The 144,179-nt window shown below is 36.3% G+C and overlaps 3 protein-coding genes and 1 pseudogene across 5 annotated transcripts; all 4 read right to left on the reverse strand.

Moving 5' to 3' along the window:
- Positions 1 to 1,039: 1,039 nt before the first annotated feature.
- Positions 1,040 to 13,117, reverse strand: LOC117720129 (serine protease inhibitor Kazal-type 6). 2 transcript variants are annotated; one of them, XM_034518591.2, is made up of 5 exons: positions 13,060 to 13,117; positions 10,340 to 10,362; positions 4,298 to 4,372; positions 2,101 to 2,216; positions 1,040 to 1,085 (listed from the first exon to the last, which is right to left on the reverse strand). In XM_034518591.2, exons 1-5 carry the CDS (start codon positions 13,115 to 13,117, stop codon positions 1,040 to 1,042), a joined length of 318 nt encoding a protein of 105 aa, XP_034374482.1. The 2 variants fall into 2 exon arrangements, with proteins under 2 accessions (XP_034374482.1, XP_034374483.1); XM_034518592.1 differs by lacking the exons at positions 4,298 to 4,372; positions 13,060 to 13,117 and adding an exon at positions 10,814 to 10,913.
- Positions 13,118 to 41,390: 28,273 nt separating this feature from the next.
- Spink14 (serine peptidase inhibitor Kazal type 14 (putative)) lies at positions 41,391 to 45,288 on the reverse strand. The gene is made up of 3 exons (XM_076912715.1): positions 44,722 to 45,288; positions 43,951 to 43,994; positions 41,391 to 42,621 (listed from the first exon to the last, which is right to left on the reverse strand). Exons 1-3 carry the CDS (start codon positions 44,789 to 44,791, stop codon positions 42,481 to 42,483), a joined length of 255 nt encoding a protein of 84 aa, XP_076768830.1. The 5' UTR covers positions 44,792 to 45,288; the 3' UTR covers positions 41,391 to 42,480.
- Positions 45,289 to 50,425: 5,137 nt separating this feature from the next.
- Positions 50,426 to 112,455, reverse strand: Spink5 (serine peptidase inhibitor Kazal type 5). Of its 2 annotated transcripts, none has more exons than XM_034518396.2 (32): positions 112,343 to 112,455; positions 111,256 to 111,281; positions 107,155 to 107,287; positions 105,369 to 105,445; positions 97,932 to 98,059; positions 95,025 to 95,088; positions 93,932 to 94,059; positions 92,772 to 92,838; positions 89,658 to 89,785; positions 88,204 to 88,291; positions 86,608 to 86,735; positions 85,343 to 85,421; positions 83,842 to 83,969; positions 83,204 to 83,252; positions 79,365 to 79,492; positions 77,311 to 77,398; positions 76,197 to 76,324; positions 75,527 to 75,587; positions 72,537 to 72,664; positions 67,841 to 67,928; positions 66,227 to 66,354; positions 64,807 to 64,876; positions 64,016 to 64,143; positions 63,775 to 63,853; positions 61,084 to 61,211; positions 60,057 to 60,129; positions 59,278 to 59,367; positions 59,044 to 59,171; positions 58,369 to 58,465; positions 57,505 to 57,635; positions 52,757 to 52,847; positions 50,426 to 51,729 (listed from the first exon to the last, which is right to left on the reverse strand). In XM_034518396.2, exons 1-32 carry the CDS (start codon positions 112,395 to 112,397, stop codon positions 51,712 to 51,714), a joined length of 3,060 nt encoding a protein of 1,019 aa, XP_034374287.1. In that variant the 5' UTR covers positions 112,398 to 112,455; the 3' UTR covers positions 50,426 to 51,711. The 2 variants fall into 2 exon arrangements, with proteins under 2 accessions (XP_034374287.1, XP_034374285.1); XM_034518394.2 differs by having other exon boundaries at positions 105,369 to 105,447; positions 107,159 to 107,287; positions 112,343 to 112,445.
- LOC117719944 (non-POU domain-containing octamer-binding protein pseudogene) lies at positions 52,753 to 56,107 on the reverse strand (annotated as a pseudogene).
- Positions 112,456 to 144,179: the final 31,724 nt, after the last annotated feature.

The raw sequence follows: 144,179 nt of genomic DNA on the forward strand, positions 1-144,179 counted from the left end.
ATATTGGACACCCAGAAAAAAGGTTTTTACAGCAGAGTGAAAGTTATTGCATTTAAGTAAATTTTCATATATGTTAAACAAAAATGTTCCTCAGGATGGCATTATTTGTAAAAATCATATCTAGTACATAAAAGTATTCAAATGATTGTATTCCAAGAGTTTCCTGACAACTTATCAGAATGAGATAAACTTGTGTATGAAAATTGTGGGTTTTCATAGAATGGAAGAGCTGTATGGTATATGACTGGCTTATCAAAAGAACTCTTGTAATCTTTAGTTTTCTTCTAATTGAAACTGATTTCTCTAGCAAGTAACTAAATTGCTGTATGTCTTTTAATTCCTATTGATTTATACAATTTTTCCATTCTTCAGTGAAACTCTCTTTAAGAGACTTATTCATATATTCTCTTTTGAATTATCAACACTTTTAAAATATCCACTCCAGTATGAGCATTTCTTTACTTCATGTTCAGAATGCCACAGGATGTTTTCAGGAAGACAAATACTGTATTTAAACATCACACAATCCTAATACACTATTTAAAAGTCAGGTGAAAATAAGCATTGTAGACAATGTCTGTTTTGTTTTTATGTAAAATATCTTTTCCAAACTTAAGAAGCACAAACATCTTGTAATCTAATATTCAAATAACTTATTTTAGAATCACATTAGTATTAGGTTTATTGTTATCATGCAAATTTCAAAAGTGAAAGAGCCATTTTGGACTCAGTTGTGGTGGATGGTGTATTTTGATAAGGAAAGCAGGACATTGGGTCAAATTAATAAATCATGTTCATTATTCTTTGTATACTAGTTTGTTATATTAATCTCAGACCAAAATTGGAATCAATTCTGCAGAATTTTCTTTATTGACAAGTCAAAGGAAATAGACATTGTGAGCTACATAAGACCTACACGGAGAAAAAAGTTGTGTTTTATTATTTATGAATTTATGGCATTTGCTAGAGAATAAAAGCAAAAATAAAAAAATTAGGGTGGGAGAAGGCAGGTAAGCGGGCACAAAACACCAGCTCTAATTCAGCATTTCCCACGATGCTTCAGGTTGATCTTCCCAGAACTTTTCCTAGATATATATAAAAAAAGATAATGTATATTTAGTACAATATCTTCAGTGTTTACCACAGAGCCCAGAGCAGCTTCAAATATGGTACCACCCATATGATTATTGGATTTTGTTGATATCTATATTGCTATTCAGCAGAAGTTACTTAAATATCCTCATCTACCTGTGAAAGGAATGGGTCTTAAGCCAGTCTAGGTTGTTAATCTTCAGAACTTTTGAAACCCATAATTCATTCTAGAAAAGTGAAAGAGAGATGGGAGGAGAAATGATGCCAATAAATGGTAAGTCCTAGGTCTGTCCTGGCAGGAAAATTAACCCAGTATTGAAGCATTTGGCATTTTATACCAGGCTGAGTATGCAGGTTTTATTAGGTATATGTCCCTTCCATGCATTCAAATCTCACCCTACTCCCTGGACTTATGTTGAGAAAAATCTGCAATAAATTGCATAGATAGGTCACACATTAATGTGTTTGTTATATATTGAAATTATTATTGACATCATAAACTGTTTTTTAAGAAAAAGCAAAACAGCTGGAAAAAATGAGTCAGGGTTTAAGAGCTGGCTACTCTTGCAGAAAAGCCAGGTTTGAGTCCCAGAAACTATATGACAGCTTACAAGAGTCTGTAACTCCAGTACTAGGGGATTGGATGCCCTCTTCTGGTCTCCCTGGGCACTAGGCATGTACATGGTGCATAGACATATGCAAGCAAAGCATATGTACACATAAAATAAAATGATAAAAATATGAGTTATTAAAGGTAAATTGTTATATGCAAAATGTAGTACAATGGAATCCCCAAAATGCATTATAATAATTACAGAGTAGTTAAAATGCTTAAAATAATTTGTTATGCAATTTTTAAGACTTTTTTTAATCCATTTACTAGAAGATAATTTCTTCAGTCTCTGTATGAGATATGGATAGGACATTCTAGGCTACCTCATGAAACCATTAGTTTAACTCTGGATGTTTATGCTCACTAGACCCAGGTGTAGTGAGAACCATACTTACTCCATCGCCTTGCAGAAGGCACATTTATTCCCATATGTCTGGCCATCAGAGCCACAGAGTGGGTCAGATTCTCGTGTGCAGAAGACCTTGGGGTCACGGAACTCACCACAATTAATCTACAGTGGAAAATGATTATAAGTAACATCCTATCTAATAGACTGGTGATTTGGAGCAGAAGCTTAATTTAATGTATCCTGAAATAGATATGCAGAACATTTTGTTTCACTGAGACTTTTATTGAAGTCATGGCAATTTAAGAAATACATTATTATTATGATGATGAGTAAATTAATAAGGTCAAATGCTATAAATAAAACTTTTTGTTCCAACATTGAAGTTATGTAGGCAAGAGTAATTTTGGGTAATACTTGCCTATTCTTTTGTCACATGCACAATGTTAATATACTCTAATAGTACTTCTGAATACTATCAAAACATGGATAATGAAGTGGAGTTTCTGAACATTACTTGAAGTTTGTTGGTTTTTCCCATAGATGCAATACCCATTCATCATGTATTGAAAACAATTCTAATGTCTTTACCCTAATTTGCTCATAGAATCTTTTTGTAGAATTTAAACTTTGTTGATTATTACAGTAATTTATTAATGGCCCCTAAGTTGCTGTGTTTAGAAAGATACTGAAGTTTTAGTCTCATGAGAAACTTTGTTATGTATAATGATGAAGAGCTACCACAGAAAAGCATGGTAGTATCTGTTAATAACATATTCTATTAATTACACTAATAAAATAATATGATTATTAGAAGTAAGATAGTTGTCAGTGTAAAAGTAATAGAATTGATATTTAATACTTTTATTTCCATGGTATTAATAGTATGAAATTCATTGAACAAAGCTCCTACAAATATCAGCTAGGAACAAGGAACATATAAACAAAGGAAACTAGCTTAAATTTTTTGGGTCCATTTAAGTGACAATCTCAGAATTTTCAATGTCTCCATAAAAGTTAATCATTTTCAAAGATAATACTTCAGTTGAACCAGGTAATATTCCTTAGAAGTATACAGAGTTATATTAAACACCAGGGAGAAGAGACTAGAGCCCAGCTGGAATCGAGGGCCTTATCCATGATTGAATATATTACTTCTCATTTTTGGGTGCAGAATTTCTAATAATCTACTATAGCTTAATAATAATACATACCTACTGAGAGAATCAGACTCGGTATCACTTTCTATTCTTGACACACAGATTTCATTAATATAGCTTATCAGTACTAGTGTACAATATAAATGCTACAGGCACTAAAATTGTATTGTATTCAGAATTTCAGCTGAGTAGATTTAAAGGTTACTACCTGAAAACAATGGTTAACAGTGTGAGGTAATGTGTATATTAGCTTCACTATAGAAAATTTTAGTATATTTTATCTATGTTGCCCTATAACATTTTGTCATATACTTATACACAATCTATGCTTTTGGTTTTTTAGAAATAGGATATTAGTGAAATATATGGACATTGGCAAGAAGAATCCCTTGTTTAACATGGCAGACACCAATACATACTGACAAACTTGTCTGAATTTTTCATGGGAAAAATCTTCAATGAAATAGTCATACAATCATGTTTGAAAAATAAATATTTACATCAAGTTTAAGGTACCTGAGAGCATCACTTGCACATTTTTTGTTGAAACATGAAATATTATAGTGTTGAGGTAAGGTAATGTGGTGCTTACCTTCCTCTCTGGTAAAATACAAACTCATCCTCCAATGTTGTTTCTATATCAATAATCTTTCTTTTAAGTTTTTGAATACAGTTAAATCCAGAAAATCTGGAGAGTTATATATGCCCTAAAGAAATTTTCTTTTCAGAACTTTATAAAATTTAAATCATTATCTCATATGTTCACAGATATATCATTGAAACCAGATGAATGTGAACTACAGTGTTGTCTTTGATATTTCCTCTATTCATCAAATTCTCAATGAGTAACCAAAGTATAGAAGCCACAGCATTGGATGCTGATCAGACAAGGAATTGGTAATGAAGAGATTTTCAGTAAGCACTCCATTGCATCTTCATTAGAGAGGGAAGAAGAGATGACATAATTGTAGCATAATTCGTGACAAAGAGCACAGGAGGAAAACACCAGTTGTTTGCAAACTGAGAAGAAGGTACCTGGATCTAGAATCCCAGACAATAAGCGAAATAAACAAGAAAGTCTCTTACTTGAAAGAGACGATGCCTTAAGACACCTTTCCCTGGAAATCGGCCCTCTGATCTTGTGATCCAGCCTCTTTTGTCCTTTGGAAAGTAGATAGTAAGACAGACACTTGGGGAGAGCATTCACTTTGAGTATTTCTCATCCCCTCAGCCCTCCTCAAGCTCACTTACTACCTTCCTCTGCCCACCAGGAAAAAATATAGGAAGACCAAATAGTTTTAATAAACAAATTCACATGGATCAGCTGACATATGAATGAGCTGCCTGAGAACAGAGAGCTCCCATACTGCTAAATAATAGAACGCTTCAAGACCCTGCAGTGTGTTGAAAATCATGTTCTAGAACTTTCTCATTGTTGGTTGTGCTATCTTAGGTGAAGCAACACTTAAGTCAGGTTTTCATTTACTTTAATGAAGAAAGCACCCCTCAAACACCTATCCTGCCTTGCTCTCAAGTTCTCAGGGTGGTTTCAGTGAGCAAATGTGGCATACGATTTGCACAATCCTTGTGGCATATTTGAAATGATCCTTCATTGGATTGCAGAAAGAAGCCTCCTTATAGGGGCCTCTTCTCCTTTACCCAATATAATATTTTTATGAATTATTTGGGAATTATGTACAATGCACCCTTATCATACTCACTTTCCGTTCCTCCCAGGTCCACCCTTTCACCCTAGTGTCCTCCCATAAAGCAAAATAAAACAAAATAAAAACAAATAACCCACCAAGTCCAATCTGTGTTCCCTATATACTAATTGGAAAATGGCCAAATTCCCAGTGGCCAGACCCTTAAAGAAAACCAAATCCTTGCTTTTTCTATTTGTAGAACATGGTCTTTTCCATGAGACTAGATATTTTTCAGTGGCCTATCTAGCTTGAATCGCCTGCAAAGTAACAATGACTTTTTTCATCAAAGTGGCTTAAATAAAGCAGTTCTGTCTCTAGTTCTTGAGCTGGATAGGAAACATGGTCTTTCTTGACTCAATCCTTTTGCTATATCTAGGAAACCCTTTGCATTCACTGGAAAGTTTAAGCAAGATCACAGCAATCAGAAAAGGAACCTGTTGCAGAGGCACAAAACACCAATACAGTTACAAAACAAAACAAAACAAACCAACTTACCAACCAACCAACCAACCAACCAACCAACCAACCAACCAAAAAAACATACTACAAGGCAGTGTGAAGGATAAAAGGAACACATAGCTTCTACCACATGAAGGAAAATATTAGAGTTATTACTGGCATGCCTTTCATGTGCTTGAATTTTTTTCTTTTAAATTAGGTTGTAGACAGCTAAATGATGGGCTCCTTCCTGGAAGTTGAAGCCGATCTAGATGGAGGAGATGGTAGGTTACCATTTCTCCACTTTGGTCTATTCATGAGCATTAGAAGTGTGAGGAGAACTGCAGTGCCCTGTGGATCTAATGAAAATGTCTCAAAGGAGTTGGATAAGGTTTTCTGTTGGAGGAATGTTCTCATAAACACCAACCAGGTAAATTGTATCACATACCAGAATTTCAGTGTGATTGCCTCCATATTTGAATAAGATTTATTTTTAATGTTGTTTGGATTACTTTGAGATTTAAAAAGAAATTTCATTTAATGTTCTTTGATATTCAAGAGTTGTATCAGAGTTTTGGCTATCAAACTGAGTATTGGCCTGACCTCTTGTGGTTCTTCAAAGAACTGCTGTCTCCTAAACTGTAAGAATGGCATGGTGTTTGAGTAACCAGATTAGTGGTAATTATTAATAGAGACAATAAAATTGTTTACTTTTATTAAAATTTAAACACATATGCTTACAACATCAACTAAAGACTTGGGATGATTAATATTTTAGTCATTTTAAGTTTACAAATCAAGCCAAGGAAAATGGGCATTCTCACACACAAAGCACATGGACTTTGGATGGAAGATAATATAATTTCTCATGTGTTGAAAAAAATTTTCCAGTCAATTTCAACTCTATCTTTCATCAATTCCAGTCCTCTAAACCCATCTCTTTTTAGAGTAGTGGTTCTCAACCTGGGGTTTCTGACCCTGTGGTGGTTGAAGATCTTTTTCACAGGGGTTGTCTAAGATCATCAGAGAAAATATTGACATTTCAATTCATAACAGTAGCAAAATTACAGTTATGAAATAGCAACAAAAATAATTTTATGGTTGGGGTCACCACAACATGAGAGACTGTATTGACAGAGTATTAAGAAGGCTGAGAACTGCTGATCTAGAATAATTTTCCACTTTCACGTGCCCCTTTTCTTTTGCCAGTGCTTTCAAAAAATCATGCTTACAAGAATAGAAACTCTGGTTACTAATTAAACCTTTGCTAGTTTCTTATGGTATATGCAATTCTTGATCACCCAAATCTTTTAAAAACTCCAAAATTTATAATATGTCTGTTTCCTTCATCTCCACATTCTGCTTTTTGCCCCTCCTTAATGTGGCTGTGGTTATTTTTAAAGTAGTTTTAAATACTTGATTTTCTCTAAGACTATGTATTTACTTTCTCAAATAATCCTGATCCATGCCAGGATCAGTAATCCATTCTCTAATTTTCATGTAAGCAGATTTAAAAACCTATAACAATCAGCTTAATTCATAGTCAAGAATTAGTTATTTCCAAAGCATGTGTTCTTTCCTCTCAGCAGCCTTGTATTCTAACAATTCTATTTTCCTGGAAGCTCTACTCTTCAAATTTCTCAGCAAGATCTCTTACTGAAGCTATCGTTTTCCCCTTTAAAATGTTCCTTTCCTTTCCTTTCCTTTCCTTTCCTTTCCTTTCCTTTCCTTTCCTTTCCGTTCCGTTCCGTTCCGTTCCGTTCCGTTCCGTTCCGTTCCGTTCCTTTCCTTTCCTTTCCTTTCCTTTCCTTTCCTTTCCTTTCCTTTCCTTTCCTTTCCTCTTTCTTTCTTTCTTTCTTTCTTTCTTTCTTTCTTTCTTTCTTTCTTTCTTTCTTTCTTTCTTTCTTTCTTTCTCTCTCTCTCTCTCTCCCTTCCTTCCTTCCTTCCTTCCTTCCTTCCTTCCTTCCTTTCTTTCATTTCTCTTCCTTCCTTCCCTCCTTCCTTCCTCATTCCCTCCCTCCCCTCTCTTTCCCTTCCTTTCTTTTTTCTTTTCTTTTCTTTCTTCTTTCTTTACTTCTTTACTTCTCTGCTAACCCCAATTTATTACCTGTAAAATTTTTTTAGTATTTCTTGTCTGGGCCAATACTATAGGTTCAGTTCTATTTGATATTTTCTACTGGTATCAACATTTCTACATTTGGAGAATGGCTGTTTTAAACTATAATTTTCATCATCTTCTTTTCATAAGACAGGTCAATAATAATCATCACATCAAATTTGTTAGAAAAAAGTACTCCTTGAAACATTTACAGAGATTGCATGGTGGCTTTTTACAGCTGATTACAGTCAAGTCAATATGGACCCAGCAGTTCTGGGACTTGATGCCACTCACTTCCTGTTTCTGATAGACTTAACCCACATTCCCTTTCCCAGACTTCAATGATATTTCTATTTGTGACTACATTGTGGATGTTGTCTAACACATCCAAACTGCATTTAAATATTGTCAATACATTAATTTTAAGTAAAACCATGTGGATTGCAAAGAATCAAGAGCTTCAAACTCATCTTAATAGAGGAACAATCTTTTACAAGTGTATCAAAATTAATCAGTCCTTATCTTAAAATACAATACTTAATTATGCCAAAACTCTACAGAATAAAAACAGTTAATAGGGCCATATATTTAAATGACTCTCAAGGGTATGACACTCAAACCTTGAGCCTTGGAAAGTAGAAAAGAATAGGAAAACAGAAAGCATTTATTCTGTCTGGAGCCTAGGCTTGCCCAGTCTGATATTTATTACATAAACAAGGTTAGCCTTAAGATTATATGTTCCTCCTGCCTCAGCCTTCCCAGAGCTGAGATCACATCTATGGGTGTGACCAAATACACCCTGATACCTTGAAGAATGTTTGTAAAAAATGTAAACTTTGAAAAGACCTATAATTAGGAGTGCACCTTATAATCTCCTGGAAGATGTGTCATGAACAAAATTCCTGGCATGGGAAGAATGAGCTGAGTGCTGGAATGTTGGAGTGCTGGAGGAAACCTGATATTCTTTTGTCTTGCCTGGGTCTGACTTGAACCAGCATGTTCCTAACATAAATAAATCCTCTGCCTCATTCTCCCTCTGGCCAAGCAGGAAGAGTAAGGGCGCTTGGGTGTTGTCTCAGAGATCAAAACCTTCCTTGTGCTTTATGGTTCAGAAGCAACAGCCTTGGCAGTGCAGGCTTGGTCCATAACAATTCAAATGCTTAGAGTAGGAAGAGGCTTTAGATATCACCAAATCTCATCCTTCATCTTAAAGATGTGGAAACATAGGTAGTAAGAATAGAAAAACTGCCAACACACACAAGAGGTAACAGTGAATTACATTTCATCCACATTGTCTGACTTTAAAGCCAGCCCTTCACTATCTAGCTTAGTTTCTGGTTTTGCTTTGTTTTGTTTTTCTTTTAATTTTTTTAATTGCTAGATTTTGTTTTGTGTAGCTATGACCTGTGCAGTTGTTTAGAATGCAGACTCAAATTCCTTAACAATTCAACTGTTGCCTCAACATCTTACATGAGGATACTTGTGTTTAGAAAGAATGTCAGGTGACCCTAAAGCAAGCAGACCATAAGACTTAAGACATGCAAAACAACAGGATATGCAGTAAGTAGATAATACCTGTTCAATATAAAACACAAGTAAACTCTCAGAAATGAAAATCCCAAGAAAGGAAGTGACATATGGGTTAATGATAAACCAAATATAATTTGAAATTATAAAATTTCAAATCTTTTATAATTATGTAGATTTATGTCAAACAGCTGGATTATCTTAGTTTACAGTTTAATGTAGTATGAAACATGTTGGCTGACTCACATTTTTGTTGTTTGCTTCTAAATGTACTATAAACTGTAGTATGATGCTTATTTGAGTACATACATTATAGAATATATGACATCATATAAGAACACAAACACACATGTATGTACATGTTTGTTATATAATCACATACACATGTGGACAAATAGAAATCACTATCAAATTTCAGATGCATCTTAATTGATTAAATATTAAAATTAATAAAAACAAACTTATGAATATGATGCATACATCAGAGTTGAAAAGTATGTTTTTTAACTTCTTTGCATGCTAAAACAGTTGGCAATACTATCCAAAAATTTTGATGTCAAGAGTCCTTAGATACTCTAAGATCTAAAAAGTTAGTACCCAAATCAAATTGAAATGCCCAACAGAATTAGCAGGACAATTAGGGCAAACATTATTTGTTTGTATAAATTTTCAATGGTAAGATTAAAAAAACACAATAAAAATGCTCTTGAATAAACCTTAGACCAAAAAACCAAAACAACAATACAATCGGATTTTTAACCCAAACTTGCGTTAAATTTTGGTGTGGCAGACTGTATGCTTCATACACAAAACTATGTTCATTTCTTATTTCTATTAAAAAATACCCAAACAAACAAAAAACTAAAGACCTCTCTTCTAACTCAATGAAAGTGAGTGAATTAAATATTAGTAACTATCTCACATCTAGTGTTTATAGTTTTCCAAATGAGTTTTACCTAGTTTGTGAAGCTGAATAATAACAGTAATTCTGCAAAGTGATTTTTAGTGCCTAGTTTAATAGCTGTGGTATTATCAGCCTGGAGAACTGCTAACTTTTCAGTTTAATAGCCTGGTTAAGTTAAGGCTAGGACATAAACTTTATTTCATAACCATCCTGTGTTTGTGCATAACATAGCACACTGTCAGTGTATAAAAATGTAGGTGTAGGCTCCTTTAAACTTAAAACTGTGTAAGATGAGAAACTAGTTTAAAATCTCACTGTTGCATGTAATTTCTAAATTAGGAATTTTTCTCTTCCCTCCCCAACTTCTTTCATAGCATAGATAAAACTTGTTTTAGCTAGAGAATAGCAGCCATATACTACTTTGGCCAGAAAAATAGAGACAGATAGGTACTAACCTGTCCTCCTTGACTGAAGGCACCTGGAAAAAAAGCACAAATTCCAAACACTGTAATTTCTGAATGTGCAAAAAGTGAGATCTGCAAATTTAGCAGCAATATGCACTTATCATGGCAGCTCTTGGTCATGTCCTAAAGCCCTATGGGTCTTATTTTCAAGTCTGCTGGCTTATTTTGTTAGGGATCAGGGTTAAGTGAAAGATAGAGGATTAAGATCTAGAGATTCATGACCCTGCCTTGGCCTCACTTTTCATCCATGATGGGAGTGACATTATTATTCTTGGCTTCACTTCACAGAAGTGGTCTTGGAAATTCTGCTCTAGAATTCCAGCATCCCAAGGAGCAGTGCCCTTGTCTTCTATCAAAGTATGTGCAGTAGAGAGTGGAAAAGTTTACTACTTGCTGAACTCAGGATTGCTCCTCTGTGCTTTTTATCAAAACTCAATTTTAAAGATATGAACCATATATACATTCTTAAAGCTGGATTCCCTCCTCTTTCTGATCCCTCATTTTCTGTGCCTTCTTTACTTCTCTGAATTCCTGAAGATGGTTTCTTATGTAGTCTTCTCCTCATCTTTTCCTCTCTTAATATTAATATTCATGGTTTTGGGTGTGCAGTGCTTTCTGAGCAGGTGTGAATGCATCAAGAGTGTTCATGCCTGTAAGACCAAAGCTTCTTCAATGAGGAAGTACAGGCTAATGCTACCTCCAACATGGGCTGGCACTTAGAGATGGTTGGCACACATATTCCCAAATGCAATGTATTAATGAACATAGAAAAAACCACAGCTCTGAAATTTTATAGCAGCCTCATTATCTCTTCCTGAAGCTTTCCCAGAAGCAAATGAGTCATCACTAGAAGAATGGGTGATTGTTATGGACACAAAGACTGCCACCTTCCTTGGAAATCACACATTATAAAACTAGGTGCTGGGGAGTCTGAAGTTTGGTAAATCCTGTCAGTGATTTTAATGCTCTTGGAAATTTAATTATTATAATTTCCAGTCAATATTTTACTTTGAAAATCTTATACTTGGAAAAGGAAGTATTTGCCCATGTTTCATATTTAGGAAACAGCAAGGCAGAAACTAAATTCATATTGACAATGCTTAAAGAAAAGGTGTTCTTTATTGTATTTTAGTTATAGCATTAATATAAGACATTTATTGAATATTTATTGTATCCTTCTACTATTTCAAGCTCTTTATATGCATTTTATGATTTAATTCCCCATACAGGAATGCTTATTCTATATTTTAAATTTACACCAGAAAAAGAAAGTCAGAAAGGTTTTGGAGTTGAATGGTTGAAATATTAGGACTTAAATTCATTTTCACATTCTCAACATGAGTTTCCTTGATCATGCTACCCCCATGAATGAATCTGGTATGTTTGTGAAGTATTCATGCTCTGAAGAACTCAGGCAATTAGGTCTTGTTAGAGTAAATTCATCTTTACAATGGTAGGCTACCAAGGATGACAACTGACTTCAGGGACTAAGTTTTAACTAGGTCTAACTTCCTGCTACCTCAGGAGAATATTTTTGGTATAGTTTGGTTTTCACAGACAAACTTACTCGACAATATTAGAGTAATTTTTTCATCTAATTTTAATATGCATAAGTATTTGTTTCATAAATATGATTAACTATAGAGAGCTTTTTTATCAACTTTATCTCATTGATTTTTTCAAATTCTTCAGTAACTTCAAAACCTTGAAGCCACAATATTTATCATCTATAGTCCCAGAAAATAATACATCACTCATGGATGCGCCCCACACCCCAAGCTTAGTCTCATCTCTTAGCATGTATACAGGAAAAAGTATCCAAGAAGACTGAGAAATTTATTTAGTTAATGCAAGAATTTAGTGGGAACAATTGGAAATATGCCATGGTCTATTTACCTCAATGGACACTCTAACCACTAGCCAATAGACTAAAAAGAAGAGACAGTAAAGAGAAAATGCTATGATCATCAAGGGTTTCCATTGACCTAAAAATGCAGGTTTTATTTCTTCTCAAAATGAATATCTTTATACAGTGTTCTTCTGAGCCACCTTGATTGATAAAATGCATGCCTATTTTTCAGTTAAGTGGCCTAATATATTGCCTTTTTGAAGAATAATTCACTTATCTTGCTACATATGCTTCTTCACTCTAGTCACAATAACTTCTTTTCAAAGCTTCACACTGAGTTTCTGTCTCCCTTCATGTTTCAATTTCAATTATTTGAGTCTCTCTGATATAATACAAAAAGGTCAAGGACTTTTTTTTCTGAAAAGCCAAGATTAATTTTAATGAGAATTATTTGTCTTTTAAACTTGTTCTCGCAAATAACCATCAACAGTGAACTCTTTAAGACTTTAATAAAAATTGTAAATTCCACAGAATTGTTAGAAGTAGGTTAGCAATTTCCTTCTCCGTGTCTCAGTTTCCTACATGAAGAACAGGGATACAAACTTCTTACAAAATAACCAGAGATGATGTACAGCAGCCTTCAGTACAAGCCTAGAGCACCTCTGCTTGGTGAATGTCACTTCTTATCATCCATACCAGTATCCCTGTCATCATCATCGTTACCATTGTCTTCATTATGACATTATTTCTTAACTGCTCTTTTACATAAAAATCATTAGGATTTTGAAATGTGAGGAATATCTCCTCATCTCCTTTTTGCTTTGATGTAACTATGTGATGTTAATTGTAAGGAAAAACTCACCTGAGAAAAAGCAGAGAAGAGCCAGAGAGAGGAGCAGAAAGACACCTGCTACTTTCATGGTGCCAGTTAGCTCACTCAGATCAAGGCTGCTTTGCTCAGCTTAGGTTCTCTGTCAAGACACTTCCCAGAAACCCTAGAATACACACTCAGACATAAATATATATATATAGAGAGAGACAGCATGAAGGGAGTTGGGATCTCCACCTTCTTTATAAAAATCTTTTCTAAAACCATATGCAGTCCTATACAGTTCAGGCATTTATGAGGAGCTGTCACCAGCTTAAAGAAATGCCTCATGAGCCTCATCAATCTTAAGAAGGAAAACAATTATGTGAGTCGCACCTTAGATCTTATTAATGGAGGATGTTATTTTCTTCTAGTAACCTACATTTTTCTAACAACCAGTATATCCCCCCTGCCTTTTCCCTCTAAGGCTCCACTACATTAAAGGGATGAGTCACAGGCCAAGTTCTATTTCTCGGAATGTCTCATTCAGGCAGTTTCTACGTGGCTGTGGTCCAGATGAGTAAGCACAGGTGAATGGAATTCCTGGGTGTAACTTGAATTTTCCAAGTCGTCAAGATGTACCTAAAGGAGAGAGGCATTCTTCATTATCACCAGAGTTTCATCAGAATGAACATCTCAGAAGAGGGATATGCTTGTTAGCTTAAAAATCACCACCATAGCTAAATGACAGTGATTTCTAATTTTAAAATAAAAAAAAAAACCAAGTTAATGTATTATTTTTATTTTGTTAAAAAATGAAAAGTTACTAGATTGAGAATTTGAACTATAGCATATAGAATATATCCTTAATTCCACAAGCTAAAATTGGAAGCTATAGTAGATAGCCTAAGTTTCAAACTTTTGGGAATGTATCTTTGTGTAAGTTAAATGAACCTGGAAAGTATCTCAGGCATTTAAATGTAAGACACACCATAGGACAAGATACAATAACTCTCTACAGAGAAGAGAAATAAGAACAAGAAGAAAACTATGGTCATAATAGGTCGAGGAAATTATGCCTCGAAACATAATGTGCTATTTAAAATAAACCAAAGTAAATATAGCAAGTTAAGGTATAGAAGAATTGTGGAAAATGTGCCTAACTGAAATACAATGCATTAGTGCAAACTTTTTGTAAGTAAGCTAAATGTTATTTGCCAAATAATTTATTTCCTTTTCATCATTTAAAAATTCATATACCACATGTTTAATTTATCTCAAGAAATTTTAATTCCTTTTGGATATTACTTGAAAATTTTATTTGATTTACTTCGGGAGTTAGGATAGATTTTAAGACTTTCAAAATTATTGATGGACTCTATCAGATTTGATAATCAGAATGTCATAATTTTAAATAAAAGGAATCATAAATATGACAAGAATGTATATTTCATAGCTTTCCTGTCAATTATAAGAGAAGAAAATTTTGGATGAAAAAATTAATTTTGGCATATAAATGCTACCTTGTATAAAATTTGATCTAGGCTAATATATTCATATTTCATAATATGAAATAAAGCTGCTTGGATTATTTTAATAATAATTCTATGTAGTGTTGGCTGGCCTGGAACTCACTATGCAGCCCGGAATCACCTCAAACTCATAAATCCAGCTACCTCTTCCTTGTTAGTAATAAGACCAAAGACATCTGCTACTGTGCCTAGCCAGCTTATTGAACACTTTATTTTCCCAGTTTTCCATCAATATAACTTCATAGTGTTTTTATGCTTGATGACTTCATGGTATAAAGAGCAAGCAAAAGCTTTGGTTCTAGATTGACCTGTGACATACATTCCTTTTCTGGCACCTACTATACACCTCGAGGAAAATTTATTAAATAGTCTTCATATTTATTGGAAGAAAGATCTTGGTATATAACATAGACAAGGTCTCAGATTCATGATCAATCTGCCTCATTATCCTGAGTTCTAAGCCCCCAGTGTACATTATAACACCTAGCCATGTTACTAACCAGTGAATTTCTGAGTCACATTCAGGTATCTTATGCTACTTTATTGACTTGCATCATAAATGATTGTGCGTGTTTTTTTCCTCTCTTTTTCATTTTGTCTCTCAGTTTGTTTAGACTTGATCACACGAAGTGATCTTTCCTGGCTTTTTATGAATTATCTATAAACACAACATCTTAGTTATCATAAATGTCACTTAAAATATTGAAAAATGAATGTTCTATCGACTTATCTTCAAAATTACACTCTTGATATTAATATTTATTTTTCTGAACTATCAATAAATTTCTCACCTTTGAAAAGTAGAATGAGGCATGTGTGTCATGAACATGTTTCTAATGAATAGTACACGGATTATGTGAGTCACTGTGATCATCTTTCCCCAGTACATTAATATATGACTTGCTCCTAGTAGACTGCAGACGACTCCCAAGATAAATGACTTATACCTTCACTTTTATTTATGCTACATTCTTATTCATCAAGCTTAACTTTCAGTGCTGTTTCTTCTGAGAATATTATTTGTATTGGCTCAAGAAGTATTAAATACTAAAATGGTATGTATATATACGTGTGTATACACACACACATACACACACACATATATATATTATATATATACTGTTCAATATATTTGTGTACATATACATGTCTGTATGTGATTCTTTGAGAATTGTGTGGTCTTTCTTTTTTTTTATTTTTTTATATTTTAGTTACATTTCAGATGCCATCCTCTTTCCCCAATTCCCCTCCCTAGAAAACCCCTATCCCATGCCCCTTTTTCCTTTTTGCTTTTATACATTTTTAAAATGTTAATCAAAGGCTTTATAAGTTTGGTAATGCTCAATCAGAAGTGTAACCAAATACCCAACCTAGATATATAAACTATCTTTGACTGGTGGAGACACGTGAACATCTGCCTCCATGACCCCCTCTCTTTCTCTCTCTTTCTCTCATCACCTAGCTTCTCCTCTCCTTCATCTTCTCCTCTCCTTACGCCATCTCTTCCTCTTGGTATTCCTTTCCCTTTAGCTCCTCCTACATATGTGGTCTTTCATAGGAGGCATTTGACCTGTTGGAACCACAACTTATAAAAAACTAACTCTCTTCTCTTACCAGTAATCAATTACCAATAGCTACTTGCCAACCTTGCCCTCATGTTAAGATTATGTCTAATTTGAATTTGCACAAGTGTTGTGTCTATTGCTACATATGCATTCCTATGTGCAATTTCTCAGTTGGGGCCAGAAATTACTGTTTCATTGTGGTCATCCACTGCTCCTGGCTCTTCCTGCCAGCTCTTCCATTTTATTTCTGAAGCCTTTAGATAAGTAGTGTGAGACAGATTTCCCATGCAGGAATGAGCATTCCATGGTCTATTATTGTTTGCACCTTGACCGGGTGTGGGGCTGTGTGTTAATCTACATTTACTCTAAAAAAGGAAGCTTCTCCGATGAGGTTTGAGAGATGCTCTAATTTAGATGTATAGTGATGTTAAGATAAAAAGTGAAACAAATGCTGGTGTGGATGTAAGGAAAGAGAACACTTATTAATAACTAGTAAAATTATAAACTCATGCAGCAACTGAGGAAATCAGTTTGGTGGTTTCATAAAAAGTAGAAATAGATCTATCACATGATGCAGCTATACTATTCCCCAGCATATACTCAAAAGGCTCTCTTGTCCTGCTGTGGAGGCACTTCCTCATGCACAGTCAATGTTGCTCTATTTAAAATAGCTTAGATGCCTATGAATAAATGAGCAGATGAAAAATTTTTGGTACATTTACAAAATAGAATATTATTAAACTATTACAGAAAACAAAATCATTAAATTCACAGCTAAATGGGTAGAGCTAGAAAGACTTATTCTGAGTTAGGTAACCTAAATTCAGAAATAAAAATGTATGTTTTCTCTCATATATGGATGTTATCTTTGAATATGTAGATACATGTGTTTCATCTGGAATATCCACAGAGGTTAGGAAACTAGTAAAAGGCCATAATGGCAAGATTCAAGGGAAGAAAGATAGAACAAAGGGATATAAAGTAATAGTGGATAATGAACAGGATATAGAATTGGAGATGGGAGGACAGAGTGCAGGACAGAAAGCAGAGAGGAATAAATAACACTGAGAACCTTCTGAAACAGCCATATTAAAAAAGTCTATGCAGAAATGTCCTAAACTATAAAGCCCATACATATACAAAATGAGTCAAACTAGAATTACTCAAAAATAGAGCAACAATGTTACATCTAGACACCACAGACTCACAGAAAGTAAGCCCAATGCTAGCAATTGGTGACCTCTACTGGAGTTGTTGGCCAGTGAGGCCCCATAGATCCCCAAATATTGTTGGCTCTTGCCATTGCTCAGGATGACTCTCTAGAACTGATGGTAAGACTCTACTGTTGAAAATATCACAAACTTGAGTTATAGATCATGGCTTCATTGCTGCTGTCTAGTTTTCATAGTGCTGGATTGTGCTAATCACACTTTCAGGAGAGAAAAAGGAATCATCATTTAGTTCCATCTGTAAACACTGTGAGCTGCAATAATGACTGCCCTGGCAAGATACATCCACTGATGTAACTGATGCATGGATGTCAAAAGACTTGAAAATCTTTTGATTGGATGTGAAGCCCTCTCCTCAAGACAAAACCCACCCCTGGCACCATCATAGGGACCAAGATCCTATTGTTAGTTTGGTCATGTGCCAAGGGTTAAATCAACTGCCTATGATATTATTTACTTTAATCAGTATGTGCCTAAATTCTGCATACCTAACAAACTGATGTCTGTATTACAATACTTTCCTTAAAACATTTGTTTTCAGACATAAATATTCTAAGATGTAACATTGGCTTAATATATTTTATTTTGCCTAAAACATGGTTTTAAATGTTTTCAAGATGGTTGATGCCTTGGGCCAGATATGATAGTATATGCTTTTAATCCCAGCACTTGGGAAGCAGAAGCAAGCAAATATCTGGGAATCTGATCCAGATTGGTTTACATAGTATGTTCCAAGATAGTCAAGGCTACAAAGTAAGAATGTGTTTAAAACTTTAGACCATGACTTAAAATATACAATATGAAAAAATCTAGAACTAAAACAAGCAGTTGATGTCTTTCTGCTGGAGGTGGGCTTTAAAGTTTCCTCTTTCCACTGTAGGGCATTTCATCTAAGGTTCTTCCCTTTGAGTCCTGAGAGTCTCCCATCTCCCAGGTCTCTGGTACATTCTGGAGGGTTCCCCACTACCTACCTTCCGAAGTTGCCTGTTTCCATTCTTCCTGTTGGCCTTCAGGGCTTCAGTCCTGTTTGCCATACCCAATAACTGATCATGTTCCCCTCTTCCCCTCCCTATCCCCTTTCCACCCAGGTTCCTCCTTCCCTCCCCACTCCTGTGATTGCATCAAGTGAAGTATGGGGTTGCCATCCCACAGTCAAAAACTCTGACCCAGAATTGTTTCTGTCTGAAATAACTGCAGAGACCAAAGTGGAGAAGAGTCTAAGGAAAAGGATGTCCAGTGACAGGCCCAAATTGGGATCCAGCTCAAGGGGAAGCCCCAAGGCCTGACACTATTACTGAGGCTACAGTGTGCACACAAAAAGAGGCCTATCACGACTGCCCTCTGAAAGACCTATCAAGCAGCTGAAAAAATCAGATGCAGGTATTTAGACCCAACCAATGGACAGAAGCTGCTGACTCCTGTGGTTTAATTAGGGAAAAGCTGGAAGAAGCTGAGGAGGAGGGCAACCCTGTAGGAGGAACAGCAGTCTCAACTAAAATGGACCCCCGAGATCTCTCAAACACTGGACCACCAACCAGGCAGCATACACTAGCTGATATGAGCCCCCATCCCCAACACATATTCAGCAGAGGACTGTTCTAGACTCAGTCAGAGAAGATGCACCCAACCCTCAAGTGACTAGAGACAGGAAGTGGGGAGTGCTGGTGCAGTGGGGGTTGGGAGGTGGGAGCATTCTTATAGAGATGAGGTGTGTGTGTGTGTGTGTGTGTGTGTGTGTGTGTGTAGATATGAGATTTGGAACAGTCAGAGTTGGACCATGAGGAGGATGAAATCTGGACTTTAAAAAAGATTAAAAACAAAGAAATAAACAAACAAACATCAAAATAAACACAAAAAAAGGAAAGAAAATTAAACAGCCAAACAAACAAAATCCAAGCATTCCTGAAAGTATTGGAGTCTTTAACTGCTACAGCAAAAGTCATCTCATTGTCAGGGGACTCTGCAACATCTAAATCTTATGTTCTTATGTTCTGCTTGCTTGCCTTATTTGTTAAAGGTTGCAGAAAGAGATTAAATTTGACATTTTCTCCCTAATTTCCACTGATTCCCATTCACGGATATATAGGCAACCAAAGTCAAAACTGAAGGTCAGCTTTTGGCAATTTCCACACTGTCAAATTATAATTCTCTGTGTCTAATTCACGAACTTGCAGCATTCGTTTCCATTCCTCCCTCATCGATGATCCATTCTGTTCTATTTCATAAAATCAAGGTGGCATGTATTTCATTATATTGCTTTAGCCTCAGTAGAAATCATATTACATCATTCAGGTTTTTTATGTAAGATTTCTAGAAATTACCCAATGCCATGAACCTCAGTATACTAACAGAAAAAAAAAATTCTATTGCATCCGACCATTCTTGTTTCAATCAGTTTTATGTTTTAATTTTGGCTTTATGTTTGCTCTTGAATTTATAATTTATATAATTGAGACAGAGTTTTACTTTAGACTCATACCATCTAACTCGGCTTTATTTTATTCTATCTATTATTTTTCTGTTTGTGGTGTTAGGAATAAAACTTAGTATCTTCTGCACATCAGGTAAGCACTCTCATCACTAAAGTACATCTTCTGCCTTTTTAGAATTTATGTTTTGTTTCATAGAAATCATTATCATTTTGGTGTACTGGGGGGTTAGATCTAAGGCTTGAATAGGTTAAACATGTGCTCTAGTACCATGCCAAACCTCATGAGATTTACTTACTTATTTACTTACTTATTTTCTTATTTTGACATGTTAGCTATTGAAGCCAGAACTTGTACATGCTATGCAGATACCCTACTTTTAGAAGTTTAACTATATAATTTTACATATGTTGTTTTATAACAAATGATTTTATATGTCTGATTCTTAAATTCAAGTATTTCAGTTGGCATTAATTCAGAATATATTTGAAAATATTTTGTTAGTATAGGCTTAGGAACATTATAAAGGAATTCCACAATTATTAGATGTATTTAAAAAAAACTGTAATCCTGAGAGGCTCTGCCAACCCCTGAATAATACAGATGCAGATACTCACAGGCAACCATTAGAATTAGCATGGCAACCCCAATGGAAGAGTTAGTGAAAGGAATAAAGAAGCTGAAAAGGATTGCGATTCCATAAGAAGCACAACAATATCAACTAACTGGACCCTTCAAAGCTCCCAGGGACTAAACCACCAACCAAAGAGTATACATGGAGCAATCCATGGTTCCAACTACATACGTAGCAGAGGATGGCCTTATCTGGCATCAATAGGAGGAGAGGCGCTTGGTTCTGTGGTGCCTTGATGCCCCAGCATAGGGGGATTAGTAGAGGGGTAAGGCCAGAATGTGTGTGTGTGGGTGGAGGAGTACCCTCTTAGAGGCAAAGGGGAGGGTGGATGGAATGTAGGGTTTGAGAAGGGAACACTGGGAAGGGGGACAATATTTGAAATGTAAATAAAATAAAATAAAATAAAATAAAACAATAATCCAAAGTAAAATTTTCTTTTTTTTTAATGAGGTAACTACACTGGTAGACTTTTATAATATAATAGTTACATAATGGGCTTGACCATCTGTAATGAATTAGATAATGATTCCCATGATCTAATTGTCAATGAATGAAGATAGATGAGGTGATTACAGTAACTGATATGAACATTGGGTGAATTGCTCTATTCATTACTGGAGTAATGAATGAAACCTGGAGGGACAAACTTCTGAGGCAAGCAACTCTTTCATAACTGACCTTAGTGAATACAAAATGCAGGCTTTAAAATCTGAGGGCATATCTCTACCTATTCTCCTTTTATGGCCTTTTTCTTTTAAGTTGTTTTTGTTTTCTATTTTGGGCAGTCTCAGTCCACAGAGGTCTTTTGGACTTGACATAGTTTTGATGGTTGCATAAAAATTACCAACAAATTTATTCTAGAGAGTGGAGACACTGGCACCCACAAAGCTACTAAAAGAGTCTGGATGAATGTCTGGAAGCACACACAAAAGGTTGGAAAATAAGATCTCACATAGATCTTTACATAACCAGGCTCATGGCAGATTTAGTTGTGTTAGCTAAAGCACAGAAGGAATCCAAGCGTTCATCAATGGATGAAAAAGTAAGATGTCCTGCATATATGACGCCCTCCGCACACACAAGATGTATGTGAACAAGAGACATAAAAATGGCATGATATGATTCCACTTTTAAGAAGTATGGATACTATTCAAAAAGCGCTTTTGCAGAAAGTATGAGTAATTTGCTGGCCTTGAAGAATGAATGACATGACTTACTGTTTAATGGGTGTAGAATTTCAACTGTGGAAGTAGAATCTTCCAAGAGACAGGTTGAAGCAATGGTTACTCCCACCAGAAATATCTGTAATGACAATGAACTATTAAAGTATACACTTAAAATGGTTAAGATGGTGTATTACATGTGACAAATATTTTTGTACAGGTTTTTAAAAGTATTGGGAGATAGAGGTAATGTTCAAGAGGAGGCTCTACTGTCATGATCATTCACCTCTCAGTTTGTAGAACTTTCATTACTGGGATTTACAGATGCTAGCTCTGAATTACTGTGACACTATTTATTGACTACAACATGTTTGGTAGCTTCATTTACAAAACAAGATCATGATGATCTTGACAGTAAATTATGGATTTACATTATTTTTCTTTTAAATTCCACCAATTCACCAAGGTAAGTTCATGATCATCAATGTTGCTGAAGCAGACATTCAGTCTTCTAATATGTGTTCATTTATTAATCTTTTGATGAACATTATTTAAAGCACTCCTTAATTTTATATGCTGTTCTTTGAAGGCTATGTGGTTTTATACATCAGTCTAGGGTCTGTTCTTCAGTGTCCTCAAACCAATTTGCACATGTCTTGGATGTTCTCCTAATACATTGAGTTATCCTATTCTCAAGAATCTTATATTAGCAAATCAAGAATGGTTAATATACACATATATAAAGTGATATATTTTAGAAAATATAGCTTTAACGATGTGATGTAAACATAAAAAACTGGATTTTTTTCTAAAAGTTGTGTCGATAGATGAGGTACCATCAACAAATTAGTAAAATACACAGTTGCAGAATTATCATACTTGAAAGATATCAGGGTTCTGTGGAAAAATGAGACCAAGGTAAGTGGTGACAATGGGTGACACTGAGGAGGAGGGCAAGCATGTAGGTGCAGTACTAAGCTAGAACCATGAAGAGTTATGCAGATACATGAAGACTCATGGTTACAAGGACACCACGTAGTTCAGTGGAAACACAAAATACTTGGTAACAATGATTGTAAAATAAGTTGAAACCAGCCAGGACCAAATAGATTTAGCATGCCATGCATCATTCCTAGAGTGGATACTGGCCTCTTGAGAGACATCTTGCTTTCTGATTGCACTGGGAACTCTTGCTGGCATTTTGACCTATTGTCCTGAGTTGTAACACTGAATCAGCCTTTGGAAAGTATGATGAGAATAAATGAGTAAATTTCACATAGGTAACAATGGGGGTAAAGACAACAGCCCATTTAAGTGGCTGGCTTTGCCCAGTCCCTTTGAAGCTTAATTATAACCATCAGAGGAAGCCTCTTAAATGCTTGCTAAGACACAGCAATGTGAGGGAACTTTTGCCAAAGGTTTTAAAATTCTATGGGAAGCAATACTTCCCAAGTCAGGTGATTTAGTTCAAACTACTCATTATGAGGTTTGCCTTTTCTTCAGAAATAATAATATAAAAGATACTGTAAGAATTTTTATATGCAAGATTTAAAAAATCCCATTAAGTTTTCACACAAATGTTGTCTGAAGCCTATCAACAGTGGTCCACCCAAGCTCCCCCAGGAATGATTGATGAGAATACCTCTTTACATTTTAGCAAAGCACAGTGAAGCTGATGAACTTCAGCATGAGAGTCACAGGTTCTCTGACCCTGCACACTTTGAACCCAACCTCGGCTCTTGTTTGCCTCCAAACACAGTAAATAAGGATTTTTCTCATCACCAACTTTTGCCCATTTATTATTTTGCTCATCTAAAGTACATTTTTACAATGTCTAACAGTGAGATTCTGACTCAGTTTCCTGAGTATTCTAAAGCAATGAATGTTGTAAAATGAGTCCTACAATTAACCACGGGAGGAGAGGAATCAACAAACTTTTTTGACTTAAAACATGTTACATGTCAGAGCAGATGGAAGTTCTTAGAGCTTCAGGCAATCAATGGCTGCTAAAAGAGTGAGAATCATGTCCCTCCACCACCAGGAATGAGCTCCCTTCCTGGTTATCCAGCTCCTAGTAGTCAGCCCTAAACACAGGTATACATGAGCAACATGAAATGGACTCAGTAGATTTTACATATATACATTTATGTATATGAATGTTCACGTGTGTGTGTAAATTCATGTTTTCATGTATATGCAAATAATAAAATATAACATAAATATACATAAATTATACCTAAAGCCAAGATCACAAATTTGAGAGAGAGCAGAAGGCATGGGAGGAATTTGAACAGGAAGGAAATAAATTTGAAATGGTGTTAAGTACAATATTCATGTAGGAAATTCTCAAGAAACAAAAATATTAAATAAAAATATAAAAAGTAATTTAGAGTTGGCTTTCAAGTCAGTATTAGCAAGCACAACTAAACTGTGGGCAGAGCTAGAAAGGTCTTAAGAAAACCTTTAGTAGAAAGCATAGCAGTTTCAGTGTGATTACTGGTGAGAAATTAAATTAAAAGGATGACAATAGTCCAGGAATCTAGAGGGGAAAAGTGCTTTATTCCAAATTAATGGATGAAACTTTTGACAGCACTAACATTCTTCCATAATTTGGAAAAAAACATTAATGTCCACTGAAATGGCAGATACTGGTGGGACATTTCTTTGTGAAATATTGAAAGTATCACCTGATTGTATCATAATCAGACTCTAGAGGAGTGGTTCTGAATCTTCCTAATCCTGTTATCCTTTACTACAGTTCCTTACGCTGTGGTGACCCCCCCAACCACACAATTATTTTTTTGCAACTTCATAACTGTAATTTTGCAACTGTTATAAATTTGGTAAGCAGTATATCTGATATGTGAGCCCCAAAGTGGTCTTTACCCACAGTGTCTTGAGAGCTGTTGCTCTAGAAGAAATATGGAGGACCTGTACTTCTGGGGTTGAAAGCTTAGTCATTTCACAACCTTGGTTAGACCCATACCAAAATTAGGTTGCGGTCAGGAAATATATCAAAGAAAAAATCCATGCACAGATTTACTGTCTTCTTTTAAACTTTAGATAGATTTAATATGATACCTAAAAGACTTGTAGGACTACACAGAAAAGCATCTAAGAATTCTGATTATGCCTTGTATGCACTTTCTATCTTAAGTACTGGACATTTATACCATGACACCTGCTTGTGTTTTATTCTTTAAAATAATAAAAAAAAATTCATGTAAGCTACTCAACAAGCCAGGAAGAAATAGTGAAATGGAGTCTGTATAAAAGTATGATTTTAGTAATATTATTGTGATAAAATTGATCTGTGGCAATATATGCATAATTCAAATATGCAATTTGAAAAGTTCAAAACTTTGTATACCCATTAAAGCAACAGCAATGAATTAACATGTCCATTGTCTTAAAAGTTTCTTTTTATGCTCTGTAAGCTGCACCCAACCATTAATTTACTTTATATGACTAAAAGTTTGAGCTTTTAAGAACTTTGCCTCTTTGTAAGTTGGCCTCGCCTCTATACATGAGCGTGTCCTTTGAAAACTGAATCTGTTGTGATAGTAATTTTGAATGTTAAATTATGGGAAGTGTTTATAACATGGCATCTCATTTTACATGTGAGAAAAAAACTGAAACTCAGAAGAATAAATGAATTCTCAATAGCTGTGCAGTGGTGGATTTAAGGAGCTGGAACACGATTCTGGTTTCCTGTTAGTTAGTAGAATCACATAAGATATAATCTTGGTCAACTTCTTTCAGTTAGGAAAATAATTTTGAGAGTCATTCATGTAAATTTCAGGGACTTTTCATACATGTATACTCTCTAGATGAAGCATCTATTCAAAACTGTTGAACATTTATGGTCACTTGACAGTTTTTTTCTGAACTTTTGAGAGACTTAGTATAAGCCAAATGGAAGTTCTGTTTTATATTTGTACTAAAATGTCATAGTTTTAAGTTTTAGTTGTGAATTTAAACTCATTGTTTAAACCTATATGAATATATTTTTTCCGACATTTACTGAAGATTGACTTTACTTCTCTGAATTACTTTTGCAAAGAGATATCTTTATGTGCATAGACCTATTATTAGACTGTCTCTTTCATCTACTTATTCATCTTTATTCTAGATCCACACCCTCTCATTTACTATGGACTTGCATTTATAAACATTGACAATTTAAAACTTTCTTCTTTTATCAGTGTTGCTTAGACTATTGTAGAACCTTTATATTCCATTATGACTGTTTCAACAGATTGTCAGTTTCTAAAAACAACAGTTCTGAGATATCGCTTCAGAGAGCACTAAATGCCTGCAGCAAATTAAAAAAAAAAAGATATATTGGCAATAATAAATACTCTTACACACAAATAAAACATTCTCATTTAATGATATCACTAACCTCACCAAAACTTTTTAATTATAAGATAGGAACAGTTTTCAACAGATATGTCCCTGGCATTTTATATTTTTAATGTTTTCAAAAATGTTAATATTTTACATAGACTGCTGATCATTTGGTATTACTGAATAGAAATTTAACTTTATTTGAGAAGAGAATAAATGGTGCATCCAATGGTTTGGAAAAGAAAGGGATAAGTAATAAAAATGAAAAATTAAACAAACTACACCTAAGTGAATAGGTGCAGTCAAAATGGAGGAGTTGTCCTCAGTGACTAACCTCACAGCCTGGTGAACATAATACATAATCAGATATTTTATATTTCAAATTTACTAGAAAAGTAGCTTATAAATGTTTAAGCATGAGAAAATACAATCATCTCTTCCTAAGGCCCAGGGAACATTGTAGAAGAGGATTAGATAGATGGTAAGAGCCAAAGGACCAGGGAGTGTGCCAGGAGATAATGCCTTCCGTGTATTGTTAAGAGCTGTGCCTTAACAATATTACTGCCTAGCCAAGACCTGCTAATGACAACAGAGGCTGACAAACCAATATAAATGATGACAATCTCATGTGGCCTCCCTGTCAATGAAGAGCTGTAGGCAATTAATGGTTCCTTAGTGATACAGAATCAGAATTCTCCAGGGACAAGACCTTGATAGACAATCTAATTTCAGGTCATCAACCTTAAACACACAGTACCTACACTAAGTAGATTCAGTATGTGTGTGCATGCATGTGTGTGTGTGTGTGTGTGTGTGTGTGTGTGTGTGTTTGAAGAAGAGGTAAATAATTTCAGAAGTTGAGTGGCGTTAGGGAGGGAGAAGATGGAATGATGTAAACGTAATACTCATGTACAGAATTCTAAAAAATAAAACAACCAATCAAAACATACAAATCAACTAAGGATCAAAATCATGTCACTAAAAAGGGGAAAATAGGCCACATTTTAAGACTAGCATTGACCTAGTATCTAGGTTACTTCTCCTACTGAATCTCTGTCTTCAGTGTAAGCATGTTTTAGGCAAGCTTAGTTATGATTTTAAATACATGCTTTCTTAGTCCTTACATTAAACGCATAGCAGCTGATGACATAAAAGGTATCAACTGATTTTTTAAAAAGAAAATAAATATGTTAGGATACAGATCAACTTATTAATATAACAATTCCATAGCTCTGAAAGCAGGTATGCATTGCTTCTCAAAAAACCATATGCATTATCTGATAACCAAAATTAAAAGTTTAATACAAATACCCTTTATGTTGCATTTGTCATTGTAACTCTTGAGCTGGTTACCTTCACTTACCAACTTTCCTTTTTTTTTTTTCCAAGACAGGGTTTCTCTTTGTAGCCCTGGCTATCCTGGAACTCACTCCATAGACCAGGCTAGCCTTGAACTTAGAAATCCACCTGCCTCTGCCTCCCAAATGCTGGGATTAAAGGTATGCGCCACCACTGCCCGTCACCAACTTTCCTTTTAAAAATTGATTTCATCATGTTTCACAATAATAACTTCATACAGAATTCTTACTATCATTTTTCTTATAAGACATTTTTATTCTTTTCTTTTTTCTTTCTTGTTTTCCTGCTCTGTCTAGAGTTTTTAGTCCACTAATGAATGAAAAGATGTACAAAGTGCTTAATTTACTGCTTTAGTCATTCCTATTCATAGTTTATATCTTTGTCTTATTTCTGCCTGTTGAGACTAGAGGTTTGTCAATTTTACTAATATTAAATAACTTGCTTTTACTTAATTTTAACAATGTTTTCTAGTGATTTATTAGTTATTTTATTGTTTTTTCCTTTTGATGTTTATATTTTTCCTATGTTTATTTGGGCTTCATTTCCTTTTACTTTTTCAGCTTCTTAAAATAAAATTTATGGTCACTGGCTTGAGATTTTTCTTTCTTTATACTTTATTTAGGATATTTTCAGGAATAGTATTGTGTATTCTAGAATGGCCTCTAACTTTCTGAGGCTGGCCCTCAACTCCAGATTCTTCTGTCTTTAATGGTACAGTTGTGTTCCATAATGCCTAGTTGCACTTTATCTCTTTTTTTTTTTTTTTTTTTTTTTTTTTTTTTTTTTTTTTTTTTTTTTTTTTTAGAGAATCTCTTGCTATGTTGCTCAAGTTGGCTAGGAACTCATTATGTAGCATAAGGTACATGATCTTAACTTTAAGACAATCACTCCCAAGTGCTTGGGTTGTGGGTTTAAATCTACCAAGCCCAGCCAAGGAATCTTCTTCCTATTAACAAAAAGAAAAAATATATATTTGGTAGAAAGAAGAAAAGATTCTTCATAGTACCAATGTATAACTAGATGTGATGGTGGGAGTGAAAGAGTTAAAAATTTTTAAATCTTCCACAGATGGAGTTAAGAGTGCAGATCAGCTTGTTCTGCACTCTGGGTCCTAGGAAACTAGCTATCCACACGACAAAATATATAATATAAGAGTTCAGAGCTGGGAGTTCAGTTCAGCGTGCCCGTGCACCCTGGATACCAGGAACTGAACTGACCACAAGATAGGGTTTCGTGCCCGTGTACCCTGGATACCAGAAACAGAACTAACCACAAGACAAATTGGATAGGGTTTGATTCTTAACATGAACGTTTCTTGAACCTGTCATGGAAGCTGAACCCTGGATAGGGGCTTTCTATAGATACTTAATCATGATTTCCTCCCTCGTCTCCCAGGGTTGTGGTTCTTCCTTTAAAAGGTCTACCTCTTAAGTGGGGGTCATATTTCATTGCTTGCCTCTGAGTAGGACAGGCTAGAAGTGCGACCTCAACGCATTGAAATCAAATATACCTCTTGTTAATTGCATCAAGTTCGGTGTCTTGCAGTTATTGGGGTGGCTGTGAATTCCCGTGGGTCGAGAGGGAGTTTCTTTCTTCCTGGCAGGCCTTACAGGAGCATACTACTGAACTTTTATGATTTATTCTCATGTCTTATTTAAATAGTAAATGTGTTTGAGAATGAAGGCTGTAACTATTCTCAGATGAATCCAGCTCTCTAAGTAATGACTAGGCTCTCCATTTCCCTTGTCCAGTGGTATGTATTGTTTTACATTCAGTTTGTCTTTCTTTAATATTTTTAAAAATTGATAATAGAACTCTTAAGTTCTATTTAGTAGTTCTCATTTTCTTGTTCTGAGAGCGACTGTAATACTGTTTCTTGTACTGATTATCACTTAAAGGAATAGTCCATTTCTGTGGGGATTTTTTTTTAACAGCAATTTAGTACTCAGCTTCACAGCTTTGGATTCAGTATCTCAAACAGAAGTTTTATCTCAGTTTTCAGTCATCCCTTGGATCATGTTTGTCAACAGGAGGAGTTCTAGCACTTGCTTCTTGCCTCTTTGTAAGTTGGCCCTGCCTCTATACATGAGCGTGTCCTTTGAAAACTGAATCTGTTGTGATAGTAATTTTGAATGTTAAATTATGGGAAGTGTTTATAACATGGCATCTCATTTTACATGTGAGAAAAAAACTGAAACTCAGAAAAATAAATGAATTTTCAATAGCTGTGCAGTGGTAGATTTAAGGAGCTGGAACACGATTCTGGTTTCCTGTTGTACAACAATTGGCTCTTGAGCTTATGAGTTGCTTAAAAAATACACATAAAACACCTACTAGAATCAGTCCAAAGGTCACCAAGATGACAGAAGATCATCAAGAAGAGAATTTATATTCCTATGTGGAAGGCTTAGAATTAGTTACTTAATCAGTTTCAGATGTGTTATGGAGAGGGAGCACAAAATCTTCTCATACCCAGAATCATTTCTTCTCTTAATTCTCTTAATTTGTAACAGTGACATCTGTGGAGATTTGACTGAGAAAAAAAAGACAAAGTTTTTCTTCACCATTCAGATGCTATTCTGCACTATGGACATTTCCTCTCCCAAAACTTAGTCATGATGATAACATGTCCTAATTTTCATTGACACATTGATGTGAGAATGTTGAGTGAGCATGTATTCATAGCAGCTGTTGTTTTAACATACAGTCCATGCTTTGAACATACTCATCTCTACTTAAGCAGCCGTGTCCCAGGCTTTCTGCCAGAAAATGTTCTGCAAGTTAAAGAAAATGAGCAAGATACTTCCCTACTGTACTGCAAAGATTTTATTATTCAATAAAATATTCAATATTCAAACAATATTACAACAAAAAGAGACATTGACAATTCTGGTTTAATTGTGTTCACATATGTAAACTTTCAATTGGATAGTTACAGTGGCTTATCTTTCATATACTTTGTTTATTATTATTAAAAATATTATTATAGTGATGATGATAGTATTTGGGATTGACACAGTCTGCAAAATGTTTGGAGTATAAGCATGAGAACCTGAGTTCAGATATCCAGAACCCAAGTAAAAAGCCAGAGTAGGAAGGATCAGTAATCCCCATACTGGTAAAAAGGGACAGGAGAAACCTGGAGATGGGTTGGGTATTTGGTTCAGTCAATCCATAAGCTTCAGGTTCAAGAGAGACCTGAAACCAACCATTGTCCTCCACACATGGATTCATGTCCATGTAGCCTCGCCCATGCACACATGTGTACACAGCATACACACATATCATGCACACACACTCTCACACAAAGAGCCAAAATAATGTCATTATAAACTAACAATCTTTATCTCCGATTTATATTAAATTGACATCTTTATGTACAACAATCATTTCTAAAGTATAATTTTCCTTAGAAATATCTATAGATAAGGAATAATAATTATAAGATTTGACAACTTCTGATGACCATAATGAAATGTTTATCTAAGTGGTTAAAAATATAGAAATTAAAAATACATCCTTTTTGAAAAGATGTTTGCCTGACACGTGTGACAAACTTACATTTCATCCTTTTGCTTACCTAAATCCAGCCTTGACAGTTCAGAGAAAAGGCTGTTATTTTCCATTGTGTCCTTTTGGCTCTGGGCTCTGAATTTGTTCCCTGGATCTCATAATGTTCTTGCCACTATAATATCTGTTTGATAAATATCTTTGTAATATAGCTTAAGTTGCTCTCTTCTTTCTTAAAATTTCTTTGGCTCCCAGTCTTTTGTGTTTCCAAATTTTAATTTTATTTTTCTATATTCTTCTGAAGAAATCATGGGGATTAAAAAAATGTATTGACTGTTTACATTAATTTAGGTACGTGAACATTTTAACACAATTTTGCAATCCATAAATTCGGTGTATCTTTCTGTTTATTTCAGTCTTTGGACTTTCTCTCGTTATTCTTTGTTGCTTGATAATTTTGTGTATTTATCTAGTAAGTTGTAGTTGTTTTCTCTATCCAGATCTTCCTTGTCCCTTTCTGTCTCTGGCAGAACCACTTTTTCTAACCATACTTCTTGCTACTTTCAAGATTTCTTGATTCATGTGACCCACTGAATTTCACCAGAATTTTTTGCCCAAGTGTGGATGGTAAGTTATTTACTGGGGCAAAGTCAACTGACCAGTGGTGCACCTGTGAAGCAAACAACAACACATCCTCCAACTCAGTTAAATAGCAATAGTTCTCATCAAGTTGTAAGCTTTTCTCTAATACTACAGCTTTCACTGCAGAGATTACTTACGTCCTTGATCAAATTTACTTTTAAATATCTTATTTTAATGACTTAAATATATTTTCAAGATTGTCTCTGGAAGGTCATTAATTCTGCAACTGAGTTTTTATGCTGACTTATATTCTAAAACAATACTGGTTTCATTATTTAGTTTTTATTTGTTTGTTTATTTACTTTCATTTTGTGTGTATGTGTTTAAAAGTCTGGTGCCCAAGGAAGTCAGAAGAGCATGGTAGACATTTTGCAACTAGGCGTAAAAATGACTGTGAGCACCTGTGTAGCTACTGGGAGCCAAACTCAGTTCATTGCAAGAGCAGCAAGAACTCTTAACCAGTGGGCCATCTCTACAGCCCATCTTCATTCATCATTTTTTGAAATGTCAGATATTTCCTGCATATGTGATCCTATCACTTTCAAATATAGATAATTTTACTTCTTCTTTCCTAATTTATTTTTAATCCTGTTTTTTTTTCTTGTCAGATTGTTATTGCTAGTGCTTCAGGTGCTATGACACTATGGAAATAAGAGTGTGTATTTTTGCCTTGTTCCTTGTTCACTAAGAAAAAAAGACTTTCAGTATTTCTCTCTTGATTTAGATGTCAAGTTTCCATAAATCGTCTTTTTATGATAAAATGTTTTTCTACTAATATTTAACTCTTCTGACATTTTGTCCAGAAAGAATATTATGATTTGAAAATCCTCTTATTGCATCAATGGACACAACCATTTTATTTTTAGTGTTTTTTCTTAACATAGAAAGTGTGTTAACATAATGTTAAAGGCTTATATGCTATAGGAAAAACCAACTATTTAGTCATAATGTATAATGTTTAATGTCTTGTTGAATTCCCTTATAATATTTTATTCAGTATTTTCATGTCAAAGTTCATCAGACTTATTAACCTGGCATTTTTGTTTCATCTATGTCTCTGCCTGGCTTTATTGTTACTTTACTGTTCTAGTTTAGTACAATGTGTTTAGAAATAACTCTTGTGATTCTATTTAGGGAGCAGAATTTAAAATGTATTTGTATTAACTATTGTTTGAATATTTTGTAGACTTCTGTTTCAAAACAAACCCCTCCTAGGCTTTTCTTGTTGGGCAATCTTAATTCCTAATTCAACTCTTTTGGTGATTGGCTAGAAATTTCTCTAATTCTTCATAGTTCAATATTCACACATTGTAGTTTTCTATGAGTGTCATTGTATTTTAATTTTTCATTGTCTGGACAGAGTTTAGGTATTCTTGCTACACAGTATTAACAAATCACCCTGAGTTTGCTCCACTAGGTTTTCATTTGAATTGTGCTCTTTGACTCAAGAGCTGCTTCAAAGAATATGTATGAAACCGCCCACTGTTGAAGATACACCCTCATATGTTTATTGTAATTTAAAAACTAATTCAAGTTATGACAATAATCTATGGGTCTATCAAATGACAATTGGGTAAATAAACTAAGTTAGAAATAAAATGACATTCACTGTTCAACACAACATGGATGAGCTTGGAAACATGCATGTCAAGTGATATAAACCAGAAAGAGAAAGATGATATTGCACAGTTTGACATATAACTGATAAAAAAAGAAATTTTAAGCATTAGAGCTAGAGAAACAATATACTAGGCACCGTGGGCAGGGGTGGATGAAGGAAGTAAGGAGATGTAGGTCAGAATAGCAGATATGGTAAGGCCATTTGTTGAACACAGCACACACTAGGGTCAGAGGACATAGAGAAATTGAGCGGATATTTACCTAGACATGTTCTTTCTACTGGTTAGCATATATACTGCCAGAGGATACTATCCTTTGCTACTGATGGCATAAAAGTCATTGAAAGTCTTACCCAGCTATGAACACTATGAGCTACAAGAACAAGCATTCTGGCAAGGAATGCCCATGGATGCAATAATGGCATAGTCTTGGAAGTGTTTGAGGGCGAAGTCTTTTAACCATCATGTATTGTGGACAAATGTGGAATTCTCAAAGAATGAATTAAAGGTGACAAAATGTGATACACATACACAATATCCTCCTCAGACATGAAGGTAAAATATCATCACTAAATATACCAATTGACCCCAAACTCACTACATTAACTGAAATAATTCAGGCATAGAACAAAATACTGCATGATATCATGCACGTGTAGAAATGACACACAAAACAAATTGATTTCATAGAAGTTGAGGATAGAATAGAGGTTTGCCAGAAATTGGAGAGGTCGATATAGTGTTAGGTAGGAAGAAAACATTATCTGGCCTTATGTAAAAATAGCTTGAAGAGTTACCCATAAGACCTGAACATGGAAGCACGGAAGAGACACAGGGGAATATGTCAGGATGTAGCACGCAGCCTCGCCGATAAGGAGAACGCCACACTCAGGATTCTTCTGACAGATTTATTGAACAGCTCTTCAAGATGGAGAAAAGGGGAAGGACGCCGAGCTCAGAAAGCCCGCTGCTTAAATAGAGCTTCGGTAGACGTGCAGATTCCTCATTGGCTCAAATCTCTCATCCAATTGTCATACTCGGTTTTCGCGCCATGCGCAGGCGCATTCTCAAGTAAAGCTTCCATGAAGAACCAGGAAGCAGAAGCCTGCGCCATCTTTTAATGGCGAATGCGGCTCCTCACATCTCCCCCTTCCTTATTAAACTGCAACAACAATTGAGGGCTGTTAGGTTGCCAATCTAGCCCACCGTTCTACCGATAGGCGTTCAAGGCAGTTAAACAGTACGAGACCCTCCACACCTTTTATCCTGTGCAATGGGAACCTGAGCCCCGGGAAGTGTGGAGGACCACCACTAGGATACCTGGTGCAATGGGAACACGAGCCCTCAGGATATCCTATTAAGTGATGGTGTCTCATTGTTTAAGCAGATTCAACCAGGCTTGAGGGGATGTTCCCTGCTCCACGGCAAGCAATGCTTGCATGATCACCACCTTATCCTTTTGATGTTGATGTTTGAATTTGCAGAGCAACCAGAGGGTAAGCAGCACTCCCCCAAAGATCATGCAGCCAAATAACCCTACCCCTACCCATTCCTTAAAGTAAGAAAAGACCGAAGAGATCCACGAGGAGAATCCCTGGGTCAAGGAGAAATCCAAGCGAGTCAAGCTGAACATGGGTGTTGAGATATTAGAAGAGGGATGAGGGGAAGGGTAAATTGAAAGCATCTGAAGTCTGTCTTAACTGCATCCAGCTGGAAGTCCAGGACATCAGTGAACATGCAGGTGATAAGATTCATTCTCCAAAGCTGTGTATTCTGCAATATACAAATCTCAAAACAAGGTTTAGTATCAAGATAATTATTTTGATTCTCTGAAATCTAGTGTTCTGGAGGCCTACCTCTGTCATGTCTGATCCATATAATTCTGGAAGACATAACTACTACCTTAATGACCTCATCAGAAAACTCACAGAAAAACCTTTTTTTCCAAATTAGCCTTTCCTTAAGCCAGTAACCAGAAAAACCTTTACATTGAGTTTTTATCCAGAAAAATATTATACAACTCAGAATCACACCCATTTTGAAAGTTAAATCAATTAACATTATCATTCTGCTTAGCTCTCTGTCTAGAGCAGCCTTCTATTTATTCCTCGCGTCTTTAAAGCCTTTTTCATCTGTTTTTACTCACTTATTTCTTGCCCCATTTTTGTTACTATAACATTTATTTATCTGTTTGGCTCTCTTGACTCAGAGGAGCCTGCAATTTACTCCTTGCATCTTTAAAACTTTTTTCAACTGTTTCTGCTTATTTTTTTCTTGCCCCATTTTTGTTACTATGCAATCACCTTTGTTTCACTTCCGAATTCAGCCAGCTCTGTCAGTCGACTAGTTCTCCCGCGCAGGGTGTCTTCCACTGTATCCCGCTTACTGGAGTTCAAACGTTGAGACTCTGTCCAAATTAGCCTTTCCTTCTTAGTTTTCTTCTCTATTCTAGTTTTCTTTTCTATTTTATTAACACTCTCTCCCTTTTCTGCTTCTGATAGGCTATCTTGTTGTTAAGCCAAACAAGATCCACCATACCTTGCAGAAAAGCGTCTAGACTCTCCACGCCGTCAGTTCTGAATCCTCTGCGAGCCAACAGGGTCCTTCATGACTGGTCAAAACCTCGAGATGTTCGGCTTCATCCTGGGTTTTGGTTCCACTTGTGACGCGCTACCTCGCCGATAAGGAGAACGCCACACTCAGGATTTTTCTGACAGCATTTATTGAACAGCTCTTCAAGATGGTAAGATGGAGGGAAGGACTCCGAGCTCAGAAAGCCCACTGCTTAAATAGAGCTTTGGGAGACATGCAGATTCCTCATTGGCTCAAATCTCTCATCCAAATGTCATACTCGGTTTTCGCGCCATATGCAGGCGCATTCTCAAGTAAAGCTTCCGTGAAGAACCAGGAAGCAGAAGCCTGCGCCATCTTTTAATGGCGAATGCGGCTCCTCACATCAGGAGACACTAATTTTTAGTTCCACAGGAAAATAAGAAGTTTATGGAAACAGTACAGGAGCAGAATTCCAATTACTGTTCTTTGAGAAACATATGAAATGAAATTCTAAATATCTTACCACAAAATGCTCAGAATATCATATTATACCTCATAAATGTATACAATTACAAGCTATCAAACATGATAAAAAGAAATGTTAAAGAAAATTAACCATTGTGTAGGTTTTTCTTGTTGTTTGTATGTTATATTCACAACAGTGGATGCTTTTGTTTGTTTAAAAAAGCTAATGTTTTGGTTGTTCCTCAATCATCTTTGGGAAATGCAGGAGAAACTCTTGTAATTAACTTACTAAACTTGTTGCCAACAGAGACTCGCAAGCAAACATTACATAGAGCTCAGAGAGTCTTCAGGGGGAATTGGGAGAAGGATTGAGGGACCTGAAAAGGACAGGGACTCCACAATAAGACGAATAGAGTCAACCAACCTGGACCCTTCGGAGCTCCTAGAGTCTGAATTACCAACCAAAGAGCTATCACAGGCTGAACCTAGGCCTCTGTGCACATATATAGCAGATAAGCAGTTTGGTCTTCATGAAGGTCCCCCATCAACCAAAGCAGGGGCTGTCCCTGAGCCTGTTTCCTGCCTGTGGATCCTGCATCCCTAAATGGACCACCTTGTCTGGCCTCTCAGAGAGGATGCACCTAGTCCCACAGCAACTTGTGCCTGGCAGGGAGGGGTACTTGGAATACAGGAACTGCTGATAATGGGTTGTATTGCAAAGTGAATAAGTAAATTAATTAATTAATTGAAAAAGAACCTAAACTACAAGGAGCCTCACAGAATTGGAGGAGCAATTTTAGAATTATTTGAATACATGCTAATACATTCTAATGAGAATATTCTGCTACAAACCTTTTCCCACTATACCCCCATTGTTAGACCATAATGAACCTAAGCCCTATGTATAGCAGATAATTTCACCTTCCTGTAAAGAACTGTACGTGAAATTATGAAAAGACTGTGGTGTACAGAGTGTATACAACCCGACCTGCTCCAAGCCATCTTTATTTCACCAAGTTTAAGCAAATTTCCTCCACAGTATTGGTCTAAACTACAGTACTTTACTGCCCCCTGATGGGAAGATGAAGGATGGCCAGGTAAAAGTTGTTACAAGTCCTTCAAGGGTTCTTAACAATTAATAATGCTTTTGTTGTTGTTATTAATGTATATAAATTAATCAATTATTAAGTTAATATTAAATTAATTTTATTAATTTAATTTAAATTAATATTAAATTATATTACATTAATCAATTAATTAATCTATTAATCCACTTTACATCCCAATATCAGCTTCCCTTTCCTCCCCTCACTTCCCCTGTTTCTCCCTCCCCTCTTTCTTTAGGAAGGCAGAGCCCCGCTCTAGGTATTAACCCTCTAGCTACTCCCTAACCCTGGCACATCAAGTCGCTGTACTACTAGGCATATTCTCTCCTAGTGAGGCCAGACTAGGAAAAGGTAGTCCATTTAAAGGAACAGGATCCACAGCCAGGCAGGCAACAGATTCAGGGTGAGCACCCACTCCTGTTGGTGGTGACCAACCTGCTCATCTGCTCCATATGTGCAGGGGGCATAGGTCCAACCTGTGCTCTCTCTTTGGTTGGTGATTCAGTCTTCAGGAGCCCCCAAGAGTCCAGGTTAGTTGACTCTGTTGGTCTTCCTGTGGAGTCATTGTTCTCTTTGGGACTCTCAATCCTCCTAACTATTCTGTAAGACTCCTTGCATTTGGCTGTGGGTCTCTGCATCTCTTTCCATTGGTTGCTTGGTGGAGCCTCTCAGAGGACAGTTACGATAGGTTCCTGTTTGCAAGCATAACAGAGTATCATTAATAGTGTCAGGGATTGGTTCTTTCCCATGGGATGGGTCTCAATTTGGAGAAGTTAATCATTGGCCACTCCTTCCATATCTTTTCTTTGTTTCTGCACATCTTGTAGGCAGGACACATTTTGAGTCAATGGCTTTGTGGGCGGGTTGCTGTCCTTATCCCTCTACTGGAAGTGCTGCCTGATTACAGGAAGTGGGAACTTGAGGCACACTATATCTCCCACTGCTAAGAGTCTCAGCTAGAGTCACCTCCACAGATTTCATGGGGCCTCCACCACCACCAGCCCCTGCCAAACCTAGGTCTCTGACAAGTCCTAGAGATGCCCCACCCTGCTCTGATCCTCTCTCTCCTGCTGTCCCTATACCTAATCCCTTCTCCTACCCGGTTTCCTCCATCCATCCAACTCTAAAATCTGTTTTATTTCCTCCTCTGAGAATGATTCAAGCATCTTTCCTTGAATCTTCCTTGTTAATTGGTTTTGGGGGGGGTGTCTGTGAATTATATATTGGTTATCTTGCACTTCATGGACAACATCAACTTATAGGTGAGTACACACCATGCATGTCCCTTTAGGTCTGTGTTACTCACTCAGGATAATATTTTCTAGTTCATCAGTTTATTTGCAAAATTCATGATGTCCTCATTTTTAATGTGTAAATAAACCATATTTTTGCCTATCCATTTTTCAGTTGACAGACATCTGGGTTATTTACACTTACTGGATATTAAGAATAAAGTTGCTATGAACATAGTTGAGCTAGTGTCCTTATAAAATGGTTGAGTATCTTTTGGGTATATGCCCAGGAGTGATATAGCTGGGTCCTGGGGTAGAACTATTGTCAGTTTTCTGAGGATCTGCCAGATTGATTTCCAGAGTGGTTGTACAAGTTTACACTTCCATGATCAACGGAGGAGTGTTCCCATGATCCACATCCTCACCAGCATCTGCTGTCACCTGAGATTTTGATCTTAGCCATCTGACAGATCCTGATGGAATCTCAGGATTGTTTTGATTGACATTTCCCTGATGTCTAAGGACACTGAACATGTCTTTAACTGTTTATCGGCAATTAGAGAGTATTCTTTTGAGAATTCTCTGTTAAGCTTTGTATCCTATTTTAAATAGGATCATTTCTTTGTTGGTATCTAATTTCTTGAGTTCTTTATAAGTTTTGAATATTAGCCCCATTCAATTGATAATCTCTATTATTTTTATTATTTCTCTGTTTAGTTTCTGGCCCTTGGTGAGATGATGCATTTGACAATTACTATAGTGGAGCAAGCAACATGTCTTACAGGTTGGACTGAGATTTTATAATTCACAGTGAGTAGTAATTTTTAACAGGTCAAGTTTAACTGTATATGCAATGTTAAAAGAATGCAGGTTTGAAGAAGATAGAGGAAAATTGTTATCTTAGCATCAGATGAGAGACAGGAGGGAACATGAGAGATGAAGGAACACAAGAAAGAGGGAAGCAGGGAGAGAAAGGGGAAAACAGATGGGGAAATAGAAGGAATGAGTCACTGTGGGCAGGAAGAAAAGGCAGAAGTGGCTACTGGAGTTAATTCTGAAGGCAGAGATCGCATTCTGTGTTCCAGAGGTGAGAGATGAAGAGACATTTGCTCTACAATTCACAGTAGAAGACAGCATTACATTTAGATACACAGTGAACTCTTTTCTCTCTTCAGAAATACCTACAATCAAGTTACAGGAAAAAAATCTCATCAAAACCATCACCAGTGCTGTGCAGCATATTTTATATAAGTGTATCCCTGTTTACTAAAATGATCTCTATTCTTATAAAAACAGTCATACCATCTGGGATTCTTAAGAAAAAAGTGTAACATTATATTCTAATACAAACTGTAGAAGATTTTAGAGGAAAAATAAATACAGTGGCATAATAAAGAAATTTTCTTTTCATTTCTGACATTGTGTTCCCAGAGAAACCATAATATAGAATCTAAAAAGTGAACAAAACATTAGACTAAATAACACAAGACATTGAAGGATATTCTTTTGAGTTTCAAGTTATCTGCCTCAGCATTCACGTTATAGGAGAACCTAGTAGGAATAGGCATAGGCACAGGCACAGGCACAGGCACAGGCACAGGCACAGGCACAGGCACAGGCACAGGCACAGGCACAGGCACAGGCACAGGCACAGGCACAGGCACAGGCACAGGCACAGGCACAGGCTAGGCATAGGCAAAGAAATAAGAAAGACATGGAAAATCATGAACTAAGGACACAGAGCTGGGAAATGAAAGTACAACCATGCTATGGGAAGGGCTCAAGAGATTGCAGATTGCTGCTTATGGAGGACAAAAGAACACAAAAGAATAAAAAAGATAACAGAGTCCAGATCTTACACAGGATCCCAACAGTGCCTGATTAAGATAAAAAAGAAATTCACCTTGTGACATTAATGTGGGATTAATAATCTTACCAAAACAGATCAATGTGATATAAAACCAGTAGCATTTGGAAACAATCCTCATCCCCAGAGTTCTTGATGTTCCTGTACCAAGTATGTGAAGTAATAAGAGTTGGCATGCTATAAAGGCCAAATACCTCCTTTCCCCCCCAAGGCTCTTTCCTTTCAAATTCTAAAAATGAGAGATCTACACCGATTTCATTTTTGCTGTAGCCCTTTAGGCACCATAAAGTCATCAACCTGACCTAAGCTTACAGAGCACTGGTAAGTAATAGAGTCATTTTTCTCCCAGGCCTGATGTGACCAAGCTACTGAAAGATGGCAGCACATGAATGCATATCAATCTGCTGACTCGATCAGAAAACAAGTGTGTGACTGTGTGGTATGCACAAAAATGAGGTATAACATGGAGAAACATATTCTTATATGTACCAGAGGATAAAAACACGTCTTTAGAATTCAAGAGAAATGACCACTGAGACATTTATAGGTATGAACAATGTAATCTTTTTCTATTGGACATAAGTAGGGCCATTGAAGACACAGAATCATTTTAGACTCATGTAAATGCCTCCGTATCAAGACTTAGATGAGGATTCAAGTTGGATACAATGGAATAACTCTAGTTATTGCCATTGCTTGGGAGGCTAAGGCAGGTGCATTTCAAGTTTGAGACGAGCCTGGACATAAAGTCGGCAGGGGAGACACAGTAAGACTACATATCACAAAGACATAAATAATAAAAATGCAAATAAATATTTAAGGAGAAATTTACAAAAGCCAGGCATCAGATACTGATCAGGAAGACAGCAATGCTCTCTAATTGGATTAATTTTTTTTTAAATGATGAGAAAATAAAGAAGAATTTGTTCTGGGGAAACCCTAGATGTTTTACACAAAGAAGGCCATTGTTGGTAATGTTGGTGAGCTGACAAAACCTACTGTTTTCCTTTGGCCTCTGGTTTAAATGTTCATATCTGCTCTACTGCTAAGATATGAGACAGAGACTCAAGACACAAGTTAAGATATTCAGGAAAATTTGTTTATTTGTAGAGAGTGGGATTTATCCCAGAGTCCTCCAACCTGTGAGAGGATGCTTTAAAAGTGAGCTACATCTCCAGGCCAGAATAGTTCATATACTAATGAAATCACAGAAGGACCACCTAGGTGTCAGCTTCCAATAAGTCTTATCACCAGGAATCTATGAAAAGAAAAAAAAGGTAAAAGGAGAAATTAGTCACTATAAGGAAGTGTCTATGCTGGAGATAAATGGAAAATATCATCTTACCCACCCAAGTTCACTCACCTAACACCTTCCATTGTGGTAATATCTAATTCTTCCCCCAGATTTCCTAAACGAAGGCATAATAAGCATTTGATTAAGAAATTTTCCCGGGGAAAGTTAAGATTCAGACTATAATGTTAGCTAGTTAGGACAAGGGTGAGGGCATTTGCCACTGAAGATACCTACGACCTCTTTAAAATAATCTCCCTGATTGGGCCTGAGTTTGTGACATGTGAGGTGGAAGAGCCATCCATGATTCAACCAACACTCTCAGCCTTTGGTAAAAATGAAAACTACTGGGACAACTCAGGGTTTATGCTGCCTCTCCTTTACCCCTTGCACAAAATGACAAAGGATTGTTAGAATAAGGGTTGCAGTCGACAGCACAAGAAATGGTTAACATCATGGTGGCTTTGCAATCTGGGTGTTTAATGACTGATTTCCTGTCATGGAAGTCTAAAGACCTGAGTAATCAGTCATGGACAGTGGACCAAAGTTTGCTGTTGTGCTTGTAGAGTTCAAGGTTTTAGACATCGAGTCAGCAGAAAATATCTAACAGAAGATAAAGGTAAATTTTATTCTAAAATCAAAGTGGTGGGGATTGAAGGAGTTCTAGAATTTCTGTAGGCAAATCCATTCATTATGGGAGTATTGGAAATATGAGGAAGCACATAAGGGGCACCATTCAGTCTAATGTGTCTACCTTTTATGCCAGTAGAACCTTTTGTTACAACGGTTCATCTAAGGAAGTACTGATTTCTGTCTCCCCAAGTGGAAGAGAAAAACTGGTCTCATGGATGGTGAACTTGGCTGGGGCAACATGGACAGAAATAATAACCAGCAAGCTAACAGTTTTTTTCTTTCCCTCCAAAGAATACTCACAAGCTCTCAACACACAAGACGCAAGGATTATTATAGGTTACAAAGTTGGTGCCACAGATGGGTTGTTTTAGGTCAGGGCAAGGGTCCACTGTTTTATTGAACCAATTCAAATTTACTTTCTTATAAGGACATTTGATCTGAAATTGAGTGGAAACAAACAAAGAGATAATTAGAACTGCACTCAACAACAGGATTCTTATGGATTGTATTAGGGGAATCCAGTCAAGTCAGAATCACATTCCAATATCACAGTATCTCCCAGTATATCTACGTATAAAGTAATGGCACTAGATTCAGTCTACACTCTGTCTAATAAGTATCATTTCCCGTGGCCAGGAACTCTTAGAGGCCTGTTAAGCTATAGTGAGAGAAAAGAAAACATTTAAATTCATGAATGAAGAAAAGCTAAAGTCACAAACACTTGTAAAGTGAAAGACTACGCTGTAGCAAATCTATACAAATGCAAAAGAAATAACCTTTTATTTATACTTACCTTTTATTTCACTAATCACATATGTGTTGGCCCCACAATATACACAAAGCTGAGCAGGGTAATCAAAAAGAAGAAAAAAAAAAATCCCCCTTCTCTTTTACTCATACAGGAGCTGCAAACACAATTTGAGCCTCTGCGCAGAGATTCCTCACTCCTTTACATTTTTTTCTGCTTCCAGAATCCAAGAGATTCCTGCTTCCGTATTTTCAACCCAGTAGAATGTTATATGACCATTCTTTTTACAAAAGAACAACTACCTGAAAGCAACTTTGTGAATGTTCAAGTCCATGGTCCTCTAAGAATGAAAAGAACGCCTCACACCTGGCCAATGAAGACTCATTATGCAGAAAGAGTTTCTAAATACACTGGATCTCTCTCTCTCTCTCTCTCTCTCTCTCTCTCTCTCTCTCTCTCTCTCTCTCTCTCTCTCTGTGTGTGTGTTCGTTCCCAGCTTTGATCACTTTATTTTAGGCTCTAAACAACAGTAGTCCTATAATTCTCATGTGCTCATGTACATATTGGCAGAAGCAGATTGAGTCAGTGAGTTCTGACAAGAAAAGTGAAAGAAGACAGGCAATTGTTAGAGGAGCATAGAGATTCTAAGAAGTTAGATAGGGGACAGGAGTAGGCAAAATGAAAATGAATTTTATGCCTATATGAAATTCTCAAAGAACAGATAAATGAATACATTTTTAAAAATTAAAATATTAGATTCAGAGAGATAAGTCAGTGGTTAAGAGCACTTGTTGCTCTTGCAGAGGACCATGATTCCATTCCTAGCAGCCTCATGAAAGCTTATCACAACTGGTAACATCTGTTCCTGAAAGTACAGTGCCCTCTTCTGTCTCCTGTGATCATCATGTCATATGTAGTATACTTACATAGGAGCAAGCAAAACACTTATACAATTAAAAAAAAAGTCTTTTAAAAATTCGATTTGAATTGAGTCCTAGAAAATCTAGTAGGCAATTACCTTAATAAGTCCATGTGTAGGCCACCAAACTCGAGCACCTGGAGCTAGAGAGTGCATAAATATATTGTAAAATTTAATCCCTGATAAACCATAACCTAACCTTCTGAGAGAGCAAGAAAGCTCAAATTCCTTACAAAGTAAGCTCGAAGTAATTAAAAGCATTATTTCTTTTATATATTTATTCATCCTTTTGTAAAATGCAGGCTGACGTTCCTGCTTCTGTAAACAATCAGCATAGGAAATGAGTGTACCACCAGTGGGAATGCTGTGAGCCCAGAGTATCAAGTGCTTTGGGAGGAAAGCAACACTTTGTTAAGTGGACATTCAACAACTTTCAGAAGATGTGTGAAAAACTGAGAACTCTGTTCTGCTTGGGATTCCCAGTATGACCTCTTCTCTAGAGGTCACAGAGATCCTGAGCCACTGGAGATCATTGTGGGGCATTTCCAAATATTTTTTGAGATGTGCTCTGGATGAAGAAATACTGCTGTTCACTTTCAGTCATTACCTCCCAAACTGCTTTCTCTTCCCTTTGCATTAGGTCCCACAACCTGCATATAACATATAGCAAAATCAAAACTTTATGTCTCCAGATCAGACTGTGCTATCTCTCTAAGCATGTGTATGGTAAAGCATGAATGTAGTTGTCTGTATCTATAATCACAGACAATATTCCCTAAAGTCATTTTAATTCAAAGTATTTCTGTATGTTACAATGTTAATTAGCATCCACAAAACTTTGCATTCTTAAAGAAAAAGCAAATTACTCACCAGCCAGGAGCATCAAGTGGAACATGATGGATAACAAAAATGACCAGAGAACCTGGAAATATTTGACCATTTTTCCTTCTGGTGTAACTGTGGAATGATGTCTTGAGATGCTGTCTCAAGATATCACCTTTTGATACAATTACCCAGGGAGACATAATCAGAATGTTAAAACAACTTTCAAAAGAATAGCCCACTGTAAATTCCACTTTAGAACTTATTCCACCCCAATTCAAGAATAGAAACCTAGGAAAAGGTAGACCTTTACTGACCACCTAAAAGATTAAAATTAATGAGCTCAGTGATAAAATGAGTACGAATACTCAGAAAATAGACAGGGATCATAAGTTTCTATTCTGTGTGCACAATTGTACTATTTTAGTATGGAGATGTTTTACATCTCTTGAAATGGTTACTCCATACCCCAAATTCTATTCACATTTATTTTTTTAAAAGGTGCAAAACCAGTCTGGAGCACATAGAAGTTTCTAGACATTACTGAAGCAATAGGGAGAAGGAAGTCTTTATTTTCTTATGACATAGAGATGGGATCTTTAAATCAAGAAAAAGGTAGTGACACTACAGGCAAATTTAGCTATGCTAAGAATCTTCTGACTGAATAGTAAACTCTTTGGGGTATTCTGGGATACTGAGTAACAAAAGAAACTACCATATCACCATCTCAGGGAATCCTGAATCCAAACCAAGACACCAAACTGTCTCTGGAGAATAACACTTTCCATAACAATTGGAAATTTTTGGCAGAATATCTGAGGCTCCTGTTTTGCCTCTTCTCAAGATAACGCTGGGCATTATGGTCTTATTAAGCATATCACTATCTTATCCTGTAATCTCCCTCTAGATTCCCCAGGGATGGAGCAGCAACAATAAAAGCCATAAGTCCAAACATATCAACTGAGTTCCTTTCATGCTCCATGCCACAGTTAACCCACCTTAGAAGGAGGCGATGAAGTTAATGGGTTCCTTTTTAGCTGTTACTTCTTCTTTAAAGCTCAAGTATTGGGGCTTCTCAAAAAGACAGTAGTTGCGTAGGAGAAGGCACTGAGGCATTGTGTGCTGAGATGAGCTGGTCCTGGTAGGTCCATCATGATGTTAGTTAGGTCAAGGTCAGACCTCAGTAGGGGATATTTGAAAGGCCTTGTGGAGGGCAAGAACTGGTCACTGGGGAGGGCAGCCAAGGCAGCATGTGGGCATTACGTGCTGCAGTTGGAAGGAGCACAGCCAAAACTTTACAGACACAGTAAGTGTCCCCTAAGAGACTTCTCAGGCAGAATGAAAAAACACAAAGAAACACCTAAGCTACAGGAGGCTGGAGTAGTGATCTGCAGTGGTATGTGAGATCCAGAGATGTCATCTTCAGTGAGTGCATCCTTGTTCCTTAGGCAACCTGAGCCTTTGCATTGTTAATGGGGACAATGTTAGCATGGTGGTGCTTCCTCTGTTGCATGAGTTTTCTGGGTTTTTTTTTTTGGGGGGAGTGGAATTCCTATAAAAGTTCTTTTGTTTTCATCTACGAAGAAAATACACTAGATAGACATTAAAATATCCCAAATGACATGGAGTTAGGCAAGTCAGAAAGAAGTGTTAAAAATGTTGACTTACAATTTCACTTTTAAACCAATAAAAATAAAGACACATAATACACTGTTTATTCCAATTTTCAATCATGTTTTGAGGTATACATTGTTTTTGCCATGTTTTTAATGAAAAATAAACTGCCACATTTTCTTAGTTTTAAATAGCCATTTAAAGCTTATATTCATGTTCTTTAAAGCACAGCCCACCACATATGTGAATGTTAATTTATTAATACTTAATTGTTCATTATGGTGATTCTGATTCTCAATTGTTACTAAAATTCTGTAATAACAAATTTGTTTGCCTCCATTAACTTATCTCTTACTCCAATTTAATATTTTAACATGCTTATTTATAAGTATACTGGAGAGTCTGTAATGAATCTGGGCAATCTAACACATGAAGTCTTAGAATTCCATATGCAGAAGCTATATCAAGGAAATAAAACAGGAAAGTAGCAGATAGACTGTTGGTAAGAAAGGGGACTGGCAGTATGGTGACAAGGGAGGGCAATGGAGGGATATGTGTGCACCAAACACTACATGCCTAAGTGAAACTGTGGTAATGAAACTTATTCTTCTGTACAACCAGTGTATGCTAATGATGCTTTCATCTAGTTTGCATGTCATAGCTACAACGCAGGCTACTTTGACAATAATGTAGTAGTCTTAGATGAACGATATATTACTCAATTCAGAAAGAAGAGGCATTCTACTGTTTAGGAAGGTTTACAGATGTAGAAACATATCTGGCAACAGTATTTTGTCAACATGGAAAAATCATTTATTCCCTGTGCAATTACAGAAATTTCCCTGTGCATTTATTTTGATGGCTTTTAACCACAGCTATTAATGCAGATGTCATAGAATCACAGTGAAAGATTCACTCATTGTTAAAAATAACAGTGACTGTGAAACTACTTTCCACTTGAAAGTAAATAACTCACATTTTCTACTTTGATTTGCTGCAAAATTCATTAACAGGTCATCACTGCTCTGATGAGTTACAGAGACCCTGTGTAGAGGCTAGGATTCTAATTGGTCAAAATCAGTAAGGAACATTGGAAACATAAGGTGAAAACAAATGGTTAATCTCTTTCTTTAATGTAGTTACTGTCACAGCCAGGCAAAGTCACTTAAATTATACAAGCTCAAGAAGGTAACTGCAAATATTCAAGTTTTCTGAATCTTGAGACATTGGGGTATTAATGATGATCACTGTATTTCTCACATAAGCATTGAGAAATGAAACAGTAAAACTGGCAGATATGATGTCTCAACTATGTAAAATTAAGTACCAAATTTGTAAGATAAAGATGGTTTCATATTGCAATTAGTAGTCTGTAAACATTATTTAATCCTGAAGATCTTAGGAAAAAATAAATCCTGTATAGGAGAAAAAAATCAAAATAATTTTAGCATTTTTAGACCCTTACAAATCCCAGGAAAACTAATATTAAGAGAACAGGCTAGATATTTATTAATAATTGGACATGTCTCAGAGCACTCAAATTTATGGTTCTTGTTATATGTTGCAATAATGGACTAACTTTAAAATGACAATATAAAAATTTATGGAGGTATCATCATTGCTGATTTCAAGCTGTACTACAAAGCAATAATAAAAGCTGCATGGTACTGGCATAAAAACAGAAAAGTTGATCAATGGAATCTAACTGAAGACCCAAAAGTAAATCCACATACCTATGGATACCTCTTGATTGTTGACAAAAAAGCCAAAGCTATACAATGGAAAAAAAGAAAACATCTTCAACAAATGATGCTAGTCTAACTAGATGCCTGCATGCAGAAGAATGCAAATAGATCTATATCTATCAGCCAGCACAAAACACAAGTCCAAGTGGATTGAATACCTCAATATAAACCTGGACATACTGAACGTGGGTGGAAGAGAAAGTGGGAATAGCATTGAATTCATTCGAACAGGAGACAACTTCCTGAACAGAATACCAACAGTTCAAGCACTAAAATCAATAATTAATAAATGGGACCTCATGAAACTGAAAATCTTTTGTAAGGCAAGGACACCATCAAAAGAACAATATAGCAGCCTACAGAATGGGAAAATACCTTCACCAACTCCACATTTGACAGAGGGCTGATATACAAAATATACAAAGAACACAAGAAACTGAATAACCAAAGTATAAGATCATCAACAAACTAAATATCCCAATTAAAAATGGGCACAGATCTCAGCAGAAGAATCTCTAGGGACAAAGAAATACTTCATTGTTCCAGATACTTTAGTCATCATGGAAATGTAAATCAAAATGACAGAGATTCCATCTTACACCTTTCAGAATGGCTAAGATCAAGAACTCAAATGACAGCTCCTGTTGGCAAGGATGTGGAGCAAGGGGAACACTCTTCCATTGATGGTGTAAGTGCAAATTAGTACAACCATTTTGGAAATCAATTTTATAGTTTCTCAAAAAATTGAGAATAGATTTACCTTAAGATCCAGCTATACCACTCCTGGGCATATACCAAAAGGATGCTCCACCACAATGATACTTGTTCAACTATGTTTATTGGGTTTTATTTGTAATAGTCAAAAACTGGAAACAATCTAGATGTGCCTCAAGTAAAGAATAGAAAAAGAATATGTGGGACATTTACACAATTGATTATTACTCAAGAACTAAAAACAAGGACATCATAAATTTGTAGGCATATGGCTAGAACTAGAAAAGATCATCCTGAGTGAGGTAACCCAGAAAGACAAACATTGTATGTATTCATTTATAAGTGGATATTACTCATAAAGTACAGGATAGTCATGCTAGATTCTACAGACCAAAAGAAGCCAAGTAACAAAGATGGCTCACGTGTAGATGTGCAAATATCACCGAGAAGCTTAAATACATTAGGCATTGGAGAGGGTGAATGGATGGAGGGGACTGAGTGGGGAAGGGAGTGGGGTTGGAAAACAGGAGGGATGAAGTGCAGGTAGAATGGAGGAAGACAATATTGGGAGAGACAACTGGAATTGGGGTAGGTGCATCTCTGGGATATCTAGAAATGTAATGCAATGGACACTCCTAGGAATCTATGAGGGTACTATTGTGCTAAGACTCTTAGCAATGGGGGATAGGCAGTCTGAACTGGCCATCTCCTGTAAGCAGGCAAGCCTTTCATTGGAGGAATGGTGACATTAACCCAGCCAGAAAACATTAGGCCCATCATGTGTCCTGCCTACAAGGATGTAGAGGGGTAAATGATGGAGCAGAATTTGAAGGATTGGCCAACCAATGATTGACCCAGCTTGAGACACATGCCTTGAGAGGGAGTCTAGCCCTGAAACTATTATGACATTCTATTGTACTTGCAGACAGGAGCCTAGCTTAACTGTCATCAAAAAGGCCTTACCTAGCAACTTATGGAAACAGAAGCATAGCCAGACATTAAAGCAGAACTCGGGGAATCTTGTGGAAAGTAGGGAGGAAGGACTGAACTTCTGGGTGGATCTATACCAGGGTTTTAGTATGCCTTACATTCCAAATTCAGCTCACTTTCTACAGCTGTAAACGTTGGTTGTCTTGGTTTCTTTTGTTATTTTATATCATTTTCATATATAAGGAGACATCTTGGAGGTTAAGATTTAAATTTAAAGGCTAAACTCATCTGTGTCTCATATATTGCTTATAGTAGTCTCTTATATTGCAAATGTAGTTTCATACAATATTCTTAATGAATTTGAATATGAAACAAAGTTTTATGATGAATATAATGTGTTAGCTAAATCAAGGAGTTTTATGCATATTGTATTTAATATGAAATATAAAGGTTTTCTTGATTAGACATCAACAAAATATTAAAAATGACATGACAAACATATTTCTAAAAGGCTCATGAAAGAGAGTTTCCAGATTTTCTACATATGAGCAAGAAGGAGACATATCAGATAATCTCTGAATCAATCCTGTTCATAGCAGAATTACCAGGAACATAGCTCAACAATCCTGGACAAATGGCTACTGATCATCCATTCCTTGTTTTTGATGACACAGAAAAATACATAAAGCATGAAGAATGACTAATTTTCATTCAGTTACAAAGGACAACAACAATCATAAAATCCTATATTTGGCTTAGTGGAGATTTATTTATAAAAACAAAAAGAGCAGAGAGAAAATACAAAATGAACTTCCTAGATCCAAATAGGTCAGTCCCACTGTGAACATTTTGTCTGTAGCTGAGAGTGGCTGGAGATATGTAAGATTCTCAGTGCTTTCTGGTGTGAATCTGGTACCTACCACAACCACAGAACACCAGCGACTAGAGTCTGAGAGGAGCAGAGTTCAGCAGAAATTCTGAAGCCAGAAATTTTGTTTCATGTCATCCCTATCTAATACATGTATCCTTCTCAGGTTTTCAGATTTTCCATCTCTGTCATTCCATGGTATAGCTGCATTATCCACTACAGCTACCTACAGCTCCATGTGGCCAATGAGCACTTGAAATACGACTGGTCCAAACTAGAGGTACTAATAGTGGAAAATACATACCAGTATCAAAGATTTATTAAGTAAAACATTTATATTACTTGACTTAGTGAGTCATGTATAGAGCTAGATAACATAATTAGAATTAATTTTACCTAGTTGTTTTGCTAACTACTCAAAATTTAAATTATATATATGTATGTATATACATATATATGGCTCATACAACATTTATGTTGGAGAATACCATTCTAGAGGTTTACATATATTTGTAGATTCATCTCTTTAGACTTTCCCACACTGTAGGTAGAAAGCAATGGCATAATCTCAAAAATTAAAAAATAAAACCAATTATTAAGAGTTAAATAATTAGTTATGAGAAAGTAATAGATTGTGTTAATTATAAAACATACAATTAAGGTATGGTATTTATGGAAATACAGACACTAAATAGGGGTATGATATATTAACAGGTAGCTTCATACATTTATTGGCTGCCTGAGAGCCCATATTGCCCTACCTCTTCAATGATGGGAGCAACTTGCCTACCACTGTGTTTAGCAAGACAATGGGCACTGTATATTCAGCCACTATTAAAAAATATTCCTATTATCTAGCAGTGATAAACAAATCCCCAGAAGGATGTTCTGCTGAGTTTCTACTTTTATTAAACAGGCAGCTGGATAGACAACATTGTGATCAGATTTCCAGAGCACAGACTGAGTGGAGATTTCCCCACATCCTCAGATCACTGAGTCTAGAAGGAAAGAGATGGAAAGACTGAAAACCAGTGAGTCCAATTCCAACAGCTCTGCATTATTTTCTATAGTAAAAAGAAGAGTTTGAAGAATTCTTTATATATACACAGGTGGTGAAGGCAGGCAGTTCAGAATCGAGGCTTAGCTTTTTCTCTGTGATTTCACCAGTCATTGCATCATTTTTTCCTGGAAATGAAAATGAATAAGTTAGGTGCTAGAACTCATTAAAACTACAAGGATATGGTTGAACCATAAGGCAGTGTATTAATCTGTACCATGACCTAATGATATTAAATAATGCTTACATTCTACATGCTGTGATAGCTATTACCTGAGCATATACTATGCACCAAGTATTGAGGTGGACACAAAGCAAACATGGCTTAACTTTGCTATTGATTGTGTATTGCCTCATGATAATAAACACTGCCATTAGCAGCATCTCACAGATAAGGATATGTGCTTCACAATTTAGTGGCTTTCTAAATTGTCAAGTTTGGTTGTGCCCCTGGTGCAATCCTTCATTAAATTCCTTCTTTTTTGGGTTATTTCTCCAGATAAGAATAACAACAACAACAATAATAATATAATGATAGATGACATTAATTTTTAGGCACAGTGACAAATATTCTGAAGTCAATGTATATTGAATGTTTTCAATAATTCATTGAGATATTAAGAGTTTAGATATGATTCACTAGAAATATTCTATATGAAAAACACCAAAAACAAGAAATCAAACTCATGTTTATTTTATTATAACACAATATTTTCATTTAGAGGTTTCTACATTATCAAGTTCTATGTCATCTAGCTTGGGAAAAGGACTTTAGATAGAGTCATCAGAGAGAATTTTCAAGTAAATAATGTTTAAATATCTTGTTAGGTATTGAAATAAGAAGCTATATCCTAGCACCAAGGAAAGTTAAATTCTTTGCTATATGGAGATTTGAGTATTATAAAGAAGAAGTTTCAATCTGGCTGTTAATGTCTGCCTTTCTTGGTCTCTGTCTCATCTTATAACTGGTTTATGTTTATTATCACATGCTTCAATTATTATTTAATTAACCTGTAATAATATGGCCAATTCTGGAGTCATATGACCTACTGGTATGGCTTCTCTGGTCAGACAAATTCTCATTTCCCAGTGCAATAGAAGCAAAGCAGGACCTACAGCAACTACCACCTTAACCCTAAATGTCAGTGCACTTACAGATGCAGGTGTGCCAGCAGATACTGTTTCCAAGTTGCTGTTCTCGTTACACATCCCTTGTTTGAGTATCTGTGTATTAGTCTGACGCATCCTAAAAAAGAAGAGATGTTTCAATGGTAGGAAAATACTCAGATTTAATAAGAGACAAATGTAGATAATATTTGAGTACCATGCAAACTGAAATTAGCGTAAAGCATAGGATATTCATTGAACCATTTCCCTGTTAGTAAATCTATGTGTACTCTCCCTCTTTTGTTGCTAATTTATTTTGTAATTCTAAGCCTATTTCACCACATTTCAACCATGAGAGAGTCATTAGGTTCTTAATATAAAGATCTTTTATAAATTTTAATCTCCTTCATACTTGGTGTGTGTCCATGTGTATATATGAGTGTGTGTCCATGTGTGTATGTTATAAACATTGGCACTCATGTAGCATGGCACAGATGTAGATGTCAAAGGACAACTTTGTGGCTTTCATTGTAGGTTTTGGGGATTGAATTCAGGTAGGCAGGTGGAAACAGCCAGCTGAACCATCTCACTAGCCCATGTAACTTTATTCTTAAAGCAGAAAATTAGCTCCTATGGAGAAATTTGATTATATCATATATCTATAATATCACTTTAGGGATAGACAATAGAACAAAATATAACAATACAGGGTTATTTCTAGAACTTGGAATGATATTTGAGAGAATTTCAAGACACTTCAAGACCCTTCACATAAGAAGTATTTTTTTAATGGCTTCAAATGTATTTTAATAAGATGATGCTGCATTACTGCTCCATTTCTCAGAAAAACTTTCAAATTGAAAGTATCAGGAACAAATCATAGTACACCAATAAAAATGCACCGCGTAACTACCTAAGATAGGCAAGACTAAGAGCTACTGTCAGACCTTCAACACACAGCAACCCTGTTCCCAAGATTGTACTAGGCCTATCAAGAAAAGCTGTGAACAGCAACATCAGAGACACAAAAGTGTAGTCCTTGCCCAAGAAAAAGATGGAGGCAAGTTAACACAAGAGTGTTTTAAGATATACTAAAATGAAAACTTCTGAGAGAAAATGTCTTCCTCAGGACATGAAGGGGTCATATATGAGATATAACAGAACTGTATGTATGCTGCAACCTCTGTGGACGTTTGTCTGAATTCTCACCTGGGAGTGAATGGAGGAATGGGGCTAGGTCATTGGAGAATGATTAGGTTTTGTGGTATATATGGCAGTGTCTCTGGGGTTGAGGGGAATAAAGATGAGAAAGCAATTAAAACACAATGAAAAAAGTGAGTGAGTGAGTGAGTGAGAGAGGAATGATCAGGATAAATGGGGCTCTTGAGTTCATTATCCTATGGTTCTCCAGGCCCTCAACAGTCAATATACTTCAGGAATGCACCAGACGGACTTGATAACACACTATACCACAGACTTTGACTTGTTAAACACCACCCCTCCCTTGCCCCTCTGCCTTCAAGCATACTCCCTAGAGTAGTACAAGCAGGGAAGACCTATCTATTGAGAAGAACCTCTACCACTTTTCCAGGGTAGAATTCTGGCTAGTCCAAAAAGGGCCCTTCTTTTAAGGGCTGCAGGAAACTAAACGATGCAACTTTATCTAATATCGGCAGCCTTTATTTGGAGCAAATTCAGCTCCTGGAACTGGACGGTTGACTGCAGGAGGAGTTCCACCAATTGTTCCAATTCCTTCCATTGTAGCAGCTTGGCTAAAACGTTCGGTTGTTGGTGGGGTCAATCCAAGGGTCCCATCTGGCATCATAGTGGCAGGTCCTGGAGGAGCTGGAGTACCAGGTAGCACAGGAGCAGGGGGCATAGCGCCTCTATTGTTTATGCCCATAGCACCTCCCATAGCCATTTAGCCATCTGTATCTCTTGTTCTCTCGCATCAGGGAAAGTTCCCTTGAAGCCTTCCTGCTGTCGTCACATCATTTCTTCTTGTTGTCATTGCATCTATTCCTCTCGGTGCCTGCATTCCTCTACCTGCCTGAGTTCTAACTGCTTTCACTTCTGAACCTCGCGGTTATGCAGCTCCTCCATCCTCCGAAGCTCTTCTTGACATCTCATCAAATCTTGCCTCATTAGCATAACCTGGTGCTCATGGCGTGCTGCCTCCATTTTCATCTCCAGCTTCTCACGAGCCTCCTTGATGTTCCGGTCCACTTGATCCTGCTGTTGCTTCTCCATCTCAATGAGTGCCTTCCAGCGCATGGCATACTCAGACTCAAAGGACCCAGGTTGTGCAAATCTGGGTGGCTGTTCTCTCTCCTTGTGAAACTGCTGGTTCTTTATAACCAGTTTCTCTGGAAGTCCCTCTTCATCATCTAACTGGTCCATAGGCTCCACAGTCACAGGTCAAGGAAATGTGGTTAGCAAGAAGGAGCCTTCACTGCATCTGTCCAGAGCTTTCCGAGCAGCTGGCTTCCCTGAGAACTCAACAATGCCTTTCCCCGAGGGCCTTCCTTGGTCATCCACAATGACTACAGCCCTCTTCACCTGACCAAACACAGAAAAGGCTTCTTCCAGAAGTTCGTTGGACACGTACTGAGGAAGGTTACGGACTGTAAGGGATGCACTGTGACAGGCAAAGCGCACTCGCAGCTGCTTTCCACGGAGTGGCATATTGTCCAGCTCCACTTTGGCAATTTCCGCTAGGGTTCGTGTTTCCAAGCCAATAAAGCCTAAACCTATATCCTTATGAATGAAAACTTCGCCTGCTTTTCCATATTTCTCAAAAACTTTCCTCATTTCTTCCTCAGTGATGTCAGGGGGAAGATTGTCCACAAAGAGATGGCTACGTTGGGCAAAGGTCTTCTCTTGGTTTCCTAAAATTCTTCAGGTCAATGGTCAAGCCTTCATTCTGGCTGCTGGCCTGCTGTCCATTTGCAGGTATCGGTGGGGGTGGCTGCTGCTGCTGCTGCTGCTGCTGTTGCTGCTGGTGGTGGTGATGTTGATGATGCTTCCTTGGAGTATGATTCTGCTTCTCCAAGTTAAAGGTTTTATTGCTCTGCATTTTTGCACCCTAAAGGAAACTTTACTTCGATTTGAACACAGCAAAGTGTCTGCCTCCCAGTCCTCTCTAACCCCACCTGCCTCTGCCCACAGTTCTTAGCTCAGAGTAAGGGCGACGCTGCACGGACTCCACCATCCCGAGAAAAGAGCCGTAAGAAATATTATAAAGGAAGATCCCACATCTCATCTCTGGTGACAGGGAAGGATGGTCTATCGCAGAAGTAGAATTTAGTTTTCGACATTGTTTAATGTGAACTTGTTCCTCTATAGCTTCATCTAACCCCTTAGAAAAAAATGGTCTCTCTTCCATGAGAAGCATGAGTCTTCACAAGAAGCATTAATCTCAGCTTTCTTAAGCACAGCATGTACCTGAAGTGCATTAAGTTTTGATTATGTGAGTAATTCCATGAAGCTTTCTTGAGTAGAGGGCCACCCTGAGTTGGCATAGTTAATAAAAAGTTTGATTAAATAATGCAAATGATAAAGGTTCTCAGGTTTATAATAAAAAAGTCATGAAGGATTTAGGGGTAGAATTCAGTATATATACTGAATTCCTGGAAAGGTTAATTCATTCCTTAAACAAATATTTAATTTCCATCGATATATTCATGGAACCCATGAACTGATAAGATGTTGAATCCACACATTATGCCTCTTTTTTATATTATCAAAAAAGTTTCCAGTCTCACAAATGGGAGTGGAACCACTGCATTGGAGTAAACCCACAATTATTTAGATGCAAAAAAGTGAGGGTATGATGAGTTTTGTGATATTTGATAAATGTGAGGTCTCTATCAGGCTCACCCATGTGGTAAGACAATAACAAGAATCCACATCAGGTTATAAAAACTTGATGTTAAAATGAAATGTATCACCACTGTGTACTTACAAGTAAAATGGTATGCTCATATTCACACGTATGAAACATAGCCACCATACTTCCAAGGAAAACTTGTCACAGGAAAGCTGAGAGAAGGTGACTGATGTGCATAGAGGCAATGAGAAGTTCTTGCATAATCAACACTTGAGAAGAAAATTGACAACACCCAAACAATTGGTGAGAGGATGAAACTCTTTGGACTTAAACTATGCTTTCATATGCAAGTTCTGCTCAGTAGCCAGTGAACTCAGCAGCTTAAGGAATTGTCTCCAATTTCTTCAACAAAGAAATTGAGACCCCAAGGATGAGATAATCACCCAAGATGTACAGACAATAATAAAGCTTAGAACATATATTATATAGGTCATTTATCCTAGTATGCTTTTTATTGTATGGTATTAGGTCCATTATGAAGAAGGCTTGGAGGTGATGGGAAATCAATGACTATTTTATAGTCATTGTAGATGTAGGTGGTACAGAACCCGTATGTGTGATAGTTCTCAACGGCTTTTTTTCCCCATGTGTCACACTCTATTGAATCTACATGAGTCTGCATGAGCTTATAGAGATGTTCTCCAATTATTCTGATTGTACCACCACTCTGATCTCCTACTACTCTAAATTATGAAGTAATAGAAACAATACAATTGTACTAAAAGAAATACTATCATATAGTTTTTGTTTCAAATATGAGAAGGATAAGTCACAAATTTTGAATTTTGGGCTGATGGTTAATAGATACCTTTAAATAGATGTAGTTAATATCAGTGTACTACTATTGGCAACATTACAGCTGGAAACCTCTACACTGGAAGTAGAAATGTACAATAGGGGTACTCACAGGTTTTCATGACAGAGCATACAAGGGTTGGCATATGTTTGGCCGTCATCACCACAGACAGGGTTTAAATTCTTTGGGCAAAGATAACCCATCCTGGGTATTATTCGGTAGTTTTTACACATGTCAGAGTCCTGCACAGGTAAAATAGAGAGCAAAGTTTCTTAAGAACTTTTAATGGGTTGTATGGGATTGGAGAAGCTTTGATTTTCCTAATTGCATCTGAGTCGATGATTAAGAAGAGGGCTGTGATATATATTATTCAAATGTACATATTATTTGACATCATATTGGGTGAACATAACTTATAAGCTTTGGCTTCTTTTAACCAGAGAATATTAGTATGCAAGAAGAAATAAAAAATAAATCAGTAAAAAAGACACTTTACCAATATGAGGCTTAGTAAGTTGGGCATGGTTCTAGGAAGGATTCTGGAACAAAAATCATGCTAGAACAATATTTACTTTAAAAAAAATTAATTTAATTAATTAATTAAATTAATTACCTTGGCAATGAACTTTTGTATGGGCCTGCTGCTTCAAGGTACTGATTACTATAAGAGATCAGATTCTATTCTGAAAAAATTAGGCCCTGCTAGCCCTGGTCTCTCTACTTCCCCAGGATGTACTCTGGTCTTTATCTTCTGTGATGGCAAAAGAAATATGCAAAAAAAATGTGCTTCTTTATCTCAGCCACACTACCTCCTGTGCTTATGGCAAAGACTTGTAAACAAAGGTTCTCATTATGCTGCTCCAGACAAATAACTAGGGTGCCTTTTCTAAAGTTGCTATTGAGTTACTGCCAGGCTTGCCAATCCCACAGGACAAAGGGCAGCTGACCTGAGAAATCCAGAGAGAAGCTTCTTACCAGAGAGGAGCTGGAAAATTCTGGATCACCTTCTTTAGTAGACCTAATGTGTGATGACTTTTCTTGAAACTCTGACCTTTCCAAAGCTTCCTTTTCACTGGGAGAAGAAAGAAGAGAATAATTAAAAAGAACATTCACAACAATTAGCTTTGTATCTTCTCCTGGAAAGACAGATCGTCTTGGGGAAAGACGAGGGAACATTCCTTCAGGATATGACCAGAAAGAGATGTTTTAAAAACACACAGAGTTGACTAACACCGAGATACCCTGATAATCCATCAAAAGCCATCTTCCATGGAAACTTAAGGTGTATTGACTCGTTCCCATGAGTGCTTTAAACCACCTGTGTCCACTCATCTTGAAATGTGTTTGTCCATCAATCAAATCATTTAGCCCATGAGATCCTTATTAATGTATTCTAAGCTCTACAACTTATGTTTTTTAAATGGCTTTTCTTTTGAATCAAGGATTTGGAATGAGTATCCCAGTAAAAACACACAACTTTATTTCCCATCTCCAGACCCAAGCACTCTTTCTGCTGCACCAAGTGGTCTTAACTTGTGGCTTTTGGTTATGTTTTAAATTTCCTCGAACTCACATACATGTATTCAATTAGCAATTTGTAAGAATGTGCGTTCCCTGCTGTCTGGCTCTGAGGATAATGATACTACTCACAGGACATCTCTGCACATGTGGCACTTGTTCTGATAAAAGGATCCATCAGCACCACGCACTGGTTCATCCGTTTCTGGACAGATAAGCTTTTCATTCATCATGAGATTTCGAAACTCACTGCACTCATCCTAGTAAATGAGAAAGGGAAGGTGAGCATGAGCTTTTCCTTTGTTGATGGTGATTTTCTCAAACTCAGCTTTAGGAGATATCTTTTGGCTCTGGGCTGGTACTTACTTCACTGTTCCCACGGATGGAGGACAAAGAACTCCTAGCCTGCCTAGGTTTGGCATTATCTGCTGTGTTATGAACTTCTCCACACTGGTCCTAAAAAGCAAGGGAACATAAGACAAGACTTGATAGACACCCCTCACCTCTTACTGATTTTGCCCTCCTCTGATGATTACACACTCTTAAGCCAAGGAGACTCTCACAGCAGTCTGTGCTAAAAATGTGATGGTCACTGTAAATGACTGAACAAAGATGTCTGCCTTATTATGAATCTTGAGATGCAAAGAGGGAAAGTATTATAATACATGCATACTATTGATTCACAGATGCCTGGAAAATCATCTGGAGGAAACAGAGGAAGACATCAAAGAGAAGATGAACAGAAGGCTTGAGATGTCTGCTTGCTATGTGAGTCATAGTCAATATCAACAAGCTGTCTAGAGCCTCCTTCCACATTTAAAGTGTCAAAGATAAACATGCTGTTGTGAGAGAAAGCTGTGTCCTTTGGTTTTCTAATCCATAATTCTGCTAAACAGAAAGACAATAATTAACATACACTATAGGAGAATTCTGTAAGAATTTTTAAAAGGATATATCCATATGTGTGCGTGTGCGTGCATGTGTGTGTGTCTTATATTAAGACCGAAAGTAAGAAAGCCAAAAGAAAATTTTCAAGTAAAATGTTAGTATCTTTATTATTTAAAGACTATATGGGAAGGTAAAATACCGAGGGTGATGGTGGTAAGGCCAAGATTTTAGTATTGAAGGTTTAATTAAAACACAACCTTTGCTTCATTTGTGGGCTGGGGGCGTGAGTTTTCTTCACCTCTCATTTTTCTTTCATTAGCTTCGCGCTCACTGCACAATTAAAAGAGAAAACTGAGTAGTATTTCTAGGATTATATTGAATTATCTTTAAGCAAGTATTTTTCATAATACTGAACATTAACAAATCTAATACTGTTGTCTCAACCCTTCAAAATATCTAGACATACATTATATGTGTTGTCTTTAATGGCAGGAATCTTCATATTCTTTTATAGCAACGAATTCAAAATTTACTGATTCTGTTGCTTTACTGTCATCCCAAATCAAGGAATTTTAAAGGACTGTTGTTTATTAAGAGAATATAGTGAGAGAGATGGCTCAGCAGTTAAGACCACTGATTGCTTTTCCAAAGGTCCTGAGTTCAATTTCCAGCAGCCACATGGTGGCTCACAGCCACCTGTAATAGGATCTAATGGCCTCCACTGTCTGAAGACAGCAACAGCATACTTGTATTAAATAAAATAAATATCTCTTAAAAGGAGAGAATAGTGTTTATTTTACCCTATCATACAGACAATAGCTTCATTTCTCCTCTTCTGATGCTTTACAGTAGTATTCCACTTAAACTTTCAGTTTTATTTGTTCTTCACATAGTTATGATGCTCCAAAGTTTAAAAACATTTTAGAAAATATTATCTCTTTGAATCTCTACCAAAACTGTATGTATGGTCATTGTAGTTCTTTCAACATTCAATATGAACGGCAGTTCCGTGAAATACATGGCTCTCATCAGTGCCTAAACTCCTTTCTTTAAAGACCACTGACTTGGAAACGTATCACCATAGTAGCCTCAGGTATGGTTGTGTTTCTTGTTTATAAGAATAGTTTCTCATTGAGTACTTTGAAAACCAACTGTCCTTTTCATAAATGAGGATGTATTTATCTCTAATGTATGAAACCAGATGTCACAGGTTTTTAAATGACAGAAATTCCTTTCTGGCAACAAACTGATTGATTAAACTAATTGGTAACTGTCTCCACTTACAACATCACTTGACACATGGCACACTTGTTAACATGAGTCTTGCCATCTGGGCCTTGAAAGGGATCATTTTCTCTGGTGCAGATCAGCCTTCCATCTAGTTGCATGCTCCGGAATTCATGGCATTGATCCTGACGAGAGGACAGGGAAACATATTGCTGCTGTAGCCTAACATTTATTATCTGAAAACACCAGGATAGTCAGAGAGGAAGAGACATATAGCTGACTCACTCTAAACATTAAGCATCTGAAAGAACCATGGTAGTGAGGTACAGACTCATAACAACTGGAAGAAAATAAAGAAAACGATATTTTATGGATGGACTTGGATATACTTTGTATAAATTGCCTTCTTCACTGGAATTCCCTTGCTGCCAAAGACAGCTCATTTCATTTGTACACATTGTGAATCTGTGTCCCAGATCTGCCTGTCTGCAGCTGTACTCACTATACAAAATATAGAAATTATGGTGGCATTATATACTCAGAGGCAGAGGCAGGTGGATTCTTGTGATTTCCAGGCCAGCTTGGTCCACAGAGCAAGTTCCAGGATAGCCACGGCTACACAGAGAAACCCTGTATAGCCAAAACCAAGCAAGCGACCAATCAAGCAACCAACCAAGCGAGCAAGCAAAAATATAGAATGAATTGAAAATATTCACCTGGCTGGGTCTCTCATTTCAATCTGTGAATTCCAGGAATCCAACTCAGAGTCCCATGCATGGTGGCAAATGCCATTACCTTCTGAGCCAGCTTGCCTACACAATCATGTCTTAAAGATATTTTCTATTATGTACATTACATGTTGGCTCATGTGATGTGCATCCATTATCCTCATTTTACATTTTATAAAAGGCTCAGAAAAGTTAAATAATCAAAGTAAATAATGGATTTGTGACAAGGAACCTACTTTAGAGAGTTTCCTTATTTTTAATTCTTTACTTTTACATGATGGAGAACAAAGCCATTAATTTATAAGAATGTAATACTGTCTTTTCTGTAAATAAATAAATTAAAATCCTTAAAACATTGTCAAGAGAACCGTTCCCATGAAATTTTACCTTGAACTTCCCTTAACTGTAAACAGACCTTTGGAGACGCCATCTTTAAAATACTGACAGTGAATTAGAGTTGCTTTTGTCCGTTCACAGACAGTCACACACATTTTTAATACACCAAATTCTTAAAATTATCTCTGGAGTTAACATCTGATCACTGTTTTACGTGTCTCGAAAACATTAGCTAGAATGATTTCCTTTTCCAGACGTTCACAGTACTGCACACATACATAAGAATAGTGGCACTTATGTTTATCTTACTGCCAGCTTCGGGGAATTATCTCCCGATCTTGTTTGTGTGTAGTCTCTTTCTCTTGAACTTTTCTTAGATGTAAAATTAAACAATTCACAAGATGTTTTGTGTGTATGTGTGTGAACTGTTTAGACATAAGAGTTTTCAAATCTTATTTTGATTTGCACTCATAATCTATACCTCTCTTTTGACACAATTAAAAGCAATAATTTATATTTAGAAAGAATTACAACTTTGTCTTTTTAATTGAATTTCATAGATTAGTGAGATACGCTGTATAATAATGAATATTCTGTGCTGTCCTTGTGAACAGGTAAGCACTATCAAAGCCCCAAACAACACTAGGTGGCAGTCAAGAGCCACTTGGAGAAGTCACCATGCACAGTCCACATTTACTTGTTTTCTTGATTGAAATTTTTGGTGCTTTCTTTTGCCTCCCTGACTCCCAAGCCCAGTCCCTACCCCTGGCCCAATTGAGTTTTAAAGCTTCAAGTGATAGTCACTTAGTGGGTAGTCACAACACTTTGATAATTGTTGCTGGTCCTGTGGATGTGTAGTTCCTGCGTTAGTGTTGTTTTCAGAGCTTAGAGTGATATGCTATATTTTTAATAGAGCTAGCCATATCTTTTTTTGTTTACTGTCAAATTTTGAGAGAGAGTGGGGATTTCAAAATAGTAGTTAAATGAATTCTCTTGACAACAAACCTATGGGTGGGCTTGTGGCTTTAAGATAGTCATTACGCTAAATCATACTGTCTAGGAGATCAGAGATCAGGCCATACCTCTCTTGATGGCTCTGGTATCTACCTCACCTGAGGTTACTCTGCTCTTTAAATTTTTTTTTGAGGCAAAATAAATGTGTAAAATATGTGCTGTTTTTTTTTTTCCACACTGTCTCCTAGGCCTATGGCAAAATCTTGCACATAAATGCTCCAGCCAGACAACTCTGACGCCTCACCTGAAACTAGCTTTGAGCTATGGCCAGGCTCCCCAACCTTAGAGCTCTCTCTACCTCTCTGACTCTCATGGTCTATTTTTTTTTGTTGTTGTTGTTGTTGTTCTTTCCCTCAGTCAAGTATCTCTCTCATGCTGTCTGATATAGCTTTTCTTTGTAAGCTAACTTTTTAAGCTAATGGGTTGGTTTTAGAAAGTCTGTAGCTTTCTCCTTTCTACCTCATGGTCCTCTTATATATTATCTCTGACATGACATCATTCCTCATAAGATTCACCTAGTTCATCATGGCTCAACTGTGACTCCCATGGGTCCATCTCTATTAATAAAGCTCACTGTCTGACAGGTAATTCCATGCTAGCTTCCACCCATCACCCATCTCTCTATAACACGAGCCCCCAACTTCATATATTAATATGTCTGAAATATTACCTCCTTATCGCCCTTGTTTGCCCCTGTGTTTCTCTTGTCTTCATCCTCTTTCTTTTTCTTTTCAGCAGCTTCTCTTTCCCTGAGAGAAGGGATTGAAAGAAACATTTCTACTAAAGTGAATAAATACCTCATTGGTTATAGGACTCACTTCTAATGGATGCTGTTCTGCTCAAACTGCTACCATGCAACTATTATGCTTTCTGGACTCCCAACCAAAGCTCTGTTTTGAAAAGACACTTACAGTCTTTCCTTGCACATGGCACACTTATTGCCATGAGTCTTGCCATCTGGACCTCGGGTAGGGTCGCTTTCCCGAGTGCAGAGGAGTTTTCCATTTTTCATTTGGCTTCTAAACTCATCACACACATCCTGAAATGAAAACAGGAAAAACACTCAGAAATGCTGTGGTTTTATAGTGTCTCACAAAGATTTCCATTCGAAAGTCTGACAGTCACTTAAGGCTGAGGTAGGTAGGACTACGACAGAACATCATTCATGTCCTAAGTTCTAGAGTTTGTAAATATGTTGCTTTATCAGTTACGGCTAAATGCAGAATTAATGTACCAATCAGTTGTATTTGAAGTGGGGATACTATTCAGGATTAATGGAGGGGACTCAGTGTAATCACAAAAGGTTATAATGTTCATGCCAAGGAATTGGTATCAGAAGGATAGTCAGATTGAATAAGCATGCTGCTGAAAGGTGGTCACAAACCAGTGAAGGCAGGTAGTTTCTAGAAGTCAAGAGGATAAAGAAACATCCTATTCTGGAGCTACTACAAAGGAACACAACTCCACCAAAACCTAGATTTTAGTGGGGTCATTTTAAACCTCTGATCTCCAGGAATAAAGGGCAATAGCGTGTGTTACTGTGAGTCATTTTCTGTAGTAACTTTATAGCAGCATTATAAAATCTCAGGTTAGCTCTGATGTTCTAAAAGAAAGATTTCCACTGACCATGTAGATAATCTCCATCCCACATTTTTGATGGCTTAAACCAGAAAGTCCCATCCAAACCTCAGCAATGTCTCACCTTTTTTTCTGATCCAGTCCCATTCGATCTTGAGGCAGAATTCTTGTTTTTTTCATCCAATTCTCTCTGCCTATGAGAGGAAGGGTGGATAGACATCTTGTTGGCACAAATGAAAGGATGAAGGGGCCTTGGGGCACCTTTTGTATCTATTTTTTGAGAGCCACAGCTTCTTCTGTTACTAAGATAGTAGGGTAAGGTATAATTTGACAACAATCTTTACAGTTAGTAGTCCAACTCATCTCTACTCTTAGTTCACATTCGTAGAGCAGTGATCCATGATTTTGAGATTTAAAAAATCATACTATTATTTTTAGAGTATGGCCCAAATAGATTTTTAATAAAGTAATAAAGAAATTAAAAAATCAAAAAATACAAGTAATAATTTTTTTAACAAAGTTAATTATTTAAAATAGAGGGTACCTATAATGTCACAGCATGGAGAGATTTTAACTATAGTCATTTCTCTGGTCTGAAACCTTTAGTAATTGCCTGGAGAGCTGGTAGATTGTTGCCTCACAGACAAATACCAGAGTTCAAATATCCAGCATTCATATCAAAAGCAGAGGCTAGTGTCAGATGCTTATAACCCCAACAATGGAAAGACCGAGGCAGAAGATCCATGAAGGCTACTGGCCAGCCAGCATTAGGTCTCCCAACAACAATATATTCTACACACGGTAATAACACAGAACGTGCTCTAGGCTTATGTACAGAAAAACTGGACTCTATCTAGAGCCCTCAAGTCCATTCTTCATGAGACTTTTCAGAAAGCAAATTTCACTTTTCTCATTAGGAGAATGTCAGTATTTTGGCAAGAGTTCATCACCTAGCCGAATGCATGGATGATACCTTGTGGACAGGAGGTAGAAATTAGTTATTAATTACATACTAATTAAATGCCACAACTAAAAGCATCCATAAAATGTTCATGATTACCTAGGATTAATTCAGTTTATAGGTTGGAATAGCAAAAATTGTGTTAGTGATCCTAACCAGAGTGGCTGAACTATGTCATAAAATACTCTGAAACCCTTCACCAAGGGGAAATAAATAGAAGTAACCAACTCCTGTTTCTGTAGTTGAGTACGTTTAATACACCTGACAAGAAGTCAGCTCTCTTAAACACTGTCCGGCTATTCCAAATGATCATCATTAAATCTCACTAGGTTAAGGAAAGGGATAACTTTCTATATTGATGACATTTAGAGGTCACAGAACTACAATGACAGAGGACAATCAGCCACTTTAATTAACTGATCCCCTTGGGCTTACGTTCCTTAGGAGATACAAGAAACAAAGAGACCATTGGGGTTAACGCAAAGAATGTTCATGGAGGGAGTCATGGAAAAGAATAAATATCCTTCATTCAGAAGAAATGTCTGGCTGTCTTTTAGACACACTTGCTATAAAAAGCACTTACAGTAGCTCTTTACACATGACACATTTATTGTTGTATGGCTTCCCATCGGCACCACGTACAGGTTCACTCTCCCGAGTACAGCTGAGTTCTCCATTTTTCATGCTTTCCCGATATGGAGCGCATTCGTCCTGAAAAGGCAGAAGAGAGCAGACCACATAGTTATTCAGTCTATTATGTTATTACTGAGTTCATGGAGTGATCAGCATCAAAAATGTTCCGAGCCCCTCTATGTCCCCTTTGCCCGCGAAAAAGGACACGTGAGGCAATGTTCGGGTGGTTACTACAACGAGGCTTTACTTCTTGTATAAGCAGAAGCGGAAAGACGGAAAGACCGGAAAAGGCACTGCTTAAATACACCCTAGAGTGATGTGTTCACTTCGGATTGGCTGTTCACTCATTACTCATAATATGCCCCAGGATGGGCAGTGACTTTTGGCGTGCTTTTTGCCTTTTGCACCTGCGCAGTCAGTTGTTTACTAGTGGGAGGACAGGATGCGTGTGCCATCTTGGAATGGCAAATGTATCACTGCTAACTGCGGCTTCCTACACAAAAACACATTTTTCACCCTTGTAAATATTTCATCACCTAGGGTTGCTGTCCACAGAGAAAGGAGACAGGGCTACATTCATCTATATTCTAATTATAATGGGCAAGTTTTCATAGCTTTATTTACACAGGGAAATTATAAAGTGCTTAAGGCTTGATAGCACAGATCAAAATTCAGAAAAGTGTATACCAAAGACAAAATCTACGTTTCTCCTTGTTCAGATGTATTTTCAATGAAACAGTATTTCCTTTGTTAATTTCAGCATCATTTATGACTCCTGCCCCAGAATAAGGCAACATTTTCATCAGAGAGGTTCCACTGGAGATGACAGACAACCAGCCTGAACATATCTACTTCCTAAGAGTTATTGAATCATCCTAAAGCAGAAGAGTTAGAAAGAAACAGAAAAGGCAGATTTTATTGCAGGTAGTATATTTGGGAGAAAAGAGATGGCCTTGGTTTCTCGAAGGCTATAAAATAGGTGAATAGGCAGCAGAAATATCATGAAATGATGCTGTATCTCATATAATGTTGTCATGTTGATACTGTAAAAAAATCTCAAATGTTCTCAAGGTAACTAAATTATTTTCCTCTATCTCTTTAAAAGAACATTGAGATAAGAGAGATGAGGTAATTTATTCAGAGTTTCACAAGTCCATATGGTAAGGGGCCAATTGTACTGAATCCACAATCTGCTTTGTTTTATCATACTGTCCTGCCTTGGAGAGTAGAAAAGTTAATTCTAAGACTTAGCTTCATCCTCAATAGTAAAGAATAGTGAAAGAACATGAAAGTGATGAGCATGAATATTATCACAAGGATTAGAGTGCTAATAAAGGGCCAGGAGACCGGGCAGGTTCACTGCCTTTAATTATTTCCAGAGTCACAGAGTAGCAGAAAGTGCTAATGCCTTGACCTGACTGGGCTGTCTGAAGTGGAAGACTGTTCTTCCAAGGACTTGTTGGTCTCGGCACCCCCTGAATTTCCCTTGACTTTGTGCCATGGCACAATCCCACTGTAATAAGTTTAGCCCACTCTGTTAGTGGAAGTCAGGACCAAGTCTCACCTTAGCCTTCCCACCACTGGAGCTCTGGCCTGAAGTGATTCTCTGATTTTCCCCTTCTTTCCTCTTCCTTTCTTCGTTTTCTTTTTCGCTGAAAGTTAGAAAGTGAAAAAACAACAGTTTACTGATGGAAGAACACATTTCTATGAACCTATCAAACACCTCAATTGGGTCTAGATTGGTTATCAGTGTTTGTTTAACATCTGCTATAGGCTCTTTTCTTGAAAATACCCCAGATGATTGTTTGGAGTCCTGTGCTTGACAAAGTTTTCATCATACTTAGGAAAACATATACTTAACTGCCAGCTAATTGGCATTTCCCAAATGGTTGCTCAGGACTTTAAGTTTTATTCCTTAAAATCTTTCCCATGTACAAGAAGACTCAAATATAGTCAGTTTTTAACAAGCATAATCTTCCTCCTATATTGTTTACTTTTCAAAAACAAAACACTGAAATCACCTGCAACTGCATTCTTTTTTCCAGCTTGCATCACTGTTGCCCATTAATATCTCCCTATCATCACCGGCCTTCACCTTGACACTTGTGTCTTTTCCCTTATTCTATATGCCCCACCTCCCCACTGGATAATGGCTGCCCATCAATCACGTTACATCAGTAACATTCATTGTTAGACTTTTTCTTCTTTTCCTTCTATTGATCACTGCTGTTTGCTCTTTCCTAAATGAATTATATGTCTGCCATTTCCTCTCCTAACTGAAACGTTTCTACATCCCTCACTATATATAGAACAGACATCAAAATTCTTTGTTTGACATTCAAAGTTGGTAAAGTTCCTAACTTCTAAGTATTTGTTTCTTATATACCACAACTCACTTAATTTAGACCTTATGCATTTCCGTTGTGTCAAATGGCACTGTCATTTATACAATCTTATCCCAATTATAAGATCCAGGTCTATTTCCACCTAAAACTTTCTATTAGCTGCTCATTCATGGAATTACTTTTTTTTTCAATGAACGTCAAACTTTATTTGAGAGGATTAACACAATTAAAAAACTTTTAACTAGATGGAACAGAAAGAGGAGAGAGAAGAGGAAAGGGAGAATGCAGATATTTTAAATCAGAAACAAAAGTGAGTGTTTTTTTATGGCCAACAAAAGTAACAGAACTGTATGGCACTAGAATTAGGTGACCAAGATGAAATGAATGACCCAAACTGTAGGAAGCCGCGGTTAGCGGTGATACATTCGCCATTCCAAGATGGCGCAGGCATCCTGTCCTCCTACTAGTAAACAACTTACTGCGCAGGTGCAAAAGGCAAAAAACACGACAAAAGTCACTGCCCATCCCGGGGCGTATTATGAATAATGAGTGAACAGCCAATCAGAAGTGAACAAGTCACTCTAGGGTGTATTTAAGCAGTGCCTTTTCTGGTCTTTCTGTCTTTCCACTTCTGCTTATACAAGAAGTAAAGCCTCGTTGTAGTAACCACCCGAACATTGCCTCACGTGTCCTTTTTCGCGGGCAAAGGGGACACAGAGGGGCTCGGAACACTAAACTGACTCAAAGTGATGTAGAAAGTCTGCATGGAATTGTATAGCTAATAAAAAGGCTGAATGGGGAATTTAAACTCTTCTAACAAAAGTTCAGTGCCAGACTTCCCACTGGTGAACTGAACCAAACATTTAAAAAACAGTTAAAGGTTTTTTGTATTACTACTTTAAAATTAATATGATATAACAATAATTGACTTGTAGCTTAAGTTGTTGAATTACGTGCTGTGCAAATTATATCAGTATTTTTTTATCCTTTTCTATGACCAGTACTTCTCTGACTTTTAAAAAGGGTTTTTTTCCCTGTTATTTTTTTCATATTTTTATTGGATGTTATGTTTACATTTCAGATTTTATCCCCTTACCCCATTCCCCCCACCACCCAGGAACCCCCTATTCCATCCCCCCTCCTGCCTCCACCAGGGTGTGCCCCCACTTACCCCCTACTCCCCCCTCCCTACCCTCGAATTCCTCCACACTCGGCGTTCAGCCTTCATGGGACCAAGTATCTCCTCTCCCACCTATGCCTGACAAGGCCATCCTCCCCTAAGCATACAGCTGAAGTCATGAGTGCCTCTCTTTGTGCTCCCAGGCTGGTGATGTAAACCCTGGGGAGCTCTGGTTGGCTGGCACTGTTGCTCTCCTCTTGGGGCCACCAACCCTTTCAGCTCCTTCAGTCCTCTAATGTCTTCATTGGGAACCCTTGATCAAATCAATGAGTTGCTGCGAGCATCCGCCTCTGGATATGTCAGACTCAGGCAGACCTTCGAGGAGACAGCTGCATCAGGCTCCTGTCAGCATGCACTTCCTGACATCCATATCATTGTCTATTTTTGGTGACTGCACATGGGACGGATATCAAGGTAGAGTGGTCTCCCGATGGACCCTCCTTGATGTTCTGTCCCACACTTTGTCACCATATTTGCTGTCTTGAGCATTCTGTCACTCCTTCCAAAAAGGACCGAGGCATGCACACTTGGTCTTCCTTCTTCACATTCATGGAATTACTAAAGTCAGTTACCAGCACTGCTTTTCTTTAGCAATCCCTGCTTTGTATTTCATTACCTTATATCCAGACAACAGCTGGTAGACTGCTTGTAGCCCATACGTGTCAAGTATGTGAATGTGAGTGTATAAAATATTTGGCACCTTTAAAGATTTCTGAATGTGTGATGGTCAAAAATTAATTCCCAATGAAGGCTGAAACAAATCCTCAACATTGCCCATATTGCATCATGCTTCACTGCAGCATTAATTTCAAACACTCTCCAATGTGTGAATTGTCAGCCACTCAATACCATAAAAAAGTAGCCTAATATCTCAACTCAGGTTTAAACCTATTACAGCTTATAAACTGCAGTGTTTTAAATTTTTTGTACATTAAAATTTTTATGTTTTTACTGAAACATAATGACTTAATTATGGGAAATAATGACTTTCAATTATCTCCTACCAACATTTTCAGCATAGATAGAGCAAACAAGTTCATGTTTTGATTGTACTATATTAAAGTTTGATTTTAGAAATTACTCTATGAGCTGCTGACTTATATTTCATAAAATAATTTTCAAATAAATTTGTCTTCAGATTAGAACATAATTTCCACCAATTTCTGAAATGACTTCAAGTGTACTTCTGTGTACTTCTGTGATTTAATATTCAATATTTATGCAAAACTCCATTCTTAACATTAATGATTATAAAATCAAAATATTACCAAATTTGAAAAAATGTAAAATGTTTTGTGTCCTGAAATAATAACTATTCATCCAAGATCTAATTCTTAATTTACAGTCTAACAATATCATACAGTCATATGGTTTTCTCTACTTAAAATGGCAACTAATTATTCTATTTAAAGTTCTTTATAACAATTACAAGTGTTTGATTTGCATATTTATTTTACATACCCAGAGATACAATAAAATTTTCTTAGTGGAAAGAGGTTGTGAATGGCAAAGGTTTAAGAACCTCAGTTGTATGATTTCTGAGGATATATCTCATTCACTTTTGTTTAATCATATACACTGATTATTATATGTGTTCAGTAAATGTCTCTTGAATGACTTGCTTATTTTAGATGTACTTATAAACTTTCAGTGATGCATTACATATGTTTTCCTAAAATATGATATTTCCCAGAACACAGAGTGATCAATAAAACTTTTCTATAAATAAAATAATAAATAATAAAAATTTTCTTCCTAAATGGAATTGCAAGATAAATCATAGAAGAGATCTATTTGACAATGGACAAATGTTTTATCAGGAAAGATAGAATTATCTACTGAGAGAACTAAAAAAATGCAATAATCTAATAGTATACTGTCTGTTTCTAGAATTATAAATATTGGAGATGATGAGATATCCACCTGAATATACTTTCTTTCTCAAGTAAGTAATATCATGTTCAATATTGTATGTGTGTATGTCTATCTCAATTATTCCCTTTCCCATTTTTCTCACTCACAATAGGAACTGCATTTGTGTGTTTCACAATATTACATATGTGTAAGTTTGCATGCTTGTTACTTTTTCCACTCCCTCTAGTCATTTTAAGAACTGAATTGTGTATCTCATAATATTATATATGTGTAAATCTGAATGCTTTTTGTCTCTACTATGCTTCCAACTCACAGTAGGGGCTTTCACAGTAGGGGCTTTCACAGTAGGGGCTTTCATATACAACAATATATCTTCAGGCTTGTTGCCTCTCCCACTCTCCTGATTCACAGGAGAAATTACCTTGTGTACCTCTCATATACAATATTATGTATGTGTATTCTGCATGCCTGTTTCTCTTTCCCTCTCTCAACTCCCAATAGAAACAGCATTGTGTGTCTTTCATATACAATATAATATATTTGTAAGTCTGCAGACATGTTGCCTTTCCATATCTGTAGACCGCCTGTAGGAACTACAATGTGTATCTCATTTGTAGTCTACATGTTTGTTGCTCTCCCATTCTCCCGACTCACAGTACAGGCTGCCTTGTGTGTCTATCATATACAATATTCTATATATGTGAGTCTATAGGTTTATTGCCTTTCCCAAACTCCCAAATCACAGTAGGAGCTGCATTATGTATTTCTCACACACAGTATTATATAAGTCTGCATTCAGGCCAGTTGCCTCTCCCCATCTCCTAATTCACAGTAGTAGCTTCATTGTGTGTCATACTTACAAGACAGCCTTGCACATGGCACACTTGTTGCCATGGGTCTTGCCATCTGGGCCACGCACAGGATCATTCTCTCGTGTGCAGAAAAGTTGTCCACCTTTTAAAAGAGCCTGAAATTCACTGCAATCAACCTAAAAGAAGAAGAGAATTACAAGGGTCTAAGTATTTTCTTTGTTAGCATTTTGTTGGCTTCTTATTTGGCACTTCTTGGAAGAGGAAATAAAAGTGACCAAAGGATTTTCTCCTCTGTTGATTTTATTGTTCAATTCCTAGCAAGCACACAGGACATAGAAAAGGCTTTGTTGGTTCATCCACTTTAAAATTGAGTCCTGGATCCACATGCGTGTACAATTCACTTACTAAACTGGATTTTTTCCTTTATATATTGTTTACATTTATTTCTTTAATGCATATGCATTTGTATACAGGGTGGATCTCAGAGGATAACTTACAGGAGTCAGCTTTTCCCTTCCACCATGTATGCCCTGGGAGTTGGACTCAAATCTCCAGGCTTGGTGTCAAGCACTTCTAATCACTGAGTCATTGCACTGCCTTCAAACTACATTTTCTGAGAATTTGGGCATAATCTTGCTCAGGAGTTTATTTGTTATTCTGTCATTACACAATTAAAGAATATACATATCATAAAATCAAGCACCTTCATATTCTGAAGAACCTCAAAGTCCCTCTATCATTCCTACTTTCTAGATTGATTCTACATAATATATAACAAAGATAATTTGTAAATTTTCGATTTTGCAAAATCTAGTAAGACATGCAGCTATTCCATTCCCATCAAGATGGTTCATCCCCAAAGGGAATTTCTACCAGACAGTTGCAACAAGTTAGCTACAGAACTACTTTGAGAGATATTGGAAAAAAACCCTAACAAATCTTATAAGATTCCTATATTTAAGGTTTATCTTCCTAAATTAATAAAAGATGATGAGTATGTTCCTTGAGACCAGTATATGAAGAATATTTTATTTCTTTCAGAAAAATCAGACATATTTTTCTTCTTCTAAATTAGATTTTTCCCAATATTTGGAAAAAAAGCTTTCCCATTCAACAACTGTTGAAGTCAGTTTATTAAAATAATTGGCTTTGGCAACCACTATTCCTAGCTTAGCAATGATAGAAGTAATCTATTTAACCATCTCAGAAGTACTGTGTAAGACAAAGAGTCGCTTGAAGATTCTCATCTGGAAGCAACTCCATATCTTAGACCTTCTACACAAGCTGTTTCTTTGTCATGACTCTCAATGTCTTGGAGGACCTACCTACCTCAGCCTTCCCTATTCAGATACTGTTTCTTTGATCCTCTGTTCAAGTCAACCCTTCTCTTCTCTAGAGACTTCCCACTGAGGCTGGAGAGAGTAACTGGAATTGGTGAATCTCACCCTTTGTTCTACAAGTATCTTTTTGTTATTTTTAAGTGCTACAGCTGCAGAGATGTTTCTTGACCTGCTCCTAGCTGAGTAGGGACAGGAGTAGACACAACCACAACACCAAATCACCTGTATCTTAAAAAAGCTGGGTCTCCTATGTCTCCGAATATTCTCTTTCAAGTGCTGTATATGCCCAGACACCACAGATTTTTCTGGTTATGGAATGAGTTTGACATGATCTGTTGCACTGATTCTCTTCCTTCCCTGGGGAGTGTTGAATACTTTCCCAAGTATGGTCTGACAAGTACTACTCTGTTCAAGGCTATGTCATATTGTTAGAGTTCCAGTTTCCTAGCAAGGAAGCTCAAATGAGCGTACTTGCCATTCTTTGTTCAAAATGTCTCATCTATAAAATAGAAATAAGAGTGTCCTTCGCGATTTAAATAATGGTCAGTGTGCAGGCAATATTTGTTTGTAAATGCAGCTAAGAGTGACTTCATTTTTCTCTTAAAAAATCTTCATCTCAATTTAAAATGCAATAAGAATAAGAAAATATACTTTCCACCTGGCTCTTTTCTTTTTCTGTGTTCATGGCATGATCACTTAAATCACTTAGCTGATCATAATTAGGAATACAATAAGCAGTGCATCTTGTCTGATGAAGCTAATGTGAAGGTGAGACCTGCATTATACTGAAGGAATTTCTCCCGAAGACATTGGAAACTTATACCACTTGCATTTTTAAGTTTGGATTCACAGTTGCTTGCAATTCAACTGTAAGCAAGTAATCCTACAGGACTGAAAATTCAGTGGTTCTTCAGAGATTTGATTTTAGTGCTCATAATCTTTGATGGGTGCAAACAAATTAGCACCGACTATGAGTTATTAATGAGTTAGTCATCTGAACCAACAAAAATATTTCTAAGAGATGCTGCATTTTAAACATTTCCCCCAAAGCTGACAAACAGAAAAAAGTGAAGCAAAAATGTTTTAGGAAGAATGCTGGGTTTGGATGTCAAGATTTCTATATTTAAATTCTATTCCTCTTTGTAAGAACTTTGAAATATGGCTGCTAATACCAATAAAACATCAATTTTTCAATCAAGATATTCTTTTTCTCTAGACTTAAATTTTTGCTACACAATCTGAGAATGACATAAACATAAAGTTGTATATTTTGATAAAAGTTTGGCCACCCATCTTCCATGACCCTGATATTTGTGAATAAAAATCCAAGAGAATCTAGACACACTAATGTGTTTGTAATTCTATGCCTATTTTATAGTTACAACTGCAGAGCTGGTAGTAGTGACAGAGATTGCATGACCAGAGAATGAAATAATATACTCTCTGGTTACTAAGAACAGGATTTGGTAGCTAGATAATTATATAAAACTAAGGATGCATAATAAATGCCTTATGGAAACATACTGCTTGGTAAGCTAATTTAAATATATAATAAGGAAAAAGTCTTGTCAAACTCTGGACTACATAACCCTTACATTTCCTTCAAGCCAGGCCTTCAATAATTCTGTGTGTGATGTTTACAGCAAAATAGCAAAATTTGACCTTTCTGTTGGATTTTGACTATCCCAAGATAAGTACCTTAACTTCTCTTTTAGCCTTTGCTCTGAAACCAGTTTCATTTTCCTTTGCTTCTTGCTGGCTGCAAGAGAAGGGTAAGCAAGAATGATTTCTAATACCAATGTATAGCATCTTTAACAGAAAATATCTCAGGTAGAATATCCCATTACTTCTGTGTTTCTACAGGCTTAGCTTGGTAATTGAAATGTTAGTGAATATTCTCTTCTACATTGCTCTTCTTCCTTTTAACATAGCTTAAAAATTAATACACTAATACCATCACAAACCACCAAATACTTCTGCCCCTATGTTTTGATGAATAAAGATTTATCTTTATTCCCAGAAAGCAACTAGAAAATGATTAGTATTGACAAATTTCAACTTGTTATCATCCAGTGACTCTATCTTTGTGCTAGTTATGGCAGTGACTTATTAACATAAATAAATTAAGATCCAGAACTTTTCTATCATCAACTCTGGGGATATCTGGTATTAGCACACGACACTACCATGATGATAATTTAAATATCAGAACACTGAAGCAGTAGAAAGAAAGTACTGCCAGTGTGTAGCTTGATGATAGTATGTCCCTCAAACTCAGTACAAAGAAAGATGGTCTTTGTTATTAATGTCCTGAAGTAAGCTACCCCTACATTTGGCACTGAAAAGTAGTGGCTGCAGCTATACTCACAAGAAGGCCTCACACATGGAGCAGGTGCTTTTATAGATCTTCCCATCCAGGCCCTCAATGGGGAAATTCTTTCTGGTGCAGGGGAGCCGCCCATTTCTTAGCTGGGTACGATATTTACTACATAGCTCCTGTCAAATGAAGGATTTGAGAACCAGATCACTAAATACTGCAAAAAATTTGCCCCCTACCTTGCTCCCTTTGAAAACTGTGATGTGTTGCAAGAAAATAGCACTGACAAAGTGATGTTAGATATCAGCTTTAGCCAATATTCTGTGACAGGCTTAAGGAGCACATTATTTGGAACATAAGATTGCTGCTATTACAATGATTAGAAAATATTTGCCTTAAACATTATTTTGATGTAGCAACTGTAAGAGACAAAGGAATAATATCTTAGTGTTTTAGATGGTATAGGAGTTTGTTGTATGCAAAATAATAGAAATTTTTGATTCCTAGCTTTCTGATAAGCATGTCTTTGTATGCCTGTAACTCTCATATTGGAAGAAGTGGGTAGGCCAATCCCCAGAATTTTCTGTCCAGCAAGCCTACCTAGCTGAAAGGGAAAGCTCCAGGACAGCAAAAGACCCTGTCAAAGAGCAGTGGGCATGGAAGTGATAACCCTCCTACTTGGTCTCCACTTCCCTATACAGGAGATGCACAACCTCACATTCATATGAATGCAACACACACACACACACACACATACACACACACACACACACACACACACACACACACACACAAGCACCCACTCAAACATACATACATAGAGAGAGACAGAGAGAGACAGAGACAGAGAGAGAGAGAGAGAGCTACCACCACCACCACCACCACCACCACCACTACCACCACCACTACCACATTCACAAAGGAAAGCTTCCAAATAAGGAAACTCTAGAAAAGGAGTATATGAAAGCCTGAGGTCCAGTTTGCAGAACATCAGAAACTGAAATAAGGACATAAATGCAATAAGGAAGACAGACAATTTGTTAGACATGTGGAATGTAATATATGTTTCCATTTGGCAAAATCATTAAGAATGTTGAGACTGGAGATTTGGTCCAGAAGACTGAAGACTGTGCGTGTGTATGGCCTGATGACCTGAAGCAGATACCTGTACTGCTTCTCTCTTCGCCTTTCCAGCCTCAGCCTTCTCCTTCTCCCCTTTGTCATCTTTTTTCTTCTCTTCCTCTTCTAGTAGACTGTAATAGAAGACACAAACTAAGTTCAACTCTGCAATTATTCTGATATGTTTCCAGAAGAAAAAGAGTGTTCTCCAACCAAATTTCAGAAGTCTCCTGGACACCGCATGAGAAAGATGGCTTAGCAGGTAGACTTTTTTTATGCAATCCTGATGATAAGTCCCTAGAGCACATGAAGAAAGAAGAGAAATAACTCCAGAAAGTTGTCCTTTTAGCTCTGTATGTGCACTGTGGCACACACACACACACACACACACACACACACACACACACACACAAAGATGATGATGATGATGATGATGATGATGATGATGATGATGATGATGATAAAAATAAATATATAAAAGTTTTCAGGAAAAATGATTTGTTCTAATAGGCATGAGTATTTTGGACAATATGAAAAGAAAGCTGTCTATATTACACTTCTCAAAAACTAATAACAATGGCAAAAGGACACATTTTTTATCAGTGTGTAAGACCTTCTGCTGATATTTTTATTGATCACTGGCTTCAATCTATAAAAAGCCATAAATACTTTGACTTTTTTCTAACTCATAGAACATTTCCCTCACAGGGAACTATGATATCATTAATGATAACAAAGACTAATAAGTCAGATATGGAGGCATCATAATATAAACAATCTTTCACTTTAAAACAGCAAATCAAATATTTTAAGAGTTCATTATATTACAATTCAAATTTTAGTTGCAGCCATGATAGAGGGCCCAGTAAGATTCAACAGTGAGCTTTATGATGTCTTTCACAAGCTGAATATTCTAGGTTTTGCTTTGTTTTGATTTTTGTTTTGCTGTTATTTTTAGACAATATCTTTCCATGTAACCTAGGCTGGCTTCAACTCATGGTTTTTCTTCTTTAGCCTCCAGAGTGCTGAGATTCAAAGGAGCACAAGTAAGTCTGTCTGCCCTATTTGTTGTAGTTTTCTACTGACATATCATGTGTCAAAACTCATTATTAACATCCACTATATCTGATGATCAACATCAGTGAAAACAAATGAGACACAACTGTTATTTCATGAATGTTAGGCAATTCCTTATTCTACTGATCTACTTACTCTCAGTCTCTCTTGTTAAGGGCTTTTAGGCATATACTTAAGGATGGATCAATCTGTGAAGGCTGAGATAATAAAAAACTTTGTGTTTTACATAAATATACTTTGAAGACAAGGTGAGCAGAATAATGAAGCACAAGAATTCTAGGCCCATAATTTGAATATAATCTTTCACCATTTATTTTGAGGTGACTCACAGGAGGATATTAGCTTTATAATCAATTCAAAAGGTAGCACCTGAATCTTCGTGGGTTAGAATTACAATTGCTGTATAAAAGTAGAATAGGACACCTTCTATATTATTCCACATAAAAGAACTCTAGCAACAGGTTGAGCCACAGCACTTGGCAAAAGAAAGTCCTATAAGGTCTAGAGTAGCTTGACAGACAGTTCAGGAGCTTGTTTGTCTCTTAGGGGCATTACTCTTCACCAAGGCACTTCACTGGTAAGAGCAGGCATAGCCCCAAAAGGTTAGTCCACTTACTGGTCAGGTATTGAAACAATTCTGATATACCAGCCTCACTGTTCTCAACACATTTTAAAACCTATATCTGAATATATTTACAGAATCACAGGCTATCAGGGGTGAGATAGAGAGGTCAAAAAAAGCACCTGATCCAATTTGAGACTTGTTCTTTTTTTTTTGTTGAAGATTAAGACAGTCAAATATTATAAACATTCAGTGCTGAGTCCAGCCACTTGACATAATTAGAAGGCAGAAGGATAAGTGAATAGAAAACAGTGCCATTTTATTAGAAAATATTTCTTAATGTTATGTCCATCTGCTTTTAAGATCTTTCTAGTATACAATCCATGGTGCACTTGGAAATCTCAAACCCAGGCAAGAATAATGGTACATGATTAGGTGGAGATATGAGGGTGAATACTCACAACACACTTGCACACATTGCACACTTGTTTGAATGTGTTTTTCCATCTGGCCCAACAACTGGGTCATTTTCTCTGGTGCACATGAGCACTCCATTCTTTGCTTGGTTCCGGAACTCACTGCACATTTCCTAGAAGATAAAAAAAATCGCAAAGCAGTTAAATAGAATAGAACTAGAGAATATCAACCTTAGTGAGGTAATCCTGGCCCCAAAGGACATGCATGGGATTTACTCACTGGTAAGTGGATATTAGCCAAAAGGTACAAAATACCCATGGTACAACTCACAGACTGTAAGAAGTTTAACAAGAAGGAAGTTCCAAGTGAGGATCCTTCAATCCCACTTAGAAGGGGGAACAAAATAATCATGGGATGCAGAGTGAGGAAGTGACCTTGGTGAGAGAAAAGAGGTGGAAGGAAAAAGGATGCCAAGATCAGGTATGGGGGACAGGAGAGAAGCCCAGGGGTCCAGGAGAATGAATGGAAATATGTAGCTGTTGGAGGTAGAGTACAGGGAGAACCTCTAGAAAGTCCCAGAGATCTGGGATGGGAGAGGCTCTTAGAACTCAGTGTGGATGTCCTTACTGGAAATACCCAACAGTGGAGAGATGGAACCTGATAAGACCACTTCCAGTAGGTCTGGCAGGGCCCCCAGTGGAGGGATGGAGTCACTAACCCACCTTTAAAATTTTGACCTAGAATTGTTTCAATCAAAAGAAATTCAGGGACAACAATGGAGCAAAGACTGAAGGAAAGGCCATTCAGTGACTGGCCCAACCTCTGATCTATCCCATAGGCAGTCATCAAAACCCTGACACTATAACTGATGTTATGTTGTTCTTGCAGATAGGAGCCTAGCATAGCAGTCCTGAGAGGTTCTACCAGTAGCTGACTGAGACAGATGCAGATACATACAGCCAACCATTGGCCTGAGCTCAGAGGCCCCTATGGAAGAGTTATAGGAAGGATTGAAGGAGCTGACATGGGGTGGCAACACCATAGGAAGACCAACAGTGTCAAATGACTTAGATCCCTGGGAACCTAAGAGACTGAGCCACCAATCAATGAGCATACATGGGCTGGTCTGTGGTGCCAGTACCTATGGAGCAGAGCACTGTCTTGTTTGGCCTCAGTGGGAGAGGTTGAGCCTAATCCTACTGAGAATTGACACCCAAGGGAAGGAGGATGTCCGGGGTGGGGTGAGTGTGTGTAGATGGTGGATCACCCTCTCAGAGGCAAAAGGGAGGGTGATGGAGTGAAGAACTCTGAGGGAACAACATTCGGAATGTAAATTAATAAAATCATTAATTAAAAAAGCACTTTTTTCATTTCCTGTATCTTTTATTACTATGAGTAATAAATAATGTTTAATGATTGTGAAACTCTTAGAGAGAAATAATATTGCAATCAATCACTAAGAACAAAGTGCTTATCAAGAGCTCATACTCATGCTTTAGTCTAAAGATAACTAAAACCAGCTGAGTAAATGATGGGAGAAGAAAAATTATACTGAGTGAGGTAATTTGGGGCCTGAAAGACAAATGCTGTACATTCTTTCTCATATTTGGACCATAGCTTCAAATACTATATATATATATATATATATATATATATATATATATATATATATATATATGAGATTAAGTTGTATCAAAGAAGAAACCAGGTAAAGAGAAAGGGGCCTTTGGCCGGAGTACACATTGAGGGAAGGAGGCAGTAGATTGTAGGTAAAGCAAAAATAGAGTGGTTGAATACTGAATGTTAAAGTGCTTTATCTAGAAAGGGCACAGGTGTATATGGGAAATCAGGGAATGAGGGAGAGCTAAACCCAAGGGAAGCTGTGTGAAAACCATATATAAACCTACTACCTCACAACCCAATTAAGCATACATTTGGAGGAATAGTAGAATACATACAATAAGACAGGAGAGGGTGGATTATCTGGTGTTAATTAAGCATGCTTGTGGGCTGGGGATGAGGTTGGTGAGAGGGTTCAATAGGTAGATTAAATATGGCTAAATGTGGGAAAGCATCATGGAAACCCAACTGTGAGTAAGCTAATTTCAAAATATAACATTTTATAAAAAATAATAATTGAAACAGAATTACCTTGCATGAATAGACAATTTTGTTTCCATTATTAAGTAAAAACATGCAGTAACAAAGCATGGGACACCTCTCTTTGAGTTACTGCTAGGAGGGGGGGTGGCAGAAATGTCCAAATTAATGCAGGCTATTGCCATTACTCTTAGCTAACTATACGTTTTTAAAGAAGAAAAAGAATTTGGGATAGTCTTCACATTTGTAGCAGTATACTATGCTGAGGATGTTTATAATTGGGCTTTAGAATAAAGGAGAACATTTTGGTAGATACTAATGAATACATGTGCACTTTTGTTCCAGCGTGAGTTGCAGCATGTAAAAATCTATGGAAGATCGCTGGGGAAGGAATTCAGTGAGCCTCAACAACAAGCTTTCCCACAGGTACTGAGGTTACTGCTGAGCTATCTTTTGTGTTCAGTATTCTGAGTAAGAAAAGGAAAAATCATTCCAGATGAAAAATAATTAGTGTTTGTATAAAAAGGAAAGAACAAGTCTGACAGCTGGAGATTTTGACATATCTTCAGGAAGGGATCTTCATCTGGATATGGAACATGTGAATGTGAACCAAAGCAACACAATCAGAGAAGAGAGAAAGAGTGTATCCAGAGTGACAGGACTTGATCTAATTAAATACAATGTAGAGCCAAATTTTCAGACCTAAATTACTAATAAAAGATACTTCCAGCTAACAAAACAGTTATTTTAGAATGAATTCATTTAAAGATAAACATTTAAACTATACAACTTTCCCCAAATAATGATTAAGTTCATAATTCAGGGATGTTAGAAATATATACTACGTCAATCTTGTAAGTGGCTATTGAGTGAAACTAGTCATATATACACAAACAAATTTATCTTTCTATATAATAAAAATATTTTCTATTATATATTATATAATTATAACCATATAATATTGTGGAATATATTATATATCAAAATAACATTAGTAAGTATATAATAAAATATATTTATATTACATATAATATATGTTATATATATGATTATATATTTAAAAATACATAATATTTATAATTATAATGTAGATTATGAATATTATATAATTATGATATGTAATAAAATACTATTTTTATTAAATAGTAAAATTTGAAAAATCAAGAAAGTAGTCTAAGAATGATTATAAAGTCAAAATAAATAATAATGACAACAGGGTACTTCTCCATGACAAACATAATAACACAAATGTATAATATTGTAAACTGTGATGATTGGAATCTTGCCTAGTTCACTTGATGTGCTTTAAAGGTGTAAATGATGTAAATTAATCCTAGTAGACATCACATGTTATGTATCAACAATCTGTGCCTAAAAAAACTATAATGAAATACAAGTGTATGGGAAAAAATTCTTACAGAGAGTAGACCCTCTTACATTTCACTGAATAAGCATCAAAATTTCAACAATCATGAAATAAAACTGGTACTTTGGATGAATGTAATCAGGATCATTTTTACATTAAGAGCTCTCTCATACATACACACTCTCTCCCACTCCTTTTCACTAGCCATTGGTCTTACTTATTTCAGGCTAGTCTTCAACTTCTGTGCTCAAATTAGCCTTCTGAGAAGCTAAACTAGGATGAGTATTAACACAGTTCTGTTTCCTTTCATCAGGCATGAAGTTTAGAAAGCAAACACTTATGTTAGTGGGACAACTAGAACATCATAGCACTGGGGAGCCAAAAAGGTAGGGCATGGGAGCACTGAAAAAAAATTACCTTTGCAGCTTCTCTTTTAACCTTTGCTCTTGCTTTGTCTTCTTGAATACTATGAGAAAAGGGAAAATAAATTATGAAGAAACAAATATTATTGTCTTAGCAAAGATTATTGACCCTCATGGGCTCATCGTTCAATGCTTTGACTCTTTGGTTACCCCAAAGTCCTGCAACATCAAGCTTGTCATTTGTTTTCCTTTTAGATAATGGGTTAGAATGGCTCCATTCTCTCCAGAACATGGTATGAAAGAGGAGCTTTCATACATTCAATTGTACCCCTCATTCAGCATCTCCTGATTCACACTGTTCAACTTCTATCACTCCATGTATAGGCAACCACTTTTCTGTTGTCTACTATAATTTGGATTATTTTAAAACTCCACATGCCCATGACCTCATGTATCACTTCCTTATGTGTGTTGCCTGACGAGTCTCCACTGCTTCTATCATTATTGTAACAATCTGAAAGCTCTCCATTTGTTTTTGCTGTCTTAAACAAGTTAAAGGTGACCTTCAAAGCTGAAAGATTCATAGAAGAATATACATTTTTATTTCCACTTAAAGATAGCCCCCCCTTGCATCTTCCAATGAGTTTCCAAGCCTCAGACCCTTCACAACTCTAGAGGGTCCTGTATACTCACAAGAAAGCCTGACACATGGAGCATGTGTTGCCATGGATTTTCCCATCAGGGCCCCTGACTGGGTCATTCTCTCTGGTGCAATATAGTTGTCCATTCTTCCTGGCCTTGCGAAATCCATCACATATCTTCTGCATGGCCAAAGAGAAAGTTGGAGGTAATGACCACATGATTGGTCAGATCATAAAAGTCAATGAAATGTAGATATTTACTTCTTAATAGTCTCTTTAATTTTAAGATATGTAGTGGCTTACCCTAGGGTAATTCTAAATTTGAAAGAAGCATTAAACATTGTTAAATGATAAAACTGGAAGGGAGGTATGAATATTTAAATAGGGAGGTGAGGATATTTAATACATCCTATAACTGATGAGGTGTGTGTATGTGTGTAGTGTGTGTGTGTGTGTGTGTGTGTATGTGTGACTGTCTCAAGGCACACATCATAGAAGTCAGAGGAAACTTTCAGGAGTTGGTTCTTGCTTTCCTTTTACCTTGTCCAGGCAAGGTCTGTCTTTGATTCTATTGTGGCATCATGGAGTACTACAGGCCATCTGGTCAATGATCTTCCAGGCAATTCTCCTGTCTCCCCATCCCATCTTGTTATAGGAGTGTTGAGATAACAAAGGACCATGTCTACCTTTATTTTTTTTTTTTAAAATGTAGGTTCCAGTGACTGAACTCAAGGTGTAAAGTTTGGTAATCAGTATCTGTTCCTGTGAGTCATATTTTTAGCCCAAAATTGCAGGTTTTAAGCATGACAGCTTTACATAGGTGGTTTCTATATTATCTTAATGGAAGTATAAGGAAAAAGACAGTCTAGAGGAAGCAATAGGAGACTTTTATCATCAAAACAAAAAGTGAAGATAAGATATGCAAGTCTATGGAAATGAACATTGCAATATTTTAGACTTAAAAATTATGCTTTCTGACTTGAGAGAGTCTAAGTAGGTAAAATCAGTTGGCATTGAGCCTGATGACCTGAGTCAGTCCTCATAACCCACATGGTAGAAAGAGAGGCCAACTCTTATATGTTGTCCTCTGACCTCTACCTTTCATATGTGTGTCTAGATAACAGTGCATCTATACATACATAGGCACATGCATGTGTGCACAACATACACACACACAGACACACACACATTCACATGCACACACATGCACACATGTGCTTGCAGAGTAAATGGTAAACTTTCTTTGAAATCATGCTTTTATAAATCTCATTTTTATATAAATCACCTCAAATATTAAGTTTCAATAATCCATAACAAATAGTGTACATGGACAGATTCCACTGGAAAGTGGTTTACAAAGACTAAAACTTTTTTTGTTGAAAGTAATGTTTTTTCACTTTCTGTTGTTTGTCTCTTAACAGGAAGAATGAATCAGTTTCATACAATGTTCATTTCAATGTCATTCCAGACTGAAGGGTTAGGACTTTTTGCTAGGCTCTTGCAGATGTGTTCAGTTACAGTGACAGAGTTAAGGGTGTGTGTATCCCACTCACTGCATATGTTTCTGACTTTTCAGACCCTCGTCGGTTTCTGGTTCCAGCTTCAGCCTTCTTTTCTTCAGCTTCTGTTTTGCTGAATAAATAAAATAAAATAAAATAAAATAAAATAAAATAAAATAAAATAAAATAAAAGTATTCTACGGATTTAAATACATTGCTCATCCATCTCTTCTCTTCTTCATTTCCAGCCTGGGGATGAAGGATTTTCCCCTTTATCACTATGGAAAACTGCTTCCAAATATGCTATCATCCTACAATATCTTCAGACTTCTCACATCAAAAGAAAGATGCCAGTAGTTCCTCTGTAAACTTGCTTTGTATTAATTATCTTGTCTCTTGTGGTGAGAAAATGATGGCCAAAGAACTGTCAAACTGGAATCATGGTGACCTCATACCTAGATGATGACAAAATCTTAAGAAAACACACTGGCACATCTTCTTGATGGTCAGAGAAGATGAAAGGCAGAGGTGCTTCAGCCAAGATCAGAGTTCACCAATGCCTCTGTCTGCATTTCTAGTCTGTCTTCTATATCATGTACCCTTTGCTTTAATTTACACCTAAATATAGTGCTCATATGTGTCTGTTTTACCTAAAAAACCAAAGTGACACAGATGAGTATGACCTAATGATTCCATACACTGATTAAACTAAAAGCACCCAAATGGGCTTTGCAAAACACATTATATTGTATCTACAGTTAATCAATGATATCATAAGCATAAAGAGTTATGACTGAAACCAAAAAGTTAAATATTTAATATTATAACTATAGCCAAATACTTATTTTGAGTTCAGCAAAATAGTACTACTCATATTATTCTAAATTGCAAGAGAGAAGTAGTAGTAACTCTACCTTTCTAAAAAATAATTACGGCGCATTAAGTAATTTTAAGGTAATCTTATAGGTGTTTATGCCTCCATATGGTATGTTTATTTAACTCAGTTCAAGCCTAGTGCTGGGTTTTAGCCATATTAGAGATGTCTACATGGTTCAAACATGGAACTTCAAATATTTACACAGGTTCATTTCATAACAAGGCTCCAAATTTAAGAAATAGAAAGTCATAGAAAATAAGGCATCTTAAAGCAAGTGCCTAGGAAGCACCCACCCATAGTTCTGTACTACAAGAGTTGTCCCTGTAGCTTACATAGCTGCTTTGCTTATTTTAAGTCAGTTTCCCCAAGGATGAAATAAGCTAGTCCTATATTGTTAGGTGTTAGTTTCTTCTTTCTTGACATCTCCAAACTCCATACTCACAAGAAAGCTTGGCACATGGAGCACAGGTTGCCATGTGTTTTTCCATCTAGACCACGAATAGGATCATTTTCTCTGGTACAAAACAGTGTTCCATTCTTTGCACGATCCTGGAATTCACTACATCTTTTCTGAACAAAGAAAAGGAGGTGTTTTAAATGCAAAATTATGTTCTACAATTGTAATTCTTGGCATTGCATATCAATAAAACTGGGCAAGAGGAATCAAAAGTGAAAAGCAATACCTTAAAGATTTAGTATTATTACAAATATTATAATTCCTTCCTTGTAATGTTCATATGCAATAAGTGTGTTCATACTTATACATATTCAATAAGTATATTCATAGACTGCTAGATGATTTACTTTCCTTTGCTAGACAAGGGAGAAGAATAAATAATTGCCATATAAATATTTAAGGGGTGTGGCTAGACCCGAATTAAATTTTTGCTAGTACAAAGAAAAGAATGATGCAGAAAAGTTCCAAGAATTTTTGTTTAGTTCTGTTCTGAGAATATATTCAGGAAAACCACCTACATTATGCGAACAGTGAAGGAATTTTAGGCTTTATTCTTATAAATCAAGAACACAATAAATCTTTATAATAGTGACTAACAGAATCAATTCTTTGTCACTGACAAGGTCTGTGAAGGATTTTAGTGAATAGAGAACAATTGTAAAAAAATTAATTTGGTTATTAAGAGGGAATGAGGAGGTAAGGAAAGGAGAAAGGAAGGTAGGAAGAGATTATGAATGACAACTGAAAGAACAGTTCAAGTGCATTTAAATGAGAATGTTAGAAGAATATGATGACTAGAATTAAGAGCAAAATAGATGGTGAAAATTAAGCTAAGCAGATTGTTACACAGAAATGGGAGGTATCTTAATGTAAAGGATTACCTTCTAGAACTGTAATTTATGCATCATAAAAGATCAAAAATTACAGGAATCAGATTAAGAGGCATTAATACTGATTAATGGCATTTTTATTGCTGTGATAACACACCATGACCAAAAATATCTTGGGGAACAAAGGATTTATTTTAGCTTGCAACTCTCAGGTTACATGACACCACAGAAGGAAGTAAGGGCAGGGCTTTGCAGCAGGAACCTGGAGGCAGGTACTGAAACAAAGCTTGGAGGAGCACTGCTTACAAGGTAGTCATCATAGCTTGCTCCGACTACTTTCTTATAGTACTGTGAATGACAAGTCAAAGAGTAGCACCATCCACAGAGAGCTAGGCCTCTTCACATCAATCTAGAAGAAACCTCATAGGCTTGCCCATAGCCAATTTGGTGGGCACATTTTCTCAATTGAGGTTCCCTTTCCCCAAATGTCTCTAAGTTGTGTCAAGTTGATTTAAAACTATCTAACACCGACATATTTAAGAATGTGGAATTAATATACTACTGTGACCAAGTTTTTCCCCAATGGAATCAGAAATTTTAGCATTATAATTTAATTCTAAATATAGAACAATAACTATAATCAAAATTTCACCATTGGGAATAATATAAACCAATACTGAAAATGCACTTTGAAATGCTATGCTTGCACACATCTCAGTACATGGAGCTGTATTGTTTAGTTAATTCTCACCTTAATTTCCATTTTAGCTTTAGCCCTTTCTTCAGCATCTCTCTGATTTTTCTCTGCTTTACCTCTTTCTTCTGTAAAACGCTTCATGCTGGAGAAAAAAATAATGAAAAGATTAAATTTTGAATCTTCATGTTGCACAGTATTCATTAGGCACAGATGGAGCATATGTTTTCCTGGTGCCTTTATGGTACCTCATATTTCTAAGACAGCCCTTTCATTTTGCATGCATATGTATCCATGAGTACATTCTTATGTGAATAAATATCTTTCTTTTAAATATCTCATAAAATCAGACTTTTAAAAGGAGACATTCCAGACACTAAATCGAAATAAGCTTTTTATATTGTTGACTTTTCTTTACTGAATAGTTTTCATTCTGTTTTGAAGTATGTAAATATGTGTACACAGGTCCATGAGTTGTTTCACTGTTAGCTTTAAGCTTAAGAAAAGCAGCATCTTCATTCATGTACAGTTTTATGCACTCACTCATCATTCATTTAGTACCTACTTTTTGGGTCAACATTACACTCAACCCAGTAGGACATTAGAAAACCAAACAAGCCTATCCATTATTCTCTTAGTATTTATAGCCTTGGAGACAATAGTAATAGTCAACTAGTGATCATAGAAATAATTATATAATTGACAATTTTGATGATAGTTATTGAAGACCATAACTAACGATTATGAAGATTGATTTTCAACTAGGATGTAGGAGGCTTTTTCCAAGGAGGACAGTCATAACATACAATCTAGAAGAAGAGGGGACATTATCTGTTCCAAATCCAGAGATGCATGCATTAGGACAATGGGTAGTAAAGAGTTTGTGGAATTCTGTTCAATGTGATTGTTTACACTGGTAAGTTCAGAATTTTGGAAGATAAGATTGAAGGTTTGTCACAAGTTTGAAAGTAGTCTGAGCTAGATAATAAGTTCCAGCCTAGCCTCATCCCCAAAGAGCAAACAATAGCAAAACACAAGTTCATAACTCAAAGCATCTGAGAATGTAATGAAGGCTATCTGCTTTGTGTTGTGGGGTCAGCCTTTTTCTATGTCTTATATTACTAGATGATAACATGAATGTAAAGAATCTTTGAAAGACTCCTATCAATATTTCCACAATTAGTTAATTACTAAAGATAATGTCTTTCCACTTATCATTCTGTTCTATGACTACTTCACTAAAAGGTCACAAAGGCACAAAGGCACAAAGGCATTGGACTCACATGTGTTACTGAGGATGTTGTAAGCCTGCCTTCTAACTGGAAAAATAAATTTAGTTTGTACTCAATTTAGTTTATGACACAGACACAAAACATTGACTAGATGGGCTTATGGTTTTAGGAGGACATAAATCTGTTCAGATGCATCACACTGCTAAAAGCGTCCCTGACTATGTCATTCATCCATCAGGCTACTTCCCAGCATCCTCAGTGGACTGAAGGATAGCTCACAATATCTCAGCGCAGAGGGCACACTTGTTCCCATGCATCTTGCCATCAGGGCCACGGATTGGGTCACTTTCCCGGGTACAAAAGAGTCTTCCACTCCTCACTTGGTTTTCAAATTCCTTGCAAAGTTCCTTTGGGAGAACAACAACAAGAACAACCAATTGTCTTTGACATTTTCTGATCTTTAATTCTGGCATTTTTGCATAATAGACTTACAATCACAGAATGACACATCAGGGAATGATGGTAAACATAAGCACTGTCTAATTGAGAATTATCTAAACACCAATTATTTTACCACGTTACTCAGCATCTGGACATCTGTGTACTATAATTGTTGAAGGAAGAGAGCTGAGGAAACAGTAGGGCTTAGCAAGCACTTCCTAAAACTACAAGTAATTCTTCTTATTTTTCAAATACTCAGGGGTGGGGGAAGGTCTGTCATGATATCCCCACATAAACCCAACAGAATGAAAATATTTAACTTGGAGAAATAAGTGTTTTAATGCTATTCAATACAGATCAATTTAAATTCATTTGCAAAGAGACAGGAGCAAAGTAGTATTCAGCCACCATGTGAGCTCTGCTTTTGTTGACTATATCCATTTCAGACTCTGTAGGAGAAAAATCTCAGAGTGAATGTAGCTCCCTTTACCTTGACCTATGTGAACTCTACCTATCTGGAAAGTATACACACACACACACACACACACACACACACATATATATATGTATATATATATGTATATATATACGTACATATATATATATATATATATATATATATATATATATATATATATACACACACGTGTGTGTGTGTGTCAGAAGTGGAGGGAAGATTTGGTGCCAGATTTCTTGATAATTATAATTTTGTTTTAGTCTTTCTGAATGCTAGTATTTGATACAGAATAAACTTTACACATACATACACACACACTATAGACTTGACAACCTTTATATAAACAAACACACAATGTTTTACTGTAGCTTAGTCTATGAAAATGATTGCCAACTGTGTGACCTTAATCTTTCCACTTCTGCCAAGACAGTGAAAGCAGCGGTTGGAGGAGAAGAGCAAGAGTCAGAAGACCTCGGTGACTGCACTGTGGCTCTATTCAATGGATGCCTCACACAATGTTATAGGACAGTGAGACTTTACTCTTTCTTTCTTTCTTTCTTTCTTTCTTTCTTTCTTTCTTTCTTTCTTTCTTTCTTTCTTTCTTTCTTTCTTTCTTTCTTTCTTTTTGAGACAGTGTTTCTCTGTGTATCCCTGGCTGTTCTGGAACTCATAGACTAGGCTGGCTCTAACTCAGAAATCTGCCTGCCTCTGCCTTCCAAGTGCTGAGATTAAAGGCGTGAGCCACCATTGCCTGGTCAGTGAGGCTTTTCTAGTTGAGTATTGTGGTTTGTATTTGAAGTTCACATTTCATTCCAAAATGCATTTCAGAAAGAACCATTTATCCATTGCAATAAGAAGATGTCAGTTTTGAGAAGGGGAACGGGCATGTCCTACACTTTCTGGGTAACAAACTTGGAATAAAATGGAGAAAGGAGACACCTGTTAATAGCAGGGCCATATAAAGCAATGTTCCATGATTTCCAGAACACCAACAATGATAATTTAAGTTTATAGTTTGTGATTCATCCAAGAAGATTCTGAAGAAGCACTTTTGTGAGCAACCCACTGACAGGTTAATTACAGGGCACACATTGAGCCATCACTGAGAAGCAGTCCGGCTTAGCCCAGTTGTGCCTAATGATCCTGGCCACCAAGAGGAAGAAGTTAGGGTTCTTGAGGCTTGCTGGAAACAGCCCTATTTATATGAAATCCATGAGAAATACAACAGGCTAGCTTAGAGTGTCAGGCTTAAATATCCAAACTCCACAAAATGCATTGTTTACCATCCTTGGTTGGTGTGGAAGAGCTGCTGGGTATTTTGTTTCTCTATGTCTAAGCTCAAATTACTGAAATTAGTTTGGGAATTTTGCTTCATTTTATATAGATTTGTTAAGAGAAAGTCAGCTCTTGATTACCAAAATGTGGGTTTTTCTCTCCCATGGGAAAGTGTCACCCTAAAATTCACAAACTGTGTGTCTATATTAGTTTTAGATCATTGGAGGTAAAACACAACACAGCAAGAAGGTAAGATTGACGTCTTATATCTAATGTCCTTATGACAAGAACATTGGGGCCCAGAGAGATATTTTCTTTATTCTCAATTCCCAGAGTATGAACTGATCAGATGAAGACCAAAATCCAGGTGTCTTTGCTTCCTCACAAAAGATCAGCCATTTCAGCTAAGTCACTATTATCCTCCTCTGTGCAATAGTGGTTTAATAACCTTAGTGCGTTAATAAGTCAAAGGTGCATTGCTTACTTCAACACAAGAAAGAAATTTTTGTAATAAATTGAAATTGTATAATATCAACTAAATATGACAAAACTTAATTTTAGGAGTATTTTTAAGCTATCATCTATATTTGAGATCTTCATTAAGAAGAAGCAAGAATTTTAGTAAGAAGGGTGTTATAAATAAAATGGGTGCATAGAAAAGGGAATAACTCTAATTGTATCGGCAGAATTTTAGAGTAAAACATCATTAGCTACACTGCTTAGGAGACTGCATTATTTGGAAATTTTCTTATGTAATTTATTCTATGCCAAAAAGTGTTTAAAATGTATTCAAAGCAAACTGATTGCAACATTTGAGAGAGGGGGCTAATAGCAATGAACAGAGTTACCAAAACCAAAGCATAATGGTATATCTGTATGAAGATACCATCATGCAACCTGTTTCTTTGTATGCCAAGCTGAAAACATTAATAAAAGGAGAAAAGATCAATGAAATGTTGTCCGCATATTTTTTTCTTTTGTGAGGAGAAGAAGATCAAGGGTAGGAATGGTATATTTGGAACCTTAGCAGTGAATAATGGTTTCAAAAGACCCTACTGATAGCTATACTAGGAATAGTATATTTGAGAAGTTTTGAGTAATATGAAGTGAATACAGTAGTATGGGACAATGACATTATTGTGTTTTTTTCAAAGGTGCAAGTGTAACTTTGGTCCATGACTAAAGACCCAACTGCTACACTGTGGCAGTGATCCATTTACCTTCTCTGCATCTCTCCGGATTCTGCTTTCTCTGTGACGTGTGGCATTTTCTTGAGCTTCTTTTAAACTGTCAAGGAAACAGAATCCACATGGTCCAGTCATATTTGCAGTGTCCAGTCTGTTTTGAGCACTAAACTAGCTTTCTTATCCTTTACAACAACCTGTTGAAACCGATTCACTCATAGGAGACAAGCACTTCCCTGTCTTGAATTTAAGAGAACAAGGACATTGCCAAAGATAAGGAAGGGTGTGAACCTGACTCAACTGCCACTCAATTAGAAGCTTTGTTCTGCAGAGCCAGATGGGTGTGCCACCTCGTGTGACAAACAGAAGATTGTCAGGAAAATTTCCTCTAACAGGCAGAACCAAGAACCTTGAAACAATGCTATGACAAGGGTGAAACCAAATTGAGCCTCTCAGGTATTGCCACACACACCCTTCTGTGCAACATTTTAAACCATGTAGGGCATTGATTTGCCTTTATGTCAGAACAGGGTTCTTCCTAAATGAGAAATTTGCACTGAGGTTCTGAAACCCACGGATGACTCAGTTGTAGCCTCATCCTGTTGTCTTAGGCTCATCCTGCAGGAAATCAATTTGGAAAAGTCAGATTCTCCTTTTCTTTTAGGACATAAAATAATGAATAAATAAAGCAGAAAAGCTACAGAAGTTGGGGCAGTTTGAACAATGAAGACTCATGTTTCCTAGATAAGATAGTGCCATGCCAGACACTCAGAGAAAAATGAATTCAGTAGTTCTTCCTTTAAATGACTCTCACCTTCCATACTGAGTCAGACACTATATTGTCTTTATTAATCTTCATTATTATTGTTATTTCTTTATACTGCACTAAACAAAGTTTTAGTCAATTCTTCCTCCTCATCTGCTCAAACCCATGTCCCCAAGTCTTAAACTATTACATAATAAAACATTGAGTGTTTTTAGGCATTATAATTTTTAAATGAAGTTTCAATTTTTTAAAAAACATATTGTAATAATGTGAAGAAAAAGACAGAAAGCCCATCTAGTAGCTAGACCTATCTCACATTAATTATAAAGGCAAAAGGTCACATGCATCATGAGGAAGACATTGCCACCCTAGGGCTTGAAGGGCAGGAAATAAGGGCCTCCTCATAAATGCAGGCGGAGATGCTACTTACAAGAGCTCAGCACACATGGCACACCTATTGCCATGTGTCCTCCCATCAGGACCACGGATTGGATCATTTTCCCTTGTACATCCGAGTCTTCCATCTTGCACATAGGCCCGAAAATCACTGCACATATCCTAAGGAAGAGAGAAACAAATATAGAACACAGTAGGACTGGATGCTTCAACGATGCTTTGAGAAAGTGTTGGTCATGCAGAAGCAGCTTTGTGAGTCTGTGTAATTCATCTTTGAGTATATAACTGTTTACTCTCTCATGCACTTATTCAAGAAGCAGTGACAATTATGCTAGAACTCAAGTAGATCACTGACTGTCATTGCTCTAAACTTTCTCCCAATGTCATACTTGATGTACATAAAGAGATCCTTTAAACAGTATCTCTGCAAAACCATGGTAGAGGAGGGTGCTCCACCAGATAATTAAGTGTGACATTTATGGTATTTCCAGTCTTTTTCTAATATCACAGAATCTTAGCTAGAAAGTAACAACTTAGTCTAAATCTCATTTCCTTAACGAATTGATTTGAGCTTTTCTAACAGTGAGTGCCCAAGCTGAGGATCCTACTCTAAGGCAATGGCTGAACTCTATTGCTCATTTACTTCTAAAGTGATTGGTTTAGTTTTCTATTTTTCTTTTTTATTAATAATTAATTAATTTTATTAATAATTAATATTATTAAGAGAGCCTACTAGTCTTCTGACCAAAGTAAACTCATCTGATTTTAAGAACTCAGCTGCTTTTTCCATGTGAACAGAAAGGATGCAGAATTTCAGTCAAGCAAGAATTACTCCTGAGCATCCCAATGTATGGTGGAGAAATGTAGATACGTTTGTCTTTACTCAGTGGCTCTCAAGCTGTGGGTCACAACCCTTCCAGGAGGTGGCATATCAGATATCCTACCTATCAGATATTTACATTAGGATTCGTAACAGTAGCAAAGTTACTGCTATGAAGTAGCAACAAAATAATTTTACTTTTGGGGTTGCCACAACTTGAGGAACTGTATTAAACTGTCCCAGCCTTAGGAAGAGAGCCACTACTTTACACTGATACCAGTGTCCCCACATTGGTACTTGTCCTTACCGTCTCTAGATGGCTGCTGCCACATTCACCTTCACTTTTTATGTCAACATTGTTCTGGCTTTTTCTGGAATCAAAATTTCATTGACACAGAGATTAGCATGGTAGCACGGTAGCAAGGTAGCTTGTCAACCTTCTCCCACTATTCTAACTGCTTCTGTACCTGAAAACAGTGTTACACTTTAGTCTTTACTTAGCTTGTATAATGAAAGCTCTGTTTATAACCTTAAAAAGTAACAAGGAAATGCAGTCATATTGGGGGCTAAATTTCAGGTTTACAGAAGATGTTGGCTACCTCTCCAAGACCTTGTTGTTTGTAGTTGCCATTGTTAGTTTTTATAAGTTCAATTTTAATATATCTACTCTTCATTAAAAATTATTCTATGCTAACATATTTTATTGTTCATAAAAATTACATAAAGCCTTATTATTTACTTTGTTCAATATAATAGAATTTAGAGTATGCTGAACTATAAATGTAAATAATTTCTACTTTCTATAGAATCAGTTATATGCAAACAATAAAAACATAAAGCTCAGAACAAAACTAATAATGAAAGAGTAATAGGAAAACCAGATTTTCAGGATATATGTTGGCAGAAAGTAATCTGGAATATTGTATGGAGTTTTGTAGAGGTCAGAGCAACGAGTTACAATACCACAGTGAGCCATATGATATTCTAGGAAAAAATATCACATAGATCAGAGATTTAAAAATTTAAACTAGTAATGTTTGCATACAATATAGTATAGTTCAGCATGTTTAAAGTAGTACTGTAAAAATGCATGCCTTAGAAAACATAGAATGTTCTTTGTCTATTTAGTTTTTCTACTTTAAAATCATATTGCACTATTTATTTATTTATTTATTTATTTATTCATTATTTATATATTATTTAGTGTGAGAGGTAAGAGGTGGAGGTTCTTGACAAATCACCTAAGTGGAGTCAGTGTATAACCTACTAGAGTTAATTTTTCTTTCCACCATGTAGGTCTCAGGAATGGAACTCAGGTTGTCATGCCTGGTGGCTACATCACTGGCCCTGGATTTTATATTTTTTAATATTTACTCTTGGTGACTGTTCTCTGAAAGTACAGTCATGAATAGATCAGAAAAGCAAACTGCAATTCTGTTTATTCAGACCTATATTAGAAGAAAGGACAAAACAAGGTCTAATAGAGATCCCTTTACAAACCAGTCTGATGCCCTCTGAAGACTGACAGTGGAAGTCATATACCTGAGGAGAATTTAACACTCAGCTCATTGAACATAGAGAGATGGAGCCATTGTGACATTGGAGCATTGACCCGCACACTCTAGTCTTCTTGTCATGAGAAGGTACTCTGCAGGCTATGGAAAAATATACTTGGACACCAACCCAGCCACAAAACTCTTAACCTATAATCTTTCCTGCCTTAAAGGTGTGCTGGAGTAATGGTGCCACAGAACTTTTGAGAGTAGCCAACCAATGTCTTACTTAACTTGAGGCCCACTCCACAAGAGGTAGCTCATGTCCTATACTACCTGGATGTCCAGGAACCAGCGAGTGGTTAGCCCAGATACCCAGGGTAGAAACAAACACAACTGGTCTATAAAAATTTTAATGAAATGAGCTTTAATAATATTCTACAATACTCATAGATCCAGCAGCAGATGTGAGCAGGCACAGAGACCCACAGCCAGACTTTAAAAAGTCTAAAATGGATATCTCCATCTGGTCCCTCCCCTTGGAGATTGGGGAACCACACAGATGGGAAGGAAAGACTGAAGGAGTCAAAGTGGATAGAAGACACCAAAAGAACCAGCCCCACCAAATCAACTAAGCAGGGCTCACATGGGCTCAGAGAAACTGAAAGCACAGTGCCTGCATGGTTCTATACCAGATCCTTTGTTGTGGCTGTTAGCTTGAGGGTTTTGTGGGACTCCTAACAGTGGGAGTAAATATTCTCTGACTCTTCTGACTGCTCTTGAGAGTATTTTTCTCTTATTGGGTTGCCTTGTCTTACTGTATCTTGTTTTGTTCTGCTTGGCTGTCATCTGTTGGAGCCCTGCATTTTTCTGAAGAGAAAATGGATCTGGAGAAAACGGGTGGCAGGGACGGCTACAAGAAGAGGAGAGAGGGAGAGAGAGAAAGAGAGAGAGTGAGAGAGAGAGAGAGAGAGAGAGAGAGAGAGAGAGAGAGAGAGAGAGAGAGAGCTCTGGTTGGTATATATTTTATGTGAGAAAAATCTTAAAAAGAAAAATTTCAGAGCCTCAAAGAGTAACTATTGCTCTATTATCTTCTCACACATTTGCTATTGTGTTTCCAGAAACAAAAGACCGGTTCATTCAAGTTTGAAGTCATAAGCAGAGGCTGAAGAGCAGGTGCACATCTTGGGTGTTAAAGAAAATTAAGGACCAGAGCAAGCTGTGAAGGTGGATGTAGAGCATGGGGGAACAATAGAGGCCAATGAGATATGATGTCCATTTGGCAAAGAAGTTCAAAATTCAAACTTCCATTTACATACTATGTAATATTATTACTTCTTGAACATTTAAATATTATTTGATATGATAACATTCTATTCATAAAAGAATATAATCAGAAATTAGCACATTGATAGATGAGAGAAGATAGATATGCATGCTTGTGTGTGTATAGCATCTGTTTATGTGTCTGCATTAGTATCTGCATGTCCTGCTTACATAATAGAGACTGTGGTAACTGCCCAAAACAATTGCACTCAGTAGAATTTTGTAAGATAAAAAAAATGTTTTACTGTGTTTGTTTCCCTCAAAGAGTATTAAAAGAAAACAGTGTATGAAGTTTGTTGGAGATTAACTCAAAGCAAATGAATTATAAATACTACAAGGAAGAAAACACATCGTTGAGTTGCACAGACACTATATCTGCTTTAGAGAGTACTCACGCATTCTCAGCACACAGTTCACATCTGCTGTGGTATGTTTTTCCATCTGTGCCACAAACTGCAGAAGGCTCGTAAGGACAGATGAAATCCCCATCTTTACTTCTTTGCTTGAAATTCTCACAATTCAACTGCAAGAGATATAATCAAGGAATGTCGAAAAGTCAGAATACCTATTAGAAAAAGAAATAGGTTAGTATCTCAAACCAGAATATAACACCGCAGGAAAAATCAATGTAGATATGGATGAGCTAATGAAATCCCAGACAGCAAAATGTGGTCTGAAGGCAGAGACAGGGTTAGACTTGAAAAAAACGGAAAAGAATTTGGTATGGTCTCAGCAATTTGTTGTCTGGGTGAGACAGGGCAAGCCCTCCTCAATGAAACTGAGCATACCCTCTCAGCCAAATTCTGCCTGTAGTCTCAACAGAAAGATAAATAGACCTCACAGAAAATAGACATAGAAACCCTCTGTAAATTGTGAACTAGGAAATGTTTCATTATGATACATTAGGATTAAGCCAGATTTCCAGATTCTTAATTTTACTGCTACCACTGTATTATTTGAGCAGGTAATTTAACCTATCTATACTGAAGTGTCCTCATTTGCAAAATGGGTATAGTTTTACTGATTACTGATTCCAAGGGTGATATTTAAGTTGTTAATGTAGGTGCAGTAACTAGAATAGTCTGATCACAAAATGGTTTGTGACATTGTTGTTATTTGAAATGGTTTCTTGCCAGGCAGTGGTGGCACATGCCTTTAATCCCAGAAGTTGGAAGGCAGAGGCAGGTGGATTTCTGAGTTAGAGGCCAGACTGGTCTACAGAGTGAGTTCCAGGACAGTCAAGGATATACAGAGAAACCCTGTCTTAAATAAATAAATAAATAAATAAATAAATAAATAAATAAATAAATAGTGCTTTCTTAGGCTGGAGAGATGGCTTGGCACTTAGAAGCACTGGCTGTTTTTACAGGGAACCCGAGCTCAATTTTTTGAGCTACTTCTTTTTTAGTCTACTTTTATTTATGGATTTGTTTTATACTAAGTCATTACTGGCATACATCATATGTTCCATATACACTATTGAAATATTTAAAGACACCAAAACTTGATTCTCAATGTGATATTGATATTGAGGGACTCTTGTGTGCAAGAACTCACATGGCAGCTCACCACTGTTGGTTAAGCCTGTTAGAGTTCCAACACCTTCACTTAGATACACATGTAGGCAAAAACATCAGTGCACATAAAAAAATGCTTTGTTTAATGACAACTGGGACAAGAGAACTAAATATTTTTCAAGGATGGTGGCAGAAATCTTCAGGTCGCTGTTGTCATAGAATGGCATATGTTTAAGGACAAACCAGGATGTTAAAAAACACAACTCTGCCTGGCAGTAACTGAAGACAAGTGTTCTGATGTTGGGGCTGCTATCCACTCACTTTACCTCTTTGAACCCTACTTTCTTTATGTGAAAAATCAGAATTCAAACCCAGCCCACATTTCACATCTATGGTAAGGGTCAAAGAAATAATTATGAAACACAATTTGGCAATAACTATTGTGGTATAATCTCACAAAGAATATGTAGTGTAATTTGAGTTTAGCATTTGTCTAAAACCAAACACATTTAAAGAGTCCCCCAATGTCAATATCACATTGAGAATCAAGTTTTGGTGTCTTTAAATATTTCAATAGTGTATATGGAACATATGATGTATGCCAGTAATGACTTAGTATGAAACAAATTCATAAAAAGTAGAACTGTTTACAACTATATAGTGAATTTGTCAAAAGATTGCATCAGAGCATTGTCCTAGAGGGAAAAAGATTGAAGTGGTAAGAAAAACTATATCCCCTGTGTGAAAAAGTAAAAATTATGATTTGATTTTTTAAAAAGTAATAAAAAAAGAAAAACTATATCATGGTCCCACTAGCAGAATAAAAATAAAGGGACATATATGTTATTTCACTCACTTTCTCGTTTATTACAGAAGATGCATCGCTTATTTAAAAGACTTTGGGTAGTCTACTCTTTTGTGAGATTGCATTGTAATCAGAGTTAGAATACTGTTTTAAGGGGTCCATATGCTAATAGGAAGGTCACAACATAAACAACAATTTGTTATCATGATACTGCAACAGACATAAACCAAAGACTTCAACACAGCTATAATGAACTTCACTGAAATATCAATGCTCCAGAAACATCCTTCTGCAAAGATGATCTTTGTGGTGAAATGACATTAGTGAAAAGAAGTCAACCATTCCAGAGATGACAGAAGAGCTAGAACAGTAACATTTGTCATTGCTGGATCATGCTTCTCAAATAGCCAGAGAAAGAAAGTGTGGCTGTAGCATAAAGAAACAAGCAGGTGAGCGGCTATCTTTCTTTAATATGTTATTTTTAGAGGGTGTGGAAACATGCATGGGAAATTATGGATCAAAGTGAACAACCAAGGCCATTGCCCTTCTCCTGGAATACCAAGGGCAGCATACTAGGTCACAGGTGTTGACTGGGTGATGGCAGGGTGAATCAAAAGGCCAGCTGGGAGGTGACAGGACAGGTGCAGGCATTTACTATTCCACTACCTTGTCCTCAAGACTCAAGGTTGGTGAATCACATCCTACAGAAAAAAAAAATACCTCTTCCCAAGGCTGACACTTAAGAGCTCACAGATGGATCCTGACCTAGAAGAAAGGCAGCAACCTGGGCTAGGTTCCAGTACTTTCAGCTCTTGCCCTCAATCTTTGTCCTCCAACCCATTCAACAGAAGCTTGATTTGAACATTAGTTACCTCATTAGGAAGAAAATAAGTCAGGGATGCTATAAAATTTAATGTTTAAAATATGTACATATCTCAGAACTAAGATAACATTAAAGAAATACTATCCACTAAAAACCATAAATCAATTGAAACTGTCAAGATGAACAGACTAATTTATTAAAAATGTAATATTATTCAGAAAATTAAACTATACATTCAGTATGAAACAAGATAATAGAATTCATACATAAACAAACAATATATAATAGAATATTCCCCCTTAGAAAAGATTTAAATAGTAACAAAACAAAGTAAAGAATAAAAGTGAGATATGTACAAATAGATAATGAATTTGGAACTAAAGTTTAGACCAAAGAACCCTCCTCAAAGGTAATAGCAATGGAAACTTTTAAAACATAGATTCCAAAGGAAAACAAAGAGGTAATTTCACAAAATGAGAGGAAGAAGTAGTACAGATATCTCAATAAGAAAAGAAAATTTACAGAGTCTCTAAAACAGTGAAAGATATGTACAGCTATAACAACAGAAAGTTAAATCTAGTTAACTTCAAGTGTGTGGAGGTGTAGCATAGTTTCAGAATATAAGCTGAGAAAAAATTTACAGTATGAAAGAAGATAGACGTCACTGACAGAGACAGATATTATCTGTAAGTATACATATTTGAACATATAGATTTTAGGTTCAGGGCAATCATAATAGTATCAGTGGTGAGTATGTTATACTTAAATGACCACTGCTGGGAAATTAAAAACAATAAACTCATTTGATAATAATTTTAAAATCTGACAATGATAATAATTAAGAAAAATAATAAAATCAACTAGTACTGTAGTAGAAGTAACAGAGAAAAATGAATAAACCCACAGAGTAAAAGACACAGGGATTGAGTCACTTAAAAGTAGTACCAAACCACATAATTATGCCTGATAAAAGGTTTACTATGGTTAAACTCAGTGGGTTAGAAAACAGCAAAAGCATAGGTGTGTGGAGAAATGGAGATAATTGTTGTTGCACTATTCACAGAATAGAAGAAACAGGATCACCCTAGATGTACAGCAACAGATGACTGAGTAAAAAGAAATGTTGTTTATAGGCACAATGAGATTTTATTAACAATAAAATAATCACATTTTCCAAAATTAAAAATGCAACTGGGTACCATTATGTTAAATGCTGTATGTATGACTATGTGTATGTATGTGTGCATGTGCGTGTCTGGTGTGCATGTGTACCTGTATGCATGTGTATGTCTGTGTGTATTAGTGTGTGTGCATGTATGTCTGTGTACATACATGTGTATGTATGTACCTGTGTATGTTTTTGTATGTGTAAATGTGTGTATTTGTGTCTGTATATGTCTGTATATATCTGAGTGTGTGTCTGTCGGTATGCATGTCTGTGTATGTGTCTCTGTGTGTCTGTGTGTATCTCTGTGTGTAGGTGCTTGTGTATATCTGTCTGCATATATGTCTGTGTTTGTTGGTGTGTTTCTGTGTGTATATATGTGTCTCTGGATGTTGTGTGTAACTCTGTATCTATCTGTCTGTCTGTCTGTCTGTCTGTCTGTCTGTCTCTCTCCCTCCCTCCCTCTGTGTGTGTGTGTGTCTGTGTGTGTGTGTGTGTGTGTGTGCATTTGTCTTAATCTGTCTCTGTGTGTATCTTTGTGTGATGGAAGTAGAAAGAAGGTGTGGGAGACAATTAAGACAACTTAAAGGATGGAAAAGAAAAGTGCAAACAGGTCAAACAACGATCTATATGTAGAATAAAGACATGGTAATGGTTCGTGTGACATAAAGGTAGAGAGTGAAGGTTAAGAGGAAAGGGAAAGAGTAAAAAAGGACAGAGTAAAATGGCATATATGCTTGAAGATAGATCATCTGGTAACATAGTTTCTAGAAAAATGACAATTGATATAATTGTCAGAAAACAAGATATGTAATGAGAGTAGAGATAAGATATGAATGTCATGGAAGACACAAACAATAGAAAATGTGAATGAGGAGTCAGTATTTCTAGTATGAATGCTAGAAGAGATGAAAAACAATAGAACTTTAATTGGAAATAACTATACAAAATTAAAGTATAAATATAATTAAGGCATATAAAATCTATATGCTAATACAAATGAAAAGTAAAATGGATATGTGACTACAAAATATCAAGTGCTAATAATGATGCAATAAACATGTAAATCCATAAATAAACATAATTCTAATTGATATATTAATCAATGAAAGAGAACAGACACACATGTGAAGGTAAGAGCACTTTAACTGCCTTAGATCTATATTCATCTATTTCTTTGTTGTTCTCTCTCTCTGTCTCTCTGTCTCTGTCTCTGTCTCTGTCTCTCTCTCTCTCTCTCTCTCTCTCTCTCTCTCTCTCTCTCTCTCCCTCTCTGTATGTGTGTGAATGCAATTACACATGTGAGGGGCAGATCACATTTCATGAGCTATTTTAGGTCACAGTCCTTCCAAAAATATTTCTTTTATGTTTTTTGTCTGGCATTCCTATCACTCACCTCATGTCCCAGAAAAGCTGCAATCTTTCTATTTTCTAAGCAGTTTCTCCATGTTTCCATTAATTTTATTCCTTTACAATTCAAGAGTAAATTTACTTTTGTTATACGCTATTTGTATTTTTAGGTGAGTCCCCAAATACCAAGTTTTTTTTTTTTAATTCTTAAAAAATAATATATTTGTAGTGAAACTGGGCTTGATTTTTGTCTTTCCTTTCAAGTTTTATCATGATTATTTCAACATTTTGTATACAGTTTAAACAACTATTTCAACTACAGTTGCCAAATTGAACAACTGAATACATTAAGAGACATTTCTATTCAAATTTTTCTTATATATTAAACTCCTATTTTTATTTTCCTCATTCATATTTTAAAACTGTACATAGTATATAATATATTACAGAGACAAATAATTGTTATTTTACCCTAAATTGTACATTTGCTCCACTTTCTCTTACTTTAATTTCATTAACTTTTTGAAGTCTTGCTTCATATGATGTGTAGTGGCCGATATGTGTGCTTTGAAGACAGAGTTAGATGTTATTTGTAAGCGTAATCATTAAGCTAAAAGAATTAACATAGCAGACACAATTCCATCATTTTATATCTTAAAATTTCTACTTTAAGCAGTCAGAGGGTTGACAGGGTGGCGGAATAAAATCTGGAGTGTAAAATATATATAAATAAATAATTTAAAAAAGATTTCTACTTAAAATTTAGCAAATTTTACTTTACAGATGGAAACGCACAAGGAGTAGTAGCCCTTAAATAGATTTGTTAAGATTGAGGCATGTATGTGAATATATTTTGCTCATTTTTTTCTCATTTACTTGTGTCTTATATTTTTGAACAGTATTGGTGACATTGGAGTTTTAATCAAGGAGACAAAAAGAACAGAAGAGAGGATATTGCATAATGGCCTTTTCTCAGAAGGGAAACTTGGATTTCAGTTTAACAACCAGGATTTTTAAGTCCTCTTATCTTAAAAAGTAGTTCCTTTAATTAGAGACAAAAGATGTGCAGGTATTGACTGGCTGAGTATGTGACCTGGTATTGTTTAAAAAGTGAGACTGACTGAGCCCAGGAGAAGAATTTAGTCAACTATGTTTATGGCGGAGGCTGAGTTTCTCAGACATTCCTGAGCTGCACTACCAAGGAAGACAGTAGCTGGGCTAGACCATGTATGATACAAGTAATTAGGGTGTGTCTACCTTGACTGATCATTTTAATTATATGTCAGGGCCAAAGGAGGAGGAAAAGAGGGAAGAAATTAAAGAAAAAGCAACATCGGTAACTTGGAGGTGACGTGGTTGTCAGGTTAGCTGTTAACTAAAATTGTTGATTTGGTAAGACAGACATTTCCATCAATATGGCATGCTTTTATTTTATTTTTATAATATTTTTAAAGTTTTATTTTTGGATTTTTTCTACAATAAAATACACTGGTCTAGTGAAATGGTTGTGTGATGCTCCTTATCTATTCAGTGATTTTTCTCCCCTTTTATTTTATGATTTGCTTTTCTTTTACCATTGGACACTGAACTCTTGCAAAATATTAACTTGAATCTCAACCTACAAAATAGACATAAATCTGTCAAGTTGAATTAAGAGAACACTCCAAGTGTCATACAAGAGAAATAGGAAGAAAAAAAATCCGGGAAAATAAAAGGTAAAGAGAGACAGATTTAATTCCTGTTGACACATGTTAAACACTGTGGCTAGCTTTTAAATTTTTAGTTGATAAAATAATAACACCCAGAGATACACAGATTGTCCAGATTACACAGACAATAAGAGTTCTGAAATGTATTATTATCTCCATTGTTCAAGAATGGTTCTTACAGGAACTAGACTGACAGGAGGTAAGAGAAATAGTCCAGGAAAGCTCACACCATCTGGCTTGCTCCACCTCTCAACACCTGACAATGTTTTCAGAGTTGGGTCATGGGTTGGGCCTATGGACAAGCTGTACCAGATACTTAGCCCACCCTTGGACTAAGCCACATTCCCTCCCTTCTAAGTGGTTGGCTTCACAACAGGTAATTAGGAAACAAACAGATAATTCTAAGTAGAGTCCAGCATCATGTCAGTAGCAAACACGATTGGTTTACTCCAGATAGTCTCACCTTTGCTGGGGCAGTCGCCCTGGTGGCTCTTGACAAAAACCTCACACTCTTCATGTTCTTGGTAGCTGATCCTTGTTCTCTGATTAAGAGAAAGGAATAGTATAACTTGAAATTAAAAATGCTTGCCAACCTTTAGGAATACAAACTTAGATGGTATTGCTCATCTTGAATGTTTTCTTGAGCCTAGTCTGACATGCCAGAGTGAAAATAGGTCCTTTATTGCATGAGAAATTCTGCAGTTTCCTCAGTGCTGGGAAGAATGCCTCAAATATGGACTAGAAAAGGCAAGAAACTTGGTGTTTAACCACACGCCTAACTTCTAATACTTCCTGTAGCAAGATGACTATCTTGCTACTCTAAACACTGTCTGTGTCATTATTTGAAACATTTGAAAAACCATTTACATTGAATTACACAGCCCATTCTCATTGGGAAGGTAACTCTCTAGCCATTTATAGTACCTTCTTCCCAGTTAAGCCAACTACTTTATTACACAGGTTAAAAAAAAAAAAAAACAATTTAACAAGCAAGCCTATTAATATACTGTCTTATAACTCTTAAGCATTTTATTCTTATTTAAAATTATTTATCAGTAATGTTACTCTACGCATAGTTTAGCTTCACCTAAATAACAAAAGGAGTTAAAATAGTTGATGGTTCTCATGTAGCTTTCAAATGAATGAGAAAATGTTATTGTACATGCATGGCCTCCCCTCATCTTGAGTTCTGGCCTGTCATTTTTCTTTATCCCTCAGTTTCTTCAGTAGAAGTAAAACATACTTTTATTTTATCAGTATTATTAAATATGTCATATTAAAACCTTGACTTATACTATCATGATTTTTGAAAAAACAGTTTTAGGCTAACTGCCTTAAATGGATGAATTCAGCATTGTCTTGATACCAATGGTGAATGTTGACAGTATTCAGAAATTGAAGATGGGATCCCTTTTATAAAAACACATTAAAGACCTGCTCGTGTATGTCAAGTCAAACAGTCCTTGCCTAGCATTCAGGAAGCCCTAGGTTCAATCCCTAATAGCAGGAAAAATATTCAAGAAGAATCTTAAAAATGATTCTGATACTCTGGTTTGAGAATTTAGAATTGATAATTCAAATCTTCTACTCCCTTTTGCTTGTCATTGAAGAGAAATAAATCAAGTTAAGAAACATTGGTTAAATGCTGAAGCACTGAGTAACATCCTGGTAAATTTCCAGTATACTTATTCTTTCTGAGCGTGGCAGTGAAAGCTACAGTCATATCTTTCGTCCACCACACCCTTGTGTAATCCTAGCAGATTCTCCCCTGGCACCCCAAGTCGTCTAAATGCATTCTGCATAAATCTCTCTGCTGGCTGGCAACCACCAGGCATGTCTGGTTTCTTCTTAGGGAATCTTCTTAGCCTCTCAGAAATAGCAGAATCAAGTCTTAACAGGTCTAAGGAATCTGACTCTAAGTTCTTTTTATCTTAGAAGCAGGAAGCTTAAAGTGGAACCACATTCTGAGAAGACTACAGAAAGTGCTGGTTAAGATCTTAACATAGGGCTCCCTGAAAGTCCTTTGAAATCCCATTGAGTGATCATTAAAATCATTCTATGTGGGTGGCAATTATCAAGTTTTATGTTATGGGAGGTGCCACAATGGCCTGCTCAGCAAGTGTATCTACTCTTTTAGGTTTGGAAAAATATTGAGTTGAAAGAGAAATTAAAAACAGGCCACCATGATCTTATTGCTTCAGAGACTAGTTAGCCGTTAATTTGAATGTGTGGAAGGAAATGGATTTTACTCACAGTGTTTTTTTTGCACAAGATGCATTCACTTTGGAAAATGATGTCATTGAGATGTTGAGAAGGATTGTTGTCTTGGGAACACGACAGCTTACCATTTTTCATCAGTGCTTGAAATTTTGTGCATGGGTCCTGGAAGAAATATAGTTATATCATTGAAGCACTCCAAACAACTTTGTTTAATAGAAAAAGAAGCTATTATGTCAGTTCAAACAATGCAAAAATAATGACTGGCTTGTCTGTTAGAAACAGGAAGCTCACTTAATAAGCATTTATCTGATAGAAAAGGTATGGAGACAAAAGATACTTGATGATCTTCCATGGTGTTACCAGTGACCTCAAAGGATCTTTGACATGTTATAAATACTCAATAAGTAAAATTGTTTTATTATTCTTGTTATGGTGACAGCAACAACAACAATAATAATAAGTTAAACTGATACACTAAATACTAGCACATAGTAAAACAATAGTAATAGCTAACTCGAATTGGAGAGGACAGCGTAAGTACAGAGAGTAGGTGTATGAGCCCTGGACACTGCCAGGAGGCCTTGCTATGTACTCTGAAATGTGTGCTCCTTTTTACAGAGCAATATTAGCCATTATTAAATATTTACAAAGAGCTCTTAAATACTTGGAAAACAAGTTTTTATAATGATTCATTCTCTGGACAAGGTCCAGATCCTTTGGCACATCATTAACTTTAGATCCGGGACTGACTTACTTCAGAGCTAATGGAGCTGAAGATATAGGGCTCTTTTCCCAAAGGCTTAGAACAGGCCAAGACATGTGAAACTTAAGTTTAACCTTTGGTGTACTATTATCTATGCAACAGTCTCAAAGACATATCATGACCCTCCTGATTTGGACTTCCTTTTAGTAAATGCTAATGATCCTTCTTTATCAATTTTACAAAAGAGTGTGAAGAGAAATTTAAATATTAAAACCAACAGGAAAGGATGTAGGAACAGTCTCGCAAGTGAGAAGAGTCTTGTGTTTTCATTCCTGTCCTCAGCATGATTTATTGACAACCTGTTCTCTCTGTCACTATGCCTTTCCTAGGGCTGAAGTTCATCTTAAAGTCAACAGTGCATCTGTAGAGTAGAGGTGAGCAATGATTCTAAATTCTATCCTCACTACCAACTGAGAAAGTTTTCTAGGCCCTAGATCAACCCTGCCAAATTTGATGTTAATACTTTCTTTTGATTTTACCAAAAAAACTATTTTTGATCAGAAGAGAAGTAATAAAGATTTTGTTCCAACTATCAAATGCACCTCTTCCAAAGAATTGACCATAGGAGTCTACAGACTCTCAAAAAGGCTGTATGATGCATTCTGTCAGTAATCATTCATTGTGAGCTTATTGTTAAATTCAATACCACGAGTTAGTAAAGTAGTGGAAGAATGATGGTCTGAGTAGCTCAAAGGAACTAATGAGTTTCATTGTATCTAGTCTACCTTCTTAAATAAGTTTGGAAGTTGAAACTACCTACAGAATGATTAGTGAATAGTATCAGGGACCATTGCTGGGAAATTTTGCTAAGAGTGATTTGCTAAAACATCTTTGATTGTTATCACTGCTCAGTGATCTTCCCTCAGAGAGAAGTAGCAATTTATCAGCTGGTCATCTCTAGATCTGGTGTCTGGTTCTTTGAATTTTTTTTTCTTTTCCAGTTTAGAAACTTACTTCCTAGGTTGACAAATGTAAAAATGGTTCCAAAGGGCTTTCAAAATCTTCTCACAGAAAGGCAACATAATCTAGTATTTTGCAATAAAATCATAACCCCTGTGAGATAGATAACATGCTGTAGAGATAGATAACCCCTGTAAGATAAGAACCCCTGTTAGACATAAAGAATCATGATAATACCTTAATGAAACTAAATACTTTTAATAGTTAAATCATAAAAGAACAACATCAATCCAGAGCAGTTTTGACTGGACTCCATAATATCACAGTTGAACTCTACAATGTCACAATTAGATGTACTTCCTTAAAAGATTCAGTTTTTTTTTTAAATGCACCAGTGGTTTAGAGAGTAAGTATGTAAGTTGCTCACAGTAGTCAGTATGTTCAGACATGGTCACTGGTGGTTTTTTTGTGGTTTAAATAACCACGTATTGTTTCCTGAGATGCAGTGAAAAAACACAGGTAGAAATCACCAGATGTGTTTCTCTTTGGGGAAAATCTAGTGACCCTGAAATGATTAAACTATAGGAGGCAGACTCAGAAGCACAAGTAGACTGAGTTGTCATCCCTCAGAGACATGGGGAATGACTGTCTGCAGCATACCTCCAATCCCTCAACTTGCTCTTGTTTCTCCAAGGTTGCTCTTCCTGCTTTGTGCAGGAACTCTGCATTCACCTCAGATCAAGTGCTCCTTAACCCCCCCCCCACACACAATAGATGATGTCCTGTTGTTATCTTTTGTCTATCCATATCACTTACAGTCCAATCCCTTAGGAGCTGCCATTGGTCCTATTTTTGTATTAGAGTAGTAACAAATTTGTTTGGGCTTTATAATGACCCTTCTCTACTGACAGATTTCAGCCTGTATGTAAGATGGTGGCTGTAGTGCTAGACCATGGTATTCAGACTTGCATTTAAAATATTCAGCAAGATTCTATGGTGCTAGGAAGACTTGAAGCTTTTGGGGGACAATACCCAAAGAGTATTTTGGAAACTTTTCTAGAATGATGACTGTTTTGGGGGGGGGCTTCTTGCCTTTCATGACAATATAACAAAGTAGCTAAACCTGTGCTTTTCAAGAAAATGGTCAATGCAATAGAATTGATTGATATGATAGAAATTCAATGCAATGCTCTGAGATTTCAACATGTATCCAGTTCTCTAAAACTCAGACTCTACCATATTTTCTTAGAGTCTCATTTATTACTCAAAATTGGGTGAAATAATAGAGGCTATAATTAAATACTCTTGAATATATAGCAATGCTTTTTTTTAAAAAAAAAGGTATTCCACTAAGATACATTAAAATATTTTAATCATCTTTTAAAGAAGTTTGTTATAAAAAAATCTGCTTCATTTCTTTATTTATTTAATGTTCATGCCTTTGAGAGATGTAGCAAATTTTGCTACACATGCAGTATTGCTTTAAATGATAACCAATGGCGTAATAGCATCCCGTGGATAAACATAAAATATGTACTTGACAAAAACATGTGCTTTCCAAGTATATTTTAAATATATATAAAATGTATTTCTATACAAAAATGATTCTTTTATTTTCTCAATACCAGGCCTATCACAGCTGTCTGGAGACCTTCTAGCATCTAGGGCTCTGCCCTCATAGTAGCTTCTACATGGGCTGCTGTGAGCTGCAAAGATCTCTCTTGGGCTTTGGTTCTTCTTCCCATGGTTTCTCTGTGTGTTTAATCCATTTAGAAATGGAGACGACCTTTACATCCTGGAATATTCTGTATTCTCTTTTCCATTCTAGTACTATTATTAAATGTACCACATATTAATTCCTTTGTTTACTGCCACAAAAACCAACGTTTCAGAGAGGTATGAGTTTGATATCTTTTGTTTACTTTAGAATCTTCTGGCACTTCAAAATCAAATTAGAAATATACTAGCCATTAAACAAATGTTTATTTAATTTTGTGTTTGTATACATGAACACATATATGTGCACATGTGTATGTGATGTACTGTCTACAGACACATCATTCTTTGCATAATAATTACCATAAAATATGTGTTGTAACTTGACTTTTTCAACTGCTGAGTAGAACAATAGTAATTATTTTAGTTGATTTTTTTTCTATGCTTGTTTATGGTGTTTTAAAGCATCATTTTAGCATGGTGGATTGTCTCTTGCAAAGATCTTATATCAATAATATATTGAAAGGAAGAGAGAGAAACAGAGAAAGACACAGAGAAAGAGACAGAGACAGAAAGAGACATAGAGAGATATACTCATGTTTGATCTATAAAGACTTGTTTCTCTGTTTTTAAAGGAAGCTATTAGTGCCTGCCAGTATGCTGTCTGTGTAATTAACATGAAGGTGTTGGCCACAAACCAGTTTTCTTTAGGAAACTTGGAAAGAATTCAATGAGAAGAAGCAGGACTGACCTGATTTCCTTTCCCACTGGCAGCATCTGGGACAAAAATGCAGAAACCAAAGTTAAGAGAATGTAAACTATATAATAAATTAGACATATGATTCATGTAATGGAGAGATCTTATTGCTTTACTGACAATGTATTCTAAAACCATAAATTATTTTGAATGTATTAAGATTTATGGTGGCCAATCAAATGAGCGCAGTGTACTAGGAGACAGTCACAAAGGCTCAATCACTTAGAAAAGTTCATCTGCTTTGGAAAATAATACTATAGTATAATTCTACCCCTATCAGATTATCTACTTCCCCAAAAACTCATTGCATAGTAAAACATGTCATTCTCCCTTGAAAGATGATAACATAGTGTGAAATACTTCATACTAAATTGAATATAACTTAAAATACCCAGGCAGTATGAAGTTGAAGACATAATGTGTATATAATGATCTCAATAGCTTTATACCATGGTTCTGTGTTTTTAAAATGCACTTGTCAGAGAAAGGTAAATCTATGTGGCCTGTGTCACCCTAACAATCAAACATAAACTTAGCAAACTGATTTTCTAGCTCTCACAAAAGTACTTCATTCTTCAGGTCCAATATTTCTGATTCATTTTTAAGATATTTTAGAGATTTGTATATTTAAGAATTTTTAAGATAAACATATACCATAATATCATTTTAAAACAGAAACAGTCAATATAATTTATTTTTATATTTTATCAATTCATTTTTAATATTCATTTATACATGTATTATCAAAGTACATGTATTATTTAATACATGTCAGTTTTAAGTGTCTCATAACTAAAAGTAGTAAATACTGGATGCTTAGTGAAGGGAAAATGCACTAGTATAAAATTGTTAGGAGTGCCTCTCAGAGATAAAAGTTCAATTGTTCTCAAACCCCTTTTTGTCTTTAAATATGGTTCAAGATTTTAAAACACAAACATACACACACACACACACACACACACACACACACACACACACACACATATTTACACATTTTCTAAGTGGAGTTGAGAAAGAAAAGTCCCTTCCCCAGGCTCTGAGTTGTGTGGTAAGAAACTTCAGTCATATGCAAATTGCTCACCTTGTGTGAGATAAAATGTCAGGGTCAGAAGCATTGGCACTGTGGCTGTCTTCATGCTGAAGATGATATAAGTTGGTTACAGGACTGCTCTGTGCATTGCTCAGCTGGTGCTCTAAGACTGAACTCGTGAGATGCAGCTTACTTTTATACATACTGGTGACACACAGAACCAGTTGTTCAGGCTCATGCTAGACTCCTTAGCAGACACCAGTTTAGTTTCCATCTTGTGAGATCCTGCCAAGGTGTCAGATTTAAGCAGATAATGTCTATTTCTAAAACGTAATATATTTTTATAATACCCATCCTCAAAAGGCTAGAGAAAGAACACTATCTCTAATCCTATGTGAGTTCCCCTGTGATACCGAGCACGCTACCTCCTAGTCATATATGCCTTCCTCTGATCGACCTCACTTCACAAATGAGAGGAGGAAGAGAAAAGCAGACAGATTGGTTGTCCTACCCATCAGGAAAAAAAAAAAAGGAAGATTTCAGCATCTGGGAAAAGTTGTGTATAATGAGAGAACTGATTATATCTACAGAAGTTCTGAAGTGTGTGGTTTAATTGCCACACAGCAACTACCAAGTTGGCATCCTTTTCAGTACACACAGGTCAGAGCAGAAACTTTGTGAAACTATGTCTTGTACATAACTACTTTTAAACCTTCTCTTAGGACCGCTGAAGTGTCCAGCGATGAAGCACTTGCCTAATACGTGAGAGAAGCTGATCTTTTTCCCTACCTAGACCCACAGAAATAAATTTCAATCAAAAGAATATGTTACCCTAACCAAATACCACACTCCTCCTAAATATTAGAGATTCAAGGTGGAAGAACTTTCTATAACCCATGATATCCAAATTACACACTATGCTAAATAAATTGATTCTTTTATTACTTGGCTTTCCTTCAATAAAAAAATTATAATAAGCAAGCAATTAAAGATTACAAATACATGAACATAAACTTTTCTAGTAATGTTTCTTTGTTTCATTCTACAAGAAGTACATTATGGATACCAGCACTCCTTCCAGTGTTGGCTTAGATCTCTCAGCTAAAGAACATTTAAGAAAGTAACTGAAGCCAGAACCAAGTAGTTTGATTTCAGTAATTCTCAGAGTCCCTACATATACAGAAAAAAAAAGTCCTGAAACCAAAGACCTTTTTATAATCTCCACACTATCAAAATCAAAAAAGTCAGATTTTTCTCCCTTTTCTTTTTTCTCATGAAATAATTTATCAGTTACAAAACAACCTTTGACTACTAATTTTGTAATAGCTTTATCACAATTCCATTGTTCAGTAAAATAGTGACCATGGAGGGCAAAGTCTATGCATTACTGTCATAGGTTAGAAAAGCAAGGTCTTTCATAACTTAGTGGAAGGAAAACGGGCAGGGAGGCAGGCAGTCTGTTTCTATTCCTGTCTGTGTGACGACAGCAAAATGGAAATGAACCAGCTTTGGAACAAGATCTCTCTGGGTCCAACATTTGACTCACCAATTGCTCTGCTGCCTTGGGCAAGTCACTTCTTTTCTCCGAGACTGTTTCCTAACATGTAAAGCAGAGTAGATAATGCATGTACTCTACACTTGTTGTAAGGCTCAAAATGCTACCTGTATATTAAGATTGTGTGTTTGTATAACTTTACTACGTTTAACAGTACCGAGAATACATGGTGAGCTTTACAGCTAATGATAGCTGTTCTCCCAGTAGGTTCTCAAGAATCCACATTTTAAAGTCAACCTGCTTGAACCTGGATCTCAGCAACAGTTGCAAGTTTCCAAATTGAAATCAAAAGTATCCTTTTCATTTCATAATTGTGTTTGTAAGGACACCCTTGTTTCTGTAAAAGCTTTTTAAAATTAAATTATTTTATTTATTTATATTCTAAATATTGCCCCCTCCAGATTCCTCCTCCCAGAGTTCTTCACCTCATCCTCAGTGTCCCCTTTGCCTCTGAGAGGAAATTACCACACTCCCCACCTCCTCATCCCTCCACCCCCTCCACCTCATGCTGCCCCCAGGATCTTCCTTTTCTGGGGCATCAAGTCTTTACAGGATTAAGCTCATCCTCTCCCTCTGAGGCCAGACAAGAACTTCCTTGCCTGTAAAAGGTTTTTAAATATTGATGTAAAAATACTAATATATTTAATTTTGTGTCTATCAAGTTAGACCACATGAAACCTGTGTTTGCTGGTAGGCAAATTTATCCTGTACAATAGAATAAGTGACTGTATAAAATGCTTTGATGATCCCAACACTAGATCAGATAAATACTATTCTCAGGGTGGATTTAGGACCAGGCAGGAAAAAACAAAAGAGCCAACAGGTGAGTCTCTCTTTGAAGAATCTCTGCTATGAGAAAACATGAAGGAGGTGGAGTCCTCCCTCCTGGTAAAGTGCTCATCACTGACAGCCAGAGCCTCCACTCCCAGGAGGAGAACACCCAGTTCCCCAAATATTGAAAGATCCCATTAGCTGCCCCTGCCATCGAGGCTTTCTCTCCAGTTCACCTCAAGAACCTTACACATCAGGAGGTGATTAATCACATATCTGTCAATCATTCCTTGTTGCTTAAAAAACCACGGTTATTAAATTAAAATGAATGAGATTGAAGCCAGGCTCAGATCACTGTAGGCTACCAGAAAATATTTCCCAAATTCACAATTCCACCCTGATTTTCTGAACATTCAGTTTACTCATCACAGAGAACTAGTTCCTCTTTCTAGAAAGGAAAAGAATTGGATGAGAAAAGCTGTGAACTGTCCAATCCTGATCAGTTATCAGCCAGATTCAAATCTGAACCTACATGGAAGATACAGTCAAGGAGAGAAAAAAGGCATTTTTATAGAACAACAATATCCCTGGAAAAAAGAATATTTCCAAGCATCAAAGTTAGTTTTCTCTTTTTCTATGCATTGAGATAATTGATTTTTTTAGTGGTTAATTAATAGTTCTGACATCTTATGATTCCCCAGCATTTACGATGATCTTCCATTTAATATTCCATTGGTTTAATTTTTTGTTGGTTCTCTGTGATTTTTCTCTTTTCTCTCCTGTCTACTCTTCTCTCTCTCTCTCTCTCTCTCTCTCTCTCTCTCTCTCTCTCTCTCTCTCTCTCTCTCTCTGTCTCTCTCTCTCTCTTACATACATACACACACACACACACACACACACACACACACACACACACACATCTCAATAGTCAAATAGACAAAGATGATGAAAACTATTATGTTGGTTTTGCTTCTTGTTGCTGTGAGAAAACACTAATTCAACTTGGACAGAAAAGAGTTTATTCAGTTTACATGCTCTATTACGGACCACTGGGAAGGAAAGTGAGAGTTGGAATGTGGAATCAGGAACTGAAGCAGAGACCATGCAAGAATGCTGCTTACTAATTTGCTGTCCATAGCCTCCTTGCCTTGCTTCCATATACAACCCTAGATGCCTGCCCAGGCATAGTATTGTCTATAGCAGATTGCTTGCCATCAATCACTAATGAAGAAAACTCCCCATAGACTTACCCATAGACAATCTGATGTAGGCAATCCCTCAATTAAGGTTCCTTTTTCTTCTCCAGATGAGTGTAGTATATGCCATATAGGTAAAACAAACAAACAAACAAAAAAAAAAAAACAAAAAATAAAAAGCAAAAAACAAAACAAACCAAAACAAACCAACCAACCAACCAACCAACCACCACCACCACCACCACCAACAACAACAACAACAACAACAAAAACCAAACTAAACCAAATGAAAAAGCAGTACAAGTGTTAAAAGGTCTTCCTTCAACTTGAGTGTTCACTTGAAGTTTTCAACTGTAAAACAGGCTATAATCTTGTACCCATTTGTTTTCACCTTCAATACATTAATTACTTAATAAACTACAGGGGATACTGAGTGCTTCATTGTCAAGTAGGATTGTTATTAGTTTAGTTTTCCCATAATACTCTAATGGAAGAACTCCGATCACATTTAAGCTAGATTAGGCTAATGACATCCAGTAGGTTAGAAGTATTCAGTGCATTTTTGGTGGTAAAGTATACATAACAAAATTACTAGCCATTATAAGTGAGGAGTTAGGTGACATTTATCTGCACATTGTTATAAATTTTTACCACTTTCTATCTTCTGTAATTTTATTAATTCTTTGAGAATGTCATACAATGTATTCTGATCATATTTATCTCCTATCCCAAATCGTCCTGAATCCTATCACCTCTTCACCCATCTACCTTCATCCCCACCACCCTATGTCTTTTTTAGGATAACTGAGGCCAATTACTTCTAGGCATGTGGCCTTTCCTGGAGTGTAGGCCATATACCTATTGTTTCACCACTAATGAAAACTGACTCTCCTTCTCCAAACAGTTATAGAGGTATGAATGGGAATTCTTTCCCTTTCCTTTCATCCATGCTGGGATTCTTTCTTGTTTGAATTTGTACAGATGTTGTGCATGCTGTCATAATGTCTGTGTGTTCATATGCTCATTTGCCCTGTTGTGTCTGAAAAATATTGATTCCTCGAAGTCATCCAGAACCTCTGGATTTTACCATCTTTGTACCATCTCTTTTACATAAATCCCTGAGCATTAAGGGTGTGGTGTAATATAGACATCTCATTCATGTGTGCACATTCAGAGTCTCTTATTCTTTGCAGATTGCCCAGTTGTCAGTCTCTTCTTTACTTGTTCACTGGTTGGGGGAAGAAGCTTCTGTGATGAGGGTTGATCAATGCACTAATAAATGGTATGGTGATTCATCATCAGGAATTGTTTTAAGGTTATGTAATCAAGTAGAAGAATAGTAGCAGATTCTTTTCTAGGACCTATGACCTATCTCATCAGAGGTTCTTGTCTTTCTTGACAGTGTTTGTATGTGTTCCATTTTTGAAGTAAAGTAGTTTCAACTTTTTATGGCTTTCTTGGGAGCTCAAATTTATTAGTAGAGTACTATCTATATTTCATAATAGATATTTGAAGACAAAATAAAGTACTTATTTTCTTACTTCTTAATTCCTTTCTTTTATAATTCTATTATTTCCTTTATGTATTTTATATTTTGGCACTTCTTTGGGAAAGACACCAATTGGAAAACAGTCTTTACTTAAGTTCTTATCTAGAATGTTTAATTAACAATCCACCTCACTCCCTCTTTGGAATTCCTTTCTGTTTATATGGAAAGACTCAGAATGAAAGAGATAAGAATCTATTTGTATCTAAGAATAGAATGAATTGTTAGTTTAGTGACTATATAGACTGCTATTTATAGATATAATTATTGCTTTTATTAGATTAGGGTTAAGAAAACAGGGAAGTCTCATGTCTAATTTTTATGCATTATATTAGATTAAGGTTAAGAAAACAGGAAAGTCTCATGTCTAATTTTTATGCATTAATTATTACATGTGGGGTTGCAATACATTACTCTTAAATACAACATCCAACTTCTCCCTACAGTTACTATTGCTAGAATCCCCTCAGTGTCCATCATGAAAAAATTTTATAAATACCAATAATTCCTAGGATATATTTCTATAATCTAGACACAAAGGCTTGAGGGGCTATCCTCTTTAAGACAAACAATAACCACAAAACACAATACATTAACTCGGGAACACTACAAAAGAAGTGAATAGTGGTAAAAGAAACTGTAGTGTGTAGTGTGTGTGTGTGTGTGTGTGTGTGTGTGTGTGTGTGCTGTCAGCAAGAATAAAAACACAGTTACAAACAATGTTAGGGTGCCTGGAGAGCAGATAGGAGCACTGGCTGCTCATATAATTTTGTTCTTTTTTTACAGAAAACTGTAGTTTGCTGTGGTCCTATAACTTTCCTTAGATTATTCAATTTATAAGTAGTTGTCTTTGTACATGGCATCATGCAATCCAGACAGCAACCCTAGAATTCATCCTTCTAAACACTATGGACACTTCTTTTACTACACTGAGCATCACTGTAACTAGTTCCATATAAATAGTTATAAAATTTTTGGAAATAATATACTACCAGCATCTGAAAATACAGATATACTGGGTCCAGCAGACTTAATAAGGGGAATTCCTGCCCCTCAAGCATTGCCAGGCAATTGATCCTGGCCTTTGCTGATAGTTGCTGTTGCCCTGAAGCTGATCTACTGTCTCTTTTATTCTACTTTCAACATCTCTTTCTGGGGAATAATTTCCCCCCTTATACAGAACTAATCACTCCATAATAAATGAAACAAATGTAGGTGGTCATAAGGCAGTTGAGGACAAGTTATGGGCCTTCTTCTTGCTCCATGGGAAAAGATCTAGACAATATAACAACAGAGGCCATAAAAGCCTACATGGTCCTTTGTAGAAGTTGTTCATTGCACGACTTGGCCTTGAACTTGAAATTATTAAGAGTTACATGTACCCTCCGGTCCAATGATTGTTGCATTAATTAGTCAGGGTAACTTGAGGACATCAAGAATAGAGAGTTAAAGTCATCTCAAGAAGAAAAGGCACGGATAAGAAGAGAAGAAATCTATAAAAACCAAGCAAATTATAGATGGCTTTGTCTTATAGGAAGAAGGCTTGTATATGATCTAGAAACAAATAGAATTAGGAGAATACCTGAGACTATGGAGTTGCTAGGATGAGGAAACAAAGACTAGAGTATAAGAGATGATATATAAGCATATAAAAAGTTAGTACTTCATTGTGGATACTTCAGGAATTGGAGGTGACAATGCATAGAGAAATATTAGTGAGAGTTAGCTACCTTACTTGCATACATTTTAAAACTTTGTAATAAAGGATTTTAGCCTTACTAGTATGTCACCTTTCTATTCTTACTTAAAAATAGTTACTAATGATGTTGTCTGCTGTACTAGGAAACCACAATAACTGTGCCCAGGTACCTGTGAAGAACAGGCTGTGTAAAAACTATAAGGAAATGTGCTTTTGCTTTGTGTTTAGTTTCTATTTTAAGGAAGCAGAGGTTGGAACTAATGATCTGGAATTCATAAAATTTATGTAAACTTAAGTTTTTTTTTTAAAATTCAACAATGTTCAAAGCCTTGATGTTTTATTAACTTTAGTAAATAAAAGACTGGATTCAGGCTTTGGTCAGGAGAAGGCAAAATAATGGGAAGGAAGAAGATAAAAGAATGAAAATGAAAAAGGAAGAATGATGAGAATATTTGGACAAAGAGAGAGCCTTGAACTGACAGCTTACAATCACTACTGACTCCGAGTCATTATTGGGTCTGTGCTGTTCTTTTATCCCCGGTTCTCAGGACCCTCCTCACATTGAGGCAGGGACCTCGGCTAGTGGTCCCTGAATAGGAACCTGAAGAAAGGGAGATAAGTGTATATTGAGCATAGGTACAGTGTCTTTCATTCTCAGCATCCTTTAGTGACAGTTAAACATGAACATACAATCAAGTTATAGGTGCCACTATGGCACATTTATGCGCATTGTAAAAATTATGTTCATCTCCCAATTGTATTATATTATCCTTTCTCCCTTGTTGCTAAAAAAAAGATTTAATGGGAAAAATAAAATTTAATACAATTCTGAACATTAAATTCTGCTTTATAATAACAAGCTTCTATAAATAGTAGTTTATTTGATCTCAGCAGCTTTTAGAAAGAAGGTCAGGTGTTTCAGTGCACAACTATGATTCAAGAGCCCAGAAGGCTGAGGAAGGAGGATCATAAGTCTGAGAAAAATTTGGGGCTGTGCAGTGTGAGTCAGTGAGATGTTATCTCAAAATTTAATAAAATAAAATCTTGTCCAAAAGGAGTGTACTTATGTGACTAGTGACAGATGATACCTGTGTGGCTCATATGTAATTCTCTGTGAAGTTCATTTATAGAGCTTTAGGCTTGAAAATTAAGAATGAGGGGCTGGAATTAGGGATTAGTGCCTGTTTAAAATAAACTGGTGGTTGCAGGTTCTCCAAGATCCATGACTTCACTAGTCCTGAGGCATGATCTTCTTCCTGTTGAATGAGTTTCAAGGCCAATTACAGAGCTGTTGGATACAATCAAGTTATAGGTGCCACTATGGCACATTTATGCTTGTCTTTCTACACTGGTGGTAATTGCTGAAGTTCATAGGCATCATAACTGGGTAGGACTTTTGATTGTTTTTCTTCTTTGCAAGCTTAAATAGAATCTTATGGTACCATGAGAGCTAATCCTCAGGGAAAAGACATTCAGGTCAGTTCCAACACAGAGGTCTACAGACCCTGCTCCTAAAGTTAATGGCATCTTCAACAACAGGAACCTAATTTCCGCCCCTTGGAGGAAACAAGGTTGATAACAATAGACTATATTTTGAGCATCTTTTGGACAAATTGGACCAATAATGTAAAAGAGGGCATGCTGTAGCTTTTATTAGATGTGCTTTGGCTTTTGTAGGAAGCTTTGTCAACCCAGATGGAAATTTTTCATTTAAATTACATATTTATATTTAAAGACAGACTTACATGCATTATGAGTATTTTAGGCAAATAGTTAATAATATTATTTCTTATGATTTTTTTAGACATCTTTATTAAGATCTATAACTCTGTATTTTTAAAACGGTTTCTATTGATTCTTATTGAGTTTCGTATCATGCACCCTAGTCCCACTCATTCTCCCGTCCCCTTATATCTGCCCTTTGCTCTTGCAACCTCCTTGCAAAATAAACAACAACAACCCAAATAAAAATAAAGCATAGAATACATCTCATTGTGGATGCTATAGTATGTCATAGTGTGTCCTAGAGTATATGCCTCTGTCCATACATATTTACTTGCAAATATTTATTGTAATGATTTTTTGGTCTGGTTCAAGATCTCTGGCTTTTGTAAATATATCAATATTGGATCGTCAATGGAAATCCTCCCAGTTATCCTTTTGTTGCCCTGTGTCATGGAGATCCAGCTCCCTTTCAGCTGGACTGGCCTTGTCACACAACCCAACCATTTGCAGATGATATCGATTTTGAGGTGGGACATCTTAGAGCCCTAAATATTGGCCTGAGTGGTAGCAGAGATGGTGAGCATACTGGCTCTCTCTCCTTTATCTGTAACACCAGGGCAAGTTACCTGCACCCACCCCTCCAGATTCAACTCCATTCTGTTGCCTAATCAAGGGGCCCATTCTTCCAAGTGCTGCAAGCCTGTGAGGGGCTGGGCCAGCTCCAGCTCTCAGAGCCTCAGGGCTGGCTCATCTGTGCCCCACCACCAGGGTCAGTTCAGCTGTGCTACCCAGGTGAGGAGCGGGACTAATTTTGCTGAGTGCTGCAGCACTGGCAACTCTGAATTTTAATTGTGTTTCTTTGTAATAGTCTATTTCTACATTTGTTGCAAAGAGAAGTTTTACTGAGAGATGAGGACTACACTTGACTGTGGGTATAAAGAGACCATTGCTGGGCCCTTTGTAGAGGATGAGAGGGCAATAGGTAGAAAAACAGCACTCCTTCCCTAATAAGAGCCCTGCATTTTTCATTTCTCCATTCAAATCACTTTTACAGTGCTTTCTTTGCAAAAAGTGTAGACCATTACATAAAACCAAAATCAAAATGCAGAGTAGTGGGTCTTGAGTACTTATTGCTTTTTCAGAGGTCCTAATTTCAGTTCCCAGTTGATGTTCATGTATATGATGTTCATGTATACCCCTTCTTCCTAATGCTTGGGGAATGTATACCAAAGATGGGGCTGAAAGTATAAAAGTCAGAGTCGGTGAATGAATACAAGGAAACATTGCATTCTAGACACAACAGTACAGACACACATTTAAATTCTGTAGTTGTGACAGAATGCATAAGACCTGTGCAAACTCAAGACTGACAAAATTCCAACATGCTTTTATATGTTTATAGTAGCTCAATTACTCATTTTGATAGAACTAAGGATTAAACTTCAGGGATTCAGACATGTAAGACATCCTATCCTTTGGAAGCATTTGACTCTTCTCATGAATACCAAAAATATTTACTAAATGGCTGTGTTGGTTTGACCCCGGGATGGGGCCCTGTGTTGAATTTAAGAAAAAGACAAAGCACTATCTTATTTCTGAGAGATAATTTAGTGGAAGAGACAGGAAAATAAGTCTTTGTCTCATTGAATCTACATGGGAACTTTTATGAAGTTAGTGAGAAGCTCTTGTGTAGTACAAAGATTTTACTTGTGAAAATATAGGGATCCCAGATTAAATTGTACACATTAACGTCTTTTTAATATATATCTTTTATGCATTGTGTATTTTATGTTTATGTGCACATATATGTGTGTGTGTGCACATATATATGAAACAAATAAGTGCCTGGTTCTTTTAGTGATCAAATGAAGGTGTCAGATCCCCTGAAAATGAGCTATAGACAGTGGTTCCGGCATTCTAATTTGTGGGTACTGGGCACCAAACCCAGGTCCTCTCCTAGAGCAGCAAGTGCCCTTAACTTTTGAGCCATTTATTCAGCCCCCATCTTCAATTATACTTAAAAGCAAACTCCTATTAGTTTCTGAAAAGCAACTAAAAGGAAGCATCTTCATTCTAAGAAGATACAAAGAAGAAATTCTTGTAGGAAGTCTAGAGTAGCTACAGCAAAAGTGATAGTGAGAGCAGTGTGTCACAAAGTATGAAGGGGACCATACAACTGATGAAACAATCCATGCATCCAACCATTCAACTTCAAAACAGTTTGAAGCCACAGTTGCACAATTCTTTTGATTATCCAGTGGTATAGGAATAATTATACTGGTAATTTGTTTAAACCCTTCTGTAAGACTGTGATCTAACAAAAGACATTTTTTTTTTTTATTACTGAACCAATAAGTGATCTTAAATTTAACATGCAAACAATTAAGCAGATTAATTTATGTAAACTATCATTTGCAAATGGAGTGGGCAGTTTGTATGAGATGCGAAAATGAGTTTGAATACTGAAAAGGGAAGCACATTTTTTTTCTGAAAAATTTCAGTTCACTGGAATGAATTGTTTCTTAAATAATTATAGGAGGTAAAATATTGTCCTTCTAATTTCTTCCTTCTCTTTTCTTTCCCCAATCTCTTTCATTTTTGTTTAATATAGTTTATATCATATTATAGATGTACTATGTTCCTCAACAGCTACTTAGTTATCTAACATGCTTAGGTGAAATTAAAATTAATACACACATTATTTTCATAAACTGGGTTTAGTTATTTGAAATGAGTTTTCCTGTGTGATATTAGTTTCTTTCAATATTAAATCTTTATTGTAAAACCTCATGATTGAAGAAAGCATTTTCTAGAAAGTAATTTAACATTTTCTTGCCTAAAATTTTATATTGAGTGTAAGAAATATCTGACCGCCGTTGAGAATAGACCACTCCAGACCACGCGGTTCTAAGTGGGAGAAGGTTTATTCAGGGGAAAGGGCAAAGGTGGGGAGAGAAGAGAAGTAGAGCACTCCAGACCACTCGGTTCTAAGTGGGAGAAGGTTTATTCAGGGGAAAGGGCAAAGGTGGGGAGAGAAGAGAAGTAGAGGCCGGCCATGACCACATGGAGAGAGAGGAAGTTGGGGAGGGGACAGAGAGGCAAGAGGGTAAGAGAGTAAGAGATTAAGAGCGGGGGGGGGGGGAGTAAGAGAGAGAGGAGGGGGCAAGCAGCCCCTTTTATAGTGGATCAGGCTACCTGGCGGTTGCCAGGTAACTGTGGGGAGGAGCATACCTGGCTGTTGCCAGGTAACTGTGGGGAGGAGCATACCTGGCTGTTGCCAGGTAACTGAAGAGGTGGAGTTTAGATGGAATACTAACATTGAGGAAATGTAGTTGCTACCTTTAAATAGTCTTGGAATGAATGATCCAGAACCAGTTAAAAGTGGAAATATACATGTTTCTTTTAGAAAAACAAAAAAATATTTTATGAAGGAAGGTAATAAAAATGTATACTAGATAATTTAAGTACTCTTTATAGTTGCTAGAGTTAAGATATTCTTTGATTTATTATTTTTATCTAGTATGTATATATTTTGTTACAGAGCAATATGTGATCATAGAATAACTTGTTGAACAGAATAGTCATTTTATGTTTTTTAATTTTAAAATTATTTAACCACTTTACACATTTGTACAATGAAGTTTAATATTTTAAGCCAGACTAAATAATTTTCCTCATAGTGTATTTTTTCTATTTATTGGGAAAAGGAATAATAAGTTGTTTAAAACATATAAATGTCTACATTATTGACCAACACTCTTATATAACCAAAGAGCACTGAAAAACAAGATCCTCAATTTATATAATTTCTTTTATTTCTAATATTTGAGAGTTATTAAACCACATATATGTCAGGTGTATGTATGTGTATACACATATATGCATGTATATACATATGTATATGCAGAAAGTATATTTTATGCAAAGATTCTTAATGACAGGGATATTTTTAGCAAACCTATTATAATCAATTGAAATGATCATATCAACAATATATTTAATGGTCATGATGTACTAAAACTCATAGTCTGCAAAGTAGTGCAGTGTGAGTTTGCATTTCTAAACCTCATGATCTTATATCTTGTTGCTCAACATCTTCAAAGAGTTTCCTGCAATATCTGGCAGACTGCAAAAACACAAAATTCAAAATCCAAAATTAGACCACTAATGGATGGGTTCCATCTTCTCACTACCCCAAAGTTGAAAAACCATGAGTTAAGCCATTGCAAATCAGGGGCCATGTGTCTATTTTATCTTCATAATAGGTTAAGCATAGAATGCTTCATTGCCATGTCAAGGTCAGGAAAATTAAACACCAATATGACTGAATGACTGGCCTCCAGCTCATCAGCAATAATTAGAAGAGCTGCTTCAGTACTAAAGACTTCGGAGTCTTCTACTATGTATTTGTGCTCTCTCATATTCAACAGAACAGTTGAATCCATCCAAAGATACTTGGTGTTACATAACTCGTCCTTGAAATACTTTTAAAACTTAAAAAAAAACAAAACAAAACTTAAAGTAACAACAATAGACAAAAGAAATTATTCCACTCAAGTCTCATTTGGTGAACTGATGAATTACCAGGAAAAAAGAATAAACTGTGGTTATTTACAGAAGCATGGATGACCCAAGTAGTTCTTTGTTCCTGAAAGCTCCTCTCCAGCAAGGGTCATAGTTCAAGAATGATCCATCACTGGGGATCACTGTGCAATTCACAGGCAGCTCCAATGAAGATTCTCTTTTATTGTAGCAAAGGTTTAATTTTTATGTGGAGAGGCTCAATAATGTTCAGCACTCTAAGTTTTGTGAGCTTCGTGAGTCTCAGAAGTCATCCTTTTCCTTCCATGAGAAAATGTTTCAATTTGAAGGACAGGAAGGAATACGGCACATACCACTTTCTTGCTCCTACCTTCTACTACCATTTCTTCCTATTTTCTTGCGTTTGAAAAGTGTGATAAAGATGGATTATTATTTTCTTCTTATGGTGCGATATCAGGCCACCCTGCCAGTCTATAATCATATATTCTCAGCAGCTTCTAGTTATGAGTTCCTGTAATAACCACTGCCTACCCCAAATAAGATTTTTTTTCTTTATGACCAAGGTTGATAGAAACCATAATGTATGGGCACATACATGAGTGCTTAGAAGACATTTTGATAGATAACCGTAAAAGATTTCTTCAGCAACAAATTTTTGTCCTGTTACAGTACTAAGCATGAGTCTCATTCTAAAATTATGCTTCCTTTCATCTACCACATGTGAAGTAAAAAGATAGAGAAAACAACAATAAAATAAAAACTGAAGGGGATAAATGAGAGAATCCAGTTATCAAACTTGTACATACCAGTATTTAGAAATGAAGATAGGTAATCCCTTAGTGACAGGATAAACCATACAGTGTCCTAATATTGCTCCAGCCTTCTGGTTTGAGAGTATCTTCTAGCTGCAGGGTGTGGAAGAAAAACACAAGACCAGCTACACAGACCATGCTATGGAGAAGCCTAGCTTTCAGGAAGAATAAGGCATCAAGAAGTGAAGATTCCCAAAACAAAAGAAACCTGAACCAAGTAAGAACTCCAGAGACCTGAGTACCACAGAAGTATTCAGCAGCATGCTTATTGTTGACTTGGAAGGTAGATCTGGAGAGATTGCTCTGCTGTTAAGAACTCTTCCACAAGACTGGGGTTATATTCCCAGCACCCACACAGTGGCTCATAACCATCAGTGACCCCAGTTCTGAGGGAACCCAATGCCTTCTTCTGGCTCCTGGGTGCACCATTCACTAATAACGTGCATAAACAAACAGGTAGGCAAAGCACTATACATATAAAATAACAAAATATGATAAAAATTTAAAAAGAATATAGGGGAGCAAATTGAGACTAAGGAAGGGCTTGTTCTATTTGAAATGACAGAAAAAGCAGCACTTATTTTCCTCACAGGGTCAGGAATGGTGCTTTCTTTACCTCTGGGGGTGAACTTTCTGACGGTTTGCAAGGACTTGAACTAAGTATTAGTAGAGCTTTGCATTAGGAGAGGATAAATTGCCATAGACTTGTACAACATTTATCCCCCTAATTCTACGCAACAAAACTTAATCATAAATGATAAATTCATTATACGGTCCTGGGGAACAAAACATATACCACTCCCCCCACCACCACCACACACACACACACACACACACACACACACACACACACAAACAATTCACCAATTAAGAATGCATTAATAGTGCCTGGTGTTAATCTAATATTTTAAAGGCCTGTTAACAAACAAAAATCTATGTTCCCAGAAAAATTAAAATCAATCATAATATTCAGAATATTTTGAAACCTTTTGTGCAGCTGTTTGCAGTGCTAGAATTATAAGACAAATAAAATTAAAACACTTACTAGGAATATGTTTTACATGCTCAAAACTATAAGATTCATGCATAAAAGATTAATTCCTTTTAAATAGAAGTTAAACTTTGACCTTAATGTGAGGATGGACTAGATGTAATTAACATTGAATTTGACACTGTAAAAGAAAATGTAGTGATCTTGAAAGTACACAGTAGAAACCAGGCAAAAGAAAATGGAAAAAAGGCTGAAGGAAAACTAGAAAAGGCTAACTGGATGCAACTGTGATCTCCCAGTGTAGGGTTTGGGAAGCAGAAAAAAATCATGAGACAACAACAGATGTTTCCACAGTGGCAGGTCCAATTAAAACAAAAGTTGAGAAGTTGTGGTAAGGCTCTGTTACCATAAAAAAATCAGAAGCTCAAGAAGAAGGAGGACCAAAGTGTGGATGCTTCAATTTTTCTTAGAAAGGGAAACAAAATACTCATGGGAGGAAATACAGACACAAAATGTGGAGCAGAGACTGAAGAAAAGGCCATCCAGAGCCTTCCCTACGTGGGATCCATCCCATACACAGACACCAAACCCAGACACTATTTCTGATGCCAAGAAGTGCTTGTTGACAGGAGCCCAATATAGCTGTCTTGTGAGAGGCTCTGCCAGAGGCTGACCAATACAGATGCAGATGCTCACAGCTAATCATGGGACTGAGCACTGGGTTGCCAATGGAGGAGTTAGAGAACTGAAGAAGCTGAAGAGGTTTAAAACCATATAGGAAGAACAATATCAACCAATCAGACCCCACCCCCCAGAGCTTCCAGGGACTAAACCACCAACCAAAGAGTACACATGGAGGGACCCATGGCTCCAGCAACATATGTAGCAGAGGCTGGCCTTGCCGTGCATCAACGGGAGAAGAGGCCCTTGGTCCTTTGAAGGCTTGATGTCCCAGTGTAGGGAAATGCCAGGGCGGGAAGGCGGGAATGGGTGGGTGGGTGGGTGGCTGAGCACCCTCATAGAAGCAGGGGGAAAAGGAATGGGATGGAGGTTTCTAAAGGGGAAACTAGGAAAGGGGATAACATTTGAAATGTAAATAAATAAAATATCCAATAAAGTAATCAAAATTTTCCAGATTGCTCTTTGGAAGTAAGGTCATCAAAGAGGCAGTACATTAACTTTCTTAAAGTGATAAAGAAAAGCTGTCAACCCAGAAAACAATTCTATGTTCAAAAAGATTTCCTCTTAAAGTGAAGGTTAAATACAAAACATTAGGGAAAGTTAACACAGGAGAGTTAAAAGAATATATTAGTTGCCGAAGATCTGCACTACAAGAAATGTTGAGACCTTCAGAAGAAAGTTTAAACCATAGAAAAATACAAATCTCCATAAAGGAAAGGGGAAAAAAACTAGAAAGGGAAACTTTCTAGTAAACACTTCTAGTTAAACTTTCAAGTTAACTCACCTGTGTTATTAGGCATAACCATATTTACAATGTCTATGAGATATGCTACTTTTTATTAATTTTTCTGACAATTTCACCCATGTATATAAACCATTCTAATTGCTTTCCTACCACACACACCTTCTTTTACCTTCCCCATCATTCCTATCAATTCTCCCCACCCCCACAACCTTGTCATCCCTATCAGCTTCATTCTCAGATTCATGAGCCTTGGTTTTGTTTAGTGTTTCATTTAGTTTAAACAGGGTCACATGTGTAACTGCTGGATTGGAACTATGTATTGAAGGCTGGGGGTGGGTGGTGGCCATCAGTGAGTATACAACTGAAAATATTGCTTGCCCTTCTCTGGCTCTATTGCAAATGTTTCAGCAGTGAGAGGTGAGTCCCCTGAGCCCTTCTTCTATTCACATCTGACATCCAAGGGCTCCATGCTTGTACAAACTCAGTGTAGGCATTATCAACTGTCATGAGTTCTTCATCACAATGGTTGTGCCAATTTGAGAAGATATCACTTTGAAGAACTTTTCTTCATCTTTGAAAGAGAAAGAAAAAATGGTGGAACAAATTGAAAACATATAAGTAATAAACTAGTAGCTTTTTATTATCAACAGTCCACATAATAAGAAGCTATTGTGTATGATTTATATGTAAATTAAACATGTTTATTTTAAAGTAGTATACATGTGTCACATATGCAAACATGTACATTGATGTATATCTATTGTCAGATTAGATTTAAACAGTGAGACCTGCCTATTTGTTGTTTGCTAGGAATATACATAAAAGATAAAAATACAAGTGGATTCAGTGTGAGCAACAGGTCAAGATACATGATGTTGACATTAAAATAAAACTTAGGTGGCTATACATATATTAGGCAAAATGACTTTAAAACAAAGAATATTACCAAGATTTAAGATAATGCTTTCTCAAAGACAAAGATCAAACGTCAAAAAAAAAAAAAAAAAAAAAAAAAACTTGAATCTAAAAGCCTTGCATATAATAATAGAGAGGTAAATAAGAATTTATTTCCTATTAATCATTTGGTTAGATCAAAAGGATTATCAGGTAATATATAAACAGATTTCCTGTAATCTGTTTCTAAATTACTTCAATCTAGAATTCTTCCCATTAAAATAAAAATAATGAAATTTCTTATTATCAAGCAGAGTAAATTTGTAGTTTCCATTCTTGTTCCACAAAGAAGAAAAGTTGGAATCTAGTTCCATTGAAAGAAATAGATGTCTAGGGACAGTCTGACTAGCAGTAAAAGCAAGTGCCTACCTTGGTCCGACTGTTTCATTCCATGGAGAGAGCAGAAAAATAGTGCACAGTTGTGCATCATGTAAATAAGCACCCACTAACTGGACCACCAGAAGAATAAATAGATTTAAACTATAGAATGTGAGTGCTACATAAAAATTAACCAGAAGTAAAGTGTTAGAGTTAAGAATACACTTAATGTAGATATTAGGAATTTAACATTTTTCCTTCTCTCTAATTATATAGAATTATCCTAATAAAAATTTAAGCATCTGTTAATATTTGTGTATAGGAGGCGTGTTGAATATCATTAGTGAAACCTGAGCACCTTGCATACATGTACATTTTTTCAGAAGATGTAAACAGACATCTGATTACATCAGATAACATGCCGATGACAGATGACACAGATGACAGACCAAAGAATCAATTCTAACTTAGCAAAGCTTGCTATGTCAATGGGTGCACTTACAGGAGCCTGAGTAAGGGGTTTCTTACAGAAATATGTGTGACTCAGAGATAGCTGTACCATTAGCAGGTCTATTTTGGCAGGCGTAATGACTCACAAAATCTGCACCTCTCCAGCTTCCTGCCCATTTTGCAGGTAGGTCCACTTAAAAGACTCAACTGTCCCTCAGCAAGAGTTTACTGCTTTTGTAACATTGAGGCATGAGGGGACTTGAGAAGCTTTAAACTTTCTGAGGCTCCAGGCTTCATTAGTCTCTTGCATCTTAAGAGTCTCTACCCTCCTTACCTTTAAATTCTGAACCTCCTTCTGTTAATTTGAATAAGACAAAGACCATCAATCCATTCCTCCAAATGCCTATCTAAATCCTCTTGTATATTCAACACATTAGTGCCCTCATAAAGAAATTGGAGAGATCCTATACTAACAACTTAACAGCACACTTGAAAGCTATAGAACAAAAAGAAGCAAACACACACAAGGGAAGTAGATGGCAGAAAACAGTCAAACTCAGGGCTGAAATCAACCAATTAGAAACAAAGGGAACAATAAAAAGAATCAACAAAACCAACAACTAGTTGGTTCTTTGAATAACTCAACATGATAGATGAACCCTTAGCCAAAATAACTAAAGGGCACAGAAAGAGTATCCCAATTAATAAAATCAGAAATAGAAAATCATTCAGTAGAAAAGAAAAATCATCTTCAACTAAGGTGTTGTTCTGACTTGCTGTCTTCATCTAGAAGAATACAAATTGACCCATATTTATCACCCTGCACAAAGCTCAAGTCCAAGTGCACTGAAAACCTCAACATAAAACCAGATTCACTGAATCTAACGAAAGAGAAAGTGGAAAGTTACCTCAAATGTATGGGCATAAGAGAAAATTTTCCTGAACAGAACACCGATGGTTCTAAGATCAAAAATGGGACCTCTTGAAACTGAAAAGCTTCTGTTAGGCAAAACAGGAAACTGAAAAGCTTTTGTTAGACAAACTAGGAAAAGCAGCAACCCAACAACTGGAAAAGATCTTCACTAACTCTACAATCAATAGAGGCCTAATATCTAAAATATATAAAGACCTCAAGAAGTTAGACTCCAAAATCCAAATAACCTAACTAAAAATGGGGTACAGAGCTAAACAGAATTCTCAACAGAGGAATCTTGAAAGGCCAAGAAGCACTTAAAGAAATGTTCAGAGTCCTTAGTCATCAGAGAAATGCAAATCAAAATGAACCTGAAATTCCACCCTACACTAATCAGAATGGCTAAGATCAAAAACTCGGGTGAAAGCACATGCTGGCGAGAATGTGGAGAAAGGGTAAGACTCCTCCATAGCTGGTGGAATTGCAAACAGGTACAACCACTCTGGAAATTAATTTGGCAGATCCTCAGAAAATTTGAATTCATTTTACTTGAAGACCCAGCTATACTGCTCCTGGGCATATACCCAAAATATGTTCCAGCATACCACAAGGACACATGCTCTACTGTGTTTATAGCAGACTTATTCATAATAGTCAGAAACTGCAAGCAACTCAGATGTACTTCAACCAAAGACTGGATACAGAAAATGTGGTTCATTTACACAATGGAATGCTATTTGGCTATTAAAATTGATGGCATCATGAATTTTACAAGCAAATTGATGGAACTGGAAAATAGTATCCTGAGTGAGGTAACCTGGGCCAAAAAGGACATGCATGGTAGGTACTCATTATTAAGTAGATATTATCCAAAAAGTATAGAATCTCCATGGTACACCTCACAGACTGTAAGAAGTTAAACAAGAAGGAAGACCCAAGTGAGGATGCTTCAATACCACTTAGAGGGGGGAATAATCATGGGAGGCAGAGTGAGAGAGGGACTCAGAAGAGGAAAGGGGGGGCAGAATCAGTAATAGGGGAGAGAAGAGAGAAGCCCAGTCACTGGGTGGCCTTTCTTTTAGTCTCTGCTCCATTTTTGTTCCTGCATTTCTTTTAGACAGAAACAATTCTGGATCAAAATCTTTAAAGGTGAGTTGGTGTCTTCATCCCTCTACTAGGGGCCCTTAATAACTTCTGGAGATGATCTCTTCAGGTTCGATCTCCCCACTATTGTGCGTTTCAGCTAAGATCACCCATATTGAGTTCTGGAAGCCTACCTCATTCCAGGTCTCAAGGATGCTCTACAGGTCCCCCATCTCTGCCCCCAACCCAAGGCAGCTACATATTTCCATTCCTTCTTTACGATTTGACTGTTTTTAAAGAACTTATATATTATATACTAAGGTATATAATATAGAAATAAATTCCTCCCCTTCTAAAGATTGAAATATTTCTCACCTTTGGCTAGTATATTTACTTGTATATTTTATGTTTTTCTTCCTACTTTTGTCTGGCAGATTATTATATGATTATTATATTTTGGAGACTAGAAATGTTATTTTAACAAAGGAACCAGATATTTGGGGCATTTCATAGAACATTTAAATGCACTGAGTTCTGTTTCCCCAGTATTAGGAAAGATTCTTTGGAGAAAACAGATTTTACATATGAATAGCATATATTATAAATATATTGTAGATGTAGAGAATTGATAGAGAACTTATAGATAAATATAAATACATACACAGACAAATTATATATAGATGTTTGATTTTATAAACATATAAATAGATAAATATATAAGTAGGTATATAGATGATTGATATGATTGTAGATATGACAGATGAGGAGATAAAGAATTATAGCTATAGATATATCTTACTCCAGGTTCTCCAAGTAAAGCATGTTTAGATTTCCTGATTCACCCTCTGCTAATGTGTCCTTCAATGCCTGATGGAGATTGGTTCTCCAACCTACACATAGAAGACAAATGACTTTTTATAAATGTTGTGTTGCAAACATCTTTATCTAAGTGATCAATGATTACAATACTTTCCATTTGTCAAAATTGCTAAGCACATTGTGAGGATGGTGTGAGAAAGCTGTAGCAGTTGATATTATTAACATGGGTAACTGTGAGTATCCACTGGAGAGCCATTTATAAGTGAGCTCTAGAGCAATCCTAAGTAATGTCTTTGTCACATGACCATTGGATAATTTACCTGGAGTCCCCATGTCAGCGTGTTTTGTCATGATTAAATTGAGAATTGTTAATAATGTCCGTTCCAAGGATTAAGTGAGTTAAGCTATGTGAAGTCTTTAGGTCATATTTAGAAGGATGGGATATGGTCAAATTTACCCGTTATTAGAAGTCTGCTTGCTTATACTGCATTGAGATCAAAATAGCAAATCTACTTCTAGGTCTTTTTGAAGAATATAACTTGGGAAGTACCAAAACTAGTGCTTGCTTTTAAGGAAGCAAACTCATAGCTTCCAGAGCGTTGGAGTCATTTACTCATCAATGCCCCTTCCCTTGGACAGCTTATGTTTTCCAAATGGCGAAACCTTTGTAGGGAACTGGGTCACTTTCAATGAACAATAGTCACACATGGCTGAATAGACTGGCAAGTCATTTGGTATGTGCAAAACAGCTCACTCTAAACTCTGAAATGTTCAAACCTTTCCTCTTGTTTAACAAATCATATGTTGAGTTCTCAAACTGGAGGCAAAATGTCCGTCAGTGATCTCAGTTAAGTCACAAGCAAGGTCATGGATGCAGCCAAAATAGAACTGGTATGATAATGAGGAAGTCTGTCTTTGAATTTTTGCCTGCACTGTTGGTTGATGTGAGTCTGTCAGCAGAGAATCAATTCCCAGATTACTCCTTAGAAATGGGAAAAAGTCAAAGAGAAGTTAGATAAATTAATCTGTTTTTGCGACTACCAGTCAATGTAGTGGACATACTGCTTTCAGAAGCATAGTATATACAACATAGTAGCATATTAAATTAAATGATGACTCCTTTGACTGCAACATTACAGTATACATGAGAGAGAGAGAGAGAGAGAGAGAGAGAGAGAGAGAGAGAGAGAGAGATTTGAAATGAAAACTGAGGTCCTCATTAACGGCATTTGATCTTTAGGTATGTTTATTTATATATTTAAAGTCATATTCTTTTATAAAATTAAGGCAAGTTCTAAGTCTGGAATGAAAAAGAGAGAAGAAAAGAAAGAGAAAGTTTAAGAAGGGAGATTAGTTAAAGGCAAGAAGAAGCTGATACTTGCTTTTTCCGCATCTAGAGTAACTAATATACATATTTTCTAAATTAAAATGAGCTCTTAAAAGGACAATGTGCTGCTGTGTCTGGGCGTGGCTGCAGAAAATGGCCCTGCTCTGAGCTGAGGGTGGTTTGCAGCGGCAGCAGGCCAAATCCACTGTGGGTGTGGAGACAGCCAGTATCACTCCACCCTGCTGTCCTGTTGCCTAATTAGCTGGTGTGTGGAAAACAATCTTGGGAGGCCGAGTAATCTCTCATTTTAGTGTCGTGATGCAATGACGCAGTTACATCCTACCTGTTGCGGAAATGCTGAGTATCCTCTGACATCCGTTTTTTTGGGAAGAGAGGCAAGTGCAAAGGTCCGAGGACTGCAGTTCTTACAGAACCTCATGCTAGAGCCCTTGCTTGCTTTACTGACATTTGGCATTCAATAAAAAGTGCTAACAACACTAGCGTAGTCTGTACCCTCTCCTCCTTTCCAGGGGAAAAGTTAGTGCCATTCTAGGACAAATAAAGTGCTTTTTGCCAGATTGCTCCTTCTCTATGTTTCAGCATTCATCAATTAGGATGGATCAGGAAGACATTTGCGTTTCAGAAAAAAAAAAAAGAGAGAGAGAGAAAAGAAGGAAAGCCATTGAAGTTAGACTTGAGTAAGAAAGCACATTTGGCCCTCTTCAACACAGAACTTTGTTAGATTCTTTAGTTTATTGCCCAAAGAACCATACGTTCACAAACAGGACTTAAGCTGGTAAGAACCTTGGTATATTTAAATATATATATATATATATATATATATATATATATATATATATATATATATTCCTTTCTTTCTCTCTCTCTCTCTCTCTCTCTCTTTCTTTCTTTCTTTCTTTCTTTCTTTTCCCAGTCACTACCAGGTGGAAGATAGTGATTCTAGGTCAAATGGATAGAAAGTAAATGGAGCCAGAAATTTCAACTTTCCCAGTTCCCGGTCCTGTGTATATCTTCTTTTTTCTTTAAACATTTTTATTTTTATTGGCTCTGTGTGGATGTTTCCATCTCAATGTATGTGGTACCTTCAGAAGCCTGAATGAGGAGAGCATCAGATATCTTAAAACTAGAGTTACAGATGTTGTAAGTTTCAATGTGAGTGCCAGGAATAAAACCTAGGTCTCTGATCCAGTGTCCCCAACTGCTCCCTAAGCCAGGTCTCCGGGCCTTGCAATTTTTTTTCCAATACACTTATGAGTAGTTTAGGGAATTGTTATTCTATCTTTTATATTCCATAGAACATACTCAGATTTGTGTACATCATTTAATGCAGAGTTTGGCTCTAGACTACTCAAGTCATCAGTGGATTAAATGTTAAGTTTTTATGAGCTTCTCTGTTTCCAGTAGCTGCTACTAGGAGGCTGTTCTGCACCTAAAGGACATTTGGCAGTATATGCAGATATTTTGGTTGTTGTACTTAGGGAGGTGCTATAGAATCTGGAGGAAAATGACCGGAGATGCTGTTAAGTATCTTAAAAGGCATGTAATACATGTTCATAAATCTATGCTCAGCAAGAAATAACCCAATTTTAAGTGTCAATAGAGAGACCCAGAGCCTGTGCTGTGTGCTTTTCAACCAGAATTAGCTTTAATTTATTGATGGAAATAAAGAAAAAAAAATCAAACCTCAGTGATGCCAAATGTGGATACTTCTACTGTCGTTCCTGGACCACATGTATCTGAGACTTGTAATAACGTGCCCCAGTCCTCCCTTGTTAGAGAAGTGTATCTTTACCTGGAGACCATGTTATCTGTGTTGCTCATTCCTTCATGTCTAAAGGCAACTTCTCTCATCATCTGTAGTTCTATCAAAACTGCTTATTCATTCATCAGTTCAGACAAACTGAACATCAATTTCACAGCTCTTCGGAATGTATTGGAGATGAATCAAGAATCTTGTCTTCAGGGAAACCTGTGATGCAATAAGGTAGATAAATCATATTTTCAGCATGGATCATCTTCAAACATTAGTTTGTAACTTCAGAGAAATAAAAGCCAAGTGGGAAATTCCACAAATGAAATACACAATCAGGTGAGAGATGGAGACTGGAACTTTCGGAAAAGTGAAAATTGACAAATACTTTACAAGGTAAAATATCTCTGGCTTTCTCTCTGGATATGTAGGAAAGGTTGGGGTGATATTTTAAGAAAAAGTGATATTATGGAGTTCAATGTATTCCCAGAAAGATGGATGAAAATGATTATAGAACTCAAAAATGCACTTAGTCCAAAGAGGACACCACACCTAGACTCTGCTCTGAGCCTGACTTGCTTCTAATGTCTCTCTTACCCATAATTCACCAACATCTAACTTCCTCTTTACAAAAGACCTACCTGGGGTCAATGTTATATTTAAATAAGTATCCTCATTTACTTTTCTACTTTAAATATTTATTGAATGCAACTATAATTTATTATGCCAAGTTGAAGTGCAACATGACACATAAAAACATAATTAATAAAAAATATTGATTTGATATAATCAATAGTGGCATGTCATTAAAATTTGTCTGAAATTTCCAAAATAAGTTATTAAATGAAAGTACATAAAAATTTTTATCAGAAGTGTAGGTCATTTGATTATCATGTGAACAATCTTGGAGTCAATCCTCTGGACACACATACAGAGAGAAAGAGAGAGAGAGAGAGAGAGAGAGAGAGAGAGAGAGAGAGAGAGAGAGAGAGGCTTTTACTTGTAGGTATACGTCTATATATCTATATCCATCTATTCCCATCTCTCTTTATCCACATAAACATTCTGGGATGATAACAATTGTTCTCACAAATGTAACAACAAAACTAAAAAGATACCTCTCAAAGAAAGTGTCAACATAGGCTAGTTTTCCTTAACAAAGCTGATTGCCAGATTGTTAACCTGATATATAAGAAACATTTCAAAATATCCAGATATGATAGACTGACTAGATACAATTGCTTTGATACCACTTTCAAGCCATCTGCTTTAGGACAAAGCTCATATTCTCTGTCAGGAATTTCTTATTTATCCCACATAGAGAGATTCAAATGCTCTTCAATCTCAAAAAACAAGAGCAATGAAAATGCTGTCTTCCATGATGACTGGCATGTCTGCAGGGAGTTGTGTCATCTGATTTATTTAATGAAAGAAAAGCTATTGGCTTTTGACTGGTCTTGAGGTAGCATAGCTAAAAAGTAGCCTCCGGCAGATGCACAGATCCCAGCTGTCTGTCTATTGGCTGAGTATACGATGTAAAAAGACATTTGCTAAATAAGGGTTATGAATATTACTTTTACTAAACAATTGTATTGCTAAAGTTTGAGAGTGTAAAATAGAGAAAACCAACATAGACTCAATGGCAAAAGAAATAAAACTAAATTTTATCACTAAAGCAAGAAAATTGGTAGCAAGAGAGCTCATATTTTCCAGAGATGAAGGCAAGGCTTCTCAATTAGTATTCAGATTAAACAAAACATTCTTTTACAAGATATAAAATTCAAAATTGTAAAATTGCTAAGCATTAAATTATATATATATGTATATATATATATACATATATATATGTGTGTGTGTGTGTGTGTGTGTTCTTCTTTTATGGTTATACACATATTACAATGAAATATCAAAATAACAGAATTTCTAAAAATTTTGTCTATGGGACTTTCAGTATATTTCTGGTTGGTTATTACACTGCTTGCTTTGTCTGATATTGATTTCAAACCAAAACCTTTGTAGAATTCCTTTAGTACCCTTCTATCTTCCCTTCTTATTATGATCCAAGGCATAAAACGCATCAACAAGCATGTAAGCCTGTGGTAAAGGTTGTTCTTTATATGTCTATTTATATAGGAGAGTCTATAACTTCAACTCTTCTGACTAGAATTTTACCCTCAGTAAACAGCAATCTCTACTTTCCTGTGTTTCAGAACTGGAAACTGTTATTTTCTGTATAGATGCAGCAACCCCTTCCTGGAGTCCATTTTATCTTACTGTTACATGGTGTCTCATAAACCATTCTTACTCTGATAGATTGCTTGGAGAAAACCTCTTTAGAACATGAAAAAGACATGTGTTGCAGCTACCATCTGGCTTGGGGTTCACAGTAAGCCTACACTGTATTACCATCTCCATGTTAAAATTAGAAACATAAACTCTGGTGTGTGAACTAACTTACTCTGAATCTTAAAAGCATAAAGTAGCACAGATCTCAAGTTTAGAGGAATGTGCCAACAAAATCATGCCACTGTACTTGCTTTGAGATTTAAATTTCCAGAGAACCATTGTAATGCTCACTACTGACTGTTAACTTGAACAGACTTAGAATCATTTAGAAACATCTGACCACATCTGTTGGAGGATTTTCTATTAGATTAGTTTAGGTAGAAAGGCTCATTCATAGGGTGGCAAGCAGTGGAATTTATCACTGTCCACTTCAGAAGCAGCAATTTGAAAGGACACTAAAGCATTCAGTATTCCACATCACTAAGTAAAAACAATAGCAATTTATTCTTTTCAAAATTTGGCCATATCTTTAACTTATATTTAATAATAATTCACTGCTTTACCTTTTCCTTCATGGAAAATAGATGAGAAATGGAATATGGTTCTCATTTTGTAAGAAAGTGAGCAGAACTCTGCTGATGTGAAGATTACACAAAGCTTACAATGCAGTGGGAAGGGTCCATACTTTTACAAACATCTTCTCCACTAGCCAGGAGTAAGGCTTCAGAATAAGGACAAAAATGATGAAAATGGTATCATGAAATCAAGAGATAATTAAAAAAGAATGAAAATTGTCTCAAAATTGTCAAATCCATTTGAATACATGTTTTTTTCTCTCTCTTTTCTTCTGATCCCACCTACACCATTTTAAAACCAACTAAAATTAACACTTGCTTTTAAGAAAAGTATCCAAGACAAAATTTTAATGAGGATTGCAAGATACATGATTTCTCTTTCAGGTTTCCTGAGATTTGGAGGGTGTCATTTTCTGCAGAAGTACTTACCTCTGTGTAACTTCACTTAATCATGTGTTTCCTCCTCAGCTTTGTCTAACAAGCAACCAAGTCAGACAACTGCTACGTGTAATCAAAGTCTCTGGATACAAACAGCAGCATAAAGATGGAACAGTCCACTTATTTAATAGTTTCCCAAGGAGGCAATGACATAGAGAAAAGGGGTGGGAAGAGAAAGTAAGATAATTTGGTCTGAAAACCATATGCATTTAGAATTAAGCATTAATTACATTATTTAAAAACCTAGAACTTAGCAGTTATTCTCTCTGTGTTCTGGATTCTATAGCTGTAAAATATGAGTGTTACAGTAGCCAATTCCACCATTTTTTTATATTATAAGATTGCAAAAGCTATCAAACAATTTGCCTACTGCCTTAAAACAGAGAGGAAGCAAAGATCCATGTTACAAGGAATCATTTTGTTCTCCTGGTTTCAAGGACCCCACTATCCTTGACATTCTCTTGCACATACTTGTCAAACTCAGATTACTCACTTGATAAATAATTCTAGTGATTAAATGATGAGTTTTTCTGCTCTTCTTAGTTGTATCTATAACAAGATGGAATTAATATCTTACAGGTTATCTAACTATAATGACCAATGAATAATAAATGATAAGAAAAATCTCATTCTTTAAGTCTCCAAAATTATTTTAGTTAAAATTTCAGTTTGCTTAAAATGTATTAAAAATTATGACTATTTTCTGGCTCAAGTGAAAAATCATCTTTATTACTCATATCAGAGTCAAACATTATAAAGTACATTAAACATACTTACATCGTGAAGTGAATATTTTTGCTTGCATTTAGCTGCCAGAAGTTCATTACAAAGAGAAAAATCTCCAAGAAACCTCACAGTGAAGGCTAAACCACAATTTTTCTGTATTTTGTTTGCTTTCTAAGTATTAATTACTTTTAATTTAACATCCATTTTCTTTCCACATCTCACTTAAATCTGCTCTATATCTCAGGACCAAATTGAAGCTGTAAATTTTTCTTATATAATTTCATCTCTAAGCACTTAACAAATATATTCATTTTATATTCACACATCATTCTCACATATAGAATACATATATACACAAGCACATATACCTCATATCATACCCCCACACAATAGCACTTTCACAAACATATATAAAACACACCAGTGTTTTTAATTTGGTAAATATTGAAAACTTTATAATGAATAATCTGTGTGTATGTGTGGAGAAGAGAGAGAGAGAGAGAGAGAGAGAGAGAGAGAGAGAGAGAGAGAGAGAGAATGATATTTTTAAAGAAATAAGAAAAAGGCCAACCAGTAGTATATACATTTCTCTATGTTTTCCTGTGAATTGGAATTTGAGTCTTTTTACATAAGGGTGACTCATTACCCTGCCTGCCTCCAGCATTCTCAATTTCAAGTGTTGTCAGACTGCATTCCTGTAATGTTAAAGCATTAAAACAAAGCAAAAGCTTTAAAATTACAGTTCAGAGCCTGGATCTTGGCTCTAACATCAATAAGCCATAAAAATATCAACTCCTCTATTATAGGATTTTAGAGTTATTGTATTAATAAGGTAAAACCTTATTGATAAATATTCCTTAGGAATGAATATTCCTAAGATTCAGTATTGTCAATAAATGATATTTCTTCCAGTCACCTTTTTAAAGGTATTATTTTGAGTTTTTTTTCTTTAAGATTAAGAGTAACCTGATGTTTCCACTCTTTTCTTTGTATTTTGAAATTTTCATATGTTCATGTAGTACATTTTGATTTTATCTACCTCCCTTCCTTCATACTCCCAGATTTTCTTTTTCAATGCATCTACCTCCAAATGTTATATCTTTTATTATTGTTCATAATCCACCCACTCAATGAGTCCAGTTAATTCTGACCATCTGAGTATGGGTATGGGATCATCCATGGAGAGATGGACAACCCACCAGAAAACTCTATGAAGTTGATGGTAACCATCAACTTTTGATAGCATCTGAGCTTAGAGTAGGGCTTTGGGAGACCCTCTTATCTCCTGTTTAATCATGTACGCATGATCTTGTGTAGGTAACTCCTCTATGTGTGAAACAGCCATGTCATGTCCAGGGGACATTTCATGGCACTTCTTCATATTTACAGGCTCTTACACTCTCTATTACCTTCAAAATATCTTCCAAAGGCATTCCTCAGCCAAGATTTTTTTCTATTTCCTCTCTAATTTTTAAAGCCCACATAATGTGATCGATGACCCTCAGTGGGAGGGTAAGGCTTATACAAATATTGTGGCAAATACTAAAGAATTTGTACATATGGGCACAATACATAGAAACTCCCAATAATTGTTCATAATGGTGATGAGTGACTATAAATGGCCACCTCTACAGAAAAAAAAATCAGAGAATGTTTTGTCCCCTACTCAGGGATTTGACCACGTCCTAATCATATCATCTTTGAGCAAGACATTGTATTATACAGCCTGTTTGTATTTTTTCATAACTACTACAGTTCTGGGTGGTTGAGCCATGTATACAGTCCCATACGATTTCATCTTTGTGAATAAAACTCACATGACTTGTTGAAGATCAGAAGACCATGGTGATGAGAAGCATTTCCTAGATTTTATTAGTTTTACATCTGTAAATATAAGCAAGTTATATTCTGTCTTGTCTCCTATTGTTTATAAATTTTAGAGTTTATATCTCATGATTAAACAAATCAAAATGAAATAGATTAATACATGCACATTGTTTATAGTCTTTCCTTCTATATTAAGGTCTCAATGGGTATTAGATATTAGAATTCTTTAATTTCATTCAACAGCCCATACATACTCCCACATATCTCAATTGCTTTCTCTCTTGTTTTTTTTTTTTTTTTTTTTTTTTTTTTTTTTTTTTTTTTTTTTTTTTTTTGAGGCAAGGGACAAGGTCTCTTTGTACCTAGAGCTCATCAATCAAGTGAAATTTGTTGTTGTTGTTTGGGGAGTTTTGGGTTTTTTGTTTGTATTTTGCTTTTTGTTGAGATTTTTTTGTTGGTCTTGGTGTTTTGTTTTGTTTTGTTTTGAAACAGGGTTTCTCCTGTAACCATGTTTCTCTTCTAGCCCTGGATGTCTTGAAACTTACTCTGTAGACAAGCCTGCCCTCAAACTCAGAGATCTGCCTGCTTCCGCCTCCCAAGTGCTAGAATTAAAGGCTCAGAATTAAAAGTGCTAGAATTAAAGAATTAAAAACCAACACTGCTCAGCTCACTCAGGTGAGGTTATTTGGCCAATGCACATAAAAGAAGTCTTCTGTATCCACCTCCCTAGGGTTTGGGTTATAATTGTTTAAGTTGTGGTGTCCAACTTTTACTGTAATGCTGGATATATGAATGCAGGTCCTTATGACTGGGAAGGAAGTATTTCATGCACTGTGCCATCTCTCAGATATCATTTATTTACATTAAAAACATCTATTTTTGAAATATTCAATAACTTTGTATCAATTTTAGTCTGTGTATTATGCTATAAATCACTAGAAGTTATCCTTTGCATATAACTACCTTTGCTTCCACTAATTCCTCTCCCCATGCACTGTCCCAATATCTTCCAAACAGCTGCTTTCATTATCATCTTGCCATTCTTCTCTCAACACCCTTCCCAGATTCTGGTAACCACTATGATATTATCTACTTCTTTGAGATCAAGTTTGGCTTCCTTATACATAAAGGCATTTGTCATTTTGTGTTTAATATGGTTCTCTTAACCCACCATCCATCTTCTTGTTCTAGCTATGTTTCTGCAAATAACAAAATATATTTATGGCTGAATAATATTTTATCATATGCATTTATTACATTTTCTTTGTTTTGTTTTCTATCAATGCTCATCTATGTTGATTATAAAATCTTGATTTTTCAAAATAGTCCTTTGGTAAATATGCAATATTTGCTTAAATAGAATAATTTCCATTTACTTGTTTGTTGCCAAAAAATTGACTGCTAGATCTAACTGCTATTATATTTCTATATTTTTGAGGAAATTTCATACTGTTTTCTATAATTACTATAGTAATTTACATTTTTACTGATGTATAAGAATTCATTCTTTGTCTTTTTCACTGATAAGATTAGGTGAAGTCTTAAAAAATTTTTAGTTAATATTTATTGATCTTTGTTATAATAGACATTCTAAGTGAAGAGAAGTGACTTATTGTTAAGATCTTGGTTTTAATTTCTTTCTTGACTAATCATGTTGGGCATTATGTCAGATATTTCTTGCACATTTTCATATTATTGTTCAAGAATGATTATTCAGGCATTCAACTTCATTAGATATTGCCCATGAAGTAATTCCAATCTTAGCAGTTTGTTCTTTATACTAATGAGATAAAATAAGTGTAATTTCAGTATTTTACATTAAAAATAATATTTTAGGTATGGTACTAAAATTACTCATGAATTAATAATGATACAAGTATTTAGGCTGGAGTACCTCAACTTTCTAGTCTTAACCTCCATCAGTTTAGCCTATTCTAGGATGTGACTATAACTGAAATTCAAATTTCCAGGCCAATATCTTAGAACTCCCAATTCTTAATGTTCACTCTTCCAATAAATCCTATGAATCCTATCTCTGAAAAATCCAATGACTCTCTCTTCTGCTACCCAACCCACTGAAGAAAGCTACTTCTGCCTTGCCTACTAGAATTGCTCTGGCCTTTTCCATAGTTCTTTGA

This window comes from Arvicanthis niloticus, chromosome 14 (assembly GCF_011762505.2).
Source record: "Arvicanthis niloticus isolate mArvNil1 chromosome 14, mArvNil1.pat.X, whole genome shotgun sequence".
NCBI lineage: Eukaryota > Metazoa > Chordata > Mammalia > Rodentia > Muridae > Arvicanthis > Arvicanthis niloticus.

Coding starts and splice junctions, on each gene's coding strand:
- LOC117720129 (XM_034518591.2), bottom strand. CDS start 13,117: ATGAAAGTAGCAGGTGTCTTTCTGCTCCTCTCTCTGGCTCTTCTCTGC. Junction 10,363..13,059: donor TCTTCTCTGCTTTTTCTCAG/GTGAGTTTTTCC, acceptor CTTTTTTTCCAG/GTGCCTTCAGTCAAGGAGGA. Junction 1,086..2,100: donor GCCTTCTGCAAGGCGATGGA/GTAAGTATGGTT, acceptor ATATATATCTAG/GAAAAGTTCTGGGAAGATCA.
- Spink14 (XM_076912715.1), bottom strand. CDS start 44,791: ATGGTCAAATATTTCCAGGTTCTCTGGTCATTTTTGTTATCCATCATG. Junction 43,995..44,721: donor CCACTTGATGCTCCTGGCTG/GTGAGTAATTTG, acceptor TGCACTCTCTAG/CTCCAGGTGCTCGAGTTTGG. Junction 42,622..43,950: donor CTACACATGGACTTATTAAG/GTAATTGCCTAC, acceptor ACTCAATTTCAG/ATCAAATGTCCTTATAAGAA.
- Spink5 (XM_034518396.2), bottom strand. CDS start 112,397: ATGAAGACAGCCACAGTGCCAATGCTTCTGACCCTGACATTTTATCTC. Junction 88,292..89,657: donor GCCCTCTGCGCTGAGATATT/GTGAGCTATCCT, acceptor TTTTTTCTCCAG/CATGAAGCGTTTTACAGAAG. Junction 59,368..60,056: donor AGCCCACAAATGAAGCAAAG/GTTGTGTTTTAA, acceptor CTTGCTTTTTAG/GACCAGTGTGGAGAAGTTCA.